This window comes from Ctenopharyngodon idella, chromosome 1 (genome assembly GCF_019924925.1).
Source record: "Ctenopharyngodon idella isolate HZGC_01 chromosome 1, HZGC01, whole genome shotgun sequence".
Classification (NCBI taxonomy): Eukaryota; Metazoa; Chordata; class Actinopteri; order Cypriniformes; family Xenocyprididae; genus Ctenopharyngodon; species Ctenopharyngodon idella.
Window position 1 is genome coordinate 32,431,441 of NC_067220.1, and position 144,179 is coordinate 32,575,619.

The following is a 144,179-nucleotide window of genomic DNA, read 5'->3' on the forward strand; positions in this document are numbered from 1 at the left end:
CTCTGCAAATACATTTTGGAAGCGGCATTGGTTCTTATTTTTATAAAACACGCAGCACATGCAAGGACGCTTGAAACAAGGACCACTTCAAGAGCTGAAAGGCTGCTTTGAAGAAAATTAGTGCTTTATGCTTATTGAAAAAGAAATTAAGATATGTCTTTTTAATCCTCTAATGTTTGACATTAAAATCATTTAAAGGTTCAAAATCATTCAAATCTCAACTGCCTGTGAACAAATGGTTTTTTTTTGTTTGCTTTTTTACAGCTGCATTTACAGCTCTGCTTATGGTGCTGTATGAATGACTTTCTCAGTGATGTCTGCGTGATGTTATACACTTCCATAAGTGAATGTGTAATTCAAGACACCCTAATCTAATACCATCTAATCAGCTTGATTCCTTTAATAAGCATTCAGCAAAAATAGTTTATTCAAGCGAAAGAATAGTTCACCCCAATAATTCAGTAATTTTATACTTTCCTTCATGTCACTCTAAAACTGAACGACTTTTCTTTCATGTGCCACAGAACAACATGACTAAATGATGAAAGAAATTCATCTTTGGGGTGAACTATCCCAAGTTATCACTATAACAGTGAACCATCCACAATGGGCTGATATTGTGCAATTCCTCACAGTATATGAAGGTGTGCTGGTCCAATTACGTTTCAAGAGCCTCATGATCTCAGTGTTCAAGAGCTTAGTATTATCAACTCCTTATTCTTATATAACTTATATAATCATGTCTATATCACTCATATGACAAACCAAAAAAGTGAAAATTGCAATGCCATATAGCCATTATATCTTAAATGAAGATTTTTTTGTTGTTGTTAAAAGGATCTCTGCATTATCAGATCCCAGGAGGAATGAACAGTAGTGACTAAATGGTGCTCAGAAAAAACAAAAAAAACAAAAAAACAATTATACTGTTAAGAAATATCATTAATTCCATGGAAAACCATTCAGTGATGTATGCATGCCACAGAACAAAAAAATAACAGCAGCTGTGTGAGCAGTTCTGATTTATTTTGTGTTGTGTAACAAAAACAATATTCTAAATCTCACAGGATGCCTATGAACCAGAAACAATGAGTAATTTTATTCAGTCTTTATTTTGAGAGCGTGATCCTGGTATAGCGATACCCAACAGTTGCAAACAGCTCCCTTTAAAATGCAAGTCTCCTCTTTTTTTAAATTAAAACCTGACGTTGTGGACTCTAACCTGCAAAGACACAACATGCACAAAACAGCGTGGACTGCAGTTTGACACAATGAGGTTTATCTGCTGCGGTACTTACAAAACCTTATAAATATGAGCAAAACAATCATCAGTAGTTGATGCTTGAAGGGAAGGGTAATTTACAGTTTTTGTATTTGTGAAATGAACATCAAAATCTAATCAGTCTTGTCATACAGCATACAAACAGGATTAAATGACAAAGGTAAATAATACATTTGATTTGGTTAATGGTGGCATCCAGCTTGATTTTAATTGTCAACCCACTCATCATAAATACCAAAACTCTAAAAGAAACAATTTAAAATAGGCACATCAGCCAAGGTCACTAACCGGCTGCTGTTTTGCATGTAAATTGATAAAAATGTTATTATGCATAAAAGTACATACATAAAAGTAACATTTCAAAATATTAACTTATCAATTGCAGCAAGCTTCAAGATTTGAAGAAACAAAAGGTTTAAAACAAAAAGTGCACGACAGTGAACTACATCTATTTAGTAATCACTCACAAACCCATAAAGACCTTTACCAGTACATAAGCAAGGTGAACAATGTGTCTGTTTTATGAATACTTAGTGTCATGCTCCAAATTCCTTGGCCTATGATGACTGTACGCCCTCAAAACCACTGGAAGTTTTCAATCCGGGAAGGCTGATTGAATTAAAATCAATAACAATCTTTCCTTGCTTAGGCTTGAATTGCCTGTAAGACAAAAAAAAAAAAAAAAAAAAAAATACATATTACTGAAGCATGTCCAAATAAAACAAGTAGTTTGTCATTCTTGTCAAATCAGAAACCTCCTTTTAAAACACCTTTTATAAAATTGACAAAGAGAATTCACTTCTGGTCCTCATTGTCCAAGTTGTCACACCTATAATTCACCTCAGCATGCTGGAGTTGAGGAAACCAATTACACACTAGTCCTCATGAGAGAGCACAAGCAGCAACCCCTCCAAAAGCAATCCCAGCAGGGACCAAGCACCCCAACATCTCACGAGAAAATACCCTGCCAAGAAGAACCAAACCAGCAGGTGGTAAACTCCTTATTTTCCCACTTTTAGCCTTTTCTTCTGTCTGTTCCACAAACCCTGCTTTTCCTTTCCTTTTATTTTTTTCCCTATTCTCAATTCACCTTCTACCCCAGTCTTTTTACTCTTCATTCTTTTATTAACCCCTCCTTCTCAGCGTGAGATGAGCTGGATGTGGCAAAAATCTATTCCTCATCATCGAACCTCTATAACAACAGAAGCTAATACATACAAATAGAATCTCTACTGACAGCGAAATTATTCAAAGACTTTGTCCACGAACATTCACAAAGCTTGGTCTCTCGCTCTCCCATGTTCCTTAATGCAAAGCCGGATTCAGCTGATGCCTGAGCAAATCGATTCATCATCTCATTCAGAATTCAAAATGCAGAACTCTGCACAGCAATGGTGAGGTTTCAATAACACCTCTGTCCATCCTTCATTCCTCTTCATCTGGCACTTTTATATAAATAAATATATATATATTAAAAAATAAATAAATAAAAAAACCATACGGTCTACTACTGCAGTTCATTGTCAAAGTCAGTTCTAAATTTTTTATCGGACATGCAAGCAGCGCAATTCCTTTTTCTGCAGGTCAAAAATGCATGGGGGAACATTATATGCAAACATAATAAAAACAAAATATTAAGTATAAGAATAAATAAAATAAGAACAAAAATAAGGAGAAAGACGACATTATATATTTTTTTTCAACAGACATTAAATAACTTCCCCCTCTAATCCCTAGTTTTCTACAATAAGATTTATTTTCTGAAATATTTTATATAAAAATTCTACAAAATATCTTATTTCATAATAAGAAATCTTAACTATTTTGTAAAATGTTTTGCTTGAAAAGTTTAGTTCTATATTTCCTTAAAATAAATGCCACTTGGTTTGACATTTTGTTATAGAAATGCTAAATCACGCCTAAATTTAAGAAAGGCTTAATTGTCTAAAAACCATGTAGTAGAAATGTTACATTTCCAGATGGACACAGACTATCTGGACACTGGGTCCAAAAAAATTTAAATTGTGGTGAGTATGGAATAGATTTTAATATTTTCATTAAATAGCCTATGGCTCTGCAATCAAAGAGCTGAAGCATTGGAAATGCAGAGATCCATAGTAATGCTGGAAGTATTGGAGAACAACCTTCAAAAAGCGGCAGCAGGGGAATTAACCTTGCTACCCTCAAAAGACAGGCAAGAGGCATGAAAGTATCTTCAAGGATTTCCTGATTTTCATCTTCAGGCGGATCTACTCCTTTTGTCTCCTCAGGCTCATGTCCCCCCAGTCCTATTTGATCTGACTCTGATGAAAGGCTTCAGAGTTTATTTACCGTGCATCTATATATAGTGTGTACATACAACTGGGAAGACGAGATTTCCGTCCTGTCCGCTCTTGCTGTGGTTCCTGCTGGCTCTCTCTAACATAAAGAGGACTGTGTTAGGACTGCAAACCCCACAGAGAGTTCAGTTAAGTTGTCAGTTAACCCTGTATCTCATTAAAAATAAAAAAGTGAAGGACCTCTTCGCTCACATTATGCATTTAAACTAAAGCGTTTACATTTTGCTCTTTTAATCCCAGTGTCCTTGAACTTTAAGCGGACACCTTTCAGCATGGAACTCATTCTGTTTGGACTGTCTGGTAGATCTCTCACACACTCACACTCACACACACGATAGGTTACACTGATGATCTTTGAACTGTCAACTCAAACTTCTTTGTCATGTTTCTGTCTGACCAGTCTGACTGTCTATTATGTTTGAAACATTGCTTGGTTTGCTTGTTTGTTGATATATGTCCTTTATGTTTTGTAAAATACCTTGAGTACTGATTAAAAGTGTCATAGAAAAGTATTTAAGTTATTATTATTATTATTATTATTATTATTATTATTATTATTAGCAGTAGCAGTAGTAACTCAGTTTGTCATTGATGTCAACATGGCCTCAAGATTTAAGGTATCATTTATGTCCACTGCACAAACAAATAAATGTTTGTGTAGAGGTTTGTGTATAAAACAATATATAAAAATATATTAAATAAAGCAATATATAAAAATATATTAATAGTAATATATAAAACGTCATTAAAATGACTGTAATCAATTGTGGCTGTTTATTGCACTTTTGAGGTTGTTATAAAGGTGATACAATGAATGAGACAAATCCAGACTTGTGCACAGTGCTTACTCATTCTTCCCCAAGCGTGTCTTTTTTTCGAAGGCTCACAGAAGCTTTTTGAGGCTTCAGGTCACACATACACCCACACTCTGAAGGGTCGGGCTCCGTTACAGCCTTGATTGTACAATCGTTCGGGCGAGTCAGAACCGACAGGAATGCAAATGAACCCTCTTAATTTCCAAGCCACACACCAACCCCTTACTAAGGTCAGACCCGAGAGACTCACTTGTACGTGATGCCCGCCAAGTTAAGCAGCCGTCTTGAGGCAGTCATTTCTGGAGTGTCATGGTATTTGTCTGACAAATAGATCACATCCTTTATACCTGTAAGGCAGAGACAGCAGAAGGATAACATGGGTCAGACAAAGGCACACTTGCACACACACACAAACAAGCAAACAGAAGGAGAAATTCAAACAAACAGGCCCAAAGAGAACAGGGACCCAAAATAGCCTGTTAGGAAAGAACAAGAGCTTGTGCTTGGGGAGAAGGAAGGTGAGTCGATAACTTGTCGCTGCAGGCTCAAGCCAATATCAACCAATCCCAATTGAGACTAAATCTGCCCTGTTGGCGTCTAAAAAACATGGTGCATTTGGCAGCACCCCCATGCATCCTGCTGACTACTCACAAGCGGCCCACATGAGGAGAGTCTATAAAAGGCCCTGTTAGCCAAGCTTTACAGAGAAAGGCGAGGAATCTGGTGAAACCACTTAGACTCCCTCTTGCCCTTAACGCTTTCAGAGGTGAAAAAGAGTAGTCCAACATTGCCAATGGTTGTTGCAATCGCAGATGTATATACCGGAGAGATCCACACACCCACCCCCCCAAAATACACAGCGTCTCCATCATGTACTTTTATCTGCACAGGAGGAGAAAAGTGCTCTGATCGAAGGCAAAATGACTTGCACAGAGTGAATTCCACCTGTCATTAAAGGCTGTCATTACAAGCATGGGGCCTCTCCATGGTACTATTTGAACATTTTTTTAAGAGGAAACAGATGAAATTACCATGGAACAGCCTGGCTATGCCTTTTTAAAACCATTTTGTTGGTGACATTTTATGGTGCAGCGGGGGGACAAAAAAGACTTTGTACATCCATGTCTCATCTGGCTATTTAAAATAAAAAGCAAGCACTCAACAAGGTCCAAAAAAAGCCCTCAAGCCATTTAAAGTGTTCCAACTAAAATCTAACGTGATACGTAAAGGAAAAGGCCTAAGAAATTCCACGAGTGCTTCCATGTAAACATGCCTTTTCATGAAATGAACATGAGAATAAGTATCGAAGCTGCTCAAAACACTTCCAAGACGACAAGCTGTCCAACAGAAGGGAAGGCTCTGATGGAAGGTGGAGCAGAACTCTGGAGATGCCACGTTTCCAGAATGCTCTCAGGAGATGAGGTGACAGTACAGTCCCTCAGTCCCTCCAAAAACAGTCACAGGAAGTGACAAGATGGCAGCTGCTTGGGAGCTGAACACTTTAATTCCTCAGAGAGAGGAGAGGCTCTAAAGCCGTGCTTCAGAAACGCTGTCGCCAGCACCGAGAAGCTAAAGTGCAGGGGGGACATCAACATGGGAGACAGAGGAAGTGAAAATGATTTGGTGTCATTTCATACAGTGAGATTGAGAGATGGACACATTTGAACTGCAATCGAAAAGAGCAGTAACACTTTCTCACTGGAGGAATAGCTACAGAATTAGATACAGAAGGGGGGGAACATGTAATATCTAGGGTCTTCACTTTCTTGATGCCCCCGTCTCATTTACAGTGAACAAAATTACAGATCAAGAAAAAAGGGGGAGAAAGTACAGTGAAAGAGCTCTCATTTTAGTACAAGAACAGTTGACAAATGACCGGCAAGGCACACATTTAAGTGGGAACAGGATTAAGGCAAAGGGAAAGCAGTGTCGCTGGCACAAAAATGCGTACCAATGGCGCCAAAATATTGGAAAACCTTCCTTTTAATAAATCCCTCTGGTTGTAATTAAATTATGTTAGTTTTCTCTTAGAGAAGCACACACCAGCAATATCAAAAGGTTTACCATGCACAAATAAACACGATACAGCCCGGATGCCTTTATAAGAGAATCAGGGTGGATTCGCATTCCAAGTCTACTAATATTCCCTTTATCCTCATGTTTTTTCCATGCAGAGGCTTTTGTGTTTCCTCATATCGTGAGGCTTTACAACTTCTAGTAAACAAACATGGCCATAACACCTTCAAAATTAACCAACAGCGACGACACCCCTGACTCATTTCTTTTAAACTCAGCATTCAAACATTAAACATCCGCTTTGTTCAGCTCCATCTGATTGGCATCATCAGAGGGTGTTTTTAATGAGGTCGGACGATCATTTTTAGACGCGTTTTGTTGCATCCTATAGAGTGTGAGGAGACGAAAGGGAGAGAAAGTGCTGTGTGTGTTCCTTAATGATGCCGGAGCATTGAGAGGAAGCTGACACCCCACTGAGAGATGGGCCGGGGCAAGGCCAAGCATCCTGAAGATCAGACGGCATCGGAGCGTGTGTCATGCTATCTTCAGCACACAGCTTCAGTAGGCTTTGCCACAAGAGTACATGGAGGGGAATCAGGAAAAGCAAAGAGAGAGAGAGAAGATCAGGACAAAAAGACTTGGAGGGGAGGAGAGAGAATGGAGGAAGGGGGTGTTAAGAGAGTTCAACAGATAACAAGAGATTGAAAATAACAACAGAGCAGGGCTTGGAGAAGGAAAAATAAGAGGAAGACAACCTGTCACTATGTAGGCTGCATCTAACCAGCCAAGAAGGCTCACAAAGAAGCTGGCTGCTCAAAGTGACGCCCACTGCAGGTTTCTCAGTATGGCAGGGTGACCATAGAGAACCTCAGTTTCCACCTGTCTCCTCTGTCATTTCATCTGCAGCCACATCAGCACTGGCACATATATCTGAGCAGAAATGCGAAGCCTGATGTGTGTGAAGCACAAAGACGGAACGGATAAATGCATAATGCTTCCCGTGTAATCCAAGACGGGTGAAAAGGTTGCCATTTAAAAAAAAAAAAAAAAACGGCTCACGGTTTGTACAGCGGTTCATCTTGTGTCTACCTCAGAAAATATAAATATTAAATGAGTTTGAAGCGGAAAGTGCATAAAGAATCAAAGTGTTTTCAAGCATAATAACAGTCAAAACTAAATGAAACTTAACAGATGTAACAAACTAAAAACAAAGTTATGAATATAAATCAGACTATACTTGAGGTATATGCATGGCAGACGGCAGTCAGACTGCGTGCACATCGATAGAAAGGCACATGTACACTCTGTCACACGTCACAGTGCGAGACAAAGCTGTTTAAGAGCTCAGAGATTGCATTTAGTTAACTTAAAGAAAATCCTAAAGAGGGTAAACAATTTATTCAAATGATTTCTCACTGAATCCGTTTTGCTGCTAGTATTGAATTTTTTTCTTCTTTTTTCAAACGCACTGGACTGTTCATATCGGTTCCCTACATACTGCAATTTACAGCATGGTGGCATATAACTTAAATTTACACAGTGTGCCTTTTTGCAGTTAGAGGTCGCTTATTCAAAACAAAGGAAGCAGGGCCGAGTGATGTGCGAGCAGAAACGAGGCCACTGGAGCGATTGCTAATGAGAGACGAGGGCGACACACGGCTCAAGAGCAGCAGAACTTTTATTATGCGGCAGTCTTCCGGTCAAGCGTATGTGGGGTAACACAGCTCTGTTTTATCATATTAGATACATTTGTGTGTTGAAAGTTGTTATAATGCTACTCTGCGTTCGCTCGGCAGCTACTATGAGACACTTGTTTCACACTGCAGTAAGCTAGATTGATATTAGTCATGGTAAAACATGGTAAAATCAAGAAAACGAGATTTAAACAATAAGACTTACTGTATTGAGCTACATAATTAGTTTTCTGTCGATAAATATATCCATCCAAACAGTTGCTCTCCTGTCTAATAAAATGCATAATATATTAAAGTGTCTTTGGCGTTTCCATGGTTTCTACAAAATAAAACTGGAAACGCGGGTATGATGTCATTGCTAGGCGACGTACTGACACGATCCGTGTCCTGGTTAAAATTGCTTATTTCTCTGGATTTAAACATTCTTGGAAACATTTGGGATAATGTAAGTACACAAGTCAACAAAATATATAACATTGTTCTAGTGGTTTTTGGATATTTTAATCCAAAAATCTTATATATTGTGTCTTTAATGCTTTTAAATATGTGGTGAAAGGGACTTTTTGAATTGACATCGGCGAGACTGAAATAAAATAAACAACAACAAAAAAAAAAAAAATGTTAGCATATCCATCAAAGATTCCCTGACCTGTGAACTCTTAATTGTGATGAGTAATGGCAAAAGTGCCAGTACAATGGCAATTTGGCACCAAGTCTACAGTCAAATTTATAAAAAAGACGCATCAATACCAGTCTCAGTTGTTTAAGGTATGACAATTCAGACATAAACAGGTGCCTGCTTTCAATCTCTTACGTTATATTATAATTATTGTGTTATTATATTATACTTGTGTATGTCCTGTGTGGCTGTTCAAGGCCGTCTGAGACTTCTTAGCAAGAAATTAATTCCAACACAATCAATGATCTTAAGAGACTGTAAAAAGAAAGAACAAAACATGTTACAGCAGATCTGTAAAAAAAAAAAAAAAAAAAAAAACTCCTACTGCTCCTGTCTGGATAACTTTTAAATGCACAATTAACATTAACTGAACTGAAAAATACTTGCAATTTATATAATATTATATATATATATATATATATATATTACTTTTAATGACTTAAATTAGTAAATTAAGGTAAGTGAACAGTTAAATTGTTCTTGATTAGGTATCAAAATTAGTATCGAGAACCATAAAATTTCACTGGTACTGAACATCATGACCGCACTAATAAGGACATATCTTTTACACGCCAATATTGCAGCAAAGCAAACAGAACATAACCTTGATCAGAGTATTAATGAACTAATGCCTGTTATGAAATTAATGACAATTAGCAGTTTACCTGTCACTATAGGTTCAGTGTACTAATATGATTACTGATCATTGGAAGTAAAAGTGTTGATTGAAAAACCTAAATATGCACATTTAGAAACAAATGCTCAGACACACTCTCACCTGCTTGAATAATGAGTTTAGCACACTCGTTGCAGGGGAAGAGCGCTACATACATAGTGCAACCCTTGACATCTGCCGAGTTCTTATTCATGATGGCGTTCAGCTCTGCATGACACACTGCAACAAGAAATGAAAGACCTGTTAGAACCGGTCAAAGGTCACAAAAGCACATATGTACAGCACAGAATGATGCATCATAGCTATGATTAACAATTCTGCTTCACAACAAATATGGATTGAGCTCTCTTGGCTTGTCAACATTACACCACTCCACCAGAAAAAGGCTCCAGTCACCAGTTCACTGTTAAAAAAGAAAAAGATTTCAAAGCATGAGTCTGAACAGATGTCAGCTCTCCACAACATCACCCAGAAAAAGCCCTGTCTAATCACTCACTCTGCTCGCCTTAATTACGGAGAATGAATTGGCCCATCAGCGGTGGCACATTACCACTGCACCACCAAACACCAGCCTGACACACGTTTATTTTGGCAGAGCTTCAGCACAAGGCAGGGAGAGAGAAAGGGAGGGCATGTAGTTATGATGGAAGAGAGATGTCAGTAATTCACACAGATACACAAGCTCATTGTGTGTTTTAACTGGAATCAGGCACACACACAAAGCTGTGAGAGTACGCATGATAAAGTTCATGATGGAGTACGATCAAATGTGTGAACGTGGGAGGGACTGTGCTATTAAATCTATCAAAATAACATTTGATACATGTTTATCACTATTCATCTGACTGGACTGTCATATTTAAAGATAGCATAAAAGATATTGATATTAATGGACTGCAGCAAAAAAAAAAAGCAGAGCATCAACTAACATCGTTCTCCGCAGCATATAAACACTGTCTCCTATTAGAGTATGAGGTGAAAGTGTCGTTATGTTCACAGAGCAAAAAAAAAGAAAAAAAATCTTAGGCCAATAAGTGTGATATTTTGTATTTCAGCATCCTCTAGTGGCACAATACTGTACAGACAATTCATGAAGTAAGAATCATTATTACTATTGCTCATACTTAAACTTAAGGGTTTGCTCAAATCAGCAAAAATGTCAAGCAGTCATCATCCACTCCCATAAACACTGTAAATAACAGTGTAAACATTGTAATATTATAATCAACTTAATATATTATATATTGACTGATTACACAAGAGACTCCAAACTATGATTCTTAAGACTAGGGCTGCCTCAGACTAAAGATTTTCCTAGTTGGCCATTAGTCGATTAGTCAGGGGAGAAATGCCAAACCATAATAATGAGCATTTAAAATATAAATTAAGTGCTCAAGCGAGTGCATAAAACTTGCCGGAGCATCACCAGCAAACGTCGCATGAACATTTTTGAGATCAGAACGCAAATAAAATAACCTATAATATAAATAGAAGCCTCATCTTAAAATAACAAAACTTAACGAAAATATTTTTAAAATGTAGAACAAATATAAATTATAAACAGATGAATATATAAATAAATAAATAAATATACAGCAAACTGAAATACCCATGCAAACATAATCAGGCTGATGGACAAGTAGCCTTAACATCGAATGAAAACTCAGAATGAAAAGTCAGAACACAAACAAAATAAATATACATTATATAAAAACAAATAAATGCAATTTGGAGGACCGTTTCAAAGAAACACCCCCACCACAATATGAAAAAACACAAACAAAATCATTGTATGCAATGCGACTGCAACTACTTTATTATCTCGGTCATATTTAACAATGATATCTCATATTTCTCTCTTAATAGTATAAAAGCATTATCTACCCTATCCACACATTCTATATCTTTAACCAGAACTACTGTTACAATTATGACCGAAAACAAAAACAGCATTCTCTCAGCCCCTCAGCTAAAATGAAATGACACTTTTAAATACGAAACTAAAACCACCAGTAGGTGGCAGCAAACCATTGTCTTAACGAGTAAGTCATTGAATCATTCAATCAAACGATTAGTAAAAAATATTCAAAACCGCTGATTCATTTAGGGACAAAGCAAACTTTATGAATGCGTCATTGAGTCATTAAACCAATTCATTCAAAAAACGCAGATTCATTCAGTAACGAAACATCACTGTGTTGCTCAGAGACACGCAATGGCTCTATTGTGGATCTGTTTGGAACCATTTTCATTGGCAATATCGAGCAAAAACAGACAACATTCTGAGTCTAAAATGTAAATCACCTAATATTAACTTCTTTTTTTTTTTGAACTGTTGTATAAAATCAATATCACATTTGCAAACGTGCTGATATTCAGGAAAACAGCACTATTGCTTGTGTGGTATTGTGGATAAATATTAACAACAAGTGAGCTCCGTGTCTAATTTAGGCTAGCTTCCACACTCCACACGAACACTTAAGCGTCCAATATTAGCGCACATTTTTCTAGGTTAACGTTAATGTTAGACCGAGTGGCCATGTAAATGGCTATTTGTTAGGTTACGTTTTAAATCAATTTTAAAGTCATGTTTGAGGTCGCACATCACCTTTTTGTGGTCATTTTTTACCCTCTCAAAATGTTCCCCCGCTTCAGATTTTCTGCCCGACATATCAGCCTACCACATGGACCAGCCCTACCTAAGACTATGAGGGACTTTCTACTGACTCTAAACGGTTTACCTTTATTGTGCCACGTTTGTGCATTAAGGAAGCCTGAGATACGCCAAATGAATCCTTTGAATAAAATTAATGTACCGTCACTCTGCATGAAATTGAACTCTATGCCTGAGCGCACCACAATTGCAAATAAGATGTTTTTTTACGACTTTTGTAATCATAAATCACGTCAGGTACTTGGTGTGATTTTACATTAAATACTTACCACAAAATGTTTTTATTAGTACCAAATAAACGGGTAATAATGACAAAGCGTCACAGGAATTTTGCTTTCAAACAACAAAAGTAGAAAGAGGTTGTCACTTAATATTTCTAGCTCATTGCCTCATAATGGACAACATAAACACAGCGATCAGCTGATGACATTTCAGAGAAAACAAAATATATTATCGTTCAAAAGGTTTGTCAGACGCAGTAACATTTTTTAAAAAATAAATTGCTTTTATTCAGCAAGGATGCGTTAAATTGATCAAAAGTGACAGTAAAGACTTTTACATTGTTACAAAAAAAAATCTATTTAAAATAAATGCTGTTCTTTAATCACATTTCCACAAATATATTACACAGCAAAACCATTTTTAACAGTTTTAATATGCTGATTTTAATACGCAAATCAGCATATTAAAATGATTGCTGAAGAAGGATCACATGACACTGAAGACTGGAGTAATGAAAATTCAGCACAGGAATAAATAACACTTTAAAATATAAATAGGAATGTTATTTTTAAAATGTAATAATATTTAACAAAATTACCGTTTTACTATATTTTTAATCAAATGCAGCCTTGGTGAACATAAGAGACTTCTTTCAAAAACATTTTTAAAAGTTTTTTTTACCAACCACAAATTTTTGAACAGCAGTGTACATCTGAAGTACACAATCACAGAGCAGATACTTGATAGTTCAAAATCATTAAACCTCTAAAAAGGTAGCTATTACAGTACAAACACATCGCCCATGCATCAATAGTATTTCTGAGTGCCTTAATTTTAAGAATTTGACTTCTTTTCAAACACACAAGATATCAGAAAAGTTCTATCATGGATTAACCTTGAATTTTCTACATAATATTTACCACATGAAAACAAAGAAACAAAACTTTCAAAACTCCATGATCTCTGTGGAACCAAGCCAAAACCAATTTTCTTTTTAAACTTTTCCAATTTAACTTTTTGGGTCACTTTGTGGAGTCCAACTCAGTTGGCTTTGCTAAAACACACACAAAAAAAATAATCATAATCCTGTCCACTGACAACATAAACCAGGGAGAAATACGAACAGTTCAGTGGATCAGTCGAGTGCCAGACTGATAAATCCTTTCCAAGTTCTCACACCTTCCCTTTGGCAGTACGACCCATTCAAAGTCTCAGGTTGGCATGTGCCGCCTTTAGGAACGCCAGCTCCAACTCATTTCCATTTCTCACACTAATAGCTGCCACAAAGTGACCTTGCCCATTCCCACAATCAGCAGCTCCACCTTTATCTCTCCCATCAGCCCCATGCAGGTGAAAACTAATCCATGACTGCCGCCATGTGCTCAAAAGAGCATACACGTCGCCACACTGTGTTAACAGACACCTTGTGCTGCATTGACAGAACCTAAAACTAAAAAGCCTTTTCGGTGAGTGTTTAATGTGGGTGTGTGTGCTGACCTGTCAAAAAATGTCAAACAGAGGCAGAGTGACTGATAATTACGGGTAAGTGATTCTTGCAGTTCAACAGCCAAGACTCCAGGGGTCAAATGCAGAACTCACCATAGGGGTATTTGGTGTCCAACTTGTTATCAGCACTGCGAGACCAGGGCAGCAGGTCATCGTCACAACCATTGGGCATACCATTGTAGCCAATACCCACTATCTTGTTCTCTTGATTCACGATACAGGCACCAACCTGAAATTAAAATTAAATAAAAGCTTCCAAATATCCATCATCATGCAGACTAGGTATGTACAAAAAAAAACATTTTTTTTCAAAATGGTCTAGTGACTGAACTAAACAGTTTTAAGGAGCGGTCACACTAAACTTTTCATTCCACTGACTTCCATTCCATACGCATGTGAATGAGGGAGACAGGGAATGAAAGTTCATGCAAATTTCAATTTTACTGGTAGTTTACTTTACTTTACTCAAGTTTACTTTATTTTGCTATCCTTTTGCTATCCTCACTTACATAAATGAACTATAGTGTCCTGCACACACTAGTAAAAATATATCAAAAGTATCAAAAATGTCTGAATAATTTTTGGTTTGACTGTATGCACAGAACATTCTTAAAGGGTTGGTTCACCCAAAAATGAAATTTGTCATTATTAACTTACCCTAATGTTGTTCCATACCTGTAAGACCTTTGTTCACACTAATTAAAAAAATATCTTAATGTGTGTTTACATTACATTTTTTTACATAGAAAGCAACGTAATTACCGTGATTCAAGGTCCAGAAAAGTAGTAAAAACATCGTTAAAATAGTCAACATGACTACAGTGGTTCAACCTTAATGTTATGAAGGGACAAGAATACTTTGTGTGCAAAAACAAAACAGAAATGGCCTTATTATTATCAGACTGAGGAGCCAACTTTCACCCGAGCATGTGAATATTCTTTTTTTTTCTCAACATGAACGTAAAACAATATAAACATGATAACCTATTCTGACTCAAGTGTATATGTACGTTCTGCATGATAACTGGCGCAGTCTGCTTTATTAGCATCTCTTTTTTTTTTTTCATTCACTCTGCTTCAGCTTAAATGCTTTTGTCCTGTATATTTTGTATGTTTTCAACAAAAAGAAAACCTCAGGATATAAATGTACGCTTGCAATGCTGTGTATATTTGCTAATCATAACCTTGTTCAGAAATGGTGACAAAAACGTAATGATTAAAAAAAATAACACCTTCATTTATATAAACAAATAATCGAATGTTCATTTTTTTTTTTTTTAAGAGCCCAAAATATTCAAATACAGTATTTTTGAAAAATGCTCATTCCTAGGTATTTTAATCACATTTCAGATTAATATATGATGACAAAATCAACCCACACTTCAAACTAGACTGCAGGCAATCAATCTCTGGGTACCTGAGAACTGGGATCTTTGCTCCTCTGCGCTGATAAGAAGGCAACAGCCATGAAATACTCAGGCCACTCCAGGTAGTCCTGCCTCTTCTTTGTCAGACCTTCACTGTGTGTTCTTGGGGATTGAAAGAATGAATGAAATTAAGGGAAAAAAATAAACACCTGTTCCCATGAGAGCACAAAAACACAGACAAATCATAACTGATACAACATTTAGGGAAATATAATACATAATAATATGTGTGAACACCCAGGATACTAATGGTTTGGGTATTATTTCTGTTTTCAAAAATGTAAATAAACATAATAAAAATGTTCAACATATGTATGTGTGTGAGAGATTGGGCCATGGCGGATTGCTATTTAAATGGTGGAATATGGACACCCTCTGATGAGTCAGTTTAAATACATGTGTGTATTGCCACGATTGGTAAAATAATTAGCCAATTTCATTCGTCATTACTGCAAATAGGTAATTCTGATACATGCAATGACTATCCATTATGACATGTAGGCATTTTTATCTTTATGTACAGTACACAATAATAATCTTTTACATTGTAATTTAATAGTTTGTGTGCTGCTGCGCGTCCCTGTGTGTGTAACAAGCAGAGTGTATGCGGGTTGTGCACCCGCCTATAGGCGCATATTACTAACGCCCCTTAAAAAAAAAATACTGCGCCATTGACTTTAGACCAGGTTATTGTTGGTCAATGGTGCAGTCGTTTTCAGTTTCCTCAAAATAGCAACACGCCAACAATGCGCCTGAACACACCTCGTTTTCAGACCAGCACGCCCATGGGCGAACAGATGGGCGTGTTTAAAAGTTCAAAAATACATTTAAATAATAATGTTGTGTTATAGTATTAGAATTTAAAATAACCGTTTTCCATTTTAATATATTGTAAATTGTAGTTTATTCCTGTGATGTCAAAGCTGAATTTTCAGCATCATTACTCTAGTCTTCAGTGTCACATGATCCTTCAGAAATCATTCTAATACGCTGATTTGCTGCTCAAGAAACATTTATTATTATCAATGTTGAAAACAGTTGTGCTTCTTAATATTTTTGTGGAAACATTTTTTCAGGTTTCTTTGATGAATAGAATGTTCAAAATAACAGTATTTATTTTAAAGATTTTATTTATTTATCTTTGCTGAATAAAAATATTAATTTCTTTGTTAGTCAGTGTACATATCTGCATCTCCATTAGTATGGAAGTCTGCTATTGTCTCAGCAGAGTACTACATCTTTACTTGATATTAACACTGGCACCCCTGATGCCCACCAATGACTGTCTACAAGTGTGATATAAGCACTGACAGACATTATCATCATATGGTTTCCTCCAGGGCTTTCCATTTTAGCTTTAAGTGATATTACACCTTTTGCGACACATCTCAGTGACTGTCTTTGAAAGGCATGGGGATTTATGTGTGAAGATTTAATGGACCCATCTGACTTGACTCACTCTTTTACCTAATGTCTCTAGTGATTCTCTCTTTTTTAACAGCTGTCAGAGGAGCAGAGGTGTGTGTGTGTGTGTGTGTGTGTCTAATGGTGGAATACTGAGGGTTGATGATCCAAGCAGTGAGACAATGCTGAGGTAGTCATTAAACCATTCTGTGCAGTTATCTGAAAACCATTCATACAATATAGATGAAAATACCATAGGTTTTAGATTTTACTTTTAAATCCAATGTGATTTGATTATGATTATAAAACCTGTCACTGACTAAACATTTCGGTCACAATGACTTTGCCAATCAAGACATGTTCCTGAATCAACATATTTTGTTGATCCTGGACATTCCTTTCTGAAAACAGTCCTAACTCTATCCCTACCCCTAATCCTAACCCTAACCATACTTATCCTTAAAATCAAAGTAAATGTGCACCTAATTAACCCTGTTTGTAAGCCTAAACTTGACATAAATTGTAAAATTGTCCCTCAAATCTGATTAGTTGATTGCAATGTTTTTCCAGCATCAACAAAGATGTTGAACTTGGTGAAATCACTTTAACCTCACTACAGCCAGCTTCCAGGGCTGAAGATGCCAAACATGGCCATAAGAGGGCAGTAATCATGATATACATGTTCATGTACATCAAGGCTATTTTTGTCAACTAGATAGACTGAAGCCATTAGTTGTTTGTGCTAATGTGCCAGCAACATATACATTTTCTGCAAAACATACCCTGTTGTTTTCACACAAAGTGCAGTTCTGGTGCACTCTTTTTTTTTTACAAAACTTTTGCACTTCTCAGTACTCTTAGCACATTTCTCAGGAACACAATCTAAAATCATGTCATATTTCTGCCCTAACATGTGCTGAAAACAGTAAAACAATAGATAAAACACATTACCCGTTGAGCTGTGATGTGCCGTTATTTGTCTTGTCGTCCATGTCTTAATCAGAGAATGTATAGTCTGCTCTTATCGATATTCCCTTATGTGATTCGCACAGCACATTCAGCTTCAGAGCAGAGCAGAAAAACTTCCCGCGAAAAAAAAGGTCCAGCCCACTTTTCCGGGTTTAGAGGAGGCGCAACGAGTTGAATAGCGCCATCTCTACGCGATTCAGCACATTGCAGCGAGTCTTTCTCTTTTTACATTACAGCCACTCTACTACATTTTGATAATAGCCGGTCAGCAAAATCGTAAAAACGGGCATTCGTTCATAAGATACAAAGTGTCATAATTTACGTATTCAGAATTTACGTATACAGAAACAGGTTTTTCTACCACTTAAAATACAATAATGTATACATAACTATCAAATATATTATGTAAATTACATAAAACAAAAAACAAATGGCAATTATAAAATATATAATGAAAGTAGTGGTCCTCTGGAGTTGTGTCACTGTTAACATTTAACAAAAATCTCTTATTTTGAAATAAAAATCACACTGATGACATCACTTGACTTCCTTTTTCCTATTTCTTGAAGATCTATGAAGAAAGGCCCATGGAAATTTGAGGAAACTGTAATATGGCCAATTAAACCAGTTTGGGTATTAGAGTGTCAAAAGGTAGATTTACAGCTACTGAAGATCATAAAATATGATAGGACATCTGATATAATAGAAGAATATCATAGATATAGGGAGTATAAATATAAGTACTGTATTCAGAACTTTACAGATGGATCTAAGGAAGCAAATACAACTGGTTTAGGAGTTAGTGTGCCAAAGTGTAAAGTGGATATTAGAAAAAGAACATCTGATTATTTAAGTGTATATGCTGTAGAATTAGTTGCCATTTTGGAAGCAATAGAGTGGATTGTAGAAAGTGGCGCCAACAAGTTTTTAGTATGTAGTGACTCTGTATCTGCTCTTTCGAGCATTAAATCAGGCACAACTAGAAACCATAAGGGCTTGATCTATGATATTTTATTTATTTATACAACAGCAGTTAGGCAGGGGAAGAATATTGCATTCATGTGGGTTCCGGCTCATTCAGGTTGCGGGCAATGAAAGGGCAGACAAGTTGGCCAAAAATGGCAACTAAAAAGAAAAATGTTGAAATCAATATTAAGTTATCTAAATCAGAGGGAAAGAGCATAGTGTGGAAAGAAATAATGGACAAATGGCAGCAGCAGTGGCAGAATGAAACAAAAGGGAGACATTTATATTCAATACAAAGCAGAGTGGGTGTGTCAAGAGATAATGGTACGAGTAGGAGAGAACAAGTCATTTTAAGCAGAATAAGAATGGGGCATAGCAATCTTAATGGCACTTTACATATTATGGGGCAACACCCAACAGGAATGTGCACACAATGTCAGGAGTATGAGATGGTTGAGCATGTTTTAATATCTTGTAGGAGGTTTATTCAAGAAAGACAAGAAATGATGACCCAGTTACAGAGTTGAGGACGGGTAGAGGGAAGTGTTAAAAGTATTTTAGAGTGTGCAGAGAAACAAAAAGGCAGGAAATATTTATTAGGTTTTTTAAAAGAAACTGGATTGGAGAAGAGAATATAGTGTAAAGGGAATTTAATACAGTAGGTGGCAGTAATGCAACAAATTGGATGCCAGCTGCCGTAAAAACCCGAAGAAGAAGAAAGGCCCATGGAAAGTCCACTGTCTCTTTTTAGTGAGGCCTATCAGAATTTTTCTCATTTTCTCTTTTATCTTTTCATACGAAGCTTTTAATTGAACTCACTGATGTCCTACTTTATTGTTAGGGAATTTTAAAAAACTAGAATAAAAATGGATCAAAGTACTTAATTTAGTGAGTATACCATGATTGACAACATGTGGTTTGATACCTTGCAGCAGCCATTTTGGAAAATAAATTTTTCATGAAAATTGTCACTGGTGTTACTGTCACTAGGTAACACCAAAGATCAGTTACACCAGTGACTCCCATAAACTTTAAAGGAACACTCCACTTTTTTTGAAAATAGGCTCATTTTCCAACTCCCCTAGAGTTAAACAGTTGAGTTTTACTGTTTTCGAATCCATTCAGCCGATCTCCGGGTCTGGCGGTACCACTTTTAGCATAGCTTAGCATAGTTCATTGAATCTGATTAGACCGTTAGCATCTCGTTAAAAAATGACCAAAGAGTTTCAATATTTTTCCTATTTAAAACTTGACTCTTCTGTAGTTACATTGTGTCCTAAGGCCGACGGAAAATGAAAAGTTGCGATTTTCTAGGCCGATATGGCTAGGAACTATACTGTCATTCCGGCGTAATGATCAAGGAACTTTGCTGCCGTACCATGGCTGCAGCAGGCGCAATGATATTACGCAGCGTCTCTCATAAATGTCTCCATGGTTGCAAGGCACGCTCCCTGTGCAAGCAGGGGGTCACAGGCGCTGCGTAATATCATTGCGCCTGCTGCTGAAATCATGTGACTTTGGCGCTCCGAACCACTGATTTAATTTGTAAAACTCCGAAGCTTCATGAAGCAGTGTTTTGAAATCGGCCATCACTATATAAATTGTTATTTTGTTTTTTTTGGCGCACCAAAAATATTCTCGTCGCTTTATAATATTAATATTGAACCACTGTACTCAGATGAACTTATTTAAATATGTTTTTAGTACATTAATGGATCTTGAGAGAGGAAATGTCATTGCTGGCTATGCAGGCCTCACTGAGCCGGATTTCAACAAAAATATCTCAATTTGCGCTCAGAAGATTAACGAAGGTCTTATGGGTGTGGAACGACATGAGGGTGAGTAATAAATGACAGAATTTTCATTTTTGGGTGAACTAACCCTTTAAAGGATTACATCATTACTTGTTTATAACTGTTTTCAAATATTTTCATTGTTATAGCAAAATACATGGTTGCGCAAATAAAATAACTTTGTTCAATCACACTTTTAACAAACCTGATTAAAATAAATAAAAACTTATCTCCTTATTTGTTGCATTATATCATTATTTTTCTGTAACTCTGACTGCATGTGCTGAAAAATTGAGAAATAATATTTCATAAAAACTTTTAATATTGCCAAATTAGTAAGGTAACACCAGTGACAAAAAAGGTACATGCAGTCTTTAAATAAATTTAAGTTTAAATGTTAGAAAAAGAAATACATTTTAAGACATCTTGCCATAATGCCCCCATTTTTATTTTTTATTTTTTACAATTGAGTGAAAAACAGTTGAGGAGTAGGCTAGTTGAAAAAGTTCTAACCCAAATATAGTCCACCCAAAATTGGAAATCATTTCCAATCAAATCAAATCTGTCATCATTTACTTCCCATTCAACCTTGTATGATTTTCCTTCTTCTGTGGAACACAAAAGAAGATATTTCGAAGAATGCAAGGTCACTAAAAAGTTTTAGTTCCCTTTTGATTTCCATTGTATGGTCAAAAATACAGTGGAAGTCAATGGGAACAGAAACTGTTTTTTAACATTCTTCAAAATATCTTCTCTTGTGTTCCACAAAAGAATTATTTTCTTTCTTCTGATTTACGGTATGTATGCTCTCCATTGGACCAGTTGTCAATAGAAAGTCATACAATGAAACTATAGCATTTAAATTAAATCCCTCACATCCATCCCTGCTCCGACCCCACCCTTGGACATTGCGCAACCTAACTCAATCAGTCTGTCCAAAACAAGCTGGGTCACAGACAGCAGAAAACCGATGAGACGTTTCCATGAGAAGTTTCGCAATACAACAACAGCGAAACTTTCCCTCACTCACCCAATGGCTATAAATAATTCTTCCCTTTGGATATGGGGTCAGAACAATTACGAAAGAAAATAAGAGTTGTCACAACACCTACAATTAGCTCAAAATCAAATAAGTTATATCATTTACACTGTATTTTGTAGAAATTGATCATGAATAGGTCCAGTGATCCAGTGTTTTAATGCAACTGCACACACGTCCCCAACCAGTGCGATTTACTGGTAGTAACATCAAGCTCCAGCAGGTGGTGTTAGGAAGCGGAAGTGAAAGTGAAAGAAACCGTTGTTTCAAACATCACGCCGACCAATGAAACGCTTCGTTGTTTCACTTCCGCGGTCTGGGTCTTGATGACGTTTTGCGTCATTCTATCAAACACGAAAGGCAGTTTCTGGAAGAATTCACGTGTCGATTCAAAAAGCAGTGCGCCGATCTTCATAAGATGAAGAAAGAAAATGTAAAACGAAACATGGTAATGTTTTCTGCGTAGTTCTGGGACAGGATTGTATAACACATCTCATCGAGGAATCTTGGAGTCTTAACGATTGCCTCTCGTCCAGGTAAATACATGGCTTAAAAGAAGAACTATGGATTTAAAAGTCTGTTTATAAATAGATGGATTCTACAAAATTCTCTGTCTTTGCTGTGTTGAAACATGCTTACATTAGTAAACGTACAAATATTTCACATTATGACAGTAAATGTACGGCTTTCATTTTTTATTGTTCATTTGTAAACAATTCTTTGTCTTTTACATATTCTGAATAGTACATGCTTGGTTTTGTATTTGTTTGTGAAAGGTAAGCAATTTGTGAAAGTAAACAATTTAAAAATGGAGCACGCTGTGTATTATGGCAGAATGAATCATCGTTATAAGAGCGTAGATTTATTTGAACATTGGGAGGGTTGAAGTGTGAAGCGTTTTAGTCCTGCGGCATTCTCCCTTGTGAGATACAGTACTGAGATTTATTTAATTTATTTGTGCAAAGTTGATTCATATAATTAATGAATTAATTAATAATAATTATCAGAATTCTTTGTTTGCGTAGAATACACAGATATTAAGTATTTTATATTAAGCACCTGGAACCTTTTTAGTTTCACAGAATTTTGTATTTCAAAGTGCCATGGGAAGTCTAACATCACTTAAAGGGATCGTTCACCCAGAAATGAAAATTCTGTCATCATTTACTCACCCTCAAGTTGTTCCAAACCTGTATGAGTTTTTTGTCTTCTGGTGAACACAGAAGAAGATATTTTAAAGAATGCTAGTAACCAAACAGTTAACAGTAGCCAATCACTTCCATAGTATGGAAAAAATACTAGGGCAGTCAATGGCTACGTCAGCTGTATTCTTCAAAATATCTTCTTTTGTGTTCATCTGAAGAAAGAAACTCATACAGGTTTGGAACAACTTGAGGGTGAGTAAATGATGACAGAATTTTCATTTCTGGGTGAACGATCCCTTTAAAATAAATATATATATATATATATATATATTTTTTTTTTTTTTTTCCTATTGAAAATACAAATTTCCCACTCTTTAACAGATATTGTTTTCATTTCATCAGGCTCTTAATGTTTTTGTTTGTTTGCTTGTTTCTTTCCACACATAATGGATTTTTTTATTTTTTATTTTTTTTTGTGAGGCAGGATGTCCAGTACGTTCAAATCTTAATTCTATTCGATTCTGTTCTTTTCAGAGTCAAGATGCCAGTGGACAGAATGAGAATGCGCCCCTGGTTGGAGCAACAGATTAGCAGTGGGGAAATTCAAGGTCTTCACTGGGTCAGTGAGGTGAGGGTGGAAATTCTGTTCTATTCAGTTTAAGAAGAGACTTAATTAAGTTTAAACATGTGGCTCTTTGTGTCTTTGCCAATACGTTGCCAAATTACAATACGTTGTGATTTTGAGCATGCTTGACATGTTAGTTAACTAAGTTGTACATGGATTGGGTAAAGCCTTATTCAGACTGTTAGTCTAAATTTGATTTTTGCGCACATCTGATCTGATTGGAATCCAATCATATTTAGCAAGTGTGAATGGCAAAAAATCAGATGAAATCTATTTTTTACAAATCAGTTTCAAGCTACATTCATATGTGGTTTGAAATCCTGTTCAAATCTCATTTATGGAAATCTATTTCAGTCTGACCTCTCTGATCAGATTTTGCATAGCTCCCTATGTGTCACTTTCTCACCACGTAAACATGTCAGATGTCTTTCGGAAACAAGGTTGTGTTGTGTTGTTGTCAATGTGCAGGTTGCACAGAAAAATTATAATAAAATAGAGACATCTCTGTGGTCCAGTGATGAGGTGTCTTCACTACTTTCGTTGTGCCGGCAGAGACGGCCGCACAGAATAAAGCTGCTTATAGAGCCACGGACACACAAATCAGATCTGAACAGTTGAGATATACAGTGTGAACAGTCAGTCATTTAGATCAGATTCCAATCGGATACACAAATAATCGGATTTGGACTGACAGTGTGAACATATAGTAAACCATTAAAATGTTTCCCTTAACAGGAGAAAAGGATATTTCAGATACCATGGATGCATGCAGCCAGACATGGATGGGATTTGGAAAAGGATGCACCCTTATTTAAGAACTGGGCCATTCACACAGGTAACTGTTGACAGAGCTGTTGTCCATTGTCTCTTGTATAAAGAATGAGGCTGACTAATTTGTCCACTATGCATTTGAGTTGATTCTGCATTTGCATACAGCTTTTAATGTATTTCTGCTGGTGTGATCGTTGTGCTGGATCTACTAGTTTGTGACTCCATTTTGTTAGAGATTTTGATTCAGTTATTACCAAATTATTTCTTATACAGGAAAGTATCGTCCAGGTATTGACAAACCAGATCCTAAGACATGGAAGGCAAATTTTCGCTGTGCTATGAATTCTCTACCAGATATTGAGGAAGTGAAAGATCAAAGCATGAAGAGAGGAAGCAATGCCTTCAGAATGTACAGGATGCTTTCCCCATCCGAGAAAGCCGTTAAGAAAGGTAAGTTTGTCATTAACTTAAAGGGTTAGTTCACCCAAAAATGAAAATTCTGTCATTAATTACTCACCCTCATGTCCTTCCAAACCCGTAAGACCTTCGTTCTTCTTCGGAACACAAATTAAGATTTTTGATGAAATCCGAGGGTTTCTGGAGCACACATAGGCAGCAACGTCATTGTACCTTTTGAGGTCCAGAAAGGTATTAAAGACGTCGTTAAAATAGTCAGTGTGACTACAGTGGTTCAACCTTAATGTTATGAAGTGACGAGAATACTTTTTGTGCGCAAAAACAAAACAAAAATAACAACTTTATTTAACGATTTGAACTATTGTCATACGCAGTTGGCGTAGTGAACGCAGTTCAGTGCTTCCGTGTTCTACGTCAGAACGCCTGCTCATTATTGGCCGGCTCCTGCGTAAGCATCACACGCATGCGTCGTGGTGCTCACATTTACAGCCTCAGGCAATACTGAGCCGCCGTTTGGATGTAGAACCCGGAAGCACTGAACAGTGTTTACTAATGTCAACTGCGTAGGAGACTGACAGGGGAGAGAAGAGATTGTTGAATAAAGTCATTATTTTTGTTTTGTTTTTGCGCACAAAAAGTATTCTCGTCGCTTCATAAAATTAAGGTTGAACCACTGCAGTCACGTCAGCTGTTTTAACGATGTCTTTTTTACCTTTCTGGGCCTTGACAGTGGTATTCAAATTGCTGTCTATGGAGGGGTCAGACAGCTATCAGATTTCATCAAAAATATCTTAATTTGTGTTCTGAAGATGAACAAAGGTCTTACGGGTGTGGAACAACATGAGGGTGAGTAATTAATGAATTGTCATTTTTGGGTGAACTAACCCTTTAACATGATACTATAAATTCCACCATGTATTTTATGCTTATACACTTATCATTAATGTAGAATTACATAATTTTATTTTGGTAAACAAATTCTTCTGATGATGTTTAAGATCCTCTAAATGCATATTGTCATCTTTTTCAGGGAAGAAAAAGATGGACCTGGAGCAAAGAGCAAAAGTAGGAACACATGACTGTACACTTAAACAACAGTGCATACTTCTAACTAAGTATTGCAAATGATCTCACACCTGTCCTCAATTCTTTATAAGGGTTTTCAGAAACGGAAAGCTAGCACTCCCAGAAAAATTAAAATGTCTAAAGGACAGCGTGAAGCGGAGCTTAAGATGGAAACTACACCTGACAGCACTGTGCTATTTGCTGGTAAATAACCACTTGTTATCCTACCTATTTATTCTACCCTCAGATATCACAGCAATAACGGAGATCACATTAGAGAACGCACTTATTTATCTAGTGTTCCCAAAACATATTTAAAAATTTAAGCCATACTTAAAATGTATGCATTTTATTGCAATGATGCTCAGAACTAATTTTTATTAACCTTTCTTTTTTTACAATCAGCTGGTCTCAGTGTGATTTCTGACCACCAAAAAATGTCTTTGCCTTCAACAGTAGATTCATTGTTTTATACTTGCTTATTCATCAACACAGAGCAGGAGAGCTCCTCTGAGCCCATGTCATCTGAGAAGGATATGGCTATAGCTGAACTACCTGATGTGTGTGCAGTTGTTGAGGTGGCAACAGAGAATGAAGAACCTGAGGTTCGCCCAACTGAAGTGTCTCTGCCTCTCCAGGACTCCCATGTTTCATCCTACAGTGGTAATGTTCTTTCTTGCCTTTATCTCTACCTTCTACTGTGTTATATTCACCACAGGAGTCATAAATTACTTATTACATGTTACTGACATCATCATGGTGGATTTTGTTCTGTACTATACAGAGAGTGACACAGAGAGCACATGCAGCGACGAAGACTTAGTACAGGTATGTATATTTTTAAATACAACATTTTATATTTCAAAATACAATTTAGACACTAGGATCTTAAGAAATTGTGGGTTTTTTGTAACAGCCAGTTAAGCAAAAACACTACCATTCAAGGGTTTGGGGTCAGTACTACTTTTTTTCTTATTCAGCAAGGATGCATTAACTTCATCAAAAGTGACAGTAAAGACATTTAAAGGGTTAGTTCACCCAAAAAATGAAACTTCGGTCATTAATTACTCACCCTCATGTCGTTCCAAACCCGTAAGATTTTTGTTCATCTTCGGAACACAAATAAGATCTTTTTCATCTTTGAAATCTTTGTTTGCACAAAAAACACTGACCACTTTATTTACAAAATATTAATTTCCAATGCGCGTTCTCGCACAAAGTATGTCCTTGCATCAGCACAAGTTAAAGAGAGCACCACGACGCATGCATGTTGTTGACACAAGAGCAGGCTTTGTGCGTGAACGCGCGTTGGAGATTAGTATTTTGTAAATAAAGTGGTCAATGTTTTTTGTGCAAACAAAGCACTCGCATCGCTTATACAATTGAGGGTAAACCACTGGAGTCACATGGATTGCTTTAATGATGTTTTTACTACCTTTCTGGGGCTTGAACGTGGTAGTTGTGTAGGCTGTCAATGAAAGCTCTCAGGTTTCATTAAAAAGATCTTTCTATTACAAATAAATGTATTTATTATTTATCTGTTATTTTTCAATTAATCTATTCATAAAAGAACCCTGAAAAAAATGTATTACGGTTGCTACAAAAATATTAAGCAGCACAACTGTTTTCATCATTGATAATAAAAAATAGTTTGAAATCCGCATATTAGAATGATTTCTTAAAAGTTATTAAAAAGTTATCAAAAATGATGATAATAAAATCATTGCAAACTTTAACAATTTAAAATGTCGTCAAATTTTTTTTTGATATAGTGCTGCACAACAGAGATTCAGATTCTGTTTAAAATAAAACATGGACAAAAAGTTGTGATATTCCTTAAATAATGCAGACACAAGCAGTCTTCATTTTAAGTAGCAGTCTTTTTTCAAGTTATATTCACAGATACTAAGTTCAAATCACGATTTGATTAAGTGTACAGCACTACTTTTGATTTATTCATCAAAATCTTGCCAAATTATGTAATATTCTGCGTTATACATAAATTCCATTTTTATGATTGGATTCCATGATTCTGTCAGCATTGCTGAAATCATAGGGCCCTAAGTTTAACACACTGACAGGCAATGAAAAGGTCTTTAGATGGTTCAACTTCAAACCATTGGCAAAGTTACATTTCATTCTTACTTTGTAACAAAAGCAGCTTATCAAAACAATGACTTTTAGGTATTGTAAATGTTATAAAAAAAAATGTAATGTTAACATTTCATAGTACTACTGGTTTTACTTTATTTTTAATATTAATAAATGTAGCTTCAGTGAGCATAAGAGACTTTGTTCAAAAACATTTAAAAAAAAAATCATACCCCAAACTTTTCAACTGTAGTGTACATAGACATACAACAATAGAAACATTCATGTTGTCATCAAGCCCATTTGTTTGTTTTTTGTGCTAAGAGTGCTAACTTTCTCTTGCAGCTTCCTCAGGACCTGTCCATAAAAGCTTTACAAAGATCATCTTTTAGTTCTGTGTTAAGGATCCCACCATCAACCTCAAACATATTTTTCACATCAGCGAAAACAAATTTCAGAGTGACCAGCTGCAGAGAGGACTCGCCCCTAATTGCTTATAACACTCCTCCATGGTTTCCCTGCTTGTTTAATTTCCAAAATGTCACAGATGTGCGACCCTCAAGCCCTGCCCCCAAACCAGATCTCACCAGCAGCCCAACTTCTCAGCCAAATGTGATGGCTAAAGCTGTGGACCTCTCTGTTACAAAACACTACAATGAAGACACTTGAAATGTACAACCTGCTGCTGTTCAGCTGATAAACTTACAACCCATAATTCAATATTAATCAAGTGCTCTCAGGTGTGTTAGACTTGTGTTGATGTTCAGCTTTTAAAACCAAACCAAACAGTTTTAAGCTATCTGAATCCGTTATACTAGATTATATTTCTGGAACTTTTTTCAAGACACTACCTCATTCTCATAATTGTATTAAGTATGTAAGTTGTAGAACTACCTCACAGTCACAGATGCAACTTTTGATCACAGAAGTAGTCAGTCAAGCTAGTTATAATGCAGCTTTGGGAGCATAACTAATTGTAGAACGCAGAATATGAATAGTAATAATTTAATATTTGGTACCATTTCATCCTTGTTGACAGTAGACGTAACAAAACAATCACGAATGAAATAGAACCGTTACTGGAGATTTGCATGTATGTTTTTCTACAGTGTGTAGCACAATATTGAGATCAGTTTTTGAAAGAAATGTTGGAATTTTTTTTTTTTAATGAATTTGGCATGTTTGTCAATTCAATAACCGCATTATTGTACTGCCTGGCATCATTTTTTAGTTTTACTTGAGGATCCTCTCTCACGTTCGTGGGACTACAAATACTTGAATAGAGACGCTCAGCTGATTAAGACTGGTGCATTAACTTGTCAAACCATTTCCTTTGTGTTCTGACAGAATCTTGTTTCAGTGTAATTGAGATTTTGCTAAGGTTTCTTGTATAAACTATTTTTATACAACAGTCGATGAGCATTATGAAGAAATACAGCACTGAGATTTAAAAGCAAATATAAAAACAGTTTTTATTGTAGTGTCTTGATGATTAAAAAAAATTAAACAATACAAAATCTTTTCAACACTCATTTGTTGTGTGATGTACACTAAAAACAGTGGTTCAAAGTGTTAGTAGTGGTACTAGTTAAAAAGATGAATGTGCAGTAGACAAGCTAATCACTTTGGTTGCTGAATCTTGCTTAATATTACAATAGACAGAAGATAAGTGAAAATGCTTTACAACTCAGACTGTTTAGTATGCAGTGGCCTAAATGATAAATTGCATTCTTGGTTTTCTCAGATTGAGATTTTCATTCTTCATGTCATTCATTTTGTCTATGATTTCATTTTTTACTGTGCAAGGTTAGTGGTGTGCAATTTAATGTTATTAATGGTGCTCCATTTATAACAAAACTTTGTACATAAGCTTATTATAATGTACTATAACAAGCTTAGTATAATGCTCCTTGCTGAATTTTAAGTATGTTTTACTGAACTAAGGACATATAACAACACTGGAGCAAAGCTAATATAAATGTCTCAATTGTATGCAAATTCTATGAACTTAGATGTTTTAATACAGTCTGTGTCTTATGAAGTAAGACTGTATATTGTTGTGCGTGACGTTCTAAATCACAGTTAAAGCTTTGCTGATACGTTTTTTTTTTTCTTCTTCTTCTATAGAAGTTATACTTAGACCTGTATACAGACTGGCTTTTAGGTTTTTACAAAAATGAAGAAATTGTTTAGAAAACCACTAGTAACTGAGTTTGTAAAAGTAGGTCATCCCCTCTTCATTTTTTTTTGGGAGGGGGGGGGGTGAAATGATAGGCTATCCAGACTTACTGTCTGGATAATGTGAAGAGAAACAGTTTACTTCTCAAAGTACGGCAAATAAAAGAACTTGAATCCTCTTCGTCCCCGAACTGCACAGCTTATATAGATCACATGATACACTGAAACAAAAAAAGGAAAAGCAACAGTTTTGTTGTTTTTAGCATTTGTCTTGTCAATGCTGTCTATTTTAAAGAGGACCTATTAAGCTTCTTTACATTTTCAATTTTCTTCAGTGCAGGGGTCGGCAACCTATGGCACGGGGAGGGGTAATGGCTGGCATCTGAGCAAAAGCGAGAAAGGTGTATGCAGGGCCTAAAATTAACACTCGCCAAGAGCCAAATGCACGTAAAAAGTATATGATACAGTGTCACTCGCCAGCTGACCGTTAACAATGCATGAACGTGAACAAGTGTGAATGCCGCTCGGGACAGCTGACGGGCCAGCGCTGCATCGTAATGAAAGGTTAAGTTTCATTAAGGGAGCTAATTTCTTTCGTGCGCTGTATGTGGAAAGTTTTGTGTGCGCACACATCCGAAGCGCTCGCCCAAACAACGCGAATACTAAACTGTGCTATCTTTCATGTCTTTTTGCAATTTAATGGACAAATTCAAACAAAATTGTCAAAAAAAAAAATTGTGAGTATCCTAGTAAACATAGTCGGTTATGTCTTAAGTGAATGTTAACAGTTGACAATGTAAAAAAAAAATGTTTACAGTGTCCAGTATCAGTAGGCTATATTATCCATGCGTTTGCTCTTAAAGTGACAGTAGCCTAATATTCCTGCATCTGTTTTTAATGTTAATCAAACAACAAAGGACAAAGAAAAATCACTACAGCTCTTGACTGAATAACTTTTGTAACTTTATTAAGGATTAACCAATAAGGATGTTTAATTTATACAGTGAAGACTATATAGTGTTATTTTACATCTGTTTACTTTATCAAATTTCTGTATCTGACAACTACTGTTAGACCTAACGCTACCTGAAAAACCTTTTTTATTTCATTTGTATCTTTATTACATTGCATTTCTTTGTGCTTTTGCTTGCTTGATTATTTGTTCTTATTTTATTACTGACTGTTTACTTGTCTTTAATAATGTTTTACATTTATATTAGTAGGCTAGTGATTTTAGCATGTAGAAATTGTGCATTTTCAGTGGTATCTAAAATTTTTGTCATTACTTTTTTTTTTTTTTTTTTTCAAAAACAGTTTAATGGCAGTTAAAAAATATTTATGGCCGGTAAATTTTTTTAAGTCACCGGCCATTGGCAGTTGTGGCAAAAAGTTAGTTTTAGGCCCTGGGTGTATAATGTATTTCATTCAGATAAAGTATCTCGTACCTGCATACAGATATACATTTTGAGGTAATCATTCCTCATAGTAACGCAGCTTGTATTAAGTTAGGAGTTATAAATACTATTAAAGTTTGAGAATTAAACTGTGCAAGTTAATAAAAGCTCAAAAGGTCTGCAAAGTTACTAAGCACAAAGTCCACTCCAAAGGAAGTTAATCTCTATATCAGTATGCACTGTTTCTGAACTCCCTGAAACACCTCGATTGTAGTCTTAAGTTTTGGGAACGTACACATCACAATATTACTCATTTAAATAATTCCCACCCAAGCCATAGGCAAAATAAAGGGACAAGACCTGGTTGAGTTACGCGAGTAGTGTGTTAAAACTTGTGTTTATGGTAAGGGGCATGACATTTATGAAACATGCTGGAAGCAGTTGACCAATCACAGCACACTGGCCAAGCTGACCAATCAGAGCACATTGCACTTTTCAGAAGGAGGGGCTTCATAGAGACCGGAACTTATCAGAGCGTTACTGACAGACTGGGAAGTGAGGTGCTGCAGCTATATAAAATATATGAAAAATAATGTTTTTTTACATTCAAGGATGAAAACATATTCTAGTAGACCCCAAAAGCAAAATCAAGACATTGTAAAAGGGCATAACAGGTCCTCTTTAAAGTCAGTTTCTTCCTTTATATACACATTTCTTGACTGCATTACAAAGATAACTTAATTCATAAAACTATAATATATTACCTAAGGTCCAAATTCCATTACTGATATTCACAATGGCAAAGCTGACTATATAATATAAAAGCTTGTATTGAGAATACACTTAGATCTTACCACCAGGAATGAAGAGAAGAAATCCAGGAACAAAGAAAATTGCACTTGAAACACCTGAAAAGAGGCATCAATACATGTGTTACATAATTTATTGGCCAAAACTGGCATGAAACCAGTTAGATGCCTGAGGGTGGTGTTGTCTTTGTTTTTAAGGCATGAAGAACACTTTTTTTTATTAACTAATATGTTGCACTTATAACTAGCTGAAGAAGTTTGTGTGCTAAAGAAACCCTGCCCACGTCTCATCTGTATTAACAACCAATGCCAACATGACAGGTCTTACCTGCGTGAGGGTTTAACTGTATGACAATGCCTGTAAAGATCAAAGCTGATAGGAAGGAGGCACAGGGAGGGGGAAGATAAGGAAGGAGAAGAGATAATACATTTACTAAGCAGTTGACAATTGCATCTGAATTTACCATCTGTGCTCAAGGATAGAGCTGACAGCAAGATAAACACTAACAGCACTTTACACGCCAGACAGAAACAACAGTTCCCAAACCCATTCCCCTTGATATCTGTAGTACTTATTATGATCAAAGAACATCACAAAAGGTATAAAAGTCTCACCAACTCCAGTGATTAAGAGGAGGAACGATGCGAGAACGACTCGTCTGTTCTTCTTCACTAGTGGGTGCGACGTCCACCTGGGAGCAATCCACACAGAAGAAAGGTTGAGGAAAGAAAAAGATTTTAGTTATTATCAGCTTAAATTCTCATTCAGAAATATATAAATAGAGGTTTTACAGTAATGTGTGTGTTACCCGCAGCAGTGAGCAGACAGCTGTGTGACTGAGCTGAGTGTGCTGAATGACCACTGAGAACTGCAGTAGGACAGAGTAGCAGGATCACTGGAACACAGACAGACACTGAGCTTGACATCTCGCTTTTTCAAGTACTAGTGCTTGTACATCAAATAAATCAAAGCAACATATTGTTTTAGTTGGTCATTTAATGGCTTGTTTGTTTGCCAATTGGTCACTTCTTGTTCTCAGATGAAAAAATTGTGAAAAATTAAGATGCTCTGTTAAAAAAAAAAAAATTTAAAAGATGTTTGGCGATGACATCACAGTGTATAGTTGCCATTTAAAATCTGCCATGACAATGTGAATTTATCATTGTAGATACATAAACTTACATATTTACCAATTATTAACTGGGTTAAATTCGCCTTTTAAATTTCTAAAATTGGGGAAAAAATGTTGAAGTAAAATAGGTGATCGCACATTTTGAGTAGTAACAGTAGTATTCAAAATTATTGCCATATCAGCTTCAGATGCTATTTCAAGGCACATACAGATTCAATGTTCAATAAATACAAATTATGCAATACAAATATAATAAAACACAACTTAGAGAAAAAAAAAAATAGTTCACTTTAACATGAAAATTACCCCAAGATTTACTCACCCTCAAGCCATCATAGATGTATATGACTTTCTTCTTTCTGATGAACACAGTCGTGGTTATATTAAAAAATATCTTGATGCATCCAAGCTTTACAATGGCAGTGAACGGGGGCAATGAGTTTGAAGCTCAAGAAAGCGCCTCCATCCACATCCATCCATCATAAACATGTACTCCACATGTCTCCAGGGGGTTAATAAAGGCCTTCTGAAGCGAAGCGATGCATTTGTGTAAAAAAAAAAAAAAAAAGATCCATATTTAACAAGTTATGAAGTAAAATATCTAGCTTTTGCCAGAGCGCCTAACGTATTCAACTTACGAGAAAAACTTAACTGATATCGCGTCAGTTGCCCTTTTTCCGTAAATTGAGTATGGAAGGTGTAGGACGTAGTGAAAGTGTTTTGAACTGCGAGAGTTTTACACTTTCTTCGTAAGTTGAATATGGAAGGCGGTCTGGCAGAGGCTATATTTTACTTTATAATTTGTTAAATATGGATATTTTTCTTATACAAATGCATTGCTTTGCTTCAGAAGGCCTTTATTAACCCCCTGGAGCCGTGTGGAGTACATTTATGATGGATGGAAGCACTTTCTTCAGCTCATACTCGTGACCCCTGTTCACTGCCATTATAAAGCTTGGATGCGTCAAGATATTAATTATATATATTTTTGACTGTGTTCACCAGAAAGAAGAAAGTCATATACACCTAGGATGGCTTGAGGGTGAGTAAATCTTGCGGTAATTTTCATTTTAAAGTGAACTAATCCTTAAACAATTTTGTATATACATAACACTCTTAAAATGATTCTTTAAAAAAAAATCTGGGTCCATCTTATAAAACAAGTCCATCAAAGTTTGTCCTGATAAAAACTGTTTTTGCCTCATGACATTAGAAATTGAGCAGACCAAAAATATATCTGCCTGTTCTCAGAGAAAATACTTACTCTGCTTGTTCAAAATCTTTCAATATAATATTTTAAAGCATTTAGCTTTAAATTTAGCATTTAATAATGACAGTAGAAAATGTACATTACACACTGTTGAATCTATCATGGCTGACAACTGCTGTTAATTGCATCTGAAGATTTTTAATCACAGGTGAAGGGTTTAATCAATGATTTGTTAGTGGTGCAAAATAGCTCAAATTAAAATAAAACCTAAATCAACAAATTCTGGATTAACTTTAAACTCTGTCTTATTAAACTCAATTGGTGCAACCCATCCTTCATTTTGTACCATTCTGCTCATATTATTACATCCAGTTAATATTCTTGCTTAATGAGAATGTTCAAATTAAAAGTGTCATCAACACTGTGCTGTGAACTGCCAAACCTGATTTTGAAGAAGTTGTTGAAAGAAGAGTTCACAGTGCCACCTAAAGCATCTTCATTTTCCAGGTTCTGTGGGAGAACACAAAATAAAGTCAGTCACATCTGCCCGTAAAAGACTCTCAAAGAGAAAGCGACAAACATGACATACACCTGACCTGATATTTCAGATTACTGTGTTCGGGAGTGCCAGCGGATCCAGATGTATGGCATTGTGTTTTGGCAAAAGAAAGAGGTCCAAATGTCATCTCTCCCCCACCGTCCTTCTCTCTCCCCTTCCATTCCCCCACATCCTCTCCAGGCACCACACCTTCTTCCTCCCCCTCCAGGACGAATGCGTCATCAATTGTGAACTGTGTCCCCATAGCTACAGGCCCTCAGACATTGACTGGATGTTAACCGGCAAGCACTGTGAAGTTGATAAACACCATGGTTGAGTTACTTATCTACGCTCTGCCCTTTACATTTCTCATACTTCAGTGTAGTGCATTGACTGCCCTATAGAATTCCTTCACAATGCACATTAATGAATTTTACATCTTTCTCTCTGAATCACTTCACAGCTTGCCAACTTCCTAATTTCTAATGTACAGACCATTTCAACGTGATTGGTCTACAAAACTGTATAACTTTAATAAACACAGCAAGGAAAGGTGTTTCTCCTCTATTACAAGAAAGTATACGACCTATTCGTATTTGTTATGAATATAACGCTTTGTTTTTAATATGTATTTCACTTTTTTCATCCTGTTTTTATTTCAGCGCAAGACATTATTTGACTAAATCTGATCAGCCGCATTTACAGATTTTAAATCTCCACTTGATAAGGCAGATATGTGGAATAAATGCCCGACTGTGACATAATATTTGCCCTTAGGGAGCATGTGACTGACACTCTCTTCCGCTTGTTCTTAACAACAGAATGTTTGTATCCACCCAAACAATCTTCATCTTGCGTATTACAGAGAAGCTCGTTACATTTATCACACATGTAATTACGTATCACAATAATAAATGTAAGCTTAAAATCATTTATTTCGTTGAAAATATCAGTTGAAGAATTTCTAATGCTAATCTGCTGAGAAGGTTTGCCTGAATATTTAAACAGCCGAACATCCCGTTATTAACACCAACAATAGCGCTAAATTACAAAAGAAGGATCCTCTACTCACTGTCCATTACTGTTGATCCTCATCAGTTACACAAAGATCTGTTTTCCATGGTCCTTGGATCACTTCCAAGGAATACAAGGTTAGTAAATCTGTTTAAATGTATTGTTTACTGGCCGGCGGAAAACTTTAACCTAAACTTTGCTAGTAACAGCTGCTTCTTTTTTGTGGGTCGACTCTAAACAGACAAAAGCAGCGGTGGTCTCTTCAGCGACACCTGGAGGACTGGAGGATTCAACAATTATCGTGGTGATTGTCCATGAGAACATGCAGCATTTTTTTTCTCTTTTGCAGAGCAATGAGGAATTTTTGTTTATAGATTTTTTTCTAATATTTACTTTATATTGTTATTATAATTATTGTTCATAATTATATGGCGATGTTTGAAGAAATTTATTGAGATACAATTAATCTTGATGGGTGCAATGACCAATTCATAAAAACAGTCACTTGCTTTGTTTCCCGAATGAATCGGCAACTTTGAACGAATCAGTTGAATGAATGATTCAGTGACAAAGAAAGTGACATGTCGCCACCTACTGGTGGTTTTAAACAATTTAAGTTTGGTTTTCAATTTCAGTTAGGCTATTTAATTATGGAAATGAAAATGCGCTAAACAACATTCTCAATTATCATTGATCAGTTCTAAGTACAATATGTTTTCATTGGTTGTTTTACTGCTCATAGAATTAATTACATTCTGCTCATTTACATTATTCAGTCACATCTTAGTACTGTAACCAGGGTTACACCAGTATTATCACACAAGCAAAAGAGCTGTTTTCCCAAATATCAGCACAATTGTAAAATACATATGAACAATATTAATTTAAAATATGTATAGCTTACTATATAGTGCATAATAAAACAAACTAATTGTAATTTATTTCACTTGATAATTAATTAATTCATAACAATAATGCTAATAATAATAGCCTACGTAAACAATTGAACATCATTACGTTATTTTTAGGCTAACTGAAATATTTAAACATTTAACACTTTAACACATAATTACATTAAGATATCAGGCTAATCAGGTATCTGTATGCTATGCTAGTACATAACCAACTGGTGGTTTCAGTTTCATATAAAAGTATCATATACAGAAAAGTATCGTTTCATTTTTTCATTTCATTAGGCCTGAAATATTTGTTATAGGCCTATTGTTCAACATATGTTCTGGTGGGTAAATTGCAGTATAAATCTTCAAATAAACTAGCCTTGCTTAATGTTTCTTCCTTATGCAAGAAAATCAAATGAAAATGAATTTTGGCTTAACTTGTAACATTTATAGCCTATAACAAATGATGTCAATTCATGTATGTTGCCATGGCCTAAATAAATAAATAATAGTTTAAATAAATAACATTTTTATTTCATACATACAAAATAGAAATATAAAAATATTTACAAATATAAAAATATACATACAAATGACTTGCTGATAACCTACAAATGCACGACCTTGTCTGTACTCTTTATAGTCAAATAACAAACATTCTACACGTGCACACGGTCTTAAAGGGTCATCAAATCATAGACATATGCATCAAATAACTCCGTAAATTTTTCACCATCATGTGACTTTAAAGGTGCAGTGTGCAAATTTTAGCGGCATCTAGCGGTAAGGTTGCGAATTTCAACATAAAGAAGCTACGGTGGCCAACCAAGGACAAATATGTCGTCGTCTGAGACAGCAGAGAGCTTGCAATCAAACGCGCTCTGTAGAGCAGTTTGTCCATTGAGGGCTACTGTAGAAACATGCCGGAGCAAAATGGTGGCTTAACATTTAAGCCCCGTTCACACCGCCAGCGAATTTTTCGCTGCATGTCGCTAGTCTCTGTACTGTGAAGTCACTTGTGGGCGATCCTATTGCTGTTGCTCTAATATCATTGGTAGACTGCACGTCTGATCATATCTATAGAAAATGCAATCACAAATGATATACAAAACTAAGAAATCATTCGAATTTGACTAATAATTAGGCTTAAAAGAATTAAAGATAACATTCTGCAGTTGTAGAGTGTTGTGACTGCAGAGCTCAGTGCATTAAATCATTAACTAGATTAACGATCGATCTATCAACAAATTAAACTCACTCATACTGTCAAAAAATACTAAAACGCCATTCGAATTTGAAAAAATAATCAATTTTCTTGTCCCTAATAATCAACACAATGCAGGGGAAACTGTAATATGAACTGCAGCAGTGCTAAACTGCTCACAGCATCTTATAATTAACAACACAAAATGTATGAATCAAACTCACAAGACTGCCGACAGTTTCTTTTCCACGCATCATTTTATTATATCCATGTATGTACAGACAAATCAGTGAAATCGCTCCGGAACTATGTCCTGTCTTGTCTTGCCTGCACTCGAGACGGTGATGTGAGCACCAGAGAGCCTTCACTTCTATTGGTTGTCGCTCGCAAAATTCGCTCCTTATTTGCATAAAGTTGAAATTTCTGAACTTTTGTTTTGTGCCTCCCGTCGCTTGACACGACATTCTGTCGCCAACGGTCACTGTTGCTCTTGTCGCCAGCGCTCCATTGAAATGAATGGGATCCTGACGCTTTGTCGCTGCATGTCGCTGGCGGTGTGAACGGGGCTTAAGGGGACCCGCAGTGTATGTAGATAGAAATGACTCATTCTGAGGTAATAAAAACATAACAGTTCATTGTGTAAGGTCTTTATACACCACTGAAAACATAGTTATGTATATTATATTGCATTTCTGTCAATAGATTATCCTAAAATCTACACATTGCACCTTTAAATGTCTCAAATGTGTCACTGCATCTGACCATTTTTAAAAATTTCTGTTGATCAGATTTTGCTAGTTGATATTAACATCTAGCGGTTTATGTGTGTGATTCAAATCAGCATATTTGACAAATTTTATTGTACCTTTTTAAATGTAATTACAAATCTTGAATATTTACTCAATAGCCTATGTCTACTGAACCGTAATCTACAGTCTATAGGCCTAAGTTGTTTAATGTTGTTTAGCCACTAGATGGTGGCAAGATACAACCTACAGAAACTGACACTTGACTTCGCTTTCCTGTCTCATACAGTAAAAACAGATGTATTATTTATTGATTCAGTTTTACAGGGATCCATGAAGTTCATCCATGAAGCACTTAAATGTCAGCTTTTTTTCCATTAATCATATTTAATTAATATTCAATGATTTGTTATATTTAACCTGTAAAACAATCTACCATTGGAAATGAAATGTATCATAAACAAGTGATTACATGCAATAAATATAAAAAAAATTACATGACAGAGCATGAGCTTTGCTTACACTCTTAAAGGAAAATATGATCTTAAAATTTTCTGTCATATACAGATCTTTTTCATGGGATCATTTCATGGGATCATTTCATGGATTAAGTTTTAAAGGGGGCCTATTATGCCTCATTTCATCTCAGGTGTCCCCAGAATGTGTCTGTGAAGTTTCAGCTCAAAATATCCCACAGATCATTTATTATATGTTGTAAATGCCCATTTTTGAGTGGAAGGAAAAACATGCTGTTTTTGTGCATGTAACTTTAAATGCAAATGAGCTGCTGCTCCCCACCCCACTTTCCAGAAGTTGCATGCATTTTACAGCCACATCAGCCTAAACTTTTGATATATGGTTTTCCGAGTGCACATATCCGATGTATGCGCACAGAAAGCTGGCTGTCAGATGGCACTTCCTGTGAGTAATAAACTAAGTTCTCTTTCAGGTGTTATTGTGCTTAAACTGTCAACTCACAAGGTCAAATACCCACAAAGTTCACATACACACAGTCGGTTATGTCTGTGAGCGTAAACAGCAAGTAAAGAAATTGCATATATTAGATATAGATTTCTATGTATATTATATTTGTGTATTAAAATGAAAGCAGTACCTACTGCTATAAATGCTGCTAATATGAATCAAACAAAAGAGTAACAGAAAATTACTCACTGCTCTTGACTGAATAACTTAGTAGCTTTAATAAGAATACATTTCTTACTTGAATGCTGCTGTTAAATGCTCTGGCGAGGAGATAAACATGGCGGACTGTGTACAGCTCACTCAGGGCGGGGTCTATGCTAATAGGGCAGATTCGTCAGCAGTCATGGGGGGGGCCTAAGCATTAGTGATGTCACAAAAGCTACAATCTGCAAACTGCTTGTTCTTAGACACTGATTATGATTTATGGAGATTAAAAAAAAGAGGAGTGTGTGGATTTTTATCATTATAGGGGGTTGTGTACACACACTTAATTTAATTAAAATGTATGAACTAAGCGGCTCATAAACATACTTTATCACAAAAAAAAAAATTGAAATAACCTGTTAAACATGAAAGTATTATACAATCATGAAGACATTTCTCCTTAGAACCTAAAGGGTTCTTTATTGTGTCAAGAACACTATGGTTCTATAAAGAACCCCGCATCAACCTTTTTTTGTGTAATATTTAAAATTCACAAAAATGTTTGTCATGCCCTTCTCACACAATCGTTTTTGAATCACTTACTTTCAATTTCATTTGGCATGCCAAAAGATTTCTTCTAAAAATTGTATAAAAGATTATGCAGAAATGTCATGTGCTGCTTGAAGTGTTAAAACTAAAATACTAACAACTACTGTTTTAAATATTAGACATTCCACAGGTTTCAAGACACAAGAAATTTTAAAACATATAACCAAACATGTTATTTTATTGTCTGAAAAAGTAACACAATCTCCCAACTGGGTTTATCACATACACTACCACAACGATGAAACACCATTACTACACAAATAGGGACTTCTTTTCAAATATTATAGACATTACAAAAAGATCCCTCATATCTTTCAGTTTTCTTTTGAAGTTATACTAAGCATGGCAGATTGATTTCATTTACAGTATGATACTGTACACTGTCACCATTTAGAAACAATGTTGTCTGACGTGGTTCTAAAATCCATAATGTTAAGGGAAGACATTTCATGGTCATTTTTATTTCATATGAAATATTTTACAATATAAACAAAGCATCCGTCTTGGATGGACTTAACAGCAACCAGAGGCCAGGCATTTCAGTGCAAACATGTTTTTTACAAGGCAGTCTTGGCTGCATTACTCCCTTTTGTCTATCAAAAACTAACGTGATAAAAAAAAGGGAAAAAAAAGATTACCAGATGAAGGAGGGGTTTGAAATTAAAACTAAATTTCACAAAATGTGACACATACCCAAAATGCATCCTCTGACAAAGCCTTGCCAAGTAAAGGAGGTCATGTGTTTGTATTAATGTCCATTAGAAACCATTCAAAAGTGATTAAAGTTCTGCAGAGGTGTATTCGTCACTAAACTGAAATATACTTCTGGACTTAAATCATTGTTTTAAGTAAAGTTCTGTTGAAATGTTTTGAGAAAGAATCTATTTATAGAGCTGACGTTATGAGGTGCTTGTTCTGTCTAATGTGGCTCTCTGATGTACATCTATGATGTCTAGCAATGATATAAAATTACCATTTAATATATGAGGCTCCTGTCTTTCCACAATCTTCATCCCACCTCCAACTACAGGGTCTAAGAGGCTGTTTGGACCCTAACCACTGACCTCTCAAATATTAGGTGGGAAACTGAAAACAATACTGTTGTAACCAGTATTGCCAATTGCCAAAAGCAGATGAACAAGTTTTGATTTGGGCTAAACATTTCAGATTGGAGGATACCTGACATGATTCATTTTAATATATTGTATCTGTTGAGGTGCTTGTTTATACTATAGAATGTAGTCCCTTGATTTCCGTCTAGATGCATTTTCAACAAACCAGAGTTGAATAGAGTTACTCACTGGGCTTGAAATCATGAAGCAGATAAACAAATATTTATGTAAAGGGGGCAGCAGAGAACTGAAAATGGCTTCTTACACAAATCGGAGGGAAAACAAAATTGGGAATGTTTTGTAGATGTGGTGCTAGACAGATTTATACACAACTTGCAAATAAGTAAAAGACACTTCTGTCAAAAACTGAGAAAAATTGAGTTGAAACTACAGCACTTAATACTGATTACTTTAGAATAAGTCCTCTTAGTTACAATGTCCGCCGCTCCTTGTCAACATTCACAGAGAAGAGGCTGATAGCGCTGTGTTCCACAGGCAAAGAATCCAAATCTGTACACGTCCCTACCTTGTTGTTACACAGGTGGTGGAGGTAGCTAGTTATGTGCATGTATGTGGGGTTTAGGGTAGTTTGCATGGCTGATTGCAGGTGTGTCTGTCTGTGTGTGTGTGTGTGTGTGTGTGTGTGTGTGTGTGTGTGTGGATAATAGTCGAGTGAGAGGGACTGAGCTGAAAGTGGTTAACAAGAAGTCCCACAGGAGGATATCCATCTGAACACTTATCATAAAGCAATGAAACTGCGGAGGGTATGGGAAAAGAAGCAAATAAAAGTTAAAAAGGGAGGATCACCACATAATAGCACCAATGGATGTGACATGAGCTCTGCTCTTTTTCCCAAATCTCACGAGTCACTGCCAGAAGGGACACGACCGTTGGTTCTGGTGCATTGAGATGGCACGCCAAACAGTTAAAGCCATAGTCCAAATGTTCAAAGCAAGTATTTTAATGTTTAATTCAATCTTGGAAAAGGGGCCTTTGCTAATGGATCGGAGCCTTACTGTATATAACACAGGCAGGTCCAAATCTAATGTAATCTATGTTCATCTCTGACATTTGAGAGGAATGATAAATAACAGTGGAGCAAATTTTTTGTACATACTTTCACTGAATCAGTTGTTCCAACCTAAAAGAAGCATTTATTGAAATCATGAAAAGGTTGAGAATATTGTAAATATACATATCATGTGTTGGCTGTGGCAAAATTTTTAACCATGTCATTTGCTGACCATATTTTGCATTTAGGCCAGGGACATGGCTCGAGTAACGATCAAAACCAGCTCAATCCCCAAGGAAAACAACAAAACAAACAAAAAAATGTTGAAAATAAAACACCATAGTGGTCTGGATTCAACTCAAGTAAGAATTTTTTTCAAAATAAAGGTCTTATCAGAGCAGCAAAAGGGCCGAGTCTCTGAATCCCACTGGCCCAAAGGAAGAGAACTGTATGACCTTTCCTTGGAGTGTTTTGGATGTTTTGGACACAACACCCGTGTTCCCGCCATTGTGATTTCCAACATCTTCCTCCTTTCGTGACAACAAACAGAGCCATCAAGCTACACAGAAGACAAGCATGTTTCCAAACCAACAATGACATCCACAAGTGTCCTGGTTCATGAGACTTGGTATCGGATTCACACTGGCGCAAAACAAACACCTGTTTTATTTCGAAAGGGAATGAACATAATAAAAATAATCTATATCTGAATTAAACTTAGACAGAAATTAAATTGAAATCATTTATATTTTTGCCTACCGAGATTGTGTTTTATTCCCTTAAGAAACAAAGACCGGTGAAACGATCTACAGAAACATGATAACAGACTAACTTATGCTTTACCTCTTCTTAGGAGAGTTAACTGTTCATGACCTGAGATTAAATATGAACTTTAATGAAACAGGTAAATCCATTACGTAGTGTAAAGTTGCATACAAAGTAATTGTATGCGCAATAAGTTTGGGTAAAAAAAAAAAAAAAAAAAAAAATCAATAGTCCTTTTTCTAAAAAAAGAAATAATAATCCTTTAATTTCAGAACGAGATCATTTTTTTCCACTAATTCAGTCTATGTACTTGTTTTAATAAGCATATGAGTATGATTCTTATTGTTTCACCAATGCAGCTAACAGTGTCATGACAAATGAGTTTATTTTTAGGAATATTATACAGCTTTATGAATCATGAATTAAATGTTGCTTAGATGAGAGCTTTTATGCCTCATTTTTTAAACTTGTACTGCATACCAATATCACAAATCTTTAATACCTTTGACCTGCACATCAGCATCTATTTCTTAATGCGTGCAAACTTAATCCATTGGCTGGATGATCTCTAATCTGTGATTGACAAAATATACTCTTGAAAATGAAACGTTAAATTACCAGTTACTTCAAGCCTATTTTGAAAATAACGGTTGATTCCGACTGCAGAATTTCCTGATTAATTGCTTGTCAAGGTAAATCCTATGATGAGAAATTTCCTTTTCCATTTTTTCCCTTTTTCTCTTTTTTTGCAGTGACCTTTGATGCTGTGGGAACAGTCTCTGGAAGCCATGCCTGTGGGTTTAACAGTCCCCATGTAGTCGAGGTGCTTGATGGAGGGAGTCACCCAACCTCCTGCACTTAGGCACCCCAACATTGCAGATCACCCTGACCCTACGTCAACCCAGATGGGCCCATGTCAGACGCTGGTGATGGAGGCAAGGCAGTTGGGGGATTTCTGCAGTTTCTCAGGTTGCGTGGTAGGGGGCTCTGGGATTGCACGGAAGCTGAATGGGGGGCCGATGCTGGTGGTACCCATGTGGCCTGGACTCAGGGCCGGATTCTGTCGCCGGTTACTCTCCACAATGCTTGAGGTGTTGGACGCCAGACTCTCCCGTGTGCTGAAAAAGTGGTAGATGTGGGAAAATGACCAGAGAAGAAGAAATGGAAAGAAAAAAAAGAGTGGGGTTTAAGACAAAATAACAGATTATTTCAGGGCATGAAAAACAATATAAATCACACAAGTCCTCAGAAGGAGAAAACATACAACCTCACCCTATGTGGTTTTACTCTGGTTTGCTGGATTGTGTAGCTGTATAAAAATGCTATAGTTCTTTATGACAATATGACAACAATAAAATGTTCACGCAACTAAACCAGAAGCACTGATAGCCAACCATAAGAAAGCAATATATAATATATAAAAAAGAATATATCTATATTAAAGGTAGAAATGGAAAACAAAACAAAAGGATACATTTTGAAGAAGTTTTCCCTGCTCTTGTCCATGAAATTACAACAAGCAGGTACTAAAGCTTAGTACTAAATTCAAAAAGGACACAAAAGAACAATAAAAGTATTATAAAAGAGGTCCATTTGTGTTGTGGGAAAACTGACTGTAATTTAAATCTTTATTCACTTAAAATCTTCACATAGCTCTCCAAGGTGAAGCATGAGAGAAGTAGCAAATGTCATATTCATAACTAAATATTTATTTTGAGTAAGGTCTAATTTAGTGATATTTTCATAGTGCTTTTGTGCATTTTCTGAGGCATTAAAGTTCAGTCCCCATTCACTGTAATTATATGAAAAATAGCAATCAACACACCTCATTTTGTATGCCATGGTACAAAGTGAGTCATACGAACAAGTTCAATTATGACACATTTTTGGGAAAAACTATTCCTATTAACTATTCCAGATAGGATGTTTTAACATCAGTACTGCATAGAGAAAAGTACAAAGTTGTTTTTTTTTTGTTTTTTTTTTGCATGTCCCACTCCATGTAATTGCATTACTACCTCACATCAGTCACAAACTAAATTGTGTCTATGCACAAGAGCTATGCTGGTGTTTTTCCAGGAGCTGTGGAATGACATCATCACTAATGTGATGAGTCATCCAGAAAATAGTGAATGATTTTGCGTGTGTGTGTGCGTTTTTGTGACATATCAGGACACAAATTTGTATAATGACATGGGTATGACATAGGTATTACAAGGAGAGGGTGACTTATGAGGATTACCCCATGTCCCAGAAAAGGCTTATAAATCATACAGAATAAGTTTTTGTGAGAAAGTAAAAATGTGCACAGTTTTCTGTGATGGGTAGGTTCAGGGGTAGGGGTAGTGTAGGGCAATAGAATGTACAGTTTGTACAGTATAAACACCATTAAGCCTATGGAATGTCCCCACAATTCACAAAAACAAACCTTTGTGTGTGTGTGTGTGTGTGTGTGTGTGCGTGCGTGTGTGCGTGTGTACGCATACGCATAAATGGGCTGCTGAGGGTCTTAAAATGAGAGAATTGTTGCAGTTTGTCTCGTAATCTTTTTGGGGCTATTTATTCAGAGGCAAACACCAGGCATACAGACTAAGCTTATGAAGCGGACAGAGCAGTCACTCTCAGATAAAAGGTCTTAAAATTTGCGTGGGAGTGCCGAAATAGCTCCATCACTATGTGACTGCCTGGGCCACAACTTCTGTATATTCAAGGCCCTTTACTTTTATCACCAATACATGGCACTGATCGTACCTTTTCCGTTAAGTTTACAGACATTTCCTTGAATGATAAAACATAATGCAATGCATAATTCAAAATATGGGCAAAACACCTGTGAAAAATCAATACAGAAATTTCCTTCATATTAACAATGTACATTGCCCTTTATTTTATGTGAGTGTATTGTATTGTAAGCAGTAGAGGCAGCACATGTGCAGAACATGTAGGCTCTCTCAGTTATTCTACTCCTGCCATATCCCTCTGAATGAGTCATACAGGCACAAGGGGTCTATTTTTAGCAGCTGAAAAAAGTCCTCACCCTCTCACTCATAAAGGGCTTGCTAACACATACACAGCCCTGGGAAACCCACTTAAAGGCTGTCTGTGCTGGTTTGAGGCCTTGACAAAGGAATAGGGAGAAACCATGCTATACACCTCAGTATAAGATGGGATAAGAAATGTGCTTCTTGCAGTTATGTGCTTCAAATCAAACATGCATTTCATAGGTGCAGTCTAGTTAAAAACTGTAATAAAACAAAACATATATTAAAAAAACCTATTCATTTTTTTTAATCCAGCACATTAGCCATTTATATTAAATAGTAAATAATCTTATGACTTTGGTAATAATAAAAAGAACAGAACAGAACATAGAAGAATGGCAATAAACTGATGCACTAAACAGTGGTTCACAATCAACAATTGACAATGTACACTCAAATATGAGTTTTCAATTGTAGCATCTTCTGTCTATGAAGTGAGGACTTACCGAGGGGAGTTAAACCCACTGTCTACAGTCACACTACTGCTGTCCATGCTGTCCAGCCGTGCCGAGTGAGCCGTCTTTTGGCTGTTATTATTCTCGCTCTCCTTAGGGCTAAGCAGAGTCAAGTTGTTCTCAAACTTCCGCTGTAAATCCCGCTCTTTCTCCCGTTCTAGCAACCACTGCATGGTCCCACCACCTCCGCCACTATCTCCGGCCCCTGCCCGCCCCTTTGTTTCTGTCGGGGCCGCCTCTTTATGGGAGGCCTCCTCTCCCTCCTCCTCATCGTCATCATCTGACACGTTGTAATAGTCAAAAGCAGCTTCAGATGTGGAGGGAGCACCCTGATCTGTGCCTGTAGGTGCTGGGGCAGAAGCAGACAAAGGGGTGGAGTTAGGTGGCTGTTGGGTCTCCAGAGTGTCAAGGACCTCGGATGATTTCATGTGCGGAGTCTTACGCAAAGTGCCTGACTTTGAGTAGCCACTGTCCACATAGCTCACAGTCAAAACATTGTGTGGCGGTTTGAACAAAGTGTCCTTACTGAAAATCTCTTTCCTCTTGTCCACCCCGCCACCAGTGCTACCACCACCTCCCCCGCCCCCTGGGTCAGTGTTGTGTTGGTGCTGTATCAAACGTCCATTGGGCATAGGCTCAGGGGTCTGGCTCGGTGTGGGTTTGCCAGAACCGTTGTGCCCCTTGGTGGAGGAGTCCTCTTTGTACTCCAAGGGGTGAGGAGAGGTGAGGTGCGGTGTCTGCCGGTCAGCTGGAGAGCCCTTGCGGATTCCGTCAGATGGGGTTAAAGTGTCATGGTCAGATTTGCCCAGAGGCAGCGGGGCAGTAAGGATTGTTTCATTCGATGTATTGCACTGAAAGTAGTCATCAGCCAAAGGCTTTGGCGACAGGGCCTTTAGGTCACTATAGGCTGGGAGGCTGTCCCTGCTCTTGTTCCGTTCTAGAGGGCTACAGAGCCTCGATTCATCCAAACTCATTTTGCCCATATCAAGTACAGACATTTCAGAGCTAAACTTGGCAGCAGAAAACATGATGCATGAGTAGTGCGGGGCCTTTTGAGAGGAGGCCCTCAGCGTCCCATCGTCGGTATAGTAGCGGCTTCTGTCATCGGGACTGCGGTCGTAATCCTCAGCCGTGCCAAGCGTGGAGCTCCCACCTCCCAGCGGGCCCTTGGAGTTGTCCATAGAACGCGATCGCTCTTTAGCCTTATCGGGCCGCTCGTTGCGTGACTTGCGGTCCTGAGTGTGGCTGTGGCTCCGGTGCACTCTAGAATGTGATGTCCCACGTGAAGGCTCAGGGAAAGGCATCTCTGTCCGCCTCTTTGCAAGCTCCCCTGAAACATCCCACTCTGGGGTGACAGGAAAGTGCGACTCAGCAATGTTGGGGTTGCTGTGGACAAGATAGGCACCACCGCTTCTGCGTTCCATCGTGTACATTCCCTCTCTTGGCGAGCGTACCAGAGAATGGCTGAAAAAACGGTAGTCCCTCTCCAGGCTGACTGCTGGCAGGTCCAGATTGGAGCCCTCTGAGGGGTCTCCCCGAGAAGCTCGCGTCTTGCTGTGCGAACGCGACTTCCCGTGTGGCACACGCCGGTGACCTCGGCTACGGCGACTGCGGGCACTGTGCTGTGCGGATGAGCTGGCCTTGCAGCGCTGAGCTCGTTCCTCTTCCAGCCGCTTCATGACAGCTGTGTGACGGGCCACGTTCTCCACTGTCAGGTCTGGGTTGATGCGGCGGATGATCTCCATCTCCACCTCACGAGGGATCGCTGCGGCCGACGGTGTGTCCTCGTCCCTCAAGGGCCACTCCTCTGGAGGAAACTGTGCTGAAAAGGTGGCCAGGTGTTTGGTCTTGTCCTTTTTGAAGCTCAAGCGGAACAGCTTCAGCCCAAACTTCTTAGACTGCCTCTCACTGCTGCCCCCACCACTGCCCTCCTTCTTCTTGGTTAGCGTGTCTGTCTTGTAAGAGAAGGTGGCGGTCATGCTCTTGTTCTTGTCGGTTGGGTCAGGTGGGTGCTGAATGGCAGGTGGAGGAGGTGGGGGTTGTGGGTATGAAGGGGGATCTCCTTTGGGTTCTTTTGGGGATTTCCTTTGAATTGTGGAGGTATGAATGCTGGGCACCTCATCGCGGTAGGCATTGTAGGAGTCGCAGTGGTTCTTAGGATTAGGCCTTTCTCGTACACAGCCAGAGGTGGAGGGAGTGATAGTTCCAGATTGTGGTGATGTGCATTGCTGTTGAGGTGGCGGCTGTTGCTGTTGTTGCTGTTGCTGTTGTTGTTGTTGTTGTTGCTGCTGCTGCTGCCGCTCTGGATGCCGCTCGTCCAGGTGGTACCACTTGCTGTTGGTGCGGATGAGGGACGGGGTGATGAAGTAGGTCTGTGGAGTAACAATGAAGTAACCTTCTGGTGTGGGGTAGATCTTCCTCTCCCGTACCAACATGTTCAGTGTGTGCCGCAGGATCTCTGGACTCGGAGTGGGTACACCTAAAGAAAATACAATCGTATGTAAAATTCATAATAATTTTCAGAGTGCAAACTAGCCTAAATGCAAGTGCTGACACAATGTTTTCTATTTGGCTAACATTTGTAATATGATAATAATACATCTTCAGTCAATACCAATTAATTTTTCAAAGGAACTGCTCAACAGGCAAACACTTAGATGTGGAAAATAGAGTGCAGAGAGGGGGGGGGGTGAGTTTTGGGTATGGGGGTTGCAGATTAGTAGGTTCATGTTGATGTCATCATGATCCAGATCAGCTCTGACATGCCAAAAGTAGGATTAAACTTAAGTAGGTGTGATCACACAAATAACTACAGAAGGCCGATCAAAACAAGAGCATTGGTTGCTGATTTATGTCACCACCAATCACAACACACCAGCCATTACCTCATCTTTCATCATCACGTCTGTAAGCCCCTCTATGTATTAACAAGACAAAAACTGCCATTGTGTGACTTACCAAAGGGGTTCTCCTTTATAAGATTTTCTCATACAATGAAAAAATGAAAAAATACAAAATAATAATAATAATAATAATAATTATTATTATTATTATTATTATAAATTCTTAATCTGGGAGAAACTACTAAAACAATTACCAACACACTCAAAGACTGACATCAGATTTGTGACATGACTCAGAACTGTGGACGTTTCTTTGAGTTGAATATCACATGTGTAAACTAAGTAAACATCGTCTGTAACTCACAGACAAGGAGCACCAACAGGGTAGACTGCACTACAGAGTACATGGTGTCCTCGCTGCACTCAAGTCCTCACTTCACCCAAATCAGCTTTTCAACACTCTCAATCACAGAAACACACACACAACGGATAAAGGAGCAGATAAGCTGTAACTAGTCAGGGTTAAGTGTTGCCTGCCATTACATCATACAGTGGTAGTTGCCATACCAACATGACGCAACCCAAAGCCTCTGTTCCTTTTTTTCTTTTTTTCCCCACTCCTTCTTTGAGGGAAAGCAGACAGACTATTCAGGTGAAGTTTGCACACTTTGCACTTCGATTGACTGATTTCTCTGAACATAGCTGGGCAACGTAAGGCGAACAACAGGGTCATTCTACAGATATTATAAAAAAAATGTTTAATAAAAAACAAAAAATAGCTTTGGACATTCAACTGTTTCTGAAACTGTAAACTGTTGGAGTTTCCCATGGAAAAATTAGTGTCAACATACATTTTTTTTCCACCAGTACCATGAAATAATATTAAATGGATAGTTCACCCAAAAATGAAAATTATCCCATGATTTACTTACCCTCAAGCCACCCTATGTGTATATGACTATCTTCTTTCAGACGAACACAATCGCAGATATATTTAAAAATATCTTTGCTCCTCCAATCTTTATAATGGTTGTGAATGGGGGCCCACATTTTGAAGCCAAAAATATGCATCCATCCATTATAAAAGTAATCCATATGGGTCCAGGGGGTTAATAAAGGCCTTCTGAAGTGAAGTGATGCATTTTTGTAAGAAAAATATCCATATTTAAAACTTTATAAATTCAAATAACTAGCTTCCGGCGGACGACTGTACGCATACTGCGCAAGTTGACTTGTGCCAAATGAGTAATCCTCTGACGCAATGTATGACGCATGATGTAAGAGTAACTTAAGCTTAGATGCCTCTCGCAGTTCAAACAAATAGGGCTGGGTGACAAACTCAAGCTCTTATATTGAAATCCTCTGCCATTTCTCTTTAAAAATGATCGTTTTAGACTTCTAATTTGTGACTGGTGTTATTTTGCTCTATACTCTGCGCTTCCACGTTCATCATTGCGTCGGGTCATAAGTTACTCTTCCGCCGCAAATCGATGTGTACGGCCGTCTGCAAAAGCTGGTTATTATAGTTAATAAAGTTTTAAATATGGATTTTTTTTTTTTTTTACAAAAACCCATCGATTTGCTTCAGAAGGCCTTTATTAACCCCCAGGAGCCATATGGATTAGTTTTATTATGGATGGATGCATTTTTTTGGGCTTCAAAATGTGGCCCCCCATTCACAACCATTATAAAGCTTGGAAGAGCAAGGATGTTTTTAAATATATCTCCGATTGTGTTCTTCTGAAAGAAGACAGTCATATACACTTAGGATGGCTTGAGGGTGAGTAAATCATGGGATAATTTTCATTTTTGGGTGAACTAACCCTTTAAGTGACGTAGAAAATCAATTTGTATTGTCCACTCCAAAAAAGTCACAATAATCATATCCAATTATTACAATTAGTACAGAAACACAGTATTTTGTTCCAAAAACATTATTATAAAATGTATATTAAAATGTACATTATTATAAAAAAAATTATTGTGATGGGGTATGAATATCTTCCTTTTCATTCTACAAATCAAAATGATGGTCAGTCTTACTTTACTGTAAATGCCTTGCCTGAAAAATACTGATTATGGATTTGACCAAGTGCTATAATCTCAGCATATGTAATGAAGCCAAAAAAATTGGGTAACACTTTATTTTGATGGTCCCTCTTGAACAACTCTATCAGTCTACTATTACTCTACTAACACTCTAATGAGAGTTAGTAGACATGTAGGCGCAACATTACTTATAGTCAACAGAATGTCTTAAAGGGACCATCAAAATATGGTGAGACCAAAAATTGTGGCTGGTCCAAAATGGGAATTTATCAGACACAATATTTTATATGACAAGGATTATGCCAATAAAACTGGAAGTCTTTTTTATGATGTTACATATGTAATTCCTAATGTGGAAATTCCTAATGTGTCTATTATAAAATGACGAGAGTGTGTGAGAGTGTTTACAGCACTCGAGTGTGTGTGTGTTTGTGTACATAAGTGTGTTTGGAGGGCTACCCGGGAAGCAGGTGGCAAGGTGCTCCATCAGCGCATCTTGTGTGACAGGCTTGCGGGCAGAGTTCATGGCTGAGATGGCCAGACACAGAATCTCTCCCAGTGGGATAAACTGAGACTGACTGATGGGTGACATACTGATTGGAGATACATCGCCTAGAGAGAGAGAGAGAGAGAGAGAGAGAGAGAGAGAGAAAATAATGTTCAGTCCTACTTTACTAGATCATGTTTGTGTTGCATTAAAAAAGTTGACATTTACAGACCAATCAGTTGCCAAACATGCAAGCAACAAAATAAAAACCCCTAAGGATAATTATGAGTTCAAGATGTCTCCAATAGTATTAATGTGGGACCTGTTAAGATGGAGAGAGAGGAGAAAGGAGGAGTTTGAGGCCAGGGAGGGGCATGGAGGAGATTTCAAGATGCTATACGGTCACAACAGCAGCATGAGGGTCATCCAGGGTGTGTGATCACGTGTTGCCAAATGTGACCTTATACTGACGACTCAGCGATAAGCCCCTCTGCCTGCGTAGGCAGAAAGACCCCAGGCCATGCGTCAATATTGATCCCAAAAAAGCACCCATGCATGTTGGATTTACTAGAAATACAGCTCAGAGCAATCAAACATGTTATATCACATAATACATCTGAGAGATAATGCTTCACTTTCGCACCTTTTCATTAAAACTAAAATGCACTGGAATGACTTTTGAGTTATAATGGAATATAATAAAGACACAAAAATGAAATACAATATTGGAATATTTGATATAATTTATGTACTATTGTCCAGCTCATTATTAAAATAAGCATATCCACTATATTATTTGCAGTTTGAAATTTAGAATAACATCAAATCCTTTCATATAGATATTAAACTGCAAATGAAATACTATATGCAGAACGTCTGTCTGAAACACCTGATAAACTCCATGTATTCCCAGTGTAAAAGTTACAAACACTATGGGGTTTAATAGTGAGAACTGAGTCAGCATTATCCAAACCATGGCATAGGCAAAATTAAGATTATGGATCATTTATACAGTTATTCATACTGAAATTAAGTTCAGTTCGTCAAAGGAGAGGATGAGATGAAAAATACAATGCATAATTCTATACCATTGTTCATAAAAAAAACATAAATTATATACTTTATTGCGTGGAGATGATGTCCAAACTGATAAGCAGCAAAAGAAACACTGATCAAGTGTCTGTTCACGTGCACTGAAAAAAGCCAAAAGAAAAATCTTTTACGCTGAGGTTAAACTGTAAGCCTAAACAACTAATTTAACCTTTAAAGATTATGCTATGCTTCACTACTTAGCTCACCACGCTAAAAGAAACCATAAAACTGGTCCGAGTCTAGCATAAAGGGCAACAAAGGGTCTGAAGCTGCGCTGCTAACACTGCAGGATGCAGATAGGATGACATCATCCACACGGAGCTGCTGCTCTCCTGGTGCGTACGTGTGTGTGTGTGTGTGTGTGTGTGTGTGTGTGTGTGTACGGCAGGCAAAGGACCATCACTCAAATCCCAGCCTCTTACTGTTCAAGCAGAGTGTGTACAGACAGCAACGTGCTGCTCGTAACCCTCTAAATGACTTACGAAGCATTAATGACTGTAGGGGAGGCTGGTAGCCTAGTGTTGTTTTTGTGAGGTATCAGCATGCTAGAGCTAAATTCACTTGCTCTCCATTATGAATTTTATTGTTTTTACTTTAGTAGGGGGAGGAGAGTGGGTGTGAGGATGTGAGCGAGAAAGAAAGAGAGCAGGATGGAGGGAGGCGCAGAGAGACCCCTCCCTCAGCTCCTGTGCTGCAGCCATCAGAAAAGGCGGCTCTGACGATGGACACTTACCCAACATGCTCCACTCCACACAAAGACAGGAGAGGTGTGACCAATCACAAGCAAGCTTCATGCACACCTTTTTTTTTTTATACTCTCCTCCAGCACTGCTCACTGGTGCACACATACACATAGACACATATCTGCTTGCTCTACCCTCTCCTCTGTCTCACACACACACAAGCAAGCTAGTAGGTGGCCTGCTGAATTCGTTGTTATGGCAACGCATCCCAGTTGCTCTCTCTTGTTCCTCAGATGTGTGCTACTCCAGGATTTCTCTCTCTCTCTCTTTCTCTCTCTCCAGCACCCAACCTCCTGTTCTTCCTGTCTCCATTCCTGCTCTTGTGCTTCACACTCTATCTTGTTAATGAAAAATTGAGGAGAGTACGTTGGCTGCAAGACTAAGCAAAACCTGCTCAACCACAAAGCCATTTAGGTAAATAACCCCTATTAAATACACACACACACACACACACACATATCATCTCTTACTCCTTGAGTAGTATATTAATATGGAGTAGATTATACAGATTTTATATGGAGTTTATATAAACATCATTCAAGATTCAAGATTTTTTTTAAAGAAATTAATAGATTTGTTCAGCGAGGATACATTCAAAAGTAATATTAAAGACATTTATAATGTTACAAAAAACTTATATTTCAAATCAATACTTTTAAACTTTCTATTCATCAAAAAATTCAGTTTTGCCATCACAGAAATAAATAAAATTTTAAAATATAGTAAAACAGCAAATGGTTGTTTTAAACTGTAATGATATTTCATAATATTACTATGCTCTGGAGCAGGGTTAGCACCGCTTTTGCGGTGTTAACTTTGCATTGCGGTGCCAAAATTGTACAGTGTGGAACGATGCTGTGTTACAATGTTACGGAAACACCACACAATGTATGTCTGTGTATGATAGGAAAAATGTCAAATGGTGGTAGAAAATGCAGAAAAGTCAGCTGATTCCATCTGTGCCTGCCTGGTCATCATCAATAGTCGTGGGAAAGACAGCTATGACATCTTTGATCACAAACAGGACTATGAATAGAACAAACAAACAGCTCGTCCTGCAAAGAAACTTGCACTTTTTATAAAAACAGCATTACACCTCATGTTCTGTTTGTGGTCTGAAAGCATGGTTTAAATAGCTAAAAAAACAAACATTTAGTATCAGGATGCTACACCATTACTTATGTTAATCTTATGAAAACTGATTTTAAACAATTTAAAATTGAATTCAACCAGAAGAGACCCCAGATATAAAACGTGAATAAAAGCTCTATTATGAATTAAAACATTATTATTGATGTATGTACACTATTAATATTTTTGTGTAGGCCTACAACAGTGGGGTCTCTGGGACCCCAAACAGTTTAAACAAAGTTAACTTTTACAGAACTAGGGGTTTAATATTCTCTCTCTGTCAGAAAAATGTGGGGAAAGGGCTTAAATGGTGTGTCACATTATTCACTCTTAAATACAGCATTAAGTCTTTGTGCAAGCTGGCTTGGCTGCAAGCACAACTGAGGTGACGTCATCCCACTGGGCATAAACACTTGACGGGAATGAGGGAAGAAAGAAAGAGAGAGAGAGAGAGAAAGAGTAAAGATGAGGTCAAGAGATGAGAGATAATTTACCCTGTTATAACTTACAATTAACATATCACAGCTTCTAAAATTGTTTAAGAATGTAGCATTGCTGCAAACATTTAACAATAGTCAATGAAAATAGCAAACAAATACAGGGATACTGGCTTCACTGTCTGAAAAGTGTTGTGGGTCCTGAATAACCCACTTAAGCAAAACTAGTATGCAAAGTAATTTATGATTGGTAATTTAATGTGGACTGATTTGGCTGTGGAAAAGAGCAGTATCAAGTCAAAAGCATGGATTTTTCATGTGTTTCAAGGATATACATGAGTCCTTCAATACACAGTTTTATATAATAGATCTATGTCAATTAATAGAAAATATATTAAAATATATTACACTAAGATAATTTGTCTTACATAGGCCTAAAACCTCTAAATTTAATAAGAGACTGTTGTGAAACTACACTTGAGGTGAATCAAGCTGACTAAAAGTGCTGCAACTCATTTTAGCACATGATCTGGGTAAACTTCGACAACCTCTCCACCTCCTGTGAAATTATTTACCTATGTGAAAGTATTCCCTATGCCATTTGCAGTGCCCTTCAGATTGAAAATGTATTCTCTTCCTACAACCTGGAACCTCACTTAAAATGTCTGAATATCATGTGAAGTCCACTTTGCAGTGCATTGTTGGGCAACTGATACCAGTACAGATCTGAACTACTATTAAACAACATAAACAATATTAAGAATTTTTGTCAACCATTCTGTTGCTCACTATAGGCCGGCCTTTTAAATGGTAAAATAAAACCAGGAAATAAAAAATAAAAAAATAAAATAAAATAAAATACTGATATAAACTGTGATATTAATTATGATGAAAGGCCAGTGTACTTTACAACAATGGGGGAAAAAAAGCTTATATTTATCTTCTGTATATCAGATTGTGAGAGATGTCACCATCATAACCTTATGAAACTCAGGTAGAAGTTTGACTGAGGCAACACTAGGTGGAGGCAGGAATCCAAAATGTCCAAAATTAAATGGAGAAAAAAAAAAAAAGAGAGCGCAGCAAAATGTTTTCCAACCTAAATGTATTTTTTAATCTCCTAACTTTGAGGCTGTGTCACTCTGTCTTGAATATTCAACACGTTTTGAATATCAAACAAATGCTTATCCAAACAATAGTATTCCATCTGCAGCCTGATCTTCCTGAATTACTGTATTATTAGATCCAACGTGAGATAATAAGGCTAATTTTCTAGCCTAATTGGCACCTGAACACGCTCAATCAATTCAGGGGTGCTACAACACCACTGAGAGAAGATGGAGGCTTGGTCACCTGACTAATCTCCTTGGTGATCTATGATGTAAACATCTCACATTGAGTGGGAGCGAGTGAATGAGGTTCAGTGGGGCACAGATTTGTTACCTATTTGATATGTAAAACACATGCTTGTGGTCTTTTATATTTTAAGGCTTGATTCCTTTATGATAATTTAGAAAATAAACGTCTTGATTCATAAATAGCAAAAATGCTCATTTAAAAGTATGGATCCTTTTTTCCTTAAATAGTTCAACAGTGCAAAAACTTGTTACGAAACGTTAAGATTCCATAGAAGAAAAGATGTGGATAAGTAAGTCTACAAACATGATAAAACTTTTAACTACTGATGACTGATGATTTTCAAATTGAAAATATCATGAATTCTGTTTGTCGAAACAATACAGTAGTTCATCACAATTCCATGATTATCAAATTGTCGCTCAACCCAGGTACATCTTGTACTTTGTTAGTGCTACATCTTTAAAAATGTACAAAGAAACAGAGAAAGAAAGAGAGAGAGCCTTTACCTAAATCCTCACAGCTGCCCACTGAACGAGAGGTGACCTCATTTTTTGTGGGAGAGGACACAAAAGATCTGTCTCCATGACAACAAACCAGAAAAAAAAGTGTTTGCTTGTACACACCAAATGTGGCCAGCACTACCTTTGGAGCCCTATTGTATAGGCCATGCTTTCCACTTGTGCTGTGATGCTGTTCACTCTGGGAAGGCCTGCAATAGTTGAGGCAAAGATCAAGAGCCAAGTGCAAATCAAAATCTTTCAGCAAATGGCTGAAACTGCAAATCACTATTTTTTTCCTCAATCCATAGGTCAAAGTGTGTTTTTCTCAGTACAAACTTTCCATTAACATTCTAAACTTCCCATTAACATTCTACATTAACATACCATTCCACATTAACTTGCCAGAAAAAAGATGGGGAACCTCATATTAAAGTGGCTTTCCATACTACAAATCTAAAAATACACTATCCAAATATGACATCTCTATACATCAATCAGTATAGTATGACAGTCACCCTCTCCCACACATTCAGCACGCCCACGAATTACATCACGTCCCATATGGCAGCCCAGCAGCTTCAAACTAGTTCAACTCCACCCATAAGACACACATCCACACACTCTCTCTCTCTCTTACTGATAGGTAGGTAATGGATTAGGGTCACCAGACTGACTGGCAGGACTAAAACAGGTTGTTGGATAGACTTAAGCCTTGTTTATGTGTAGCTACGTCAGAGTGCACCACAAATGCCTATTAAAAGCAAGCCTCAGTGACACTGAAAACATCTTGGTTACATCAACAGTATCTAATTAGATGTATAAACCATTACTTTAAATTCATATTTAGGACATCTGAGTGGATTGGGCCATGTGACATGCAGCTGGCAGTCAAAAGCAAAGCAGTAAACTTGTCAGAGGTTGCTAGACCAATGTCATTTTTTTAGTGGGGCAAAAGCAAAACAACATTCAACTTATAATTTTCTCAACCTTGTTTTTAAAATCAGTTTAGCCTTTCAATTTTAGACACAGCTTTATTAAGGTCCTAGGCCAAGTTAAGTTTCAAATAGATGGGAATATTGAAGTCTCAGTTAGTAACTGAATCAGTTTTGTTAAACTCCAGACTTGTAAAATATACTGTGAAATTTAAGTAAAAAAAAAAAAAAGGAACTACCAAAATAGATTTTTTTTCTCCTTAAAAAGTACTGATAATAATAAAGGTGGAATCAGATTTCATCATAAGTGTCCTGTCCAGGAATCTTGGCCAATACTCATGTGTAGACGGTGTGCAGACCCAGCAAACATTGGTCCAACGTGTCCCTGGCCAAAAATAGTCACGGTAGGATGACATAAATCGGTAAAAATATGTAAGACAGAACATTTTCTAAAAATGCATTCAGATACATTTGTACATGTCTACAATGCTCTGGGGTTGCATGTATAATTGTTACTTTGACTTTTAGCTGCATGTAGTTCAATATACAATAATTAATTAATTAATAAGATAATGTCAAAGTCGTCCATTCACATTTCATTTTGGAACTATTTTTCAACCGTGACGGGACGTGTTGGGGGGGATATCTTTTAACATAGAGAGTAACATACAACAATAAAATGATGCAATAAACATGAACTAAAAACAGAAAATATAACAAAACATCCTAATGTGCATTATTAATAATAGAAAATGATAAGAAACAAAAATCATTTATATAAAATATAATCATATGTGATATGTGTCAGACAGGGAATTCTGGGAATGTCCTTTTACGGTTTTTCCACTAAATATTATAAATACAGTATTTTCATTGTTTATTTGCAAATGTCATACATTAACAGTAGATTGTTTTACAGAAGATTTACATAAAATGCAATGTTTACAGTTTTTTTTTATGGTAAGGTAACTTACAGTTAACCAATTAAAAGGTTTTTATTGTAGCATTATTAAAAATTTTTTTTTTTTTTTTATGGTGTACAAAGCAGGATATCAGAGCAATCAGACCCACTCTCTGTGTAAAATCATGCTACATTTGAAAGAAATTCGGTATGTAGCATATCTACAATGTTTTTGTTCTGTAAACATAGATTTTCAACATACAACAGTACAATCAACGTCATTAAAATTCCTTTTCAGCTTTAAAGAAAATGCAGGACATCCACTAATAGTAGCTCACAGTATGTTGTTAGTACAGTAGCAATATTTCAAACACAACAAAAGAGTTCCCCAGAGATACCCTTCTACTTTCTGTTTCTCATTTACACTCTCTAAACCACTTGCCAATGGTCTAGGCATTACATGTGTACTAGGTTGAATACTTTTTTTCCATCATTACCACAATGGATAAAGTCTGATCATGCGAAGCAGAGATATTGTGTGCCTAGCCTAGCACTGCCTCAGATGAGAGTATACAGACTGTAGGCCACTACACTCCACCGCATTGACACACTTTCATTCTGCAAATCTGCATCATGCGTCAAGCACTGTATGAATGTATATAAGAAGAATTTTATCTTTGGAACATTGAATTTAAATTTTAACTTTAATAAAACATGCTTGTGAATATGGATGTGAAATCCTGGACCAAAATAAAGTTTGTTTATTTATTTGTTTTTTAGCAGCCAAGGTCACCATGAGTTAAAATCAATGACAGTCTACGTTATGCTATTGACTGGTCTGGCTAGCTTGTGCCAAAACAGAGTTCAGCCCCCTGAACAACCCACATTTACACACAGATTATACATGTAGTAGACCAAGTAAACATCATTTTGGATATCTGTAAATGTTTCAATTTAAAGTTACTGTTTTTTTAAGCTGAACATTAATGAGAAAAAAATTACATTTTTATTTATTTACATTTTTATTTTTTGAATATTACCTTTCAAGTAGTGCGTAATAGCTGTTTGTGAATGTAAAAGGTCTGCAAAGTTTTAAAGATCATAGTGCACAACAAATAAAGTTGTTGTCTCCTAAAAGAAAGAATCGATTCTGAACTGCTGAAACAAACTGTCAGTAATTCCAGTGTCAATTTCTGTTACATACCTATGTAACAATGTAACAAATTTGCATAATGCCAGCCAAACGTCTACTTTGACCCTCAAACACTGTAGATGTAGCTGAGGCCTGGAAGAGTTTGGTTCATGTTGTAGACATGTCGAGAAGAAGCTGTTTTCAACACTGCGAATCCACTTTGCATGCACTTCCAAAAGATGAGGACTCGTGCTGGAATTGATATGGAAAAAAACGGCACGATCTTTACTGTTTGGATCACTGTGTATACAAGCTCTGAGGTATTTCAGATAATAGTAATGGATGTTTTCTTTCCGACACATGCTGTTAGCAGTAGACCAATCACAACAGACTGGGCCATCTGACCAATCAGAGAAGAGCTGGCTCCCGGAAAAGAGGGGTTTAGAGAGATTGAATGTTCGAACAAACCGTTTTCAGACTCTTTGAGAAATAAGGTGAAGTGCAATGTATATTATGAGAAAATTACAGTGTTTTTTGACCTTTGATGTATATAAATCTATTGTAGGAGACCTTCCAAAACAAAATTAGGAACCTTAAAAATAGCATAATAAATGCACTTTAATAAAGCTGCGTAAAAGTCACCCTCCTTCACTTTCATGACAAATACATACATAAAATCATTACTGTTAGAAACATTTCTGCGAAAAAAGTCTCTAGAAAATCCCCCATCATACAGCCACATCTAAAAAAGGGGCATATAAAAACCTCTGATCCTGATATTCTGAGATATCTGTCTCTGAGGCAGATGCTGTGGCACTGGATTCAAATTTAGCCAGGGCAAGAGTAGCCCTTGCCAAAAGCAGGCCATCCTCTGAAGAGAGTCTAGGGATGGAGTAGCAGAAATCGTAAAGTATTTGATCATGAAAAGACCAAGTGTAAATGCCCTCCAAGAAATATTTCATTCAGCCAGGCCACAAAAAAGCTTCACTGTTCCAAAACATAACTACACATGAGCGAACAGTCATATGGGGAAGGAAGGATTCAACAGAAAATTGTGGTGCTTAACATTAGCAGTGTCACAGAACCCTGTAATGTTTGCATATAGCACAGGAAGGGTACTGAATTTATATTGCAGAGACACATTTATGTGGGCAAGTGTACATGTGCATACCCCATTGGATAGCAATCAGATTGATCACAAAACAAACTTAAGTATACTGTAAAAACATTGTGCAGTTAATAAATAACTCACAAATAATCTTGATCAGTAAATGAAATATTTTTCTAGAAACTGCTCTAAAAGAGTGGAAAAAAAAAATCAGAAACAAAAAGAACAGTAAATGAACAGGTGGCTTTAACAGAAAAAGAGGAGCTTTTGCTGAAATATAAAACATGGCTGCATAAAGTTTTGCACAGCAATTAAATAAAAATTATTTTGTCTTATCTAAAGGGGGTCCACTGTAGTGGAAGAACACTAGTGAAAATGCTCCTATTTAAATGTTTTCATTTTATTTATTTTTTCTAATTTAAGGTTGGCATGAAACGGAAGTTGTCATCATCTTCCCCATGACGTATATGCAAGTGAAACAGCTTCTCGAACGAGAAAAAAAAATGTAGGGTGGGATTTTATTTTGTCCATCAGGAATTGATTGGATCGTGGGAGTGTTGTCATTTGCTATTGCTGTGATATCCCTTGCACCAAGGAACACTTCAGAGAAGAGAAGAGATGATGGGAGGGTAAGTTTTTTTGATTAAAGATTACAATGACATATGAATTTTAAAAAAAATGATGGGCACAGATAAATCATTTATTATAAACACTGCAATATTACATTAAAAAATAAAATTTGTCAAATTTGATCGACAACTTTATAAATTAAAAATATAATAATATATAACAATTTGTGAGAAAAGATAAATATTAAAAAATATAAATAAAAAAATATATATTTAAATTTCGCAATATCTTATTATTTTCGTATGTCCTACTTTTGACTACAGAAATCTTGGATCATCCATGTTATCCCAGCACAATCTAAGAATGTTCTAAAGAATCTTGTGGGCTTAAATGGAAGCAAAATATTTAATGTAAGGAAATATGACCTTCTGTACAAATGAGTTAACATGGTCAGTCGCACATTGGCTTACATTTGATATAGTCATAAAGAAAAAGTGCAAAAAATTCCTCAGAATATTAAAGCTTTCTTTTTCAGAGTTTAAGTGAAAGATTTCACAGGTTTTTAATATGACCTCATAATATTGAGGGTAGTTTGATGAAACCTGACAAACATAAGTGTGCTCAACCACAGAGTTTCATTTTCTAATTCTCTTTTCTTAAGACCAAAAAGTTGGTTTACGACCCAGTGAATCTATCTACTGCAATGGGAACCCACAGCTCTGTTACACAAACTTTGAGCTTCATCCTTTGATAAAAGAATCTTTTCATTTCTTAAAGGGATAATTCACCCAAAAAATAAAAATTATTCCATAATTTACTCACCCTCAAGCCATCTTTGTTATATATGACTTTCTTCTTTCAGACAAACACAATTGGAGTTATATTAAAAAATATCCTGGCTCTTCCAAGCTTTGTAATGGCATTGAATAGTGCCCGAGTTTTTGAAGCTCCAAAAAAGCGCAACCATTCATCATAAAAGTAATCCATACGACTCCAGTGGGTTAATAAATTCCTTCTGATGCAAAGCGATGGGTTTCTGTAAGAAAAATACTCATATTTAAAACTTTATAAACTATAGTCACTGGCTTCTGGCATCGACCGTACACGAGTTCACGAGAAAGTCAAGTTCCGGCAGAAGGGTGACCTCCGACCCGATGTATAACGTATGATGTAGAGTAAGCTTAGGTAAGAACTGACGAATGCGGAAGCGCAGAGGACAGAGCAAAACAAAATGCCGGTCAAAAATTAGAAGTCTAAAACAATAAGTTTTAGAGAAAAATGTCACAGGATTTTGATATAAGAGAAGAAGAGCTATGTCCTACATCAGGTCAGAGGTCACCCTTCCGGCGGAACTCGACTTTCTCGTGAAAACGCGTACAGCCGTTGCCGGAAGCCAGTGATATAGTTTATAAAGTTTTAAACATGGATATTTGTTTTTTTACAAAAACCCATCACTGCACTTCAGAAGGCATTTATTAACCCACTGGAGCTGAATGGATTACTTTTATGATGGATGGATGCGCTTTTTGGAACTTCAAAAACTCGGGCACTATTAAATCCCATTACAAAGCTGGGAAGAGCCAGGATATTATTTAATATAACTCCGATTGTGTTTGTCTGAAAGAAGAAGGTCATATACACCTAGGATGGCTTGAGGTTGAGTAAATTATGGGATTTTTTTTTTTTTGTGTGTGTGAACTATTCCTTTAAGTCATCTTGGCCCTTAGCAATGTATAATGGTCCATTCTGTAACCAAAAAGTGAGAGAGGGGATAGAGATGAGTGCTCAGGGTGGTCCCCTCAGACTAGGCCCAGACTCTCTGCTGACCCACTTTAATCTTAACACAAGAAGCACAGTCGTACTCTGTAGCCAACACTACTACAAGAACATTAGCTGAATAAGGAGGTGATGAAGATACAATCATACTATATGCACAGCCCTCCATGTTACTGTAAGGATTTGTTAGTAACCTTCAGGCCTGGCACAAAATGGAGACCGGCGTTCTTTCCGTTCACGACGGAAAGGTCAAATATTGCTATATAGGACAGACTATAAACGAACACTGTTTCAAATGGGGGTCAATGCAGAATCTTCACTGCATGCAGTATGTTAGCTTGCAGTCCTATTTCCGTGGCCTGATCACTCGCCATCCCTCCCTCTCTCATGCTCTCATTCTCTTCTCAATCATCCCATGCAAATCCTGCATACAGTCCCACTAGTGATGTCAGCATCTGGGATGTCCAGAACTGGGGTGGATATTTTTAGCCTGGTGCAACGAGTGATAGTATGTGTAGAAGAGAGAGAGAGAAAAATAGAACGACAGAGCGAATCTGTGTAGTGAGGAAATAATGAGACGGTCCATATTAAAATAGGGAACAGGACAGGACAGAACAGAACAGGGAAAGCAAGAGACACTATATGAGGACTTATGCATGGCACGCACATCTTTCACACATGCGTGTGTGTGTCATTATTAATCCAAAAGATCCCAAAGGCTTAACCGAGTTCCTCATAGTGGCTGGATGATTTCTACAAATCTATCAGCTGACTGGAGGCAGAGGCCAACGATTTATTCAAGCACAGCCTCTTCTATCTCTCTCTCACATTACTACAGAGGCCAGGCTATTACTGCACCAGCATGGCCTCGTTCCTCTCCCACGCCTAAATCAGGGACTCTGTCACAGCTGGGCCAGTGCATACGTGCGAGCATGTAGTTACTTTGTGCCACTAAGTATGGTTCAGTGGAAAACAGGCAAGCAAGATAAAACCCTTAGTCAACGGACACTATTTACTTTCTTAATGCACATTCCTGGTTTTATTGATTTATAGGTGCAAGTTATGCAAAATAGATTAAAAAAAAGTATGGCTTTGTAATATTTTACCAAAATGTATTAACTCTAAATTGACTTTCATTTTCTGCTTATGTCACTTAGGTCAGGCAGGCTTTTGGATAATGTTAATCAATTTTCAAATAGCTACTCAGGCATTGTTTTAGCAAACTCATATTCATTGCAATTCAATTTTGGTATGTAACACCCACTTTTCACCATCCAATCAATTCCTAATGCATAAAACTCAAACGTTTTTCATGGAATATCCTGTTCATTGGAAATACGTCACATTACAGAAGTAAAAGTGGGTTGCAAACTGAAATTCACATTAATATAAGGACAACATTTTGCACTAGGATAATTTTTATTTTTTGTAGGAACACATTTTATATAAGATCTTGGTTTTGCTTGTAGTGTAGGATTCAGCAAATGTTTCAACAGACACACACAAGAACTATACTATACCATTCAAAAGTTTGGGGTCAGTAATAATTTTTTTTTAAAAAAAAGAAATTAATACTTTTATTCAGCAAGGACACAATAAATCAATCAAAAGTAACAGTACTTACTCCTGAAAGAAAGTGTTTCATGGTTTCCACAAAAATACTTTGAATGGTAGTGCATCTTCTTCATGCCCAATTCAAAATGCTAAAAGCAAAACTTGCGTATTTTTATAGTACTTATACTGTAAATTGAAGTCATATATTTATAAATCAATGACATGCATTAGAGATCATATGCTTGTTATGTAGCATATTTGTATTGGTCTAATGATAAAATAATTGTCCACAGGTAAATTTAGGACTATAACAAGAACACAACTCATTGTCTGCAGCTAGTCTTATTGTAAAAGGGGTCAGCTAACTTTATTTGAAGTTAGGTCCCAGAGGTTTTCAAGGATATGTCTGTATACCATGATTACCCTGCACTGACAAGTAAGCACAGTTTTAAGGACACTATTGACAGCTACTGTTGTTGGGCACACAGTAAAGCTCGTTGATAAAATGACATCCATGTGCTGCAGTTATCTGTGTTTTTATTACAAAGTCTGTTTTTCACACAAATTATTATTACAGGAGCATTATCGATTAATAAAGACTTATTTTTGAGTGGTTCCTTGCACAATATTATGTTATGACCTCAACACTTTTATAGTGATTGATTTGTAACCAGCTCTATATGTATGGCTTTTCTGAAGTAGTAAACTTGCTCAGTAGCTCACCTAGTACAACACTGCACTTGCAATGTCCCTTGAAACACGAGTCACGATAAATGAGCATGCGTGCATTTTTGTCTCACATTTGCTTTTGTTAAAACTATCAGTTAGGTTTAGGGTAGAGTTTAGTGTAGGTGGTGCATTATTTTCAAATGTAATAGAGCATCAACCTTTTAGCACCACTCACTGCACATTTAATTTCAGAACTAACGCGATATGTACAACCAACGACCAACGTGATAAAACATTTCCAGATTCACGGTCATGTGTTTTTGATAAAACTGAAACATGCTTTTAGCACCACTCACTGGACATTTATTTCATTCATTTAAAAAGTGTTGCAAAATATGCAAGGAGTCTGCGCCGATAGCCTAGTGGTTAGGCGCCGACACATGGCGCAAATGCGTTCACGGCGACCAGAGTTCGATTCCCGTCTCGAGGTCCTTTGCCGATCCTGCCCCCTCTCTCTGCCCAATGCTTTCCTGTCTGCTCTCTATTGTCCTATTGGAATAAAGGCACAAAAAGCCCATAAATATAACTTTTAAAAAAAAAAATGTGCAAGGAACATAATATCATTTTGCAAAAATCTTGCTCCAGGCACGTGTTTTGCATTGAGCCTATGTTGTAAATTTCTGTCAGTTTATCTCACAAAACTATTATATATCACTTGACAGCCATAGTGATGGAAAAGTGCAGCTCAAACATTCTCTTAAACATCTCCTTTTGTGTTCTATGGTGGAAAAAACAAAGGTTTGGAATACCATGCAAATTATGACAATTTTTATTTTTAGGTGAACTATCCCTTTAAAGAACAAAGGGACAGATGGCAAAATGTCAGCCTCTAAATCACTTAGCTGTAAAGCTGTAAAGGAATTGCCACGTTAAAAAAGTGAGACCTGAAAAGAAAAAAAGTGATAATGTAGGTGTAGACACTTATATCTGCCTCAGAGTACAGACAATTTAAACCTCATCTGGTAAAAACTAGTCTGCACTTTCAATGGGGTACAAAATAGGGTCTTATAAAGTGAAGAATACTTTTTCAGCAAATGGTCAGAGAAAGGAGGTATTTAACATAATAAAATGTTGAATTATCAGTCTCAGAATGTCAAACCATAATTTATATGAATGGTGTATTTTACATGAGATTTCTCATTTTTCAACCCCTTTGCCAAACATTGGGAAAAAAGCAGTACAAAACTTTGATTTGTGTGATAGTTTTGAGCAATAAACATTAAATAAACCTAAAATGTATTAAATCACTAGAGCAAAATGGGTAATAATTGTGAATATGTGTCTAAATTAAGCTACCATACAGTAAAGGTTAATTGGTTTAGAATCAAAAGTTACTGATAAACTTAATTTCCCAATACTTAAAGAAACAATATTTGTTTGGTCATTATTCTCACAATAGTTTTAGTAACAGGGTTGAATGCTTAAAGTTTATTGACGCTTTAACTACAATTTGTGGTAATTTACTTGCCTTCATGCCATGCTGTAGAAAGTGATTAAAATTAGTTAAATTTAAAAAGACTTTTTACAAGTGAACTTCAATTCAACAGATTATGTAAAATTATGACAGTTGTATGATTTTAATTGTTGGATACAAGAAGGTCAAGACCTCTGGGGTAGGACAGGCTTGGTTAATCAAACATTACATAATATTTTATCAAAGATATCTAATAATTCTCTCAACAAAACATAGAATTTGTGCCTTAAATGTTTTACAAAAACATAATGGAACACCAAAAAGTATCCTATTTGTGAGTGTTGCCCAGTGTGCTTAAAGCTAAGAGAACTTGAAGAATTCTTCCTTTTCATAGCCTCAGTGCTAACTGACTAGACAAACATACAAGCATTTGTACATGACATCTGTATTAGCACTAAATTCACTGGAAACTTTCTTTACCTCAAATACAGATCAGTTGGTTTATCATAGAGATGCGTCATCTTCCCATTTCACTATTGAGCTCCTCTACAGGCCTGACCAGCTCTCCAGCTGAACATTACGGACAATAACAGAAGACTCACAACCAAAATGGAGAAAAGCAGCCATGAATCCTGAGGCCATCTCACAATCTCTCTCATTACACTCGTACAACAGGGAAACCAGCTGCCAGAACTGTTATTCATGATGCTACAAACTTAATGCTGTAAAACCCTTGCTGGGACCAAAATGGTGGATGCATGATGCTTGATTCATCCTTTTCTTTCATCATGTTGTTGTAATTGATTCACCTCTATAGTCTGCTTCCAAAGCCCCTGTCAATCAGCATATTAAATACAGAAACCATACATGCCCAGTTAAACAAGATGATGGAGAATGGCAAGTTACTAATGTGCTAGGCTAACAAACCTTTACAGCAGGGTTCCTCAAATCCAGCCCTGGAGTGCCAATGCCCTGCTGAGCTTAGATCCAATCCTACTCAAAGACACCTGAGCAAGCTAGTCAAGGTTTTTGGAGTTACAAGAAAATTACAGGTAGGTGAGTTTGATCAGGGTTTGAGCTAAACTCTGCAAGGCAGCGGCCCTTCAGGACCAGATTTGAGGAACCCTGATTTACGGCCTCTGGTCCAAGGTGAATCAGAGGTCCTGGGGGACCCACCTGGTGTCATGTAGCCCCGCGGAGAAGGGGAGATGTGGGTCGGAGGAGGGGGCGGTGGAAAGTGCTTATGGTGGTGGTAGTCCTTCTCACTGCGAGTGCGGATGCGCTCTAAGGCCCGCTCCGATAGATCCGAGCTGGGCCAGGCCCGCCTGACGTTGGAGCTGCGGGTCTTCTTCATGCCGGCAGGTTACCCGTGGAGGGGAGAAGGGGGGGAGAGAGGGAAGAGGGTAAGGGGAGGGAGGGGGTGGGGAGTAACCTGAGGTTCAGTCCCTCCCCCACATTGGCAGGGGACACCCCAGTCCAGGTATCAGGCCAGAGTCATGGTAAGGGCGCTCTCGCACATGCACACGTGCGTACGCATATACACACATACGCGCACGTACGCACGCGAACCGGGGGTGACACGTGGCGGCGCAGGCGGGCGTGCTCAGTGGTTGGAGGTGGGCGTGGGAGCGCTGGGCAGGGCTGTCCTCTGAGGCATCACCCTTGGCTGGAACAAATCCCGCCGACCCCCTGCCAAACATCCGGATTCATGTGCCACGAAGGGCACATTACATCGCCAGGCACTGCGGGGATGGGAGAAGAGGGGGACGGCGGGGTGGGACGAGAAGGAAAACGAGAAGCAGCGCGAAGACAATTCCGGACAGTGCGTGTGTACCGATAAACACACATATGAGTTTAAGCAAGGTGCATCACGATGAAAGGATGGAGTGATTAAGGAAGATAGAGGAGGGAGGGAGGATAGGGTATTGTGGAGGGAGGGAGGGAGGGAGGGAGAGAGAGAGAGAGAGAGAGAGAGAGAGAGAGAGAGAGAGAGAGAGAGAGAGAGGCCTGCCTGTCCAACAATAGCCCAATTCAGCGCGGCGGCGGCAGCCCCTCGGACAAGTCCGCTGAAAAACAAAAGGCCTGCCTGGGAAAGAGAAAACGCAAAGGGGGAGGGAAAAAAAGAAGAAAGGCGAGAACAGCCTCTGAGGTGACCTCGAAGCTTTGGTGATCTCAGTCCGCAGACAAGCCCTTGTCAGCCTCCCTCCTCTCCAGCTCTGCCACTAACCTCCGTCGAAAACGACGCCACGCACGAGGGGAGGGCAGAAAAACCGCGACGAGGGGGAAGGTGGAAAAAATGGAAACTGCAGATGCGGAAGAATGGTCCTCCTCTTTTGTTCCGTAATTCCACAGTGAAGGAGGACGGCGGCTGCGAGGCTACATGCTCATTCACGCGACTACATCTTGTCTCCGAGGCTCCCTCCTCTTTCAATGCTGCTGCCGTCGCTGCTGCTGCTAACACTGCTGCTGCCAGCACCTTATGAAAGGGGTGTGTGTGTGAGAGTGTATGTGTGAGTGAGGGGGGAGGCAGGAGAGCAGCAGAGCAAGCGATCGAGTGTGTGAGCGCGCGGCAGAGGCTCTACGTGAGCGTGCGTGTTTCGGAGTGCGATTGAGAGCGAGTTAACGTAGATGGAAAAGAAAGATGGGGAGAAAAGGAAATAATAGCAGGGTTCATAAAGGAAATTAAAGACTGAATGGAAAATACATGCAGTCCATAGCAGTTGTCCTAGAATAACATGCAATATAAAAATGTTTAAAACAAGTGCGTATCCTCTCCATCTTAACCACGACATGCTTTACTTCTATGCTAATAGTATTTGTTCTGTTCAACAATCATTTATCTTTTAGCAGCCAAATCACATTAAATTACAGAAAGTAGAAAAATTTGTATAACTGAATAAACAAAGAATTGTAAAATTCATCCACTACTTCCATCGGGACACAATTTTATTTATTTAGACTTTGTAATTTATTTATTGATCCCAGATCATTTGGGCCAGCTGAATATGACTTTCATTCTTCTGTGGAACACGAACAGAGATTTAAAAAAAAAAAAAAAAATCCATATTTGTGAGTCCATTTAATGCAAATGGATGGGTCAAAAAAAAAAAAAAAAAAAAAATGAACACAATGATAATCCATACAACCACAGTTGATGAATCAATGTCTTCTGAAGCAAAACGACAGGTGTGTGTGAGAAAAATTACTAATATTTTGGTAACACTACAATAAGGTTCATTAGTTAAACATTAGTTAATGTATTAACTAACATGAACTAATTATGAGCAATACATTTGTTGCTGTATTTGTTAATATTTGTTAATGTTAGTTAATAAAAATCCAGCTGTTCATTACTTGTTCATGTTAGTTCACAGTGCATTAACTAATGTTAACAAATACAACTCTTGATTTTAATGTGTTAGTAAATGTTGAAATTAACAAAGATTAATAAATGCTGTAGAAGTGCAGTTCATTATTAGTTCATGTTAACTAATGTAGTTAGCTAATGTTAACTAATGAACCATATTTTAAAGTGTTACTAATATTTTAAACTTTAATATTATAAACCATCACTTCCTGCCAACTGTCATACATGCGTGTGCTTGACGCAAACATCAGCATGATGTAAGCGCATTGTGAAAATCACGCAAGAAGTGCTGACAGAAGGTTTATAGTGTAAAAATAGTTGGCCAGAAGGTTTATAGTGTAAAAAGTTAAAAATATTAGTATTAGTCTTACACACACCAACCACTGGAGTCGTATAGATAACCGTCATGTTCATTTTGCTGAGGTTTTGAAAGGACAACCTATTCACTTGCATTATATGGACTCAAAGATGGATTATTTTTCTAAAAATCTCTGTGTTCCACAGAAGAAGTAGTCATATTCATCTGGGACGGCATGAGTGTAAGTAAATGATGAGAGAATTTTAATTTTGGGTTGGAGTATCCCTTTAAATGCAGAATAGCTAGAGAGAGCTGAATGACCAAATGCCTTGGCTGAACATAATTTGTGAATCATGATGGACTCAAATGTATCATATTTAATATAAAAATATGCTTGAAATCATGAAGACTCACATAAGATGAAGATTCCAGTCGTTTCAGTAGTCTAATAAAAAAGGTAACACTTTATTTAACAGTATCCTTATTATACGTTACATGGACTCGCTATAGTAATAACGGTAAAAATTATGCAGAATTACAAGCAACTAACCCCAAACCAAACACTAACAAGAGTGCCTAAAAATAAAGTGTAACCCCAAACAAGTTATTTTACATGTAGTGGGCCATCTCATGGAGATCACATGACCAGAATACAACTCTCTTTATCTTTGTAATCCTCTATTTATCGGTCACTTTCACTAAATAAATTAATCGTGGCTGACAGTGAATATTGCATTTCTACCATGGCATAACCACCAACAAAACATACCTATTAAGATGCACTTATGTAACTTGCCATTTTTGACAAACCTAAATAGTTGATACCCAAAAATCCCAATAATAATTGAACTTGTTTGCAGGGGACTCATGATAGCAGCAGGGGCCATGTATGGGAGATGTAGTTTTGTGTTGATCTAAATCAAGAGGAGGAGGAGGTTAGAGGCCAACTAAGCATGACAAAACACCAATGCCTTCCCTTCAAGCTGCTCCCACTCCCTCTGCAATTAAAATGAGAGAGAATGTGACCACAGCACAAACTCCCCGCACGAAGGCGTTACAGAGGCTAAAGGCTAACAACAGGCAAGAGGGGGTGTGACACAACATGCTGTGAACATGACCTCTGTGAGTCAGCATTAAAAGTTGGAGGGACTAATTTTCCAAATTTTACAATAGAAAGTAAAGGGTTTTTTTAAAAAAAAAAAAACAAATGTAACAGAAGCTCAGAACCTGTGCCTCTTTAGTTTCAGAATATTAACTCTATAACTAATGTTAATACATACCTACCCAGATGTAAATGTCACATACACAACATATGTGTAAGTAATAACGTATCTAGCAAGAACATAACTGTAGAATATCACAATAAAATCCATAATAGCTGATACATTTAAGCTGATACAATGGAGAGAACAATTTTGAAATTTCTGAGCTTGTTCATGAATTAATTTCCGCAAATAGAAACCGACAAACTATACATACATACGCATGTTTAAGTATGGACAATGGCTAATGTTTCTAGTCACAGATATTTAGTTTTGATCATTCTGCAATTAGTATAATCCTAACATACCATCTAGTGGTACAACTGTGCTACTATGAATCTCAGTTCAATCCATGGAACAAGTCAGAACAAGAAAAATTTTTATCGCCTAGCGTGACACATGACACAAGTATTACTAGTCAGACTGGCTTTGTATTTTCTTAACCTACACTACTGTTCAAAAGTTTGGGGACAGTCAGATTTTTGCTTTTATGTTTTGAAAGAATCCTCTGTTCAGCAAGTCTGCATTTATTTTTTATCAAATATACAGTAAAAACAGTAGTAATGTGAAATATTAAATTTTTTTTAATACATTTTTAAATGTTATTTATCCCTGTGATGCAAAGCTGAATTTTCAGCATCATTACTCCAGTCTTCAGTGTCACATGATCCTTCAGAAATCATTCTAATATGCTGATTTGCTGCTCAAGAAACATTTCTTATGTTATCAATGTAAAAAAAAAAAAGTTGTGAAATATTTTTTTTTCTTAAATGTCACTATTGATTAATTTAATGTATACTGCTGAAAAAATTGTCAAAAAAGAAAAATCTTACTGACGTCAAACGTTTAACAGTGCTCTAGTAATATACTGTGTGATGAGGTCAGTAGCCAGACATGCAATTTTCAAAGTTTCTTTAAATAAATACTAGCATTAGTATTAATATGTGACTCTGGACCACAAAACCAGTCATAAGGGTCAACTTAAAATCACCTAAAAGCTGAATAAATAAGCTAAATAAGCTTGTTAGGACAGGACAATATTTGGTCGAGATACAACTATTTGAATATCTGGAATCTGAGGGTGCAAAAAAAAAATAAAAAAAATAAGAAGAAAATCATCTTTAAAGTTGTTCAAATGAAGTCCTTAGAAATGCATATCCACTCACAAAAATACATTTTTGATATATTTACAGTAGGAAATTTATAAAATATCATCATGAAACATGATCTTTACTTAATATCCTAATGATTTTTGGCATAAAAGAAGAATTGGTAAGTTTGAATCATACAGTGTATTGTTGGCTATTGCTACAAATATACCCGTGCGACTTATGACTGGTTTTGTGGTCCAGGGTCACATATAATTTAGTGCTAGTGTGAGTATGTGCGGGCAATGCAATTCAATAGCCCTATGTCAACATTCAAAACAAGTAAATATACTAAAAAGTAAATACTCCTCTACTCTGAGGCCATTCAGCAGGTTCAGCTCAGGCACATTTGAGGAGGGAGGCCTTGTGCTAACCTCTTCCTCACACCGTCCTATCCCCGTCTGCCTGCTCATCAGCTGAAATCACTAACTATCCTGCTTGGCTGCGGATTGGAGGACGAGAGATTGGATTAGAGAGACAGGGTGAAGAAAAAAAGAGTGAAGGCGAAGCTGCTCTCGTTCATTCATACAAAAAGGAAAGGGGGGAAAAAACACCAGCCATCTTATTTCTGAGCCGCAACAGCAGCCGTAACCATGGCGACGTTGCTTGATGAGCTCATAGGCTCTGCAGTAGGACATCTCTAAAAGGTGAATGGTGGAGAGTAGACACTGCTAAAAATAATGGAGAGGGGCTAAGGAGGATTTGATTGCTTTTTAGGAGCCTTTTTTTTAAATCGATAAAAAAGTAATAGATTAAATAGATTAAAAGTAAATAGATAATATTATTATGGTTATTACCAACTAACTGATCTCTCTCTCTCTCATATATATATACTGTTAAAAACAAAACAAATCATAACATTTAAAATAACTGAAATATAATTAAAATCATCTATAGTTATTAGTTATTGTGTTGTCTCATTATTCCTCAGTTGTCATTTGTTTAATTGTTCCGTCTCAACTTGATCTATCATGTGTCTGAGCTATAGATTTTATTTTATGTTTTATTCATATAATAGCTTTTGTGATGAATGAATAAGTGTAATACAACTTTGAATTGTTGTTGTTGTTGTTTTTCAATAAATCAGAATGGGTCCTGTTTTTTTCTGAGCAAAAATTAAATATACATTTTTACCATGATTTACAGAAGACACCTACTACAATGTCATTTAGTGTAACAATCTTAACAAAAAAAAATCTATTTATGCGATATTAAATGCTAATTACTTTTTTTAATTTTGCCACTATCCTAGGTTTTGCCCATTTGTCAGCAAGAATTTTTACTCATTTAAAATGCAATAAAATTTAGTATGCTCACTTATTCTTTTATATATTTTAATACGTACAAATCAGAATAAGTATGTTGTTATAATTATTACGCTGAATGACAATGGAACATTATTTCACCCACATTTTGACATTTTATTCTCCCCAAAACTTATTTGAAACCTTAAATGTAGACTTTTTACTTGCATTTAATGTGCTTTTTTAATGTATATAAAATCACTTTTGTAAATTTCTATTGATGCAGACATCTAAATGTCTTTGACCCTATAGCAGAAGGCTGGATGCAGATGAAAATTATACTCCGTGCCTCTAGATGGCAGCAATGCATCAATCCATATCAGGAGTTTATTTCTGTCAGCCAGGCAGGTGGAGCGTAAGTCTTGGTCAATAAATAAGCCTTTTACAAACAACAGAGTTAAACTCCACACAAATTCACATTTGCAGATTACTTTAAGGTCACGTCACTTTTGACAAATCACAACAGAATATACTCAAGTAGTATGAGAACAGGTTACATTGTGGTGTAATTGTCATGTAAATAAATGCTTGAATTTAAAAACAATCCATTAAATTAACATTTAATAAATTACAATAAAACTGAAATTATGCTGCATGTTTTACTTTATCATAAATCAATAAATCCAAATAGAATTGAGCATGATATAAAAAATTAAATAAAGAAAGAAATAAATGTATTTGGCCTAAACGTAATATTCTAAAACTCCACAAACAATGTAGACAGACAAGACTACATTTTTTCTGTCATGAGTGACACTATAATACAGTGTACTCAGACAGTTCCACAAAACCCGTCTAATCCTAGATGAAATTCTTTTAACGGAGTGTGACCTCGACAGTTGAGTTTTAAAAAGGCCTGAAAGGAAAGACTGCACAAATGCTCCATTTTAATGGAGAATGAGATGACAAGACTTGATTAGAACTCGTTAAATAGTGTAGAAAAAAAGGAATTCAGAGACTGTAAAAAATAAATAAATAAATAAATAAATAAGAGGGGCACTGGAATGATATCAAGCTTTTTTCAAGCTCCAAAACATTCGACAGGGTGGAGAATGAGGCTAACTGAAGGAATATTTAGGGGTCTTCAGTAAATGCTTTGTTTCTTGAATAGATCTACTGAGCCCTAATAGGATATGATACTCCATCTGTCCAACTATTTGCTTCCAACCAAATTTCATACATTTTGACTCAGGACATGGTTTCTTATAGGCCACATTTACACTGCAGGTCTTGGTGCCTAATTCCAATTTGTTGACTATATTTGATTTTTTTTGATGACCAGATTACATAAAAGTGACCCATATTCGATATCTGCATTTACAGATATCGACTTGGCAAAACAACCCAAGGTAGACGTACTGACCCCGAAAAGCTTAGGCCAAAAAGGAAGTAAAAACAAAGAGATTTACAATGGATGCAAACAAAATGATAATACAAGCTTTGCTTTCCGCACCACAGTCAGCAAAACATTGGGTTAAGACTTCGTCCTCCATTGTGGCATTGAAAAGAGTCATGTGATTGCTTTTTCAATTATGTCCGACTCACATTAACGGGATGTCCGATCTGTCCACTTACAAGGCAGATGCAAATGCACGTATCTAATTTATAACAGATGTATTTCCACATATGAATAAGGCCTGAAACCGATCTGAGAATATCGGAATCCATGTGCATTTTTCCTACTTACACGTTCGTGGGTTATATCTGATCTGTGCCACATGGGAGGGAAAAAAATCAGAATTGGATCATTTGAACCATGTAATGTAAATGCGGCCATATACATAACTGAGCATATGAAAATTCCTGATAAACCATCAATAAACAGTCCAACTAACCAGCACTTATCATCTAAAAAAAAAAAAAAAAGTATGGGTCAATGAGTCAATATGCTGGTTTTACATGTTTTGAAAACCTTAAAAAAAGGTTTCAATTAAATGACTTTCAATTAAAGGTTTTCAACTGAATAAAAAGCACATTTTCCTTCAAATGAATAAAATAAGAATAACATTCAAATGAATCTCCATACATGTGAGTGCACATATCTTTCTTTGAATAATTTTCAAAAAGGTTTTATATATATTTTTCAAGGTAAAAACTTTGTGGATAAAACATTGGTAAGTTCTCCATTAAATAATAAAGTATTATGCCAAACTACTACTTAAGGTTATCTTTTCAAGAATTCCATTCTTTTAAGGAGGCTTTTATCTTCATTATGACTTCAGGACGTTGTATCACCCTGACATAAATTAATAGAAATGACAAAGTGTGTCATGTCAGTGTCAGTTATATAGAGAACATATCCAATCTGAAGATATGCACTTAAATAAGTGTCATAAATTATTGTCTTTGAAGCAACAGTATGACACAAATACATTTTTGTACACCACTCCTTTAAAGCCGTAAGACTTTGTATTAATCAGAAGAACAAACTGAAAGAAGAGTTGCTGACTATTGTCTTTATCACAGTAATTTTCCCCTTTCAAAGCACTCTATAAATGTCAGAATAACATTTCAAGTGGGAACTTGCCAAGTTGTAGAATCTCCACAGGCTGCCCTTCATTTAAGAGTACAGGTTTGACTGAATGGCATGGCTGTAAAATGGCTTTTACACATGAACACAAATTTATTTAAGAAAGCAAGGAGAAAGCATTCAAAAGGAGGACGTTTAAATCATGAATGGGCTAAAAAAAAATACTATCAAAGCACTAGCACATTAATTGTGTTAGCTTGAACTTTAGAGAAAGACTGCACCCCTAAAGCCAGACAGAGCAAACAACTGTGAAATGAACTGAGATGGATTTGTGCAGAAACTTCTCAGAGAAACTTCTCAGGGTCTCTTGTGAGTCTACACACACAGAAGATTGATAAGAGTGTGCAAGAATGGCAGCTAGTGAGATAACACTCAGCAAAGTTCTACCAAGGTGACACATGAGTGAAGCGGGAGTGGGAGAAGGTGAAGAGTGCAGGTTAGGCTCCAGGCTAAAGGAGAGGGCTGCTCCGCAACAGATCACAGAGATCACTCTCAGATCTCCTTACAGGCCAAAGATCAAAGCCACAGCTGGGCTTTCAACCGGAAAATTCATCAAAAGTCTATTTGCCCAAAGTGGAAGCTCAGATATGGACTGACAAGCTAAAATACATAGTTAATGAATGAAAGCAAAACTTCAAATTGTAAAACTTAACATTGTTTGGCTGTTCTAGGACCATTGACATTTCTTTGCCAAATTTATGTTGCTAAGTGCCATCAACATAAAACTGTCAATCCAACAATTGGTAGAAAGTTATAGGCTAATTCACTTCATTGCACTGCATTTGTAATACATAGTATGACCTGTGTAATTTAAGTAAAATTATATAAATATGAATATTATAGTCAAAATGGACAGCAAAATTTCTCAACATGATGTGAGATTTGTGTATATGGCCAAAAACTAAAGACACATCACATCATGAATATATGGAACGTCACATGAAATGAACTAAACTATTCAGCTTTAATGATCATTTAATTTAATACCCCAGAAAGAGATATTAAAAAAATGAATATCTACTAATAAAAATGTGACCATCAACTTTCTGACTAATAACAGTTTTTTGCTATCCTTAAAATCAATCAAAATTGCAACCAAGGTCTCCACCATAGCAATGTGGGCAAGTGCTCTGACATATGGTGTGGTTGCACTTCGGGTGACCCGAATTTGTCCCGGCTTTAAGTCTTTTCCCGGTCCAATTCCCCTTTCACATGATTTCCTGCCTGTCCTCTTAAATAAAGGCAAAAAATGCAACTAAAGTGGACTCGGTTTTCCCACAGAAAAAGTTTCATTACAGTATCCTAATAAAGCCATTTTATTTTACAGGAAGCAGGTCTTCTCATGGAGTCTGACATGTTGTGTGCCGAGAATCCACTTTATCTCAGTAGCCTCCTGTTTCTATACACTTTCACTCACAGAATGAATTAACCATCGCTGACAGTCAATCGTACATGTCTACAATGACAATTATAATCACACCATGTTCATTCGTTAGCCCCCGTTTTTTTTACTCTGTCACATTCTGTTTTTTACATTCCTTCACCTGATGGAGTTTGGGTTCCTTGCCACTGTCGCCTCTGGCTTGCTTAGTTGGGGACACTTAAAGGGTTAGTTCACCCAAAAATGAAATTTCTGTCATTAATTATTCACCCTCATGTCGTTCCAAACCTGCAAGACCTTCGTTCATCTTCAGAACACAAATCAAGATATTTTTGATGAAATCCGAGAGCTCTCTGACTCCTCCATAGACAGCAATTTAACCACCAATTTTAAGTTCCAGAAAAATACTAAAGACATTGTTTTTTTGTTTTGTTTTTGTGCACAAAAAGTATTCTCGTCGTTTCATAACATTAAGGTTGAACCACTGCAGTCACGTGGACTATTTTAACGATGTCTTTAGTACCTTTCTAGACCTTGAAAGTGGTGGTTAAATTGCTGTCTATGGAGGGTCAGACAGCTCTCGGATTTCATCAAAAATATCTTAATTTATGTTCTGAAGATGAATGAAGGTCTTACGGGTGTGGAACGACATGAGGGTGAGTAACTGATGACAGAAATTTTATTTTTTGGGTGAACTAACATTTTAATATTCAACAATATTATTGATTTGACTGCACTGACACAATTGGATGAGAACTGAACTGAGCTGGATGATGACATCACTGTTTTCTGCAGAACGGCTTTATAGATGAAATGAACTAATTTAATAATTGATGATCTTTACAACGCAACTGAATCAACACTGAACTAACTTCAGCTGAACCAAGACACTATTTTCTTTTAAAGCTGTTTGCATCATTGAATCATTTTCCTGTTGTCACTATAAAGCTGCTTTGAAACAATCTGTATTGTATAAAGCGCTATATAAATAAAGGTGACTTGACAGTGTGTAAGTGAAACTTTTGCACAAAGCTGCAGCCCCCTCACTAGTTGTCAATGTAAGCCCAAGACGACTGTCATATCGGCAAGCACAACATAAACAAAACATTACTGAGTGCACCTTTAATTTAAAAACTAGCGCAGAAGTAAATTGAGCAATGTTTAATATGCATGGAAATTTGCGCATCTGTACTTGCATCGGGTTTTGTGTTGAAGGCAGGAGTGGTAGATTTACAATGAGGTGTTGAAAGTGAACCTGCACAGACTTCACAGTCCCAAACACCACATCAGCCAAATATGCAGGAAGACACCACAGAGAGAGCACAACTCAACATGACTTACTGCTGACCTCTCTCACACAGACATGCACAAAATGATTTACTCTCTTTGGATGATCAGGTGTTATCAACACATGATGACACATCTAACAAACTTTAACCCCTCGGGAACTGAGGGAACAAGGAGCAAGTGGAGGCACACAGAAGGTCAATGACACACAATTTAATTATCATTTATCTTTTTTCCCCTGGTATTTTGTTTTCCCTGGTATCTTGTTATTACATTAACATTATCATATTTTAGTTTCTTTTATTAAACAAGGTTGTTTTCTTTGCTGCTGTGCCTTTAAAGGTATAGTTCACCCAAAAATCACCCTCAAGTCATCCTAGGTGTATATGACTTTCTTCTTTCAGCCAAACACAATCAGAGATATATTTAAAAAATATCCTGACTCTTAGAGGACAGAACAAAACCAAACATTGGTCAAGAATTAAAACGACAATTTTTAAAGAGTAATGTCAGAGGATTTTGATATAAGAGAAGAGGAGCTTGAGTTTGTTGCTCAGCCCTAATTGTTTGAACCGCAAGAGGTGTCTACTCTCACCTAAGCTTACGCTACTCCTACATCCTTCATCATTTGTCGAGTCAGAGGTCACTCTTTTGCCAGAACTCGACTTGCGTATGGCCGTTACCGGAAGCCAGTGATTATAGTTATATTGATTTTTCTTACAAAAACCCATCGCTTTGCTTCAGAAGGCATTTATTAACTCACTGGAGTCGTATGGATTACAGTTATGATGGATGGATGCGCTTTTTGGAACTTCAAAAACCCGGGCGCCATTCCCACAAAGCTGGGAAGAGCCAGGATATTTTTTAATATAACTCCGATTGTGTTCGGCTGAAAGAAGAAAGGCATATACTATTAGGATAGCTTGAGGGTGAGTAAATTATAGGATGGTTTTCATTTTTGTGTGAATTATCCCTTTAAACACCCTCTTGACATGAGATACAGCACTTATTTGAGAAATTATTCATTACATTTTAACAGATTCTCTGAAAAGCACCAAACAAACAGTTAAGATTGGAGTAAAATGAGCACAGACATTGTAAAATAAACTTTTCCTGCTCTTTCTAATGTTGGGATCCTTCAGTAGGATGTACAGAGCAGCAGGTGCTACACACAGCCAGGAACATTAAACTGCGTTTGTCAGTTCGTCTGCACCAAATATAAATTTTATATATATATATATATATATATATATATATATATATATATATATATCCCTAGATCCCTTAATTCTATCCCTAAACATACCCACTTTTCAACAACATAAAAGACAAAACAGGCGAAACAGTATAAAGGAAAATGTAAAAGACAGACAAAGTGTAAACAAAATAATTTATTCCAAAAATGGCAAAAAGCAGTTTTTGATATCACCGATGTAAACCTTTATCATAATGCTTCTTGAGGCGGCAAATTTTTAATAAGTGTTGGATATAACAGTTGCAGTCGCTACTGAGGATGGAAATAAAGATCACTGAATAAAGACTTGAAAAGGTTCTGTTCCTCACACAACATAATCATATGGATTCTAAAGATTTGTACATTGATCATTAATACAATAGAATCAACTGATTAATTCCATGAATTAAACATTCATAGATTAAATAAGGATTTGTAAACATTTCTATATCTGTAAGGTTGTTTATATGTAAATGATTTACATTTTAAATGCTGTCAACACATCAGCATGTTTAGTGTCTATGCAAACGTTAGTAAATGTGTGCTCAAACCACATTTAGTTTTCATTGTAACAAACTTCTTTAACTCAAAAGATAAAGTAAAATTTAATTCCTCATGATATATGAAACAGGTACAACAAGAATGAAATCATGAAACTTTTGGACTAACTATCAAAAAATAAATAAATTGTGTCTGAAAAGTTGAGTATACTGAGCCAGGCTGTCCACACATCCCTACATGATGCAGATTTGCTGATCCATTGACTATTTCCCTTCATTCTCTTCTGCACTCCTCCCTTTCCTCCTATTGAAGACAAGACTTCCAGGGCTTGCCACAGAGTTCCCTTTCCTGTCCCCCAGCCTTCCTTCCCATCTGCACCAAAAGCAGACCTGCCACCACAATCCATGTGTATACACAACTTCAGGGACACTGTACTATCATGGTCCTTGTATGTTTCCGCCAGTGATCTATGGAGTCATCCACATTCCATTAACAGAGTACTGTCAGATGCTAAAAACTGAACATGTTTAAAGAGAGGTTCTCAATTTTCAACAAATGATTACTATTCCGCAGACGCCTTGAGGAATCTCCTTAAGAGTGTGGTTACCAAAAAGACTCTAAGTGGTTAGTGTCTTGTGAAATCTAAAACGTCACGGTCTCTGGGCGACCTCCAAGTAATACAAAGACATCAGAGGTAGCCATCCTAATTTACCCAGAGTATAAATCTTCAACCCAATTCATCCTGACATCCAGAAGAAAATATGGGGCTTTGAGTTACACATCTCGAATTTCTAATAATTTAGAAGAAATAATTTCAGGATATGTTTTTTACTCTTTGTACTAGAAACTGTTCATATTTTGTTTATGTTGGAAAAATGGCTGTCTGCACTGTTAAATTTTCCAAGTTAAAATAGATTTGTCTTTTTGCAAGACAAAGCAGAACAACATTAAAAAGCAGTATTATCACTTAGCTCTCATTAACGTTTACTTAGCCTATATCACTCTCTTAAGCAGCATTTTGACAAAATACATCTAAATATGTTCCATCTTTGAATGAAAAAACACCCAGGCTGTTTACCTCAAAAGCTTTGATATAAGCTTGAGTCAAACTTCATGTCTGCAATTATATTTCACCAGACAGTGTTCAAAGATTTGAAAAAAAAAAAGTTGCTCACTTAAGTTGAGTTAATGTCACCCTTAGCAGATGTATCACTGAGAACAAACAACCTCCCCACCACTCACACAAACAGGTATGAACTCTACTTGACACTACTTGTTTGTCATGCTTGTGATAATCACACACCTGAGGGGACCTGTGCTATGTCAAGACATTTTTAGCACTAATGGAAACTTTTATAACTGTCTAGATGGCAGTGTCTGTTGGCAGGGGTGATGTCTGGGTTATACATCTAAGGAAATACATTCTTAACTTTTGAGTCTTCACTTTTGTTGGGTCTGTTTCACTACATAGGAGGAAGAAAAACAACTCAAGAATAGAATATCTATAACCCTGTCAACAATTAGTTTCTGGAGGCTCAGAATCTTCATGTTTAATGCCAGCAAGGAGGAATTTAGAAGTAAGAAGTTACAATAGGGGTTGTAAAGGGGGTTGGTTTTGTATAACGCTGCTGTGTAAAAAAAACAAAAACATGCTTAATCTAAGAACTTACTGGTCCAGAACCATAATTGAGCAAATATAAACAGATTTTAAAACCTCATTTGTGTACATAATATATATTCTTATAATATAGGTATATAGGTACATATTATAACAAGACCTCATGTTTTTGTGCATCTTTGCATTCCAAGAAGAACTGACAAGCCAAAAAAAAAAAAAAAATGTAATCACTAATTATTAAAGAAAGTTAATTAAAGAATGTTAAATGGTTAAGACCTGTCTATTTGGCTGTCAATATTACAGATCTGCTTGGTTACTGACATTCTTCCAAATATCTTCCATTGTGTCCAGCAGAACAAAGACATTTATACAGGTTTATACTCACAACTTGAGGGTGAGTAAATTATGACAGAATTTTCATTTTTGGGTGAACTATCCCTTTAGGAGTATAATAACAGTACATGTTTGCACATAATTTTTTTATCTGGATTTTTAAAAATCTAATAAATAAATGGATGAATTAAAAGACTTTTCAGGTAATAAAATCAGACCACAAACTCAAAAATAACCAGAGTGAATACTTCTTTTAAACTAAATACACAGTCCAAACCATTGTAAACATTCAAAATGATGAACCAATCATTATATCAGTTGGAATGTAGATCAGCTTATTCAAGGCAAAAAGCCTAAACTCAAATCTGCAAATACTAGACATATCACCACATTCCAAAACAAATCTTTCAGTACCAGGTGGTGGAATGAGAAGAATTCCCCTTCTGAGCCGAGTGCTGTAATATGGTTTGTTTTATGTTTGCATTATGTGTGACTGGAGGCCCATTTCTTCAGTCTCACCTTTAAAAAATATCTTTTGTTTACACAGCCTTGGACACGTACAAAGAGTCAAGAAAACTACAGGTGGAATATAGGTGCATTCACGCCGCGTCGCAATTACCGTAATGATTCTGTAAAAAGAATGAACTGTAAAAAGCCTTCATGTATTTGTAGAACTTGTAATTAACTTGTAATTTTCTGAGAGCTACGAGTTGTAGGCCTACCATGTGGCCGCTGTAACATCTAACCACTGCAGATTTAAGGTGTGTTCGACTTGAAGCAACGCTGGGCGCCTTCAGGATTTTATCTCAGGGTACGCACAGAACTAGTAAACTACTTTTTTGTTGTTTTTGTTGTTGTTGTTGTTTTTGTTGTTGTTTTTGCTGTCCGCAAAACGCTATTGCGTTGGTGAGAACGATCTAATGCTGTCCAAATCGACTGATCGACTGTCTCTTTCCTGTTCACGCACTTAGAGAAACTGATTCACATTTTTTTAACATTATCTCTGAGCGGCTTTGTCCTGAAATGTGCGTACGTATTGTTTTTAGAGAATTGTGATTAACGAACAACAAAGCCTCATTTTCTTTCCCTTCACGTGAATGCTTCAGTTTGCGTGTTGGAATGTTTGAACCCAGACCACTACGAAGTTCAAATCCATTTACTAACATTTTAAATAGCCTATATAACAAAAAAATATATTACATTGTGTATATGTTCTGTCCTATAACCGGTAAAACAATAAAATAACAGCACAATTTACTTGCCTTAAACAACTCAGAAGGTAATATTAGTATTATTATAATTATTGTTTTTTGTTGTTACATTTAATTTATTGCCACACTTTAATATGTGAATTGTATTATCAGAAAACTGAACTCATTTAGCGTCATCAGGCTTTTATTTGTGCTTAATGGATAAAACAACGGAGCTGCGCACTTGGGTTTATGGCTGCTGTACATTTTACCCGTTACAAGATGGCACTGTTTTCGACACTCTTAATGCTCTGAAACTTTTCCCGAAACATTCAGAGAAAAGCTTCAAATATTTAAGACGTTTCATTTCTCCATCCCTACTCAATAGTTTTAGGCCTTTTGCAAATGTTTCAATCAAGTTTAGCTGTTTTAAAGAGCGTTTAAACATGTTGAGCTTGTTTTGTTAAATCTGTAGTAATATTTTTTATGTGTAGAAAAAGTGACGAAACTAAACTATCCAATCAGATTTCTTTTCACCCATATCCCCCACGCCCACCCATGCACACACATAAACACATTTGACTTTACAACACACAAACGCACACCTTTATTTATTCTCATTCTCTCTTGCTTTCTTAATATGTCATGAGTGTGCACAGAAAGATTTTAATAATCAATTTAAAAATTATGTAAAAAAATAAAAACGGCATTAATTAGCGCCCTCTCATGGTACGCACAGTGCGTACAGCCGTACGGCTGCAGGCGCCACTGACGCTGTACAGACCAATCAGTGCATGACATCGAAGTACCGCGAGAGCGATTCAAAAGCATATGGAGCTTTATTTACGGTAATTACGACATGGCATTAACACAGCATATATAGCAAGTGACACATGCAAATCGCTACATATTTAATGGTCATTTTTTAAAAATATATTTATCATCATAAAACTTAAATTATTGAGTAAATCAGTTTGCTTTGCCAAGATATTTTGTCCACTTGTTGGAGAATAGGAACATTCCACAGAGATAAAGCACAACTCTTCATACTTCGTCTCTGAATGATGGACAATCCAGTGGAATGTTTTAACTTTAAACCTGTTTCTCCAAGTAGATGTCAAGATTTATGGGAATGTTAGAGAAAAGAATGGGTGAACCCTTCAGAATGAGTGGTTTGAAAGTAATAGCTTTGTTTATGCCTTGTTCATGTTGTTTATGCAACAAGAAAATCCTCATTAAATGTGTTTTTGCATTACACTGGGAAAGTACTATTAGATTTAATGTATATTAGGTCATTGACCTCATTCAAAGCAGCTTAAAGATGCTTATTTTTACAATAAATCTCACTGTAAATTCCAGTTGTCAAATTAATTTGCCCAAGTGTTTTTTCAGACATGACAATGATTAAAGGATACACAAATCTATGCATGCAACTGGTTCTAGCATTGAATAATATAATGTTAATATGCCAGCCTATTTCAGCTATTTAAAGTTGATAAAAAGTATAATAACTTAATAATAACTTAAACACAGAGCACAGCATAACCGACATAAAAACCAAATACCAGCAGGCCCCAAAAATAATACTATATGAACATAACTAAATAACAAAACACATTACTGTACATTATTTTAATAACACTTTGAATGCCCCTTTTCCAATAAAGTATTATTCAATTATTATTATTATTATTGATTACTTATTAAAACATTTATCTAAAAGTAAAAGTATAAATAAAAAATATAAATATAAAATAAGCCTTATTAAATATAACTTTTCTTCATAAATTATATGGTATTTCATACTTTTTTAACTTCTAAAACACTTTTTACATTAAAATGCATTGTCTTTTAAAATACAATACCATTTTATCATTCATGGTAAAGTAACTTTTAGTGTAGCACTTTTACATTCTTCTTAAAATTGCATGTTTACAATGTAGATAATTTATTCAAGCAGATAAATAAACCTCACATGACAGTTCAGATGGTAAGTCTCAATACAAACTGCAATTTGAATTTGCAAATGCACCTTACTGGCATGTTCAGTATGGAGAAGGTTTGCATATTTCGGCACCTACACATCATCACTGTGTTGAAATAATTCACTGGTACTATACTTTCACCTACTTTATTCCTCAAAAAACAACTTGGCAGCTTTCTTCCCCTGGCTGTTGAGCAAGGGTCCCCGTGTGATGCCATTTGTTCAGGCTTACCTATGCACTTGATCTCGAAGCCCCGCGGTGGTTTGAGGGCCCTCCGTGTCCATCCTTCCCTCAGGACCTCCAAATGATCCTCCTTGCCTTGAATGAGCAGAACATGTTCATCTATCCAGCCCAAGAAGAAGGTCTCCGATATGGCGTCCGTGACTTTCTTATTCCAGAAGTGCTGCATGTTCTCCGCTTTGAAGTCGGCGAATATCTCATAGCCGGTGTGATGGTGCTGAAGCTTCTCCGTGACCGCGGCTGCTTCCTCCGTGCTGACCCGCGACAGCACTATGGCCAGGGAATGGGGCGCTATCTGCAGGAACTTCTCCATTCTCCGGCGCGTTTCACACACAGGCCACGGCGTGGATTGCGACCCTGTCCAATGCTCCGCGGCTCTCACACGGTGTTTTATTGCGCACCTTATTGAATTTCCAAAACGAACACATTGCACCGTATTTCAGTTTATTTCCAGGAGCCGAAGCGCTGCGCGTGACGGCGGAGGGTCCACCAGCATGATACGCGAGAGAGACGCCAATGTCATTTATTCATCAAACAAACGCTTGCAACGCCGCGTTCTGTACTGTGCGCCCATAGCCCGATGCCAGTGGTCCGTTGGGCAATATTAACCAGGCACTGCACTGATGGGCAAAACAGCTGAGCTGAATGATCAATCGATCTGTCTGTACTAATAGATCTCAACCTGCCTCTTTCCACACCTCTCCCGCGACATTCTACGCATACGGCCGAAAGCAAGCGAGACCGATTCCTCCACCATCGAGGCCTCTTGAGCGGTGGGTTGATCGATCACTGCATTCATCGGTGATGTTTGCTGGCCATAAAGCGCAGGAGATGACTTCATCCCTTCTTATTCATGTCTTCATTTGGTGCACTCCGAGGTTGCCTCCCAGTCGGTCTATACACTATATGGGGCGTTCATATAGACCGTAGGCTTTCTGATGTCACACTCGCAGCCGAAGAGGTTAACTCGTCTCGGAGGCGTCGGGCTCTTGTCCCTGACGCCTTGCGCTTGGTGTCCGGTGCGGCGGATTAGATTGGACGTGTCGACAGAGAGCGCGCGGATCACCAGATGTTTTCCTGACTCCACCTACAGGCGGCCTTCAAAACATCGCGAGTATAGTGCACGAGCCTCGCAACAGGTGAACATGGGAAAAGCAGAACGAGTGCTGGCGGTCACAGACTAACTCAATGAACTTTTACACTTTATAAGAGAGAAAAATGATGGGGTGGACTCGAAAGAGAGGATATGTCTGTATTGTTTGTTTTGGTTTTTTTGCTGCGTTTAACCGGCTCATTTCTTGTATTCGGTGCCTTTTCTGAATAGGCTAAGGCATAATGTTAACTGATAATTAACATAATGAACTATACTATAATTAAAAAGAGCAAATACGTTTTATTATTATTATTATTATTATTATTATTATTATTTAATATAGGCTTATTACACAATGTTCTGGGTCCAATACAAAAACATTAAACCTATTTAAATCGTTTTGATTTAGGCCTATTGGACAATGATGGATGGATGGATGGATGGATGGATTTATTTATTTATTTATTTGTCTTCTAGGCTGTACCCATCCTATTTAAGTTATTCATCATACATAATATGCAATTGTTTCTTAGCAAACAATAGAAATATGCACTTTCTAATGTGAAATATAGACTTACTTTTCAAAAGGTTTTTAGGAATGTTTATCAAATAATATCAAAAAGTGTTCATAAGTTCATAGAAGTCTGTTATAGGCTAAAAGTATTTGTCCATAACAATCAATGCAAACATTTTGTTAGTCAAGTATTGTTTAAAATCTTTCTGTAGGAATTAGGTCATTAAGCTTGACATAAGACTTTGAAAAGTTTGATATGAAAACTTTAATATGTCTATGTGTATCATTAAACATAAAGACATGTTTCCTTTTTTTTTTTTTCCCCAAAAGTTTCACTGCTCAAAAGGTACTGAAGTGTAGAAATGCCCCAGTCACAACTATGGTGGTGATAACTTTTTTCCCCCTAGATATTAACATTAATTACATTATTAATTGACATTAATAAACCCAGTCAACATATAGCATAGCATTCATCTTTATGATTAATTTTTTTTTTTTTTTAGCTGAAATAGATAATTACGTTCTTAACTTTATCAATAATTGAAAAACTAAGAAAAATGTGGGAATTTTTTTTTCTTACATTTTTTTTTTTTCAGGTAGGCAGTATGAGTTTGTGGGCTGTTATCTGAAAAGAATTTGGCCTTGTTTGCATTTGTGTGAGCTTCTTTTCTGCCTTAATCAGATATCGTGTACACAAGGGCATCCAAGCATTGGTGTCAGCTTTCAGTTCCCAAGTTCCCAGGGTGTTTCCTCTTATTTAGTTATTCACTAGAAAGAACAAGACTTAATCTTTTAAAATCTTCACCCAGGGTTGCAATTGTTTGGTTAAAAAGGGATTTCTTTACACACTCCCTCAAGTCAACTTCAGTATAGAAACAAATTATGTGCTGTGTTTAATATTATATGGTTAGTACTTGAGTAGTAATCAGGATTACTTATTAACTGACATCAGAATTCATAGATAATTTGAAAAGCTAACTTAACAAATCCTTGGTTGTAGAGTAATCCTGATTACTATGTAACTCAGAATAAATATACATTCTCAACTAATGATCACCATTTGTAATGCCTGAATGACTTGGTGACCAAACATGCTTTGTTCAATTATATAGGCAGGTTGTACTTTAAAACTGCTCTCTGAGTGTCTTCTTACAAAATGTGATTTCTTTTTTCAGACATTACAGTAAAATGAGCTGTTAATTAAAAGCTTTTTTGTTGTTTTGAACTTCAAAAAGGGGTTTGAAACAAAAGCAGTCGAGAACCAATGATGCCTTTATGGTGACATCTGCTGGCAGGACTTTTATTTATACTCTTCAAAAAAATATGTGATTTAATGTAGTCTTACGACTTGCTATGTATTTTTTGGGGGCAGTTCATAATACAAGATTATGAGATTATTTATATGTCTGTCTGCTGCACATATATCTTTTTTAGCCAATTTTCTCAAAAATGTTCATAGACTAATTAGGTCCCAATCATTTAATTAGATACATTTCTACCAACACCTCATCATAAACCTCCAAAAATTAACTTACCTCATCAGCACAGCAAAAACTTTACGTAGTTGCATATTTGCAAGGACTTTTCATTAATATTTTCTCTACCAACAGCTCCTTTTTTAATTATTTAACTGGACTTTCACATCTAAATTGAGAACCAAATTCTACCATTAGCATAATCATAACATTACTGTCTCTTATACAGTGTTGGGTAAGTTACTCTAAATAAAGTAATTCATTGTAGCTACTAATTACACCATTAACAGAGTAATTACTACACTAATTACTCTAAAAAGTATTGTATTACTTATTACTAATGTTCTAAATCCCATATCAACCTCGAACAGTTGAACAATACAAGGATAGAAATGAAACTGCTCTTTTAATTCTTTCAAAGAAATCATATAAAATTGCATGAATTATTCTTGAACCTCCCTTAAAAGGAAGGTTACATTAAAAACATACATTTTAACATAAATTTTGATGTTAAATCCACTATTGTTTTATATAATATTGTTCTATAGTCTAAAAAGTATTTAATGCAATTACATCAGAAGTAACTAATTTAAATAAATGACAGAAAATTAAGAGTAATCTCTTACCTTACTTTTGCAAGTTGAAGTAATTGATTACTTAGTAAAGAGTTACACCCAACACTGCTCTTATATATGAGTCAAAAGCTTGGACACACCTACTCGATCTTTTTTTGTACTATTTTCTACATTTTAGAAGAATGGTAAACACAAAACAATGAAATAACAAAAATGAAACGCTAAATTCTTCTTCAAAGTAGTCACTCTGTCTCGGTACCAGCTGCTGGGATGCTTTCATGTAATGAAGAAGCTCCCGTATGCTGCTTCTCCTTCACTATTTAGTCCAATCAATGTTTTTTTTAATATATTTTAATTAAAATTTTGGTTTTGTAAAAAGATTCATATATGTGTATGATTTATATTTTAAGAACAAGCCTTTATATGAAAAGTTTTTAAAGGAGAAACAAATTCAAGAGTGCCTAAACTTCTGCATAGTAGTGTAGTCAAGCTAATTCTTGATATGCAGACAATATTGTCTATATATCTGAATTTTTTTATATTATTCACTTGACAAGCAGATTAGAGACATAACAAGCACTGATTTATTTAAATAGATGAAACTTTAAAAAAAAGAAAGAAAAAAAAAAAAATTTTAACAAAAACATCACTCCAAAAACAGTAACAAAGAAAATGAATTTGTTCTCTCACTGGAAGACATTTCAGAGGTGTGTTTTTATATATATTTTCTAAAATGTGGAACAAAAGAACAAGATATGAAAAAGAAATGTGTTGACAATGTTCATCAAACCCTGTGCATTGATCACACTCCTCTTTTTTAACAACAAGTATTACCCTGGACTGGGTGACCTCCAACATATTTTAAACTCTTGAGGCTTTCTGAAATCAACAGTTAAGAGGAAAAAAGGCTTAGAAAAGAACTCTTCATTGTCTTAGGGACATTAGTGGCAGTATCTTAAACATCTGTGTTTCCAGGGTTAATTACATCTGTTGGTCATTTTCGAACTTAATGCAAAAGCAACAACAGCACCTGTTTGGAAACTTTTCAGCTAAGTGCATGAGGAGAACCTTTTAACATAAGTTAAACACAAAAATCGCCAATCCCCACACAGGCATATTTTCACTTAGACAATCTTCTGTAAGGCACTACCTGGACCGCCTATCCTTCTTGGCCCTATCTGCACTTTTTTCCATAGTCTTTTCACTGTCACCCCTGCATTTGGGGCAATACCATTTACCCTTGGGCTTGTAGGTGAGTCCAACACAGGAAAAATGGAACCACTCAATAGGACATTGCTCATTGTCGCAGCCAATCATCTCACCATAGGACACCTGTTCACAGAGGCAGTAGGTGGGCTCGTTGGGATCGATGGTGAACTCCACCGGCGATGCTTCTCGCTCCTGCTTGGCCTTGGAACGCTTCTTCTTCTTGGCCGACTTGGACTTTTTCTCACGGGGCTGCTGCGGAGGCTCTTCTCCCAGGTCCTCCAGGGCACCATTGGCACAAGTGTCACGGCTCTCGCTGTTGCGCTGACGTCTGGGTCGCCGTGCCGAAGAGCGCTCGGGCATAACATTTGTGGAGGTGCTTGCGGGGTCATGCCTCACCTTCTCCGCCGGTCGTTCTGTGTCTCCCGGCTCCAAAAAGCAGGGCGAGTGGGCCTCGATCTGACGCGAGCGGTTTTCCACCACCTCCATCATCTGTGTGACCACATGGATTTTCTCATCTCCCAACTCCTGACTGCTGATGAGTGCCCGCTGCAACTGAATCTGCAGCCGCTTGCGCTGCCCACTGTCAGTCTCCTTTTTGTACTTATCATATATCTCATCCACCTCCTTGAGGACCTCTGAGTGGCACAGGAAAAAAGGAGAAAGATTAAGTGAGGTCGCCGCATACATTTTACAAAGCCATACTTTATCATACTAAGTATGAAGCCCATTTCCACCACATAAGGGGGAAAAAAAAATCATGCTTTGGTAAATTCTAATTAAAATTAAGACGTGATTAAAGAGTTGTTTTTTTTACTGTCATAAATGTGACAAAAACATTTATTATGAAAAAGACAAAATTGACATACTAAGTCATAATTATGACTTACTATCAATTGAAATTATGACAGTTTGTCAACATTTGTGACACTGGACCACAAAACAGTCATAAGTCGCACGGGTATATTTGAAGCAATAGCCAATAATACATTGTATTGTATTGGTAAAAATTATCAATTTTTCTTTTATGCCAAAAATCATTAGGATATTAAGTAAAGATCTCGTTCCATGAAGATATTTTGTAAATTTCCTACCGTAAATATATCAAATATTTATTTTTGTGAGTGGATATGCATTGCTAAGGACTTCATTTGGACAACTTTAAAGGTGATTTTCTCAATATTTTGATTTTTTTTTTTTTTTTTTTTGCACCCTCAGATTCCTATCCTAACAAACCATACATCAATGGAAAGCTTATTTATTCAGCTTTCAGATGATGTATAAACCTCAATTTCAAAAAATTGACCCTTATGACTGGTTTTGTAGTCCAGGGTCACATTTAGACTTCTATGACTTCCCAAGTCATAGAATGTCATAAATTCGACTATTTATGTACTAAATATTACTTTTTAAGTCATAATTATGATTTACAAAAGCATTACTTTTCCTTATGTGGTGGAAATTAAATTCCACATTATACAGGGGATTGTTTGACATTCGCAATGCATGCCAGGGTTGCTCGAGTGCTTCTTCTGCCGCTGTGGAACAAAAACATACAACCAGCCTACCTACCCAAGCATACGTACACCTCGGTATTATCAAAATATGAGGAACTAAACGGCGCTTTGCAACGTGAATGAATCGTTTCCCGTTGAATATAAATAATTTTGCTCGGTAACCTTCATTTGCAAACTGTAAAATAAAAACTCGAAGGCTTTACAAGGCGTCGGCATCGAGCTGTAGATGTTTCGGCTACATGCGAACAAAACACACGCCGCTGAAAGCACCATTACGTCGATACTATGGCAACTAAAGCGATGCGTTAAGAAGGAGCACAGCCAAACAACAGTACAGAGTATGCACTAGTCAAAATGGCTGATCACTGGTGGTAGGATAGTGTTGCTGGAACAAACATAGTTGAAGGTGCTAAAGACAAAATACAACTAAAACACAGCGGGCGTGGACAGCATTGGAAGCACCGATAAAATGTTTAATAAAAGGTGTTTTATGTTACTGTAAAGAAACGAAACGAAGCCGGTCTACACAGGGTGAAGTACACACGATGTAAATGTGCATAAATATACATTATATAGTACTGGCACCTTTCACAAATGTTTCGCTTACCTTGATACTTGGTGTCGATCTCTCGTAACAATGAAACATTCCTCTGTATATCCAAAGGCAGCGATTCGACACATTCCAAATAATCCTCCACGTAGTTGACAAGCTGCGATTTTTCCACGTTTGGATAATGCCCTAACATGATGATAGTAATGCATCAAGCAGCTATGCGCCTTTTCGAGAAGAACTGCGGCTTAAAAATAGGTGCTTTTCACACATAGGTTCCTTTAAAAATGTATTAGTTGGCAACCTTGTATAGAGAGCCACTCTTTCCGGACAAATTCAGTCCAGTCTTCTCTGGCTACGAGAACTCCTTCAAACAAAACTATCAGATGTGCGCATGCGTAGGATCAACCCATAAAATGCCGCGGTTTGCATTTTCAGACGGTTTAGCAAATGAGAGGTGGCGTTGCTGAGATATGGGCGGATCGCAGGATCAGCTGGGCGCGTCCAGACGACAGTTCATATGGAAGGGGAGGTTCGATTCATTAAAGCGAGATGGATCCATACGAGCACAGCGTTAAATGCTACGGCAGCACCGGGTTAGCAAAGTATTGTTGATAATGAGATGATGTAATGACAAAAAAACATCAGTTGTAATAGTTGGGGCTAGGGGCGAAAATGCCATTGATAGTGACAAAAAATGACCCGAAATTCAAATTGCGGAGACTATTTTTTTTTTAGTATCCCATGAGTTCTGAAAAACTGACATCATAAACACAGACATAAACAAAATATAAATGAGGTAATAAATTGTAAACTAAAGAGCTGTAAATTAAACATAGCAGACACCGCAGTCAGTAAGGCTATTCAAATAGTTAAACGTCTAAAATGTGCCTAATGAATTCCTCTTTTTAAATTTCATTTGTTTATGTTTCCTAACATTTTATTGTAGGCCTAGTTATACAAGTATAGTATAATATAAGTTACACATTATCAAATAAAATATGATGCTTGTGTAATTTGGTAGGTAACAGCCCAATTATAATTTATTTAAAATAAATCAATTAACGTATTATGTCATTAATGACACGAAGTATTTTAATATGGTCAGAATAAAATGCCCTCTTAAGAAAATGACAAATATTGTCATTTAATAGAAGTGAAATAATTCACTGGAGCAGAAACAACTTTTTCCATCATATTTCAAAATTTATCCATCATAACAACTGCCAACATTTCACGTATTTGAGATTCAAGATTGACAGTCTGTTGACTGTAAAACATTTACGCACGCTGAGAATGAGCCCCGTTCTGTAGATGTACGTTTGTACTACACTTGCATTTCTAGTTCATTGACAAACTGGGATTGCAAGCTCAATGCTCTGTCACACGACGTCTTAGCGCTGATAGGCTGCGCAACCCGCTGCTCTGCGCTGTATGCAGGACATCTCTGCCCAGTGTCCGGGGACTTTCCCCTAAGCAATGATGGCGAAACCAGGTTCCCCGTACGTAGCTTAGGATACAAGTTTTCAGGCATGCGCATTTCTAACGGCTACAACCCAGGAAATATATAGAGCGGAATTCAGCGATGCGTTTGCATGACGGTGACAGTATGATTTTATTTATGTACATTTATCTCAATGGATTCTTTTACAGAAGAGTATGATATACCACTACAAAGACATACAATATATTGCGAAACACGTAAATTGCTATATATTGAATTACCTGCTCCTAAAGTGAGGCTGAAGACGACATGTAAATGAAGCACATACGTCACGACGAAACGCCATGCGAGCGTCTCTCTCATTGGCTCTGGGTAATCTACTACTATTGCTAATAATAATAATAATAAAAATATACGATAATATAAATACTAAAAAAATATATATAAAATATACTAAAAAAATAAAATATACTAAGATATATATATATATATACTTTAATTAAAAAAAGGAAACGGGTTAGTTAAACAGAGACACGTTTACCATATAACAATGTGTTTGTTTGTTTGTTTGTTTGTTTGTTTGTTTAAAGCAACATTTTCACTACTCAAATATATCGATGGAGAACAAACAAAAGGAAACTACAAAAAAAAATGTTAAAAAAATCTTATATTATTTGTGATCTTCAAATGTTTCATACGATTTCTGTGCTGCATTGTGGGCAGACCATAGACTGTAAAAAAAAAAGGGGCAGACATGAAATTTGATCCGTAGAACGAGTGCAAGCATTATAATTTACTAAATATGTGATGTTTACGCCCCTGAGTTATGCAAGTCAAAACAACAACCGTACATTATTTCACGCGAAGAAACACCGACCGAGTAACACGTTTGTTATTTAAAAAGTGTTTTTTAAAAACTGACGTCACACACGAGAGGTAAGTAATGTAGTAGAATCTACTAACAAAATGCGAAGTGACTGCGTCATTATAAAATGTAAAATAACGATATAGAATTTGTTTTAGGCGATTAGCAACGAAGAGGCGTATGATATTGTTTAGGATATTTGAAAATTTTAATGAATTAAGACCGTTAAGGCGAGACACTACAGGCACTTTCATGCAATTTTGAGATTTTAGGCTATTTGGATTTTCATAAAGTGTTGTTTTAAACTAGTGGAAAGAAACATCCAAAATAGGCCTTTTATTGGCCTACATATCTTTAAATATCTTTAAAGGCCGTTTTCTCAAAATGAGTTTTTTCTTCTACACTGATCCAGAAATCTCCATTTCAGCAGCACTTACATAGACCTACACCAAACTTTAGGCCTACAGATTTATTCCTATCCATATTCTGAAGATTTTTACAGATGGGTTTGTCCATATATAATTTGCCTGATTTATACAACATTTTATTCCTTAAAAAAAATGGTGATTTATTTATTTTATTTTTTTGGCTGCTGACAATATTTTCAGAGATATGGAGTGATAAAAAGAGAAATCCAAAATGGCAATCCCCTCTGTAAAAGTCTTTTAACTCTAATATGTCAACAAAATGAAACAAACATTTTGAACTTGGTTTAATCCACTGTTCAGGTTTCTGTTCTGGAAATGTATGCAAATTAGTAGGGATGCATGATATATCGGCCACCATATCGGTATCAGCCGATATGTGATCATTTTTAATGTTAAAGTTATCGGCCTAATAAGAAAGTTTGACCAATATATTAAAGCCGATAAATAATGGATTATTTCCTTCAGCTGAGACACTTCAGATGCGCGCTGTTCGCTATGATGGTTATGAATTGCTTGAAATATGATTGGAATCACTTCAGAAAGAAAAATACTGTGCAACGTACAGTGCAAGTCTGTCATATAGGCTACATAAAATTATAATGAGAACATTATAATTATGTGCTTGGGACATGGCTTTTAATGGTGAGCCTTTTGTTTTTGTAATCAGGCTCTCAAAAATTATATAAAAATTTGGATTTAGATTTATCGGCTAATATATCGGTTATTGACTTATCAGTATTGGCCAAAAAATTTCATATCTGTACATCACTACGAATTAGTTTATATTTAATTAGATAAGGGCTCATTTGCATATATGGGGACGTATGGTGATATCTATTAGTTTTTGTTTTTTTTACCCTATTCACATATGGTGTCTTCCCTTGAAGTTAATGTTTTTTTTTTGTTTTTTTTTTTAAATTTTGTGAATATGATAAGCACATAGTCTATGTACAACATTACAAAGAGTGTAATGAAATGGGGTGTTGATGTTAAATGCATTGACTCGTATCATTTTACTTGGCTTTATAATTTTCTAATTATGGTGTTTTGCTTTGCCTCAGGGAAAAGAAATGAAAACCTACATTTTTCTGGCATTCTTGCTCAATTGCCATGTGCACTTTTCTGAGTCACACTCAACTTTAGCACATGGTTCAAATCCAGTTCCCCCACGAGTGCACAGTGATTCCCTTCTGGCCGTATGTAGAATGCACCCTAACACTCGACTAGCACCTGGCTTGCCTCGTGTGTATGGTCACATTCTTCTCAAACAGTCTGGCCCAAAGGAAAAGCTCAGCGTGACTTTCAGGCTGCATGGTCTCCCTGTTGACAGTCAGCAGCCCAGAGCAATGCACATTCATGAGTACGGAGACTTAACCAAGGGCTGCGGATCTACAGGTGGGCATTACAATCCCCTCAGCGTGAACCATCCACAACATCCAGGGGACTTTGGGAACTTTGTGCCTGTTAATGGGAAGATTCGTCAATACCAGAATTCCAGTGCAACACTCTTTGGGAGACTCTCAATACTTGGCCGGTCTGTTGTCATTCATGAGAGAGAGGATGATTTGGGCAGAGGTGGCAACGTGGAAAGCTTGCTGAATGGCAACGCTGGAGGGCGACTGGCATGCTGTGTTATTGGACTGGGCAACACCCAAAATTAATATACAAATAACATACAATATATTTTTTGAAGTATTATCAAAAAAATATCTGATACAATTTGAAGATGGAATTGTAGAACTGCATTAATTGGTCAAAATGTCTGGTTCCTATCATATCTACAACACTAAATAACCATTAAACTGAATGAACTGGCTTTTCATAGATGTCTTCATTCTTTAAACTTGATGTTAAGTATATGTTTTTATGTTTTATTTAGTGACATAACTAACACAACAAAAGCAAATAATAGATACAAAATAATAATACAAAAAATAATAACAATAATAATAATAATACATTTAAAAAATTAATTTTATATATTTTTAAAAATGAATTATATGCAGTATATAGTATTTTTTCTTGCTGTGGTGCTCCTTACGCATCCAATGCTTCCATACTGATAAAGCTTGAATTTAAAGTTTGGCCATCAACATTTCTTTTTAACCAACAACACCTATGAATATGATATTCACCTAAAATGATAAATAAATTAAGAACAAAACAAATGTTCTTTTCTGCGGGTTTGTCATTAAAAATACATAAATAAAAAAGAAACATTTATCTGTAACACTTTACACCAAGGTTCATTAGTTAAACATTAGTTAATGTATTAACTAACATGAACTAACCTTGAGCAATACGTTTGTTACTGTATTTAATAATCTTCATTAACGTTAGTTAATGAAAATACAGTTGTTCACTGTTTGTTCATGTTAGTTCACAGTGCATTAATGTTAACAAGATTTTAATAATGTATTTAGTAAATGTTGAAATTAACATTAACAAAGATTAATAACTGCTATATGAGTGCAATTCATTATTAGTTCATGTTAACTAATGAACCTTATTGTAAAGTGTTACCCATTTATCTTACATAAAAAATATCAGCTCCAGAAAAACGTACTAGAACAATTTAGTACAAATACAGTTAAAGAAAAGATTATAAATACTCTCAGCATTCAAATGACAAAACACACATGGAAAATCATTATCTTATTTATTTTTTATAACCTGCTTTGTTAAGCCATGATGTGTAACTGTTTAATGTAAACCCTGTCATTCTGAACCGCTGCTGCAGCGCCATCTATTCTCAACGTTTCTACAATATTCTACATCTTCAAGAAGAATGGAGGAACTTGCTATCAAGCTCAGAGCGGATGGCATTCAGAAAAAAGTAATATCTCCCGGAAAGGGGGAACTTTCAACGTTTCCCAATGGAACAAAGGTAATGTAACGTTCAGGACACATTTTACATTGATGAAATGTCGAGACGGAGAACAAATGAATTATTCTTTAACGTGTCGAACTCTACAGATAGCGAGCTAGCTAGATTCGCCAGTTTTGACGTATAATATGGGCCTGAATTGAAAATAGCCCAAAAGTCGTGCAGTGTGGCATGTCAAGTATATATCGCAATAGTACTGTGAGGATTTTAACTGGTTTATGAGCTGTTTTTACAAGCAGACCCAAGGTATTCAGATTTAGCCGTTAGCTAAACATCGGGATGGATACCTGATGCTAGAGTAGACCATGAAGGCGGTCTCACAGACAAGATGTGTGCTTATCTGTTTGAATTTTTGGCACTGAGAGGGGAGAAAAAAAGGTTCTTCTCTTCTGAGTGACATCTGAACGTACTACGTAGTCCTTAATAACACCGTTTTAACGGCAACATTATATAGCCACTGGCTACATTATAGAAAATAATATTAAACCTGTAAAGCCAGCCTGACATGAAAAAATAGTCAGCCTTTTGACAAAATATAGAAGAAAAAAAGGAGTTTGCATATGTGGGCAATAGTAAGTGAAAAATAAAATGTGAACAACATAGCTGTCTATTTTTTGCATTGAGAGCTTGTTGGTCTCAAAATTTAGAAATATATAATCAAATCCAATCAGAGGATTTAAATTAAATGCTTTATAACAAATAAATATTCTTTTATTTATTTATTTCTCTCTCAAAAGGTCCAGTTTCATTACCGGACTAGCCTTTGTGATGGCACTGTGTTGGATGACTCCAGGACAATGGGAGGTCACAGTAAACCTATGGAGCTCATACTGGGGAAGAAGTTCAAGCTTCCTGTGTGGGAGCAAGTAGTTACCACTATGAGAGAGGGTGAAATTGCTGAATTCACCTGTGATGTGAAGGTTAGTGACCTGTCTGGCCATTAATTCTTTTCTGCCTTATAGTCATATGTAAACATCAATGAATAATTACGTTTTATTCTTAAAAACATTTATTTTTTAAGATTTTTTTCAGCTCAGAACTCGCTGATTTGTTTTTGTTTCTACTGTAATAGCACACAGCTCTCTACCCCATGGTTTCTCTGTCACTACGCAACATCAGCCAAGGAAAAGACCCACTGGAAGGACAGAGACACTGCTGTGGAGTAGCTCAGGTTCACGCGCATCATTCCATTGGTCACCACGATCTGGATAAGTTGCAGGCCAATCCTCAGCCTCTAGTTTTTACTCTGGAAATGCTACAGGTGAGAAACAGTAGCATGATCTCATTTTTGGAGGTGCAGTTGTACAGGAGAGTGGACAGATATGCTCTTACAACCACATGAACAGCCTCGTAACTAAAAAATTTTTTCCGTTCCATGTGCATACTATGGTGTTAACTGAGCTATAATGTACATTGTTACTAATTTAACAACAAAAAATAAGTAGCTGTTGGTATTTGCCATTTAATCTTTTGGGGTTTTTTTTACATTGATTCATGATTCTGTGTCCTCATCTTCCCAAGGTCTTGCCCCCTGGTTCCTTCCAGTTGGAAATATGGGCGATGACAGATGATGAGAAACTGGAGGCCATACCACAGATCCATGAAGAGGGAAATGCACTCTTCAAGAGTGGAGAAGTTGCAGCAGCTGCTGATAAGTACTACAATGCTATAGCCTGTCTGAAGAGCTTACAGATGAAGGTTAGCCTTAATAGTTGCTAAGAATTAAAACTTACACCTTACCCTTTTTGAAGAACATGTTGCATGCAAGATATCAGGGGTGGTTTTCTGAACAAAATGAAGCCATTTGAAACCAACAGTATGGCTATACGTTTAATAGTATTTGGTCACAATTTCTGTTTCTTTCGATTGATTAAAGCTGCAGTCCATAACTGTTTTTTTGGTTAAAAAAAAATATCCAAAATCAATATTTTGAGCCAGTGTTCAAAACTATCTCCTTACCTTAACCCGATTCACAGCGGTAAGCTTGTAATAATGTTTTATAATAAAATCGGTACTGGTGGGTTTCCACGAGAAATTCGAGCATACAGCCGTTCATCTTTGCGTCATTACCCACATAAAGATGATAATTCCGCAAATAACTGCAATTGCAGGTTTCAAACAGAGATGGCGACAAAGAGGAAAAACTTACGGACTGCAGCTTTAAGCAAAATCATCTGGGATATTGGCCCGCCGCTTATTTATCCTGAAAACCTTTTTGTCATTTGACATTTCCGTTATCTTGCGTTGGTAACAAGCCTCCATGAGATTTCATGCTTAGAGATTTAAATCCCTCAATTTGAGCTTTTCACTTAAATAGAAACATTTTCCTTTCAGTATTTTACTTAATTGAACATGCTTTCTCTGCACTGCAAAAAAGCACTGGTGATCTGAAATCACCTTCATGAGCATCACTTGTGGCTAAATCTGCAAGCAAACCTTCTCAGTGACAAACCAAACATGAATTTCACCCATGTTGTGTGTGATTGCTGAATATATGCACTTGTACAACCTCTGTGCTACAATATAAAGCCTTTTTTTTGTTGTTTTAATAGAAAAACATTAACATAATTTGGAAATATTGTAATTAATATTAGGAATTTCACTGTTTTAACTTTTGAAAGAAGCTTCTTAACATTTTACCAGTTTTTATAATGAAGAGTGTTAATGTGTATGATAAATATAATGAATCAGGAAACAAATGGGGGGAAAAAAACTGTGTTGTTCTCTTGATTTGTGCTTTCTAAAGGAATTTCTCAAATGAGATTAAATAATCATGAGATTATCAATGCCAAATAATTGTTATCATGAGTTTACATTACCTTTGTATAACAATTATAATAAACTGTTGGCAAGTGCTACACTATAGTTCATCTTTTGCTTAAAACATATATTCCCTGTTCAAAGGAGCGTCCGGGTGATGAGCATTGGATCAAGCTAGATCACATGATCACTCCTCTCCTCCTCAACTACTGCCAGTGCAAGCATATATTGTGCCAATACTATGAGGTTTTAGACCACTGCTCTTCTATCATCAACAAGTACGAGGGTAAATATCAAAACAAGTACAAAAATCACATGCAGTTCTTTATAACTACCTACTGATTACAAATCTAGCTGTATTTACAGCTAGGCATCTCAAAGAAGCATTTTTTTTCTTTTCACTTTGAGGGAATTAAAAGCTGCACTAATATATATATTAATATACTAATATATTCTTTACAAACAAGCTACTGTTAACTTGAGTACAGTTTATACTGTTTTATTGCATTTCAGATGCCCATACTCAGTCTTGTCTTTCTCCCAGATAATGTGAAGGCATATTTCAAACGAGGGAAAGCTCATGCAGCGGTATGGAATGAAGTCGAGGCAAGAGCTGACTTTGCCAAAGTGATTGCATTGGACCCATCACTTGAAACTTCAGTTGCAAAGGAGTTGAGATCAATGGAGGAACGCATTCGGGAAAAACAGAAAGAGGAGAAGGGACGCTACAAAAACCTGTTCAACTACAGCGACAAAGCCTCTGCTGCAGCTACCACGGTTAGTTTAATCTTAAAAGCAGCCTATAAAGAATCTAACTTAGGGTGAATATTGTTAAACAACAACAACAAAAGCTTCTCAGTTAACCTGTGCTATTTTCCTCTCTTTTCAGGGCTGAAACAAAGATGAACATACAATTTTCCATTTATAAGGAGATATGCACTGTCAGGTTTGAGCACATGCACTCTGATAAATGTATCCCTCACAAGTTTACTTAACCCATCATCCCCCCCCTTATTGTTCATCATGTTTTATTGGTAAATTGATAGACAAATGACGAGTGTATCCAGTGCATAGCTTTGAATGGCCTGGCCATCCATTTATCCCTGAGAGTTACCCATCATTTGTTGAAGAATGCTCATTTTCATTGAGTTTCCAGCAGGATCTGCAACTCCTGTGAACCAGAAATGGGTAAATACCAGCCTTGTATATTCATTTTTGGATATAGCTGATGAAAATTCTCATCGAACTTCATAACCATGAGCATTATGGTCAGTGCTCTTTAATAAGGGCAGTCTGAATGAAACAAAGCTGAAAGACAATCTGAAGATGATAAAATGGGATTTCTATGACTATATCCTCCCACCCACAATTTGATTATTCTTTTGTATTTATCATGTGTATTAATTTTATTGCTATTACCCTTATTGTTTTTGTATGTATACTATATTTTAATCTTCAAAGATAAAGGAAATAAATGAAATGTCAGGCATTAGATGGCCTGTGAAATAAGTGAAAGACACATTGTTAACACTGTGATAGCACATGTAAAAGAATACCTTTCCCCCATCAGTGAAACGTGTAGTTCACATTGTGTAGTTAATTAATGAAATTGTCACAGTTAAACCTATATATGTCACTACAAATAAAAGGATATTTTCAAAATGCTTTTTAAATACATGTTGCTGCAGCTATTCTGCATTTATAATGTGACTGAAGCCAAATAAAATTATTTACCCCCATTTGTACACAAGCACTTCTTGCATGCAGTGGAATTAAATCTGACAAATTGCTTGATTTAATTTTTTTTATTTAAATACAGAATTGCAAAAATTGGGCTTAAAAAATTTCTATTCTAATCGTAGTAACACTACATGAGGTGTACATCTGGGAGATAGCTATGCATGATGGACAAAGGTCAATAAGAAAGATAGAAAGAGATGGTTTTGTAAATAGCTTGGCAGAGAGAAGGAGCATGTCTGTGAGAAACAGAACAATGAGGAGACAAGTACCAGAGGGAGGGAGGGAGGATGGGTGAGTGTGTGTGTTATGTGCGAGCACTTCGCTCTGTCTCCGCTAGACACTCCCTGACAAGAGCACGTGCGTGGATGATACCTAAAGGAAGACAGAAACACATATCAGACATTTCAAACAAGTAAACATTTAACTGTATTACAAAAAAATGTGCAAAAGAGCTTGGGTTAATGTTTTGATGCATGACAGACCGTTTGCTAATGGACCAAGCAGCAGATTGTAAATTATTATCTTAGTTTGTATGCATACTAATTTTTTATCCTTGAAAGGAAAAGTAAATAATTTAAATTATATATAGAAAATGTCGTCAGGTATTAGATGGCAACCTTTATATGTAATGCAACTTCAATAATTAATCTGAAATATATCTGTAGTACAAATAAGTGGCCTATTTACACTGTAATAATGCATATTGTATTTATAAATATGCTGAACACTTCACTTTTTCTATGTTGTTTTATGAGTGATAAACACCACCATTAACCTAGGGGTAGCTTATTAGAAAAGACTCTTTGCTGACAAAAGAAACATTGCAAGTCTGATCCCATGTAAAGAAGTGAAAAACAGAGTGAACTCTATCACGACTGCCCTTCGGCTCACATTACTCCAGGGGGATAAACGTCACTGACTGTTACAAATGTGCTGCGTTCACTTTATTCAGAAGGGTGTGGAGTACCTCTCTTCAGTCTCTCCATGGCACTTTTGCTGCCAGCGTAGGTAGGACGAATTTCACGGCTCATCTCCTCAATGACGGAGAGCAGCTCACTATACGTAGATCCCTGGGACACTTTGACCGGCTACAGAAAACAAGATAGTTGTGCAGAAGTCTGAGTGATAGCCTCTTTACTAAAAGGTACATATACTCTGTCTAAACGTTTGGAATTAAGACTTTTTAATGTTTTTGAAAGAAGTATATTATGCTCACTAAGGCTGCATTTATTTGCTCAAAAATACAGTGCAAACATAAATAGTGTGAAATATTGTCAATATAAAATAAGTTTTTTGTATTTTAATATATTAAAATGTAATTTATTACTCTGAGGGCAAAGCTGAATGTTCAGCATCGTTACTCCAGTCTTCAGTGTTACATGATCCTTCAGAAATTAATCTAATATTCTGATTTGCTGCTCAAGAAACATTTATTTTTATTATTAATACTAAAAAAAGGTTTTTTTTTGCTGCTTAGTATTTTGTGGAAACCATGATACACTACCAGAGTTTGGGGTAAGATTAAAAAAAAAACAACAGGAATTAATACTTTTATTCTATAAGGATGCATTAAATTGATCAAAAGTGACAGTAAAGACATCTATAATGTTAAAGATTTTTTTTTTTTTTAAATGAAAACTGTTCTCTTAAACTTTCAATTCATCTAAGAATCCTGAAAAAAAAGTCATCACAATTTTCAAAAAAATATTAAGCAGCAAACTGTTTAACATTGATAATAAGAATCATTATTGAGCATCAACAACAGTTTATGCTAATTAGCTGCTCAGTTATCATTTTGTGACACTGAAGACTAGCATAATGGCCGTTTAAAATTCAGGAATAAATTACATTTAAATATATTAAAATCTATTAAAATAGAAATTCTCTTTTAAATTGTAATATTTCACAATACGTTAAAAAAATTACTGTTTTACTGCATTTTTCATCAAATAAATGCAGTTGAGACGATCATAAAAGATCTCTTTCAATAACATTTAAATATATATATATATATATATTTAAATATACACACACACCAAATAAAACATACAAGATCAATTTTGGGAATAATTTCAAGATTGAAAATAAGTAAAAGCCCAATGTTATCAAAAACTTAACTTACTTGTACAAAGCCCATTGATGGTGGCCCAAAATCGCTAAATGCTGGTCTAAAGTTAGATGAGGAGGCCAGAGACGGAGATGAGCCGCATGATCCTAAAACCAGAGAGCAACAGGACCAATCACAAATCAAGGAAATGTCAAAAGGCCAAATTCAACCAATGATATCTCGCCACCCAGTGTGTGTATGGAAGGAAGTGAGGAGAGAGACACAGCCAAGATTGGATGCACTGATGTGATGGCTTCATTGGCTTGGCACATTCACAAATGGGTAAGAAAACGGTTAGCTTTTAAGCATAAACGCGGTGGGGTGCGGTTTAGCGCCACACTATTCCACATTTATGTAATGAGCAAGACAGATGGCTATGGCTCCTTTAACTCCTCCCCCTTTATCCGTGCCTCTGACCTCTTTTACAGTAGGTTCATTGACCCCTTTCCTCGGGATTAAAAACGGTGCATTTTTGAAAAGGTGATGGAAACTAATACTTCAGATGCGAAAAATGTATGTAAAAAAAGCATGAATGAAGAGAGAGCACAATGAAACTCACCTGGTGGAGTGTGGTTGGAGCTGGTGGGTGCGGGGGCGATCGGCTTGTAACTCATATTTACACCGCCGTCGACTGTAGCCTCGCTTGATGAAAAGTTTCTGCTTATCTTCTGAATGTAATCTCAATGGGCTTATGTATCTGAAGCAGGAACGATGCTTACCTAATGTAAACACACAGAGTAGATATATAGATACGTATAAGAGGTGTGAGAGACATGATAAAGGCTAGCGGACAGAAAAGACCGTCCCCTCTTAACTTAACCGGCTTCAAACCCTGACTTGTCTATTTAAATCGCCTGCAATTGATAGACTTTTCCTCTATTTTCTGCTAGAGTAGAACAACGACACCTTTCATATAAATGCGAAGATTTCTGTGTAATAAAGAGTGGGGGATGTCTAGTGGTATATGAAAGGTAAATTTAACTATACCCACCTCTTCCGCGAACTCGCTCGACAGCGACACGCGCTAAGTATCCAACAAGCCGACAAATGAAACAAACAACAACAACCGTGAACACTTCGCGATATGTTGGACAGTTAAAGATGGTTTCTGGTCGCCGGTTTACACTTGTTCGAGGAGGTAAATGGGGAATATAACGCACGGGAATAGTTTCACTACACGGAGGTGTCGGTTCTTCTCCTCTCTTCCTGCGCGTGCTAGCCTGCTATGTTATTTTCCCATGATACTCGGCAAAAAGAGTGACTGCGTCATCAGGCACGCGCCTTTGCCCTCTCAGTCTTCCACAATGAAGATTCCATTCTGGAATTTTCTTGTTGAGGTGTTTGGAGAGAGTTTGCAATAATGAGCTTTTGAAAATGCTAATATTTTTAAATATATATATATATATATATATATATATAATTTTTTTATTTTTTATTTTAGAATAAAATATAATAGAATGGCATAGAGTAAATTCCATGCATTATTGTGTGCTGCTATGCAAGTATTCACTACTGCATGCAATGTATAATACAATATGCATTAAACAACACAATGTCCAATCTACATTAAAAAAGGTTTGTTAAAATAGTAGAATATGGTTATTTTAAGGTGGTTTATTGGGCACTCTGACAGCTGTCAGATGTTCTTTATTGATGGATGTTTTAGCTGTTGATGATATCAGGCTTCTGTCTGAGGGGAGCTGCTGTAATGTGCTGAGTTAGATGGATCCATGGTAATCTTTTTATGCGTATTGGTGTGTTAGATGTGCTAGGGGGAGATCTGTAGCTACGATATTTGAAGCTTTAGAGACAATGTGTTAACTATAATATCTTTGCTATACTAATAGGCAATGATCACCAGTTTAAAAAGGTTCTGACTGGTTTCCGAATTTCCTTAATTGTCTGACGAAGTTGAGTTTTTAATGAGGTGGTCTGTATTGATTTGTCTACAAAAATATCTAGGAATTTGCAGTCTGTTACAGTAATTTGTTGGACATTGATGCATTGGGAGTTTGGTCTGCAGGTAAAGCAGCTGAGAACCACTAATGTATAGGCTACTTCATAGTAAGTGCCAGATTGCAGCAGTCTTCTTTCATCTATTTAAGCACCTCCCCTAGTCACGTATAGACAGAAAGCACTTAGATGCTGAAATCAGATCTGCTTCTAAATGATTCATGGTATGCATACTGTGGAGTCCATTATTTGCTGTCATATTGAAGTTACTGGTTGCCAGAGAAATTGTTGTAACTTGTGTTATGCATCATCTAGTTTAATCTGTAGGGAAATAAAGGACACAAATACAGCTTTAGCTCATCTTAATGTAAAGTAATGACCAATGTCAGTGAAGCTTGATAGGCCTACTTGTGTCTAACGCAAGACACAGAAGCCATTCATTCAAAGAATTGCTGCGTCATTACCACATACACTATATTGCCAAAAGTATTGGGACACCCCTCCAAATCATTGAGTTCAGGTGTTCCAATCGCTTCCATGGTCACAGGTGTATAAAATGAAGCACCTAGGCATACAGACTGCTTCTACAAACATTTGTGAAAGAATGGGTCACTCTCAGGAGCTCAGTGAATTCAAGCGTGGTACCGTGATAGGTTGCCACCTGTGCAATAAGTCCATTTGTGAAATTTCCTTACTACTAAATATTCCACGGTCAACTGTTAGTGGTATCATAACAAAGTGGAAGCAATTGGGAACAACAGCAACTCAACCACGAAGTGGTAGGCCATGTAAAATCGCATGCTGAGGCGCACAGTGCACAGAAGTCGCCAACTTTCTGCAGTCAATAGCTACAGACCTCCAAACTTCATGTGTCCTTGAGATTAGCTCAAGAACAGTGCGTAGAGAGCTTCATGGAATGGGTTTCCATGGCCGAGCAGCTGCATCCAAGCCTTACATCACCAAGTGTAATGCAAAGCGTCGGATGCAGTGGTGTAAAGCACGCCGCCACTGGACTCTAGAGCAGGAACTTGACTGGCCTGCAGTCCTGACCTCAATCCGATAGAACAACTTTTGGGATGAATTAGAGCGGAGACTATGAGCCAGGCCTTCTCGCCAACATCACTGCCTGACCTCACAAATGTGCTTCTAGAAGAATAGTCAAAAATTCCCATAAACACACCCCTAAACCTTGTGGAAAGCCTTTCCAGAAGAGTTGAGGCTGTTATAGCTGCAAAGGGTGGGCCAACTCCATATTAAACCCTATGGATTAAGAATGGGATGTCATTAAAGTTCATGTGCATGTAAAGGCAGGCGTCCCAAAACTTTTGGCAATATAATGTATTTCACTTTACCCACATGTTTTCATTGCCGAGATAATCTGTGCGTTTTCAAGCTTGCTTTACATGCAGATGAAGCACAATATTGCTGATATGGCATTTAACTTATACAAGTTAATAGGCTGTAGCAAAACAGGAAGAGGTGTGATAAAAAACAAAAGATTGCAGTAATTAGCACATTTTTTAAAATCATCTTAATGCAAGGACAAACAGTGGTATGATCTGACGGTTACATGCTACTTTTAGTTGTTTTATTGGACTCTTGAGGCCTCCTCTAATGGGACAGTCCAAGCTAAAGCACTGACTGGCTGCATCAGAGCTGCTGATTCTGAAGTCAGTCCTTCATGCAGCATTTCACTGTGCTGTGCGGGACAGAGGAGCGTTTGGATTTCGACTCTGCTAACAGCCATGCATCTTACAAACGATAAATTTTCTTCCATCCGAAAGTGTCTTTTGGTAACTTTACTATTCATTTGTTCATTTCAACTGTCACGATCAAAGCGAATATTCAAATGTCCTTCAGGATGCACTTGCACGACAGATTCAATCATTTGTGTCGGTTCGTCTCTCATCCCGCGGACTATACCGAGTGACATCAACTCTCTGTAAGTGCATTATTATGTTGTCGTAACATATTTTTGAGCGAAAATCCTTATAATTGTACAGTATCAAACATAAAGTGTAGTGCGACACTCAAGCTTATAAAATACTTGTGTTCTCGAAACTGAACCCGCATCGCAGTGTGCAAAACAATAAAGGAAGTGTCATATTTATTAATTTATTATTATTATTATTTTTTTAGGAGTATTGTTAATTGCAGTTTCCCAGAAATCAAGGAAGCTATGTTCTCGCTCATGCCCTCACTGCAGTTAATGTAAGTGACTGCTGCATCACTTTATTAAATTTACCTGTTTAACTGCATTAGAAAACATAGGGATGTGTCAAATACAAGGCATGCTTTGTTATGTTGGAAAATAATTTCTGTACTACGGGTATCAATTATGATACTTCATGCTCATGGTATTTTCTGGTATCATGGTATTTTCTTTTTTTCTCTTCTTAGTCTCCTTAGTTCTAATTCATTTTCTGAAATAAAGGAGGATGCATTCTCAGGGCTTCCTCATCTTGAGTATTTGTAAGTATTTGGACAGCTTTTATGCAATTAAATTTATGATAAAAGATGATCACTTCTTTACAGCATATATATTGACTAACTAATATCCACATATTTGTTGGATGTCTGGACCCTTTAACCAATATCCCTGCAGAGTGATTGACCAAAATTTTTGGTGATGCACATTTTGTCTCATTTTATTTCTCCAACCAGATTTATTGAGGGCAACAAAATTGAAGAGATAAACAAATATGCCTTCAGAGGACTTCGGGATGTTACACATCTGTGAGTATATAACATGAAGCAAGGAAAGGCTAAGTCATTGCAGAATGCATAATTAATTTAGATTACATAGATTTATGGTAGGCATCATATAAAATATTTAATTGAGTAGGTCATTTTTCGTTTAATATTTAATTTTATTGTCACTACATAATGTGATACATAATGCACTTTCCTAATCTAGATGTCTAATAAACTTGGCATTGTGTACTACAACAATTGTTTGCTCTTTGATGAATGCTTTGTTCATCTTTTGTAAGTCACTTTGGATAAAAGTGTCTGCTAAATGTATGAAAGTAAATGATACACTGCTGACTGCTGTTGTCTTGAGTATTATTATAAGGTACATTGGTGCTTAAAAATCCTGATTTATTTTACATAAGTATAAACTATAAATAAAGTCTTTTGCCCATGGGTATTGATTCATTTCCTCTCTGTTTTTACAGATCATTAGCAAACAACAATATAAAAACATTGCCCAGAGGTCTTTTTTCTGATCTGCGCTCTTTGATTGAACTGTGAGTTCTTCAGTTTATTATTTGCAAATGTGCACATGTAATCAACATATTACCAAGACAACCACTTACATATATATGCTAAATAGTTGGGAAACAATGATATTGCAGTCGCATAATGTAAGTGTTTTTGTAACTTGTGTTTTAATTATTTCGTGTCTAATAAACAGAGACCTGCGAGGGAACATGTTCCAGTGTGACTGTGAATCCATGTGGTTGATGCTGTGGTTGAAACGATCCAATGCCACAATCACAGATGTTTACTGTGCCAGTCCATCTGGCATGAAGGGTGTCTTATTAAAGGATGTCCCAGAAAAACACAGCAAGTGTGTCTCCACAGGTAACTACATTTCAGATATCTATACTTGCTCAGATATCTCAGATTTCTTTCTGTTGAATTTTGGCAACAGGCATCTTGATAAATGCTGTGAAAAGGAAGTTGCGATTGCCTTTTCTTCCTTATTGTGAAACGGCTTCTTGAACAAGAAAAACTGTCTGGTGGGACCTGAATTTTTTTCATTTTGAGTTGATTTGATTGTTGGACTGTTGTTGTTTGCTATTGCATGTGAGTGACACTCATGTGAGTGACAGGTTGTCCCGCCCTTGCGCCAGTAAACGTCATCAGAGAAGAGATGTCACTGCAAGAGGAAGGGAAAGTTATTTTGATTTAAAGAATATGAAGGCACATGAATTTTTTTAAAAAGTCATAATGTACATGGATAAATGTTTTATAAGAAAGGTTGACTTTAAAGGGTTAGTTCACCAAAAAAAGAAAATTCTGTCATTAAAGGATTAGTTCACTTTCAAATGAAAATTACCCCAAGCTTTACTCACCCTCAAGCCATCCTAGGTGTACATGACTTTCTTCTTTCTGATGAACACAGTCAGAGATATTTTAATAAATATCCTGACACATCCAAGCTTTGTTATGGCAGTGAGTGATACCAACAAGTATGAAGCTGAAGAAACTGCATCCATCCATCCACATCCATCTATCAAAAACGTACTGTACACGGCTCCGGGGGGTTAATAAAGGCCTTCTGAAGTGAATCGATGCATTTGTGTAAAAAAAAAAAAAAAAAAAAAGTGTGTATAATATATATATATATATGAGAAGTAAAATATTAGCTTCTGCCAGACCGCCTTCTGTATTAAAGTTATGAAAAAAATGGAACTGGTGTTACGTCAGTTAAGTTTTCTCCGTAAGTTCAATAGGGAAGGCGTAGGACTGCATGAGGCATCGCACTTTCTTCTTATGTTGAATACGGAAGGCAGTCTGGCGGAAGCTAGATATTTTACTTCATAACTTGTTAAATATGGATATATTTTTTTACTCAAATGCATCGCTTCGCTTCAGAAGGCCTTTATTAACCCCCCGGAGCTGTGTGAAGTACACGTTTATGATGGATGGATGTGGATGGAGGCACTTTCTTCAGCTCATACTCATTGGTCCCGCTCACTGCTATTATAAAGCTTGGAAGCGTCAGAATATTTGTTAATATATCTCAGATTGTGTTCATCAGAAAGAAGAAAGTCATATATACCTAGGATGCTTGAGGGTGAGTAAAGCTTGGGGTAATTTTCATTTTAAAGTGAACTAATCCTTTAATTACTCACCCTCATGTTGTTCCAAACCTGTAAGACCTTCGTTCATCTTTGGAACACAAATCAAGATATTTTTGATTAAATCTGAGAGCTCTCTGACCCCTCCATAGACAGCAATTTAATTACCACTTTCAAGGTCCAGAAAAGTACTAAAGACATTGTTAAAATAGTCCATGTGACTGCAGTGGTTCAACTAGTGTTGTCGTGGTACCAAAATTCCAGTAGTCGGTACCAATACCAGTAAAATTTTACGGTTCTCAGTACCAATTTCGGTACCACAGGAAAATCAGTTGGAACTATTTTACTCTTATTTAACTAGCCTATTTTTAAAAACATATTAAATATGATGGTTATCATATATAAAAATTTGGAGTGTGTGTGTGTGTGTGTATGTATGTTTGTGTGTATATATACCTCAATAAAAAAATGCTCAAACATCCATTTTGAAACAGATGTGCATGTTTATTTTAGCTATTCCTTCAGTGAAACAACACACTACAGCCTGTAAAACTATGAAATAAATATCAGTAAATAATGGTAACCTAAATAATAAGAAAGTTAAATATTATTCTAAAAAAACATTTGTTTTATATTTCCACACAAAGATGCGTCATACAGCCGCTCTGCTCTTTGAGAGGAATGTGGGACACGAGCAGGAAAGAGACCGTTTCTCTTTAATAATATCTTCATGTTATCTCCTGATGTTACAAGCAACTGACACTTATTGTAAAAGGTCTGAAGAGCGAGTTTTATCTGCAGACATTCAGGCTATGTTTGATTTTGCGCTGCCAGAGAAAGCGAAAGTAAAAATCACTGGCGTGTGTGAAACGTGCTATACAAATAAACTAGACGCGCCTTATAAAGTATAATAACAAGCACAAACTGTGTTAAATAGAAATTGATGTGCAAGCAAAAAGGTTTCTGTCCTACAGTATTTTTTCTACTTTACCACAGTAAAGAATGCGAATATAATAGGCCTAAAAGCGAAGGAAAGGAAGAAACGTTTATAATCCCCTGTGTGAGTAAAGATTTGGATAAAGAAACAGATTCCATGTTCAGTGGAATAACTAATGGAATATTGTTAAATTCTCTGCTAATCGGGTGACCAGATCGCGATTCACAAAACAGAATACAAAGCTGACAAAGCTTAAAAGTATTGACTCTCGTACCTCTCTCATTTGGCATGTACCAAAATGTTTCCATGGCTGCGATGTCGCATTTAATTGTTAACTAGCCTATTTCTTCTGTAAACAAAGCTTTGTGCTTTACTCGTGTCATATTCACGTAAAATACTGGCACAGCCCTATCAGTGGGTACCGAATATACCCGGATTCTCGGTACTACCAGTACTACAGAAATGCTGGTATTGTCACATTTTCAAAATTTCAGTACCAACTTGGTACTGAAGTACCGGTACTTTTGACAACAGCAGGTTCAACCTTAATGTTATGAAGCGACGAGAATACTTATTGTGCGCAAAAACAAAAATAATGACTTTATTCAACAATATCTTCTCTTCTGTCTCATTCTCGTACGCTGTTTACGTTCAGCGCTTCCAGGTTCTACATCAGAATGCCGACTATTGGATGATGCTGTTCACGTGAGCAGCTTGATGCATGTGATGCTGACGCAGGAGCCGGCCAATACTGAATCAGCGTTCTGACGTAGAACACAGAAGCGCACAAAAAGTATTCTCGTCACTTCATAAAATTAAGGTTGAACCACTGTAGTCACATGGACTATTTTAACGATGTCTTTGGTACCTTTCTGGACCTTGAAAGTGGTTGTTAAATTGCTGTCTATGGAGGGGTCAGACAGCTCTCGGATTTCATCAAAAATATCTTAATTTGTGTTCCGAAGATGAACGAAGGTCTTACGGGTGTGGAACGACATGATAATTATTGACAGAATTTTCATTTTTGGGTGAACTAACCCTTTAAAGAAATTGTGATTTGTTCACACTTGTCACTATGTCTGTTTTCTTTTCCCTTCAGAATTTGTTCAGCATCAGATAGTGAATACTCAATCCATGTCAGCAGACATCTTCTCTCACAAAGATGATATATATGTTGCTATAGCAGTTCCAAATTCAGACAGCTGCATGATCATGGAATGGGATCACATTGAGACACAATTCAGGCCGTTTGATGACATCACAGGTTTGACACTGTTAGCTCCATAATCATTTGTCATATTTCATAAGTATGAAAGAGTATAGAATTTTATTTTAAATTTTTAATATATTCTATTTCAGGACGGTCTGTTGTTGGGTGCAGGTCTGTTCTGATCAACGAGCAGGCATTTGTCATTGTCTCCCAGCTCTTCGATGGCTCCCTTGTCTACAAATATGACCAAACACAGAATAAGTTCACCAAGTTTCAGGCAGTTGAAATGCTTAATGTGTCCAAGCCAAATGACATTGAAGTCTTCCAGATTGGAGATGACTGGTTCTTCCTTATTGTGGACAGTTCCAAAGCTGGAATGACAACTCTGTTTAAATGGAACGAAACTGGTTTCTACCCATATCAGTTCCTTCATGAGTGGTTTCGTGATACCGATGCAGAGTTTTTTGATTTAGATGGCAAATCTTTTCTCATACTAGTGAGCCGCTCACAGGTTCCTGTTATCTACCAATGGAACAAGAGCACCCAGAAGTTCGTTCTCCATGATGAGATAGCAAATATGGACGACATTGTCAGCGTGAAGGCCTTTAGGATTAATGATGTTCTTTACCTTGCCCTCGCCTGCTACATCGGTGACTCAAAAGTCATGAAGTGGACCGGCAAACACTTTGAAGAAGTACAAGGCTTCCCTTCACGTGGTGCCACGGTATTACAGCCCATCATGTTCAAAGACCAGCACTATTTGATTCTGAGCAGTGATTATTCTTTCTCCCAGATCTTCAGATGGGATGAGGAGAACCAGGGTTTTATCAAGTTCAGGGATGTGTATGTTCAATGGCCACGCTCATTCACAGCACTGTCCACAGACCAGCGCGATTTTGTGCTAGCCACCAGTTTCAAAGGCAAAACCAAGGTTTTTGAACATATTTCAGTGGATTATAGCAAATGAGGCATATGCTATTGTTCGTTCCACCTGGGCAAATGCTAAAACAAAACTCTATTCTTTAATATATATATACATTTAACCTTAATATTTATGAATGTAATGTTTTGTCAACAGAAAGGCCGCAACCCAGTGCACATCTCGATTCTCTAGTCTTGCAAAAGCTATTTATGCAACATTTTCTATTAAAGTTTGAATAAATAATGCATTGCAGCTTAATTTATTCAGACATTGAAAATACCTGACTGTTTGATCATATCAGGGCACTTTAAAATATATCAGATTCACCAAAGATAGGGACTCCATCCAAAAGACTGAGGACTTAAGGGGATAGTTCACCCAAAAATGAAAATTCTGTCATTTACTCACCTTCAGGTTGTTCCAAACCTGTATTAATTTCATTTTTCTGCTGAACACAAAAGAAGATATTTTGAAGAATGTCGGTAACCAAAGAGTTAATGGGCACATTGACTTCTGTAGTATTTTTTTTTTTCTTTTTTTTTTTTCTTTTCTCCATACTATGGAAGTCAATGGGGCCCATCAACTGTTTGGTTACCCATACACTTACTACAAAATATTTTCTTTTGTGTTTAGCTGAAGAATGAAATTCATACAGGTTTGGAACATTTGACGGTGTGTAAATGATGACAGAATTTTCATTTTTGGGTGAACTATCCCTTTAAGCTTGTCAGCTTCAAGCTAATGTATCCTAATGAGCTGGTTTGACTTCATGCAAGCATGTTATTGGTGCTGACTAGTGCTATTATTCAGAAGAGACCCTCAATGTTATTGCCTTTGATGAATGAAAGCCTTAGATATGTTTTTTTTACATAACAGGATCCTTTTGTCAGTTTTATTACTGTAGCTGGCCGAGCAATATACTGAATGTACCTTTGAAAATATATTAACGATAATAAATAAAACAGCATCTTCTATTGATATGCTCATTCATTCTTGTTTGTTCTCATTCACAGCGTTTTCAGTTTCTTACAAAGAAGCCAAATGCATAAATGGTTTAGCAGCTTGTTTCGACTGCATCACTGTTCTATACTGTCAATATAAACAGAACATAATAAGAAATAAGCACATTAAAATGGACATTCCAGATGACACTTCACTCCTTGACAGTGAGAAACTGCTTATGTTCACAAGGATCACTTTACCAGCCAGTCAGCAGCATCATTCTTTGTGACAGAACACTTAGGTGTGATAAATAAGACCAAAGACAGCGTACTGCATCAGCAGAATGTCACAGATGTAAGGTAGACTAGAGGACTATATATGATATTGTCTGCTGTGCATTATGTGCACTTTAGTATTATTTACATTACATTACATGCTGTGTTATGCGAAATTATGGTTAAATTATCTATAAATGATAGATAGATAGGAGTTCAACCTTTTATTGTAAATCTCAAGAGCAGACTTATCAATATCAATCTAAATGTGGTTATAGCACAACAATAGATAGAAATATATATATATATATATATATATATATATATATATATATATATATGGGGGGGGGGGGGGGTGTTTTGAAAAGTTTTTTTTTTGTCTTTTTTTCCCTTTTGAAAATAAATCACAAACCATAGTGGAGCTATATACTAATTTTTGGCAGCTGCCTGTTACAGAAACATTTTTACAATAAATATTCTGATTTAACCTTGAGTTTTGAAGTATTAGACAGATTAGATAGCTTCGATATTTGCACCACTATTTACAATGACACTAATTATTAATTTCTAATAGGAATGCAAAATCATGCAAAATCAATCAGTAGTTATTGTTTTTTTTAATAGAATAACGAGACACAAACCTCTACATTCAATCACGTTTGCACCTATTTATTTTTGATCACAGTGCATACACAAACGTTTAGTCCCAAAGTGCGCACATTTTGAGAAATACAGGGCCGTACACAGGGTTTCATAATTACCGAGGTCACAAAATGTAGTTTACTAGTCTAGGGAGGTATGGGGGCATGCTCCCCCGAAAAAAATGTTGATTTCCTTGGAGTAGACATGTGCATTTTAAGACGTTTTAAGGCCAACAAATTGGATAACAATTGCTTTGAAACAATGTCAACAAATAGCCTACGCATGCAGTTTTGAGGCAGCTTTAATCGCATGTTTGGTAATTTCATGACTTAATTTTCAACAGAACAACGACGGTGCATGCTCGTAGTTTCATTTGCGCTTTATTTAAGCTATAATAAAGCAATGTACAGCGCGCGCCGCCGCATTTGCGCGTGCAATTCTTGAGTGCGCGCCGCGAGCACAGTATAACGGCTGATTGGACAGTCATGTTCATTTTTCTGAGTTTTACTGACATAGCCTGACAACATCTCGTCTGACTGTTGTTCAAGTAAAGCTCCCTCGTCCTCACCTATCTTTTCCGCGCTCGTTTGGCTTGTGCCTGGCGCTGAGGCGAAGTCGGAATGCGCGTCTGAAAAGTGTCCCGTTTGTTGTGATCGTAAAGAGACAGTTCTGTATAAACGCAGCGTTTTACTTGCCGATGTTTTAAAAAATATTTTTATTTTTGGTATTTTATATGCTCTATTGGTGGTTTGTGGAGTAGCATCACCCGGGGGTAATATTTTTTAAAATATAAAAATAATAAATATAAAATATAAATAAAAATAATTCAGCAGAGGCAGGGATACATAGACCAGAAGGGGGGAAATCCACCCCATCCCCCCCCTACAAATCGCACATATATATAGCCTATATATATATATATATATATATATATATATATATATATACACACAACTTTGTTTTTATATGTAACGAATTTCACATAATGTTGTAAAAGATTATAATTAGCATGCTAATTATAATCTTTTACAACATTATGTTGTACAACAGCATGCTAATTATAATCTTTTACAACATTATGTGAAATTCGTTACATAGGCCTATAAAAACAAAGTTTACATGGGTGCTTTAATAGCCACAAAGTGGCAAGCAAGACTATTGCAGCAAAACAACTGCATTCACAACGATAATTTAAAGTTTATTTGAGACAATAGAAGCATTATTATCACACAACTTAACGTAAAAGCTAAATTACACATATGGTATACTCTTTGGCTTTTGCAGCACTGTTACTTCACGTGAATCGCGTCCCTGTTTAAAGGGACACGCTGCTGTTGGCCATCATCCCAGCCGGAAATGATGTACGTGATGTTGATGGAACCTGAAACATGTAATCGTGTCATCCCCGTCGCAATAGATGCTTACGACGTGACAGTTTTTGTTATTGGCATATTTTTTTAGAAGAATATTCTCTGACCGAAAATGAATCCTTCCAGAAGAAGCGAAAGTGATTGGCAGGGACTAGTGAATGAGGTAGGAAACGCAGACATATTGATGCCTCGCTCCTCTGCACTCTATGAATCATACTATCAGCAGTGCACTATAGAAGATGCTTATATTAACCATGTAATGTGGTTTTCAGTGAATTTGCCGACTTGACGTGTGTACAATTTCATGGCATGTTTTTCTAAATACGATATATCTATTTGCTGATGTACAGAGACATAAAAGCCCCTTTACTGTACCCTTTTTCAATTTTTCTCGTGACCGCTTGTTCCTCGTATCGAATAGTATAAACAGCATCGTTCTCATTTCGTCTTTAAATGCCTAGCATAATAATAAATAAAGAACGGAAGGTCTGACACGACATGTTCAGCAGAGGGATTAACTTAAATCTTCATCCTCTTCTCGTCAAGATCCATGAACGGCGATGAATTCAAACCTGCCATTCAGCTGAAGCAAATCTTCAAAATAATGATTTTAAACTATAATGTTGCACTATTACACGGTAAATCAACATACATACGCACAATTTAGGTGAGGTTGCTTTTTAACAATGTGAACGTAAATGTCAATAGTATAATCGTGCATTGGTTGACCACTTAAAATGTTATTTGGTAACACTTTACAATAAGGTTCATTAGTTAACTACATTACTTAACATGAACAACTAACTTAAGATCATGAGATAATAATGAACTGCACTTCTACAGCATTTATTAATCTTTGTTGACATTAGTTAATGCATTTGTTAACATTAGTTAATGTACTGTGAACTAACATGAACAAACTATGAACTGCTGTTTTTTGTTTTGTTTTTCAACTAATGTTAACAAAGATTAACAAACACAGTAACAAATGTATTGCTTAAGGTTAGTTCATGTTAGTTAATACATCAACTAATTGTTAACAAATGAACATTATTGTGAAGTGTTGCCAGTTATTTTAATTTAAAAGTAGGACTTAATTAGTCCTTTATAACAGTGGATCTAAACTGCAGTCAGGGCCAAAAACTTTCAAGGGGGCCTGCATGACTTAATTAATGAATAAATAATTTAAAGTTATATTAAAGAATCTAACTACATTAAAATGCTTCATTAGAACATGTAAGCTGAAATCACATTTCTTATTTTAATTTGGCCCCTCAACATCTGCTTTTTTGTTTAAGAACATAGGATTCCTGAAACATCTGGAATCAAAGCTTAGTCGATTTTGCTGAAAAACGCACTCTTAACAATGCAAAAACCCACTTTGATCATTGCCTTTTCTGGCAATTGTGACTAATGCATTGAATTGGGGCATTAAATACCCTATTGTTTTCTTTCTGTGCTTAGTTCCTGGTATGCAAGAGAAAGCTGGAGAGTAAGAAGGAGGCTCTGTTGATCTTATCAAAAGAACTGGACACCTGCCAGCAGGAAAGGGATCAGTTCAAACTGATGGCAAACCAGCTCCGTGAGCGCCACCAAGGGCTGAAGAAAAAGTACAGAGAGCTCATAGTATGCATTTCTATTCTATTCTATTTTATTTTGTTCTGTTCTATTCTATTCTAAATTGACTAAACACTCATGTAATATGAAGCAGAAGACTTTCAGTAAGACATTAATTTTTTGCAATGATTTATATATATATTGTCATTGTAATGAAATGTATTAATATGAACCTTTTTTAACATTCTTTTTTTTTTATTAATAGGATGGTGACCCCTCTCTGCCTCCTGAAAAAAGAAACCAAGTATGTCTAATCACTATCAAATCTTAAAATATGCCTAAATATACATCCTGTTAGATGCTTTTATTGTGTATGCATAAAACTACAGATCTGAGATCTGAATATATGTTAACACAACATGTACTTAGTGAAGTAGTCAAGTCAACCCAGTATCCATGACCTTCATCTGATGTTATTCAAATTAATTAAATTCGAACTAATTAAATTTTGTTTCTATTACGTGTTGAAAAGTCGAATGTGTTGTTCGACCTGTGTTTGGCAAAGGTCAATCTTGCGCAGTTACTGAGAGATTCAAGAGAACAGAACAAACAGCTGGGTGAGGAGGTGAAAGAACTGAACCAACGTTTAGCGGAAGTGCAGGGTGATAACAAGGTATGGGCTTTGCACACGCAGGTCAGGCTTTTCTTTGCATGACTCAGTCATATGCAGATGTTTGCGAGGTTAAACGAGTAGTCGCATGCTTATGACTTTTCATCACACAGCTGCTGAGGATGACCATCGCAAAGCAGCGTCTAGGGGACGAAGAGGTGGGGCCTCGTCACTTTCCAGCCCACGAGAGAGAAGATCTTGTTCAGCAGTTAGAGAAAGCTCGAGAACAGGTGCATTGCTCTCGGCATTTCAGACTTCTTGGGTTAAAATCTAAAACTTTAGTTCTCAAGAATATCACAATGTGTCATGTCTCACAATTTTTGTCATAGATTTGAGCTAAAAAACACTCTAAATGATGCACTAATATAGTAAAAAAACAATATCTGTTCTGTGTCCTTACCTTATGATGTTGTAGAATGAAGCACTGGAACAAAGCTTAAAGGCAGCCACAGATGAACTTCAGGATGTGAGAGCAGAGCGTAATGTCTACCAGGAGAAAGCTCACAGACTAAATCTGGAAATTAACCACATCTTGGGTAGCCATGAGAACCGCATTCTGGACATAGATGCTCTGTGTATGGAGAACAGGTCAGATTTGACATGTTCAGGATATACACACTTACATTTAGCGTTAGTAGTAGGAGGTAAAAAACCCCCCACAAGAATTACCATACATGTACAGAAATTTATTTTTTTAAATATGCATAAATCACATTTTCATTCCAAATAATACTATAAACCAATCCAATCTGGTTTCCACAGTGGTCAGTATATTTAAAACCTCATAGTAACGACTCAGTAGTGCACAGTTTGCGCACAGGTAGGGTATTTAAGTGGTTAGTGATTATCTATATAAGAAAGCAAGTGTGACAAAAGCCACGTACACACTGCAGCTAAATTCGGTTGTCAGTTCACCTTTTAGTGCTTAATCCTTTTCTGTTCACACACAGTTCAGTAATTTATAGGAGTGACAACCAAATTCTACAACCAGATTAACTCCTGAAAAATGCAGGTACATTTTTGTAATCACATTTACTAAAATTCTACGCAGTGTGTACAGAACCAAACTGAACAACTAGTAGTTACTGATGTATTTTAACGTGCAGCAGAAATGTTTCTCACTTATTTATGTGCGGTGCAAGAAATCCCAGAGAAATCGGTAGGAGCCTTGACTCGTGTTGCCAGATCTTGCTAACAAAAACAGCAAACAAGAACAAGCCCATAACAAAAATGAAATCCAAATTCGAAGCAAAATTCAAATCTATATCCAAATGCTTTATGCTGAAAATAATACCGAAATATTGCGACTCGCACCTGCTCACTTTATTAACTCCGTAAACTGGATCGCTTTATGAGCCAAGCTTAAACACCAAGCCCAAAAACGCTTATAATAAGTGGACATGGCAACACTGCAAGCGCTCTCTTTGAAGCAGCCTTTAAGCGTAAACAAAACACGATGCCTCCGTTGACTGTGCTTTAGTTAAAATTGCTGAACATAACGAGTCCTTTGTCGCTGTAATATTTCTTTGGTCAGAAAGGTTGCGAAGGTCGGACTGAGCATTGTTAAATAGGACAGTCAAGCCTACAGGTGATTATTCTTGTCGCCTAGCAACTGTGACAGCTGCCTTTGACGAGCAGCAGTAACGTTTGTACTGGACTTTTTTGAAAGTTATATTCAACTGTCGGAAAACAAAACAGGGGTCACAACCTGTCTAAATATGGCCCTGGTTTTAAGATGCATTTGGTCGATCGGATCACAAGTAGATGAGGGAGACACATACCCGTTTACACCTGGTATTTTAATTTCTTTTATTTCTTCGAGGGCAGGGTTTATGGGTGGGTAAACGTATGGGTTTTTTTCAGATCTTTCGATCTAATGGACAAAATAAGCTTGCGTAATTTACGTATAAACATGACCGGAGACAACGGAAAATGATACAGAGAGCAGCAGCTAGATAGATAGGCGCAAGACAACGGCGAACGCTATGAGTGCATGTTAGAAATCAGGAATGAAGAGAGAACATTGTGCTTGGTACATTTTTCAGCCAACAAAGTTTAAATCCAGTCTGACTAGTGCGCTTTCCATAATGTTTACGTGGTCAGTAGGCGGTCTTTTGTGGCTTTTCAAACTCATTCGACCACATGAGCGTCTACACTATAAAAGCAATCCGGTCAAATGCATTTTCGACTACCTCTGGAAGTGGTCGAAAGAGGACAAGCTAAAAACATTTTAGACCCTGTTTACACATGATGTTTTATTAACAAAGTTCAGGAAGAGCATGTTCAGATAATTAACCTAATTAATACGAGTGGAGAGCATTCAGTTAATCAACTCAGTTAACGACAAGAGGTATATATACAACAGTCTTACCTCTGTTCGTTTGACAGTTTATCAGCATCCCTTCTCCACCTCATCTTCTCACTTCTAGTTCTAACTATTCTTAACTATTCTCTAACTATTAACTATTCTCCATAACCGGGGGGAGTACTCTGGGTTCGGGACAAAATTCCAATCTTGGAGCCCTCCCCCCAGACAGCACGCCAAATACGCATAACCTTTACTCTGCTTTTATATGTAAGTGTGAACTCGTGAACTGTATTTAGCGGCGTCCACTTGTGATCTGATTGACCAAAACACATCTTAATACCAGGAGTATACAGGGCCTAAGTTCACCTTGGTCCATTTCTGTACATAAAAAAAGAGTAAAAACTATAAAAAAACATTGTACACCATTAGCAACTAGTTGTTCTGTTCGGTTCCGTACACACTGTATAGAATTTTTGTAAATGCGGTTGTCACTACTACTGCATTTTTCGGGAGTTAATTCAGTTGTAGAATGCGGTTGTCACTCCCATAAATTACTGAACTGTGTGTGAACAGAACAGGATTAAGCACTAAAAGGTGAATTGACAACCGAATTTAGCTGCAGTGTGCACGTGGCCACTGTAAATGATACAGTGTGTGTGTGTGTGTACAGAACTCTACAAAAGACTTGTTATGTTCAGCAATTTTAACTAAAGCACATTTGACGGAGGCGTCGTGTTTTGCTTATTCTTGGAAAGGCTGCTTCACAGAGAGCGTGTTGCAGTGTTGCCATGTCCACTTATTATAAGCATTTTTGGGCTTGTTTAAGCTTGGCTCATAAAGCGATCGAGTTTATAGACTTATTAAAGTGAGCAGGTGTGGGTCGCAATATTTCGGTATTATTTTCAGTATAAAGCATTTGGATTTATTTTGGTTTATTGTGGGATTGTTCTTGTTCGCTGTTTTTGTTAGCAAGATCTGTCAACACAAATGAGTCATAGCTCGTACGGCTTTATCTGTGATTTTTTTGCACTGAACATATAGAAGTGAGAAACATTTCTGATGCACGTTAAAATACATCATAAACAACTAGTTGTTCAGTTCAGTTACATACACAATGTAGAATTTTTGTAAATGCGGTTGTCACTCCCGTAAATTACTGAACTGTGTGTTTATACAGAACAGGATTAAGCGATAAAGGTGAACTGACAACCGAATTTAGCTGCAGTGTGTATGTGGTCATGGAACGATAATTTAGGGGATTCGCTCCCGCATTTAAATGCGGTTGTTACTCCTGAGACTTTACAGTGTGTACATTGCCTGAGAGTGCTGCAGTGATGACATATTTTTGTAGGCCAACAAAGAAAGTTAGCATCAGCCTAGTTCCCTTGACAAAAACCCAATAACATTTTTCAATTGGCTTTTGGAAATAAATATAGAATATAAACCCTCAGCATCCTGACCAAATTTGCCCATTGGCCTTTGTCCATCACAGCCTCCTAATCTTCCTTATATATATATATATATATATATCGATTGACTTCATCACTCTGTCTCCTCTCCACCAATAAGCTGGTGTGTGGTGGGCGTTCTGGTGCAGTATGGCAGCTGTCGCATCATCCAGGTGGATGCTGCACATTGGTGGTAGTTGAGGAGATTCCCCCCTTCCATATTCCTTAAGTGTAACAAATTATTATTATTATTATTTTGGACTATTATTATTTTGGACTGCAGAAAATAAACTCCTTTTTCAACAGAAGTTTATGATTCTTACGCATTTTATCATGATAATCTTAACAAATGAACACATCTTGAATTTTGATGCCTGAATACAATCGGCAGAAATAAAAAACTAAATGTTGGCTATAAACAAAGTTCACCATGGTCACATGACTTCAACATCATTATCGCTAAGTGTCTGACAACCATTTTGCTTTTTATTTAAAAAACATTTTCCCAATTCTTATAGTATGTATAGTGTGTACACACCGAAAATTCTAAAAAAGAAAAAGCGCACTTAAAATGCCTGGATGATGCATTTATTTAACTGAAAAAACGATGTGTGGAATGTTGGACACTTCATGCACTCAACTGTCACAGCTTTTCTTACAGGGGCTACCAGACTCCAATGCTGGATGACAAAATGACCTCATAAAATTGATACACTAGATGCTGGAGTACATAGTGCATAGTATAAGTGCAAAGTGTATACTACAACATACAACTTATGTCAACCCTGCAGCACTCATGATCAGAATTGTGGTGAGACTGACCTCTAGGGGTCTGGTGAGGATGTTACAGCCATTGATGTGACAGTTGTAACATATCCAGTTGGCTTTGTCAGTGCTTAAATATTATCAATATCAATAGTGCTATTTTAGCTAGTCCTGTTGTGGGTAATTTGACTGTATATCATACTGAAGTCTTCAAAATGTCTTGTTTTTAGATATCTGCATGAACGGCTTATGCAGCTTCAGGAGGAGGTCAGCCTGCTCAAAGCAAATGTCATGAAGTACAAGGTATTTATTACACATAAAACCAAATATGTACACAAAAGTTTCACTTACTTTAATTGTAATATGTATAAATTAATTCTGTATTCTGATGTTGAGCATATACCAATGTGTTTTATTTCAGAGTGCTCTGGAAAGCAAGAAGAACTGCAAAGTCTATGGAAAGTCCAACAGCAGCGCTCTGACAGGTGTCCTCTCTGCTAAACAAGGTATCACACAAGACTTCTATAGAATCAAAACAGTAACAAACGGGTTCTTTACAAGTAGTCTTCTTTAATTTATTTACAATTCTTTAAAGGAAGCTAAGCTACAGCTAATATGTTTCCAGTACAAGAGCTGTTGCTGTCTGAGGAGAATGGCTGCAGTCTCCCAGTCACTCCACAGTCCATTAGTGACCTGAAGTCCCTGGCCACCGCTCTGCTGGAGACCATCCATGAGAAGAACATGGTCATTCAGCATCAACGACAAACCAACAAGTATGTTACGACACAACGTGACAACTGTCATCTCATTTTCTGTGCAGAAAATTACAGAAGATGTAGTTTATTGGTACTGTGGGATATCAATTAAGTCATAGTTACTTTTTAATCATACTTATTTTTTTACAGGACATTGTTAAAAAGTTACATTTAACTATTAGTTTGTGTATATTTGAACAGGATCCTGGGTAACCGGGTTGCAGAACTGGAAAGGAAGTTGAAAACATTAGAGGTGTCTGGGTTGTGGAGTCTGCCAGGTAAACATCACGTCCAATACTAAGCAGTTTATTTTATGGTCTATTTTAGAACTTTAATGTTTGCTTTAATACAGTTTAAATTTGTGTAACCTTTACTTCTTTGTAATATAGTTTATCTTGCTTATTTCAAAGTTTTAAATAACTTTCAATTGCTCTCCCATTTCTTTTTTCCACTCTTTTTTTTCTCAACTTTCTGGAGGCATCACCTACAATGTGTCTCTCGGACTAGGGAGTACGTTTATTATTCAATATAATTTTTGCCTTTTATACCTCTGTGCATTTTTTTTTCAAACTAATTCTATCTCTGTTACCTTTGTTGTTAACCTGACAATATAGCTATAGTAGTTCATTGGTACATTTGTTGACTCCAACATTGTTTACAGGAAGGAAAGCTGTTATTGTCCTGAGTGACTCTCAGCATGTCCAGTCCACCACAGAACAGTCTGTTCATCTAACACCAGAGTCAATGGGTGAGTTCTTAGGTATTATTAGTAGCTTGTAATGAATGATTTAATTAATCTAAATAATTTAATAGACTAAATTAATAAGTAAAATTCTTAGTATTTCTTTGTAGTTTATATATATATATATATATATATATATATATATATATATGGTAACACTTTACAATAAGGTTCATTAGTTAACATTAGTTAACTACATTAGTTAACATGAACTAATAATGAACTGCACATATACAGCATGCAAAGGGTCAAAAAAAAAAAAAAAAAAAAAGACACAGGAAACCAGGGGCCCGTTTCAATAAGGAGGTTCAACCAACTCTGAGTTAAAACTTGAACTCTGAGTTGACTTACCCTGAAATGGGAAACTCTGAGTTTTCTGTTTCAGAACAGCTGAATTGAGTTAGTTCAATCGACTCTGAGTAGGTTGACTCTGAGTTAAGCGCGTGCACCATGACTATGAAAAGCCATGATCAATCAATTTACGATCAATTTACGATTCACCATGGCAACAGCACGTGACAAAATGACGTCCGCATACTTCTGAGTCAATGCAAGTTTAATTCTTATCACTGTTATAATATCAAAGGTGAAAACTTGCAGAACGGTAAGTTATTGAACTAATATTCATTTTATATTTTATACTGGCAGATACATACTATTTGCACCTCAGTATTGTAAATTAACAGGATGCAATAATATCAGAGGGTAAATTATTTTATACTGTAAATTTGCATTTAGTAATAGACACTCCAAATAATCTTGTTTTCCGTTTGCATTAAGATTATTTTTATTACCACACTGGCAGATATTGATAATTTTACTTAAGTAAAATGCATTTAATCCCCCCAGGAAACACGACTAAATATCTTATATCATTGTCTTTATATAGAAAATCCATCTTGATTTAGGAATTTTTAGATATTTGTACTTGAAATAGGACAAAAAAACAAGGAAAGCATTTTTGCAGCATGAACGAATGAATGAACTATTTAAACATCACTTGCACTTTAAAAAGAGGGAGGAGACCGAAAGAAACTCTGTGTTTACTGAAGAAAACCTGCTCCCGACCAGGTTAGGTTCACAGAGTAGGTTACCATGGTAACTGACTCTGAGTATAAGTTACCTCTCTTTCAGAAACGGGCTTGACTTACCCTGCTTTCTCGAGTTTGACAAACCTCCCATTCTGAACCGGAAAACCCAGAGTTTCTCTCATTTCAGGGTTAACATACTCAGAGTTCTCACTTAACCTCCTTTCTGAAACGGGCCCCAGGATAACGCTCATAAATTCAGTGTAACAACATACAAGACTTTGCAAAGAGTGAGAAAAAACACAGGGCTTATATACACAGACATTAAGGTGAGTCCAGGCAAAGGTTAATGGGAAATGTACTTCATGATGAAATGGCAAAGGACTAGGGAGGAGTGCTCTCTGTTGGCTATCATAGGCACTCCGGCTAGCAGTTCCTGTCTTCGTGAAGCCCCTCCTTCCGAAAAGCATGTGCTTTAATTGGTCAGCTATACCAGTGTGTTGTTATTGGTCAACTGCTTCCAGCGTGTTTCGAAAATATCACGCACCTTACCATAATCGCGAGTTTCAACACACCGCTAATGCAATTGAACTAGGCCTCATCCCTTTTATTTGTGTATGCCTTGGGTGGTAATTATTTAAATGAGGAATACTGTGACGTGTACGTTCGACCACAATTGAGGTGTTTCAGGGAGTTCAGAAACAGTGCTTACTGATATAGAGAATCAGAATCAGAATGAGCTTTATTCACCAAGTGTGTACAAACACACAAGGAATTGTTGTGGTTTTTTCAGGAGCTCTTGGTACATACATACATACATATATACATAAATGACTACGAGAACAGAAAGAACATTTAAATAAGACTAAGGAAAGTAAATAAGATAAACAATAAAAATAATGTGGTATACATCTGGAACAGAAGACTTATGTACAGATTTGTGCATTATGTATTGTATGTACAGCTGTATAAATAAAATATGTATATGTATTTACACAACATCTAATTATTGCCTCTCTCTCAAGTACTGAGAATGAATTATAAACAGGTGATAATTACTGTGTTAGATGTTTAAGCTGGGGATACCATGCGGGGAAAAACTGTTTTGTGCCTAGATGTTCTAGTGCACAGAGATCTGTAACATCTGAGGGGAGAAGTGTAAAAACAGGTTGTGACCGGGGTGAGAGGGGTCTGTGATGATGTTACCTGCACTGTTTCTTCACTCTGGAGTTGTACAAGTCCTGAAGGTTGGGCAGGTGCACACCAATTATCCTTTCAGCTGTTGTAAGTGTCCGTTGCAGTCTTCTTATATCTGATTTGCTGGCTGACTCAAACCAGACAGTTATAGAAGTGCACAGAACCAACTCAATAACAGCGGAGTAAAACTGTGTCATCTGCTCCTGTGGCAGGTTGAACTTTTTCAGTTGATGAAGAAAATACAACCTCTGTTGGGCCTTTTTCACAATGGAGTCAATGTGATTGTCCCACTTCAGGTCCTGAGAGATGGTGGTGCCTAGGAACCTGAATGACTCCAGTGCTTCCAAAGTGCTGTCCATTATGTTGAGCTGGGGGAGTGCTGGGGGGTTTCTCCTAAAGTCCGCAGTCATCTCCACAGTTTTGATCGTGTTCAGCTCTAAGTTGTTATGACTGCAAAAGATGACAGATGGAGATTGCTACAGAGCTGTGTCAGTTTATTCAGGAGAGTATCCGGGATGATGGTGTTGTAAGCGGAGCTGAAGTCCACAAACAGGATCCTTGCATAAGTCCCTGGTTTGTCCAGATGTTGCAGAATGTACTGCAGTCTCATGTTGACTGCATCATCCACAGACCCTGTTTGCGCGATAAGCAAACTGCAGATGGTCGAGCAAGGGTCCAGTGATGTCCTTCAGGTGGGCCAACACCAGTCTCTCAAATAACTTCATGACCACAGACATCAAAGCAACAGGTCATTTAGTCCTGTAATTTTTGGTGTCTTGGGTACAGGAATGATGGTAGATTGTTTGAAGCAGGCGGGGACTTCACACAGCTCCAGTTATCTGTTGAAGATTAGTGTGAAGATGGATGACAGCTGGACACCACAGGCTTTGAGACAGGCTGGTGAGACACCGCCTGAGCCTTTGGCTTTTCTTATCTTCTGTTTCCTGAAGACCCGGCACACATCCTCCTCACAGGTGCAGGCTGAGAAGCAATAGGCGGGAGGGAGGGGAAGGGGGTGTTGATGATTGTGTGGAGAGACTGTCAGAGCGGGTGTGGGGTGTGAGACCTGGCTTTTCAAATCTGCAGTAGAACTCATTCAGATCGTCGGCCAGTCGTTGATTCTCCACAGTGCTGGGGGATGGTATCTTGTAGCTGGTGATGGCTCTTAGGCCCTTCCACACTAATGCAGGGTCAATGGTGGAAACTGTTTTCTCAGCTTTTCAGAGTAGCTTCTCTTAGCTACTCTTATCTCCTTATTCAGTGTGCTTTTGGCCTGTTTGTACAAGGTTTTTTCCTCACTCCTGTAGTTATCCTCTTTGGCCTGGTGAAGCTGTTTGAGTTTTGCAGTGAACCATGGCTTATCGTTTTTATATGTTAAATAAGTCCTGGTGGGAACACACGTGTCACTGAGCTCATGCAGATCAGTGGCTGCGGCCCTAAAAACACTCCAATCAGTGCAGTCGAAACAGGCTTGAAAATCCCGCTCTGTTTCATTGATCCATCTCTTTACAGTTCTTACTACAGGCTTAGCAGATTTAAGTTTCTGCCTGTAGACTGGGAGAACATGAACCAAACAGTGATCCCAAAGCCGATCGGGGGACAGAGTAATATGCATCCTGTAAAACAATGTAGCAATGGTCCAGTATGTTACGGTCCCTGGTGGAGCATGTGAAGTGCTGTCTGTATTTAGGCAGTTCGCAGGTGAGATTAGCTTTATTAAAATCAACCGAGAATGATAATGAAAGAGTCTGGGTAATGTTGCTCCATGTGTGTGATCTGATCAGCCAGCTGTTGCAGAGTGCGTTCACACATGCATCAGGAGGGATGTACACACTCACCAGAATAAGCAAAGAAAACTCCCGTGGCGAATAAAAAGTCTTACAGTCAATGAAGAGAGCTTCTAAATTAGGGCAGCACATCTTCTTTAACTGTCACATCTGTACACATCTGTACAGCCTTCATTGATATACCTCAATATACTGATATACGATACAGTACGATACAATATACGATATATTGATATACCTCGGTGGTGCGATCCGCTCTGAACAGCCCGTTAGATGTAACATGCTGTCCGGAGTGGCTCTGTTCAGCCATGTTTCTGTGAAGCAAAGAGCAGCAGAGTTTGAAAAGTCCTTGTTTGTGTGGGTGACGAGTAATAGTTTGTCTGTTTTATTTGCTAGGGAGCAGAGATTTGCCAGGTGAATGCTCTGCAGCGGAGTCCTGAATCCGCGCTGTTGGAATTTCAGGAGCGCACCAGCACGCTTCCATCGTTTGCGTCTCTTGGTTTATGTTCAGACTGTCAGTCCAAATCTGATTTTAGTGCATATCTGATTGAAATCTGATCAGATTTAGCTAGTGTGAATGGGAAAATATCACATGAAATGTATCGAGCTACATTCATACAGTATGTGGTTTCAAATAGCATTTCTGGAAATCCATTTCAGTCTGACCACTCGGACCAGATTTCGCGTGGTTTATGTGACTTTCTCACGGCATGTAAAAAGGCAACATCAGATGTTGTTATAGGAAACAAGTTGAAAGTCACTGCAGAAACAAGGTTGTGTTGTTGCAAAGTGAAAGACAAGCAAAAAATGACAATATATTGGAGACATGTTTTGAAACCGGCGGAGACAACAGCACGGAATAAAGCCACGCATACCAGCCTCCTACGTTTCTGCCGCTGCCTCAAAAGACGCAGTAGCCCAGCATGGCAGCTACATATTGTCATGTTGTAAATAAGACAACATCTGTATTGCAAACCCCTCCATGTTGCGATTGTTGTTTTTGGTGCATGCCTACCAACGCAATGCCATAGAAACCAATGCAGATATTCTGGAAAACAAAAGAGTGGCATGGACACACAAATCGGATCTGAACAGTTCCGATACACAGTGTGGACGTCAATAATTTTAGACCAGACACAAAGAATTGGATTTGGACTGACAGTGTGAACATAGCCTTTGAGCACTTGTACAGGATCGCAGCTCCGCCAACTAGAATGTCAAATAAAATGTCTGAATGCTCAAAAGTCGGCAAAAAAGTTGTTTGCTGTGCTGTTCTTGATGTCTAGGAGTTTGTTCCTAGTAAAGCTAACTGGAAAAAAAGTTACATAAAACAAGACAAACAAAACAAAAACGTTGAGCTCAAAACCGAAGCAGCGATCCGTGCCACCATCTTGATCATGCAAAAAAAAAAAAAAAAAAAACTTTTTTTTTACCTCCCTAAAAAAAAACTGAGAAAGTTGGAAATGTAAAAAACATAATAGGAAATTTTAGAATCACACAAATCGCAAACTTCACACTAGTAAAGCTGCATTTAATAATTTACATATAATATTTTGGCTAACTTCCGAAAAAATTTTCTGAAGGTAAATCACCTCTTTTCACTGGAAAAAAAAATATTTCATAAGAGTCTATATAAAAAATAACAACAAAAGTGTTATTTCTGAATTTTTTTTTTTTTTTTTTTTAATAAATGTTATAATGATCAATTTCTCTCCAGCAGGAGATGAAGAGATTGTTACTGGAGAAGAGGTCACAGAGGACACTGGACTCAGTACAGACTTCAGCCAAGATGACTGTCAAGCCGTGGCAGTCGAGTTGAACCATAAGGGTGATTATTTTACCTGCCCATATTCGGTCTCACAAACTCCACAATTCAGTAAACCAGCAGAAAGTGTCCAGCCTGTGAGGAGCACACAGTGTAAAACCCTTGCTTGTTGTGACTCTGATAAGCCCGTGTGTCCTTCTGAGAGGGAATCAGAACAACATAATGAAGATCTCGCAAGCTGTGTACGTCAGTCTATGAACACAGAAGTGTCTTTGAAAGGTTCAGAAGAAGAGGCTGTGAAGAATGATTCTCCTGTTGTTCTTTCTGAGGAGGACTTTGATATTCAGGTTGTGTTAGAGGACAGTCAGCCTGTGGCATCAGAGACCTTTGGCAGTTTGGACTGTATTTCTGGATCTGAGCCTTGTACACCGGAACAGCAAACAGAGGAATCGGTCGAAGAAACAGTGCATGCTTCCCAGAACACAAGTTTTCCTGCTCAAACGTCATCACAACAGGAATGAATGTTATTCTTCATGATAGTAAGAAATATTAGAGAAATGCATAAAAACAACCCCCATTCATTTAAGCCCCACTTAAAATAAGTGTTCTGATTCTGAACTGTACGCAATGAAAAAGACTGAAGAAAAGAATAAAAAGAAGAACATTTGAATGTCTAAAGTAAACATATTCATTATTCCAATTAAGCTAAAAGTAATATGAAAAAGTTCACCATAAGGATGGCTGGTATAACAAGCCAGCTGAATATTAAAATCAACAATGTGATAAGCCCTTTCTGGAGGTTTTCAGTTATCTGAGATTATCAAGAATCTCAAATGAAATCTTAGATCTGATGCCGCTATGATGACACTACCAGCAAGTTTATTTTCTTTTTCTAGAGGTTATTGTGAAATCATTGCAAAGACACGTATTCATGTATTTTGACATATTTTATCTTCGTAATTGCTTCATAGCTCTTTGTGGGTAAAACGTGACAATTTCAGTTTTATTTTCATTTTTAATATTCAGTTTAACCTTCTTGTGATTTCTCATTATGAGTAAAAAACACATGCAATTCTTGATCCACATGCATACGGTAAAGGTTCTTTTTAATTTATTTATTTTTTTCTTAATACACAGAATGTCATTTCAGCCATTATGATTTGTTCCTTACAGAGTCAGTATATTTAATTTCATATTTGTCTTATTTGTTATAATTGCTCTTAATGATTGTAATAGTGTTTGATCTGTAAAGGTTGGTGTAAAATCATTCTCTGTAGATCACCTAATATTAATTACACTGTAATATAGTGTAAAATTAAAATGGAAACAATCATCAGCTTGAAAGCTTAAGTTAATTATGCACAAAAGCACTGCATTTCAACACACTAGCTATTGTGTGCTGCTATAGTATAGGCTTATTACCAGGCTACATCAGTTTACATGGTTTGTGTTGATTTTACCTGTTGGGTGCACTAGAAAATATTTGTAATGACGGAAGGATTATCTCGTTGTATCTGTTTACTCGATGTCCTCACGTCACGTGTTTTATTGAAATAAAATCTATGTAAAGTGCGTTTACAAACATCACTGTCGTTTTCAGGGCACCGCCCCTATTTTGAAAATTAAAAGTTAATTAGTCACACATACTGTCACCAGGTCATTAGCAAAAATAGGCTACTAGAAGTTAAGCAGTAGGTAAATCACTTACAGTGACATGAGCTGAGCTGAGGGAATATAAGCCACTGCAGCTCAGCGCCACACCTTTTTCGCTTTCTTGCTTTTGGATTAGTTCACGGCGTTATCAGTTCTCATCGTCAAGTGTAGCTTCTAGGAGCAGCCAGTTTTCGTCCTCCCAAGCTGTGACGATACGTTTTTGCATTTGATTGAATTCTGACTATATTTTCTTCTTTACAATTCTTGGTGAGTTCTCGAACTTGCTTCACGATTCTATCCGGGGGTTGTTGCCCATGTTTATATTGTGGCATCTGACCATTATCCCGGAGTTACTCGTTTTGTACATCGCGGCTACGCGCTGTCGAGTTACGAGCCGTTAGGTGGCGGATTGTGTGTGTGTTCTTCCCACCATAATGACCCATTTCCATCGCGACTTAACGCTAAGTTTATTTTATTTTGCTTACAGGCTGTTACTGTATGGTGTCAGTTACCTCACGGTTCTATCCGGAGGCGTGTCAGTTGACTAGTTTTTGACAAAGTTTTTTGTCTTTGTTGTTGTTTGCATTGTATTTTGCCTTGTACTATCTGCCCGACAATCCTTGCTGTGGGTGTGGTCAAATTATTTGAATTGAGACTGAATTCTCTCTAATTTTTATTGTAATTTTGCTCACAATCACTCCATTGTATTAAGAGGTTTTCTAATTTTTGCAGTTCAAATGGCGTATCACTCCATTTCTACTGCCTTCCCACTGAATTGCAAGCTCTGTCCTAATGAGCTTCTTTCTGATGATGGGCATAATCTCTGTCCATCATACCTGGGTTTTCAGCATCTGAAGGAAACACTTATGGACCCGTGCCCATATAGAGTACCTCAGGGATGACATGTTTTTGTAGAAGTTAGGTTCCGTCCATCGAAAGCGCTTTTTTCCCATAGACTTTTGGAAAATCGCAAAAAATAAGCTCTGTGTTTAACAAAGAGTTATGACACACGTTTTGTCTATCAAGATAATCTTTACAAGTTAACACAACATTTATACATTTTGAAGCCTAAATAAAGTGGTCAGATACAAAAAGCTAACAGTAGGCTATAAACGGACTACAGCACACCATGGTCGCGGATCAACGTCACCACCACCAAGCTTCCTCAAACTTTTTATTTAAAAACATGCTCGCTGATTATGATCTGCGCTGTGTATGAACACTTATCCACTTTTTCATGAGAAATGCTGTCCAAATGTCCTGTTTGTCATGATGATGTCTAAAGTCCCTGCCAAAGGAAGTAGTCCTTTTTAGCAATTTGTTAGCAACCGCCGTTTTTAAGACACAATAAAGGTTTTAAAAAAAAATCACAAGCGGGTTATAACTGGTGTTTTTATGTCATAGATCAAAACGTGAAAATATTTAGAGGCTTTGTTAACCACAGACCTTATTTCAGGTGATTTAGCAGAAACCCATTCAAAAAACCCATTGACGTTAGGGCGATGGAACCGGAAAACCTAAACTGGTAACTCGCTTTCGGGTTTTGCCTACAAAAACACATCATCCCTGAGGTGCTCTATTACTGCTTACTGGTGGGACCGGACCACAACCAGGACGCTAGAGTTTTGCAAGCAGATTTGACTTTGCGGCAGAGGGCTCAAAAGCGCCATGCCTGCTGCTGGTGCTCCTTGGGCTAGGAAGTTTTAGAAGTTTGGGCTAGTTTTAGTGGTAGTCATTTGGTCGGGTACCTGTTGTCAAAGAAAGTTGCTTGCCTTTCTTCAGACACGGGCAGAGATGAAACGTCTTTTACAAAACCTCCAAACAGTTCATACTGCTACTGCAGCTTCCAGTGAGGATGCTCACTCACATTCGTCTAGTGAGGAGCCTACCTGTTCACCATACTCCTCATAGCCCCACCTTGATGCTCTGGGACTGCTCCACACCTGGTGTTCCAAGACTGCTCGCACTTTGGCTTCAGTGGCAGAAGCGGAGTCCATTGGAGTGCAGAGTGTACCTGAAGTCAAACAGCTGGTTACTGCACTGGTGGTGTCACCAGATGAAGCACTGTCAGTAAGTTGCCTGCATCACTCGGGCTGAGAACAGTGTCTGCCAACTAATTGAGTCTCCATCTCTTTGAAGCCTCTAGAGATGGATCCCTCTTTTCCACTGTTTTTGCAGACAGCCTTTCTGGCTATGGGGCATGTGACATGAGAACTGGGCTCTCTTACTGCAACGCTTGCCGACAGGTATGGCTTGCTCAAGAAGATTGCTAGAGGATTGACCTTGAGGGATCTACCCATCCTTCCTGGACATCTTTTTGGTCCCGACGTATCTGAGGTGTTGGAAAGATGCATGAAGTTATCTGCGACCACTCAGCAGCTAACACAGGTACAGCGTACCCCAAATTTTAGAATGCCAACAGCACCTGCTCATCACCATTATCTGCCTGTGCCACCACATTTCCACCATGTGCCCTCTAACCAACCTCAAGGCCAGCAGAGGTTTCCAGGTTCTGACGATGCCCAGATTTGTCACCCCCATGGTAGTCCAGCCCCCCGCGGTTCTCCAGGGGGTCTACGTCAGCATCCCTCCTGCAACCTCAAAAAGCCGAAACTTCAAGGCCTGAGACGCTAGGGCAGGTGGTCTGACTTTTTACAACACATCATCTGAGTTACAAGGAGAGCACAGTGTCAGACCCTTGGTGAACAGGGTTCAGTTCTCTGTCTCTCGCACAGTCCATTAAGCTTATCGGGATGACGATCAATTTAATCACAATGAGTGAGTTTCTGTTTCTGTATCGGATGATGGATATTCTGAACCTTCTTTCGTCTGGGAGCGTTTCTACAGTATGGAGTGTTACTGAGGATGATCGGGATGCTGACGGCAGATTTCTTCCATAATTCCATTGTGATTACTTCGCCTGTGGCCCCTGCAGGTATGGAACAAACTCCTCCGGTCGGATTCATCCTATCAATGGCATTGACGGATTGTAGTGACTCACAGTTGTGTGTGTGTCCTTTAGCAGTGTACATCACTGGCCTTTTTGACAGCAGGCACTCTGATAGGAATTGTTCCATCTCATTGTTGAGGTTATAACAACCCACACATCTCTCACGGGTTGGGGGGCAGTTTGGAACCACAGAGGTGGGAGAGGTATCAGAGTTTCCAGAGTTATTCCAGTTACAGAGGTATCATTGGCAAATGGTCAAGGGACAAGTAGATCTGTTTGCTTTGGAGAACACAACTCACTGCCCATTGTGGTTTGCCCAGATGGAAGCATCCAGTCCATTGGGGCAGGACGCACTGTCACATGATTGGCCGGATTGTCTTCTGTATGCTTTTGTGGGAGACACTTCACAGGATTGCTCAGGGCAGACACAGGGTACTTCTGAAAGCACCATGGTGGCTCTCCAAACCATGGTTTCCCTGGCTCCTAACCTTGCAGCTTCCTTTTGGTATATGTTTTTTGACCTGGCTAGCACTGCGATTATCCACTAATATAACACCGACTCTGGCGGTCATCTGGAATTCACAGAACCACGGTTACATATTTAACCAGTGTTTTTCTCCTCATGTAAATTAAATTTCTTGACCATCAAGTTACATTTTTCAGTGGCCAACTCTCAATAATCACTATGCTTGCAAACATCCATAAATTATTAAGTAACAGTTTTTAAGTCTTCTGAGAGAAGAATGTATGTTTAAAAAAAAACAGCATTTTTTTTTTTTTTTTTTTTAAAGAGACGTCAAACTGAATGCTATTATGACTGTTCAGCTGACGATTTAGCGCCATCTAATGGATGTATTTAAAATCGTATGGTGATTCATAGAAAAACTATATACTGTCATACATGAAATTACATACATAGTGTGTTGCAACAGTGGTTACTAGAGTAAAATAGGAATAAAAAATAAATAAATAATAAAAAAATAGGAAATAGTGTATATATATTTTAAATTAAATTCATTATGATCCAACTGTCATGTTTATGGTTTTACAGAAGAACGTGGTATACAAATAACATGCTAACATTAAAGTTGTGCAAAAGGACAGTCCTGAAATGCTTTATATAAGAGAGCAGTTACTGGAGAATATAAGCAGTCCCAGTGGCAAAACAGCCATTATTATTCAGCTGTTTGTGTGGACCTTTAAGTGCACAGTACATTAATAATCCATAAGAAAACAAATACAGTTTTTCAGCGTTTATAATGTTTTCACTGACTGCTAAACAAATTGACCTTCAGAGCGCTGATTCAACAATGAAAATGAAATTGGTAAGCTAATAATAAATCAACTCTCTCTTTTTTTAAAGCTCTACAAGAGACAGCAGGGACATGATTTACAACATTTAATGCAAACAAACCTTTTTTGACTGAAGCAAAACAAATAACTGTGCACCACTCACTATCCAATCAAACCTTTCAGTGCAGAGTGCAATGACACCGTGATCAATAAGGAAAAATTACTTTTAATGTTTAATTTTAATGCAATAAACAACAATGCCAAATTATATTAGATTGTTAAAAATTAATGTAGCAGAAATCACTACATTGAAATCTGTCTTTTTAGACTGAATTGTGAGGATTTTTTTCAGCTCTTGTGCATTTTCTTTATGGGCAGCATAAACAAGACCAAGTCTAAAATTACAAACAAAACATTTTTATTATTTCAAACAACTTAGAAAAACACACAGACGACACAAAAACAAGCTTTTCTTGCGTACAATGTATTTACATCGTGCTCGTTTTTTTTTCTGCAAATATTTACATTCAATTAGTATGTACATGAAGTGGAAATGAAAAACACTTGCCACAGTAAGATTTAATAGTAATAACAATACCACTACTAATAGCAACGACATGTGTTTACATATATACACTGCAAAGTCTGAAAGGACAGATAACAAAACAGCGAGATATAGATATAAAAAGTATAAACTGAGGTGTTACGTGTGGTTATCGTGTTTACAATACACAGTTTAAGTTTTGATATGGATTTGATGGATTAATATAAAGCAAACAAGTAAACTCATCTGCTCATCCATTTATGTCCATTTAGAGATACAGTACAGAGAGATGCTCATTTTTCAATGCTGAACAAGCTAATCAATATCTGCAGTGAAATATATGGAAAACTGAACTATCCAGAGGAAAAGATCAGATTTCTTCAATAATGTGAACAGATAAACAGACTGAAATAAATAGAACAGTTCACCTAAAAATAAACCCTTACTCTCATGTTGTTCCAAACAAGTATGACTTTCTTTTGTGGAACACAAAAGGAGAAATTCCTGGTCATTTTTGTTCTTGCAATTATGATTAATTATGCATAAGCATTAAAAAGTGATCCATATGATATTTTTAATTGTAAATGCATTTATTAATTATAATTGCATGGTAAAAAAAAAAGACCAATACATTCAAAAATTTCTCAGCTTGTGTTCTACTGAATAAGGAATGTCATACTGGTTTGACATGAGCAAATTATGACATTTATTTAAACTATTTATTTAAAATCAAATAAGGCTTGAAATAATAAGAACATAAAAATGTGGAAAAACGTTAATGTTCAATTATGGAATGAGATTTATGAAATTCCCCCAAAATGGGAATTATGTTTGTTAACTGTTTAAATGAAATTTAATTTAAGTTAGTTTCAATGGGACCTTTGTAATTTTAATGAGCAAAGATGGTAGACAAAAATGGATGATAATCTTTTTATCCTCTATTTCTTATGCATATTTCTTCATTTCATGAAACCTTATAGTATCTGCATGTAGCAGAAAAGTGGTCACTACAAATGTGAATAAAATATGAATAAAGTTTGACTCCCATAAAGGCACAGTTTGCTCAGTCTGCCTTATTCTCATTCATTAGTGAAATGTAGGCATAGCCAAAGGGAGAGCAAATCCATTCAGACTTTCAGCTGGTCAAAAATGTTCATCTACTTTCAAGCCAGCAACAGAAACTGGAAATGTGCAGACAAAAAAAAAAAAAAGTTTTGTTTTCGTATTTTGGAAAAGTACACAAGACAAGTGTGCATTTCTGTCTGCTTCCCAGAGTGGTACCATTTCCCATTTCAGACACTAGACACTAATCACTTACAACACATTAATTAAAGCATTTGCACTGTTTACTGTGACTGTACCATGTAAATATTTTCACCTCCTCACATTCCCTCCCTTATGTATCTGCTGTTATTGGTTGACCCTTCCCAGCAGCGTGCTGATTCACAGCCTCAGCAGACGGACAGGGTGGGTGGACTCTGCCTTTGCTGGGTTTTCTTGAGCAGCTGTATACGGTTGTGGCAGTAGAACTTAACAGCCCTCCAGTCCCGGTGGTTAGTGACCAACAGGGGGCAGAGCTCCAGGCAGCGCTCACAGTCTGCTTTGGCGGGCACACGAAGCTCCATAATGTTTTGCACCAGGTGGGACTCAACAGCTGCCCGCTCTGCCTCAGACCAAGGCCGCTTTAGCACACCACGTTTACCTGAGACAGAGAGGAGAATGTGTGTTAATCATTATTTCTGTGCAAACACTTCACTGAGGCTCTCCCGTGCACCCCCAGGCACACACACGCACACACACACTCAGGTCAATGAGCTTGCACTGTGCTGAAGGTCTCGATCCTTTGCAGGTTGAACTTTATTGGACAAACTCCAGATATTGCACTATTAGTTCAAATCTAATTGTGATTTAAATGTCTTAGAATATACACCAACCATCACAATGTTTTTGCTTACATTTTACCAAAGTATTGTTGATGGTATACTTTTGTGATATAAACATCTACATATAAGAATTATTTATGGGAAATTGTGTCCCATCTTGTCCTTAACATCAGTGATTCTCAACCTCAAAGGCCCCCCGTTACCATCATTTCAGAAGTGAGGGGAACAGAAATATCAAGTGTAATACCAGTTTTTTTCCTTAGTAGGCGCCTTTAACTACTATGTACTATCATCAAAAATAAGTGTTGTATTGCAAAACACTTATGCGGCTATTGAGGTGAGATACAGGTAAGGTTAGGGCCAAGTTTGGTGGTATGGGTAGGTTTAAGGGTGGGTTAAGGTGTAAGGGATGGGTCAACAGTGTAATTATACATGTAATTACAGAAATTAATTACAGCTGTAATTACATGCAGGTATTTTTAAAAAACAAGTACAATGTAAAAACATGTACACAATAAGTGCATTGTATCATATTATTAATTTCAATGTTAGTACACGGTAGTTAAAGACACTTAATATAAAGTGGGACCATAGTTTCTATACTGTTATAAAGGCTGTCAATTAGCACTGCATTATTCATATAATTTATTGTTACTAAAATACCTTGAGATGGCTTGAAAAACACTCATAAACCATATATTGTCGCAATCGTGTTTATTAACGTTTCATTAGACAAAACCTTTCTGCTTTTTATTCAGCTACATTACGTGACAGTGTTTAGTGCTCTATAATGTTCACATCCCCTCATTTTGGAAGAAGAATAAAGTGTCAGACTATCTTGTCTCTTTGAATTTAAATCTAGATTTATTTACCTTGGCCCATGAAAACCTCTATTTGAAGAAAAAAAAAAAAATGTGCAGGGGATGAATTTACATTTTATTAAAAGTGTATTCTACACACCCATGGTCCAACACAAAATTTGAAGGCGCCCATGCACATATATAGGCTCGGATATTTAGGGCTCAAGCCCTAGGGGGCGAAGGGCCCTATTGTTTTCCTTTGGTAAAATGTTTTTTTTTTTTTTTCAAAATTTCAGGCACTTTTGGGGCTCTTAACATGCTCAAAAACTCTTGAAACTTTGCACACAGGTAAGAATCGTCGGCCATTAGGGCCGGGCACAAGTTATCATGGAGGGGTTGTGGAGGGGGCTCTGTGGCACACCCTTTTATATGGTTGTATTTGAGGGGCTCTGTAGTGCACCCATTTTCACCTACAGTAACCAAACTTCATACAGTTATAGACCTCATCGGGTCGAACAACATTCACACTCTAAGTCATATACGCCAGCCCAAAAGGAAGTTGGCTATTATGCGTTGTTTGAAAAACGCATGCTCTGGATTTTGATATACTCCACCTAGGGGATTCTTCCGATCGCAACTAAACTCAGTCAGCATGAAGTCAAGACATTGAGGATGCTAAATTGCGAGCGGATTTTTGATCTCTCAAACGGTTTGGCCATGGCAAGACGACAAATTTATGGTGAAAAAAGGGAAACAGGAAGTGTATTATAACTTCTGCATACATTGACTGATTTTAATGAAACTTCAGCTGTGTGTACATTGTAGGAGGCCGATCACATGGATGTGACTATTGTGAGTCAACTGGCAGCAAGAAGTGTGTCACTGTCAAAATGCTTTAAAAACACTCTTATTTTTACCCGATTTGCTTCAATCTTCATCAAAATAATGTCGACACCACAGATGGTAAAAGGATTCTTGATATCTTGAATACTGTTGTCATGGCAACGTGTCAAACTTTTTATATTCTTTTTGGGTGTTTTTGAGACACTTAGGATGCTTCAAATTGCATGAATCTCGACACACACATCAGAGTTGTCAGCCAGAAGACATGGGCATGGTGTGGAGGAGGGGCTCTATAGCGCCACCTTTTGACTAAAGTTGGGGGTTAGTTTTACCTACAGTCACCAAACTTTGTACATATATTTTTTCGAGCCGGACAACTTTCTAATTTACAGTCATTAGCTCCGACCAACAGGAAGTCAGCTATTTTTGTTTGAATGTGGATTTTTTTAATCAAGCTCTGAATTTTTACCTACTGTTCCAAAGGTCGTCATACAATTCACACCAAACTTTCTCAACATGATGCCAATATATTGAAGATGCTAAATTGTGAACGGGCATTGGATATTTTAAATGGTGCTGCTAAACTAATGACAAAAATGGAAACTCATATATTGTAACTCATATATTGTCTCATATATTATAAATATTAAATTATACACCATTTATTTCTC

The 144,179-nt window shown here is 37.0% G+C and overlaps 11 protein-coding genes across 22 annotated transcripts in view; 5 read left to right on the plus strand and 6 right to left on the minus strand.

The window, feature by feature from the left end:
• Window positions 1-1,005: 1,005 nt before the first annotated feature.
• On the minus strand, window positions 1,006-17,853 carry dctd (dCMP deaminase). Its single transcript, XM_051907463.1, has 6 exons — window positions 17,686-17,853; window positions 15,321-15,432; window positions 13,997-14,132; window positions 9,604-9,720; window positions 4,687-4,783; window positions 1,006-1,942 (listed from the first exon to the last, which is right to left on the minus strand). The coding sequence occupies exons 1-6, from the start codon at window positions 17,724-17,726 to the stop codon at window positions 1,840-1,842; spliced, it is 606 nt and encodes a 201-aa protein (XP_051763423.1). The 5' UTR covers window positions 17,727-17,853; the 3' UTR covers window positions 1,006-1,839.
• A 3,912-nt stretch (window positions 17,854-21,765) lies between these two features.
• On the plus strand, window positions 21,766-29,143 carry irf2a (interferon regulatory factor 2a). The gene is made up of 9 exons (XM_051898827.1): window positions 21,766-22,037; window positions 23,181-23,274; window positions 24,007-24,106; window positions 24,316-24,492; window positions 25,490-25,524; window positions 25,617-25,728; window positions 26,020-26,187; window positions 26,309-26,352; window positions 27,961-29,143. Exons 2-9 carry the CDS (start codon window positions 23,188-23,190, stop codon window positions 28,282-28,284), a joined length of 1,047 nt encoding a protein of 348 aa, XP_051754787.1. The 5' UTR covers window positions 21,766-22,037; window positions 23,181-23,187; the 3' UTR covers window positions 28,285-29,143.
• tmem134 (transmembrane protein 134) lies at window positions 29,062-36,158 on the minus strand. Its single transcript, XM_051898838.1, has 8 exons — window positions 35,950-36,158; window positions 34,936-35,186; window positions 34,782-34,849; window positions 32,806-32,892; window positions 32,612-32,688; window positions 32,325-32,369; window positions 32,042-32,095; window positions 29,062-30,014 (listed from the first exon to the last, which is right to left on the minus strand). The coding sequence occupies exons 2-8, from the start codon at window positions 35,140-35,142 to the stop codon at window positions 29,932-29,934; spliced, it is 621 nt and encodes a 206-aa protein (XP_051754798.1). The 5' UTR covers window positions 35,143-35,186; window positions 35,950-36,158; the 3' UTR covers window positions 29,062-29,931.
• A 4,479-nt stretch (window positions 36,159-40,637) lies between these two features.
• On the minus strand, window positions 40,638-88,712 carry stox2a (storkhead box 2a). Of its 2 annotated transcripts, none has more exons than XM_051897376.1 (4): window positions 87,289-88,712; window positions 52,214-52,366; window positions 46,854-49,341; window positions 40,638-44,484 (listed from the first exon to the last, which is right to left on the minus strand). In XM_051897376.1, exons 1-4 carry the CDS (start codon window positions 87,608-87,610, stop codon window positions 44,283-44,285), a joined length of 3,165 nt encoding a protein of 1,054 aa, XP_051753336.1. In that variant the 5' UTR covers window positions 87,611-88,712; the 3' UTR covers window positions 40,638-44,282. The 2 variants fall into 2 exon arrangements, with proteins under 2 accessions (XP_051753336.1, XP_051753344.1); XM_051897384.1 differs by lacking the exon at window positions 87,289-88,712 and adding an exon at window positions 68,796-70,209.
• Window positions 88,713-91,515: 2,803 nt separating this feature from the next.
• ing2 (inhibitor of growth family, member 2) lies at window positions 91,516-94,632 on the minus strand. The gene is made up of 2 exons (XM_051907217.1): window positions 94,285-94,632; window positions 91,516-92,798 (listed from the first exon to the last, which is right to left on the minus strand). Exons 1-2 carry the CDS (start codon window positions 94,421-94,423, stop codon window positions 92,101-92,103), a joined length of 837 nt encoding a protein of 278 aa, XP_051763177.1. The 5' UTR covers window positions 94,424-94,632; the 3' UTR covers window positions 91,516-92,100.
• Window positions 94,633-96,406: 1,774 nt separating this feature from the next.
• On the plus strand, window positions 96,407-98,780 carry sod3b (superoxide dismutase 3, extracellular b). Its single transcript, XM_051891154.1, has 2 exons — window positions 96,407-96,607; window positions 98,026-98,780. Exon 2 carries the CDS (start codon window positions 98,035-98,037, stop codon window positions 98,623-98,625), a length of 591 nt encoding a protein of 196 aa, XP_051747114.1. The 5' UTR covers window positions 96,407-96,607; window positions 98,026-98,034; the 3' UTR covers window positions 98,626-98,780.
• Window positions 98,781-99,684: 904 nt separating this feature from the next.
• Window positions 99,685-104,361, plus strand: aip (aryl hydrocarbon receptor interacting protein). The gene is made up of 7 exons (XM_051891141.1): window positions 99,685-99,851; window positions 100,589-100,771; window positions 100,924-101,112; window positions 101,373-101,549; window positions 102,756-102,897; window positions 103,156-103,388; window positions 103,501-104,361. Exons 1-7 carry the CDS (start codon window positions 99,753-99,755, stop codon window positions 103,504-103,506), a joined length of 1,029 nt encoding a protein of 342 aa, XP_051747101.1. The 5' UTR covers window positions 99,685-99,752; the 3' UTR covers window positions 103,507-104,361.
• Window positions 104,362-104,401: 40 nt separating this feature from the next.
• cdk2ap2 (cyclin-dependent kinase 2 associated protein 2) lies at window positions 104,402-107,745 on the minus strand. The gene is made up of 5 exons (XM_051891168.1): window positions 107,450-107,745; window positions 107,018-107,177; window positions 106,474-106,565; window positions 105,319-105,439; window positions 104,402-104,723 (listed from the first exon to the last, which is right to left on the minus strand). The coding sequence occupies exons 2-5, from the start codon at window positions 107,070-107,072 to the stop codon at window positions 104,656-104,658; spliced, it is 336 nt and encodes a 111-aa protein (XP_051747128.1). The 5' UTR covers window positions 107,073-107,177; window positions 107,450-107,745; the 3' UTR covers window positions 104,402-104,655.
• On the plus strand, window positions 106,572-117,267 carry lgi2b (leucine-rich repeat LGI family, member 2b). Of its 4 annotated transcripts, none has more exons than XM_051891112.1 (8): window positions 106,572-106,938; window positions 110,551-110,622; window positions 110,812-110,883; window positions 111,076-111,147; window positions 111,591-111,662; window positions 111,830-111,999; window positions 115,259-115,423; window positions 115,519-117,267. In XM_051891112.1, exons 1-8 carry the CDS (start codon window positions 106,829-106,831, stop codon window positions 116,334-116,336), a joined length of 1,551 nt encoding a protein of 516 aa, XP_051747072.1. In that variant the 5' UTR covers window positions 106,572-106,828; the 3' UTR covers window positions 116,337-117,267. The 4 variants fall into 4 exon arrangements, with proteins under 4 accessions (XP_051747072.1, XP_051747081.1, XP_051747088.1 ...); XM_051891121.1 differs by having other exon boundaries at window positions 106,572-106,740; XM_051891103.1 differs by lacking the exon at window positions 106,572-106,938 and adding an exon at window positions 107,949-110,353.
• Window positions 117,268-119,480: 2,213 nt separating this feature from the next.
• ccdc149b (coiled-coil domain containing 149b) lies at window positions 119,481-135,114 on the plus strand. Of its 7 annotated transcripts, none has more exons than XM_051892367.1 (13): window positions 119,481-119,683; window positions 120,985-121,146; window positions 121,343-121,381; window positions 121,610-121,750; window positions 121,861-121,977; window positions 122,163-122,335; window positions 126,499-126,571; window positions 126,690-126,774; window positions 126,894-127,041; window positions 127,225-127,301; window positions 127,501-127,533; window positions 127,685-127,771; window positions 133,495-135,114. In XM_051892367.1, the coding sequence occupies exons 1-13, from the start codon at window positions 119,633-119,635 to the stop codon at window positions 134,061-134,063; spliced, it is 1,755 nt and encodes a 584-aa protein (XP_051748327.1). In that variant the 5' UTR covers window positions 119,481-119,632; the 3' UTR covers window positions 134,064-135,114. The 7 variants fall into 7 exon arrangements, with proteins under 7 accessions (XP_051748327.1, XP_051748333.1, XP_051748354.1 ...); XM_051892373.1 differs by having other exon boundaries at window positions 133,498-135,114; XM_051892384.1 differs by having other exon boundaries at window positions 119,482-119,683; window positions 121,643-121,750.
• Window positions 135,115-139,839: 4,725 nt separating this feature from the next.
• si:dkey-117m1.4 (uncharacterized) overlaps window positions 139,840-144,179 on the minus strand; it is a 27,923-nt gene continuing 23,583 nt past the window's right edge. For both annotated transcript variants that reach the window (XR_007930056.1, XR_007930057.1), the window contains exon 9: window positions 139,840-141,684. The gene's annotated coding sequence lies outside the window, so the exon portion shown is untranslated. The remainder of the gene's footprint in view (window positions 141,685-144,179) is intronic.

Bases quoted from the DNA above. Each gene is read 5' to 3' on its own strand.
- cdk2ap2 (XM_051891168.1), bottom strand. From the start codon at position 107,072: ATGAGTTACAAGCCGATCGCCCCCGCACCCACCAGCTCCAACCACACT. The intron at 105,440-106,473 runs GTAAGTTAAGTT...TGTTTTCTGTAG, and splicing joins CATCAATGGGCTTTGTACAA to CCGGTCAAAGTGTCCCAGGG. The intron at 104,724-105,318 runs GTACTCCACACC...GTCTTCCTTTAG, and splicing joins CATGGAGAGACTGAAGAGAG to GTATCATCCACGCACGTGCT.
- lgi2b (XM_051891103.1), top strand. From the start codon at position 110,157: ATGCATCTTACAAACGATAAATTTTCTTCCATCCGAAAGTGTCTTTTG. The intron at 110,884-111,075 runs GTAAGTATTTGG...TTCTCCAACCAG, and splicing joins CTTCCTCATCTTGAGTATTT to ATTTATTGAGGGCAACAAAA. The intron at 115,424-115,518 runs GTTTGACACTGT...ATTCTATTTCAG, and splicing joins GCCGTTTGATGACATCACAG to GACGGTCTGTTGTTGGGTGC.
- tmem134 (XM_051898838.1), bottom strand. From the start codon at position 35,142: ATGGGGACACAGTTCACAATTGATGACGCATTCGTCCTGGAGGGGGAG. The intron at 32,893-34,781 runs GTTTGGCAGTTC...TCTGTGTTCCAG, and splicing joins AACAACTTCTTCAAAATCAG to TGATCCTGCTACTCTGTCCT. The intron at 32,096-32,324 runs GTAAGACCTGTC...GCCTCTTTTCAG, and splicing joins ACAGTTAAACCCTCACGCAG to GTGTTTCAAGTGCAATTTTC.
- stox2a (XM_051897376.1), bottom strand. From the start codon at position 87,610: ATGGAGAAGTTCCTGCAGATAGCGCCCCATTCCCTGGCCATAGTGCTG. The intron at 49,342-52,213 runs GTAGCCCTCCAA...TATTTTCTTTAG, and splicing joins CCTTGCCACCTGCTTCCCGG to GTGTACCCACTCCGAGTCCA. The intron at 44,485-46,853 runs GTAAGTCCTCAC...CCACTTTTTCAG, and splicing joins AGTGGGTTTAACTCCCCTCG to CACACGGGAGAGTCTGGCGT.
- ccdc149b (XM_051892367.1), top strand. From the start codon at position 119,633: ATGAATCCTTCCAGAAGAAGCGAAAGTGATTGGCAGGGACTAGTGAAT. The intron at 121,751-121,860 runs GTATGGGCTTTG...TTCATCACACAG, and splicing joins AAGTGCAGGGTGATAACAAG to CTGCTGAGGATGACCATCGC. The intron at 121,978-122,162 runs GTGCATTGCTCT...ATGATGTTGTAG, and splicing joins TAGAGAAAGCTCGAGAACAG to AATGAAGCACTGGAACAAAG.
- irf2a (XM_051898827.1), top strand. From the start codon at position 23,188: ATGCCAGTGGACAGAATGAGAATGCGCCCCTGGTTGGAGCAACAGATT. The intron at 24,107-24,315 runs GTAACTGTTGAC...TTTCTTATACAG, and splicing joins GAACTGGGCCATTCACACAG to GAAAGTATCGTCCAGGTATT. The intron at 24,493-25,489 runs GTAAGTTTGTCA...CATCTTTTTCAG, and splicing joins CGAGAAAGCCGTTAAGAAAG to GGAAGAAAAAGATGGACCTG.
- aip (XM_051891141.1), top strand. From the start codon at position 99,753: ATGGAGGAACTTGCTATCAAGCTCAGAGCGGATGGCATTCAGAAAAAA. The intron at 99,852-100,588 runs GTAATGTAACGT...CTCTCTCAAAAG, and splicing joins CGTTTCCCAATGGAACAAAG to GTCCAGTTTCATTACCGGAC. The intron at 101,550-102,755 runs GTTAGCCTTAAT...CCCTGTTCAAAG, and splicing joins TGAAGAGCTTACAGATGAAG to GAGCGTCCGGGTGATGAGCA.
- dctd (XM_051907463.1), bottom strand. From the start codon at position 17,726: ATGGACGACAAGACAAATAACGGCACATCACAGCTCAACGG. The intron at 15,433-17,685 runs GTAATGTGTTTT...TCAATCCCCAAG, and splicing joins GGCACATCACAGCTCAACGG to AACACACAGTGAAGGTCTGA. The intron at 14,133-15,320 runs GTACCCAGAGAT...TTTTAATTTCAG, and splicing joins GCAAAGATCCCAGTTCTCAG to GTTGGTGCCTGTATCGTGAA.
- ing2 (XM_051907217.1), bottom strand. From the start codon at position 94,423: ATGTTAGGGCATTATCCAAACGTGGAAAAATCGCAGCTTGTCAACTAC. The intron at 92,799-94,284 runs GTAAGCGAAACA...TGTGCCACTCAG, and splicing joins GATCGACACCAAGTATCAAG to AGGTCCTCAAGGAGGTGGAT.
- sod3b (XM_051891154.1), top strand. From the start codon at position 98,035: ATGAAAACCTACATTTTTCTGGCATTCTTGCTCAATTGCCATGTGCAC.